At 38.0% G+C, this 125,149-nt stretch overlaps 3 protein-coding genes and 2 long non-coding RNA genes across 19 annotated transcripts; 4 read left to right on the top strand and 1 right to left on the bottom strand.

Moving 5' to 3' along the window:
- The first annotated feature begins 26,013 nt into the window (after nucleotides 1-26,013).
- Nucleotides 26,014-39,188, top strand: sri (sorcin). Of its 8 annotated transcripts, none has more exons than XM_041792663.1 (9): nucleotides 26,014-26,086; nucleotides 26,210-26,326; nucleotides 29,769-29,807; nucleotides 29,930-29,999; nucleotides 33,884-33,927; nucleotides 36,529-36,676; nucleotides 36,846-36,959; nucleotides 38,575-38,633; nucleotides 38,807-39,188. In XM_041792663.1, the coding sequence occupies exons 2-9, from the start codon at nucleotides 26,291-26,293 to the stop codon at nucleotides 38,831-38,833; spliced, it is 537 nt and encodes a 178-aa protein (XP_041648597.1). In that variant the 5' UTR covers nucleotides 26,014-26,086; nucleotides 26,210-26,290; the 3' UTR covers nucleotides 38,834-39,188. The 8 variants fall into 8 exon arrangements, with proteins under 8 accessions (XP_041648597.1, XP_041648591.1, XP_041648594.1 ...); XM_041792657.1 differs by having other exon boundaries at nucleotides 29,766-29,807; XM_041792660.1 differs by having other exon boundaries at nucleotides 26,019-26,078.
- A 1,087-nt stretch (nucleotides 39,189-40,275) lies between these two features.
- On the top strand, nucleotides 40,276-65,994 carry LOC121513322 (NLR family CARD domain-containing protein 3-like). Of its 3 annotated transcripts, none has more exons than XM_041792987.1 (14): nucleotides 40,276-40,364; nucleotides 48,271-48,337; nucleotides 49,197-49,292; nucleotides 53,332-53,409; nucleotides 53,484-53,570; nucleotides 53,654-53,761; nucleotides 53,843-53,950; nucleotides 55,056-55,119; nucleotides 55,723-55,939; nucleotides 57,445-59,242; nucleotides 59,332-59,505; nucleotides 61,288-61,470; nucleotides 61,592-61,638; nucleotides 61,900-65,994. In XM_041792987.1, the coding sequence occupies exons 4-14, from the start codon at nucleotides 53,390-53,392 to the stop codon at nucleotides 62,430-62,432; spliced, it is 3,339 nt and encodes a 1,112-aa protein (XP_041648921.1). In that variant the 5' UTR covers nucleotides 40,276-40,364; nucleotides 48,271-48,337; nucleotides 49,197-49,292; nucleotides 53,332-53,389; the 3' UTR covers nucleotides 62,433-65,994. The 3 variants fall into 3 exon arrangements, with proteins under 3 accessions (XP_041648921.1, XP_041648924.1, XP_041648922.1); XM_041792990.1 differs by lacking the exon at nucleotides 40,276-40,364 and adding an exon at nucleotides 48,132-48,187; XM_041792988.1 differs by lacking the exon at nucleotides 40,276-40,364 and having other exon boundaries at nucleotides 48,194-48,337.
- Nucleotides 65,995-81,824: 15,830 nt separating this feature from the next.
- LOC121513174 lies at nucleotides 81,825-84,243 on the top strand. Its single transcript, XR_005992180.1, has 2 exons — nucleotides 81,825-81,901; nucleotides 84,031-84,243. It is a non-coding gene; the product is annotated as an uncharacterized LOC121513174 (long non-coding RNA).
- A 445-nt stretch (nucleotides 84,244-84,688) lies between these two features.
- On the bottom strand, nucleotides 84,689-110,398 carry LOC121513172 (dentin sialophosphoprotein-like). 6 transcript variants are annotated; one of them, XM_041792738.1, is made up of 14 exons: nucleotides 110,242-110,392; nucleotides 106,173-106,262; nucleotides 104,501-104,569; nucleotides 104,343-104,424; nucleotides 99,938-99,991; nucleotides 96,234-96,287; nucleotides 93,892-93,945; nucleotides 93,634-93,723; nucleotides 93,454-93,543; nucleotides 93,275-93,364; nucleotides 93,095-93,184; nucleotides 89,165-89,222; nucleotides 88,464-88,680; nucleotides 84,689-86,146 (listed from the first exon to the last, which is right to left on the bottom strand). In XM_041792738.1, exons 4-14 carry the CDS (start codon nucleotides 104,384-104,386, stop codon nucleotides 86,013-86,015), a joined length of 975 nt encoding a protein of 324 aa, XP_041648672.1. In that variant the 5' UTR covers nucleotides 104,387-104,424; nucleotides 104,501-104,569; nucleotides 106,173-106,262; nucleotides 110,242-110,392; the 3' UTR covers nucleotides 84,689-86,012. The 6 variants fall into 6 exon arrangements, with proteins under 6 accessions (XP_041648672.1, XP_041648671.1, XP_041648673.1 ...); XM_041792737.1 differs by lacking the exon at nucleotides 106,173-106,262 and having other exon boundaries at nucleotides 110,242-110,398; XM_041792739.1 differs by lacking the exon at nucleotides 106,173-106,262 and having other exon boundaries at nucleotides 89,165-89,219; nucleotides 110,242-110,398.
- A 5,064-nt stretch (nucleotides 110,399-115,462) lies between these two features.
- On the top strand, nucleotides 115,463-119,077 carry LOC121513173. Its single transcript, XR_005992179.1, has 3 exons — nucleotides 115,463-115,634; nucleotides 115,966-116,033; nucleotides 118,716-119,077. It is a non-coding gene; the product is annotated as an uncharacterized LOC121513173 (long non-coding RNA).
- Nucleotides 119,078-125,149: the final 6,072 nt, after the last annotated feature.

The following is a 125,149-nucleotide window of genomic DNA, read 5'->3' as shown; positions in this document are numbered from 1 at the left end:
AAAGTATTAAAAAGTTTAAATCCCAAAGCAACCAAGACAAAAAGTTTGTGTGAAAAATATATTGGCTGTACTCTATTCAACCTCGAGCCCTTTTTATTGTTTTTTGTTATTTGTTGTATTTTTATTTTATTGCTATAAGGTTTGTAACTGCCTTTTATCCTGAACATTTCTGTACTTGTGTTGTATATATTTTGTCAATAAAAAAAAAATCCATTCCACAGCTTGCATAGCTGAATAGGCTATGTTGGCCTTACCTACCTTGGCTCTAGCAAACATTAATAAAGCTAATGTAGCTAAAATGAGCCAATATTTTCAATCATTTGGGTCTCATTGATGCAACTTTTGTTACATATATCCTGCTAATGGATCAAATCTTTAAAATTTTTGTTCTTGAATTTTTATCAGACAACACATGTTTGGAGGGGTATCATGGTGGGCTAATGTGGTTCTAACACGATGCAATCAATGAAATGGTCAACTAATTGGTATATACAAGTTTTTGTCAGTTTTTATTACATGACTGGCCAATATTGTAATATTACACGTTTTACCTAAACCTCTATGTGGTTTCTCTCTGCTGGTATCTTATGTAAATACAATTAATTCAAGTAAAAATGTAATTCCCACTTCAGTCTTGTTGTCTGGCAACACTCCATTGCTATATAATTGTACTGCGCTAGTATGCACAATTCATTCCTTTGGAGGTATCACAGTTAAGATTCTGCAAATGTAAAAAAAAAAAAAAAAAAAAAGTAGTCATGAACAATAGCTACTTGATTTATTTAGTTTTTAAAATGTTGCTTTTTTTTTCTTTTTTCACAAATTACCATCCAATTTCAGTTCTTTCATGCTTATCAAAAATTTTAGAAAAATTCGGGTATAAATGCATCCTTGAACATTTGAACAGGAATGATATTTTGTATGGGTTCTGGAAGAACCACTCTGCTTATATGGCTCTTCTACATTTGGTAGATAAGATCCAGACTGCACTTGAAAACAGAGAGCTTGCATGTGGTATTTTTTTTTGATCTCTCAAAAGCATTCAATGTTGTTAATCATGATATTTTAATTGCAAAATTGTACAGGTATGGGTTTGATGACAGTGTTTTGAAGTGGCTCAAAAATTATGTAAATGATATACCAGTATGTCAGGATTAATGGTGTGAAATCTAAGAGAGCTTTGATAAAGTGTGGGGTACCACAAGGTTCCATTTTAGGACCTCTGTTGTTCCTTATCTACATAAATGATATTGCACTGGTATCTAATACAGTTTTTCCATTATTTGCAGATGACACAAATTTACTTATCTCAAACAAAGATTTATCTGTACTCATCAAGTAAGTCAACAATGGCCTTCTAGCGTATTCTAAGTGGTTTGAAACTAATAAATTAGCTTTAAATGTAAAAAAAAATCAAAGAAAGATATAGCCCACAATTAATAAAATTACATATTGATAAAAAAAAAAATCACTCAGGTCACATCAACAAGTTTTTTAGGGATCTTAATTGATGAAAAACTTTCCTGGAAAGATCACATCAGTTTTGTCTGCAGTAAGGTTACTTTTTTTTTAAGTGCAATATACTGACAAATTAATATCTTTCAGATATGAACCTTTATCTTTAAAATTAAGTACTTGAGTAAAGACTTACCAGATACTTTTAAAACTTTTAATATTTGCAACTCTCAAGTTAACCATTATTAAACAAGATGGAACAATAACCTGTACCTACCAATGTATCATACATCTCTAGGACAGTACTCAATCAGGTACCGTGGAGTCCAACTGTGGAACACAAACTTGTACTTACTGTCAGATTTGTACTTACTGTTAGACTTACTTGTCCTTGACTCAGTATAAAAGACTCAAAAATGCCTTGATGTCAGCAAGATTTCAGGGACTAGTCAATACAGTGTGGGCTTTGTTATGCCAGCTAATATTATTACTATTACTACTATTATTATTATTATTATTATTATTATTATTATTATTATTACAATTATTATTATAATGATCAATATTTTACTCTTATATTTAGATACAATCATCAATGTTTTTTTTCTATGTTTATTTTTTTTTCTATTGTGTATTCTATTTCAATTAGAACTTGGTATTTGATATTGTGGTTAATTTTACATGTTTATCTCATTAGGTGAGGTTGTTGAGATAAGCCCATAGTGGATTTCTACCTCACCTGCACATGTGATTTACTTTGATTCACTTTTTTTTGTCAGACTGTGCATTTTGTTAAAATGTGCTAAATAAAGACTTAGGTTTATGTTGGGAATTGGGATGAGGGCCTTCTGGCCTGTTTTGTTGTGCCTTATGAGTAAGGTGTGGCTGTCTTGAGTTTCTGTTTAAAGTTGCTTAACCAAACCCTACCAACTGAAATGAAGCATGCCAAAGAATTTGTCAAAACTCTAAAGTTAAAGTCCCAGTTACTTTGTTTGAGTTGTATGATAAAATGTCTTTGGCTGGCTTGTGTGTGAGCTTGTTCAGTCATTGTTTTAACTTATTTTTTCCTTTGATTCTTTTGCAGAGTGTTTGCCTCACACTGACCTGGTTCTGAGGTTAAAGCAGAATGAAGAAAATGGTATAGTACACATACTTTTTACATTTGAAAATGGCTGTATTTTCAGAGCAACTTAAAACCACTGGGAAATCAACATAACAGGTTGTTATGGTAAGTCAGCCCTCTGGTTTGATTCTGTTTGCGTTTTCCTTGTGTTCTCTTGTCTTATATTGTCCAGGTATGCAGAAGTTGTGGCTGATTCCAAACTGCTGAGTAAGCTAGATGTCATGCTCAAACCATTTACAAAAGGATGTCTTCACACCAGCACAGCAATGGTGAGTATTGTTTTTGTGTCAGATTTTTACAAGAAAAATGCATTTTTTTCTGGCCTAAAGGCTCTATTTGAAAATGTACAAATACAAGAATTGAAAGTGCTAAGTCTGAATGTTTATATTGGAAACAACAAACATTTCAATTTCTATTTTGATGTAGTGTAAACAAGATGGTTACCATGTCAAATGAAAAATAACTCTTATATTTAAAATCTGTTACAACATCAGAGGCGTGGTTATCCTTTTTAGGTTGCTTGATATTGTATAAGGGTCTTGTAGCATTGTTTTTAAATTTTCTGCTTTTGTTTCTTTATGTTGCAGATCCAACTGTATCCTTTATTCAGGATTTGTATCCTTGTTTTAGAGTGGTAATGTGTTTGTGTTTAATTTTGTTGTATGGGTTGAACATTTGACAATACCTGACAATTCAAAATCCAAAAACATTGTGTAAATTTCTTTTCAGAGCCCCCCCCACCCCACAAAAAAAAACAAAATAATGTGCACCAGTGTTCAATAACATTAACAAAGCGCTTTATTATCCCACAAATTAAGAATTACAAGGGGACAAGGGACAGAGCGAGGCACCTTTACAAAAATGTCTGAAGCAAAGTAATGTGATAAAGTACTTCTCGCTCCAAAAACTTAGATGTATAAGATTTTGGCTTATTTTGTACTTAGCAAAAGATTTCAACCACAGAACAAACATTTGTAAGTGCTAGGTGTGAATGCTTAGATAATAAATACCCATACTTTTTGTTGTGTGTTGATGAAGTGCAAAAGGGTATCTACAGTGTCAAATGTAAACAAAATGTCTTGTGCTTTAAATGAGTACAACATAATACCCCAAAATAGATTATTATCAAAGTTAATGAATGTAGATTGCATTATAGAGAACTAGACACATTTTAGTACAAAAAATGTTGTGATATTTATCAAAATTGTATGATGTAAACCGTAAAGACTTCAAAACTTGATTTAAAGTTGGCTGAAAATGATGTCATACACTGAATATTAGTTAATTTATTTTAAAGTTCATTGGGCCTACATGCATATGATTTCCTTAGCAATACTGATGCAACAATGTCTTTGCTTGTTTGCAGGTTTGACTATCTGGGTGTAACCACCCAAAAATGGTGAGTCTCTAAAAAAATGTATTTGCCAAACACTGGTGTTCAGTAAGGGAAATCTTCAACCACTGAAAGTTCTGGAGATTGGAATACTTTACAGATGTTGGCCAAGTTATCATAGCCCATTAATGCTTGTTATCTGTTGGTTCCCATTCACTAAAGGACAGCAAACATACACATCTCCTCTTCTCAGCATGAAATTGTAAAGAATAGCGACACGGAAACAGATCTTAAATGTCTTAACTTCCTACTGCCATCGTTTTTATCCAGGCGTGGGTCACTACTAAAAGCAAGACTTTAGTTCTGTATAAAGATGTGTTTTTAGGTAGCCAACATCTCCATCTTTGGGAATGGTTGTTAAGATTTCTCATGACCCCTGCCATCCTGCTCATCCCAGACTACTTTGTCCATCCCCATTTCTTAAAGGGCTGTAATCAAATGTTTATTTTGGAAATGGATTGAGCTTTGCCTAAACAATACTGATATGATATTTCTTTTTATTGCAGGATGCCCTCAACCTTTGGTGAAAGAAGTAATCTTCACACCACTGCAGATATAGTCTTGTAATGTTAACGTTAATGCTTTAATAGTCAGGGTCGGCTGTCTTTTTGGTCTGACTTGGATCATTTGGGCCCGATGGTCTTTGTTGGTCGGAGAGCAGTTGACCTTGTTCTCTGTAGCCTTGGTGCACCAATCTTTGTTTTCATGGTAAGAACAGGCGTTTAATGCAATGTTAACTTTAACTTTCCTGTCCTCCTTAGTTCAACTTAGTTAAATACTTAAAAGGAGTCGAGGCCGGCTGTCTCTCTGGTCTGACTTGGATCATTTGGGCCCAATGGTCTTTGTTGGTCTGGGGGCAGTTAGCCTTGTTCTCTGTAGCTTATGGATTGGTGCACCATCTTTAGGTTCTTTATTTAATTTAATAAATGCTGTCTTTACAGCTTTGTACTTCCTCTAGTGTAACTGTAATTGTGCCCCCGCAGCGTTAGTTTTAGCAGTGAGAGTCGGGCTGGTTCGTGACTAAGAAATGTCATCCCTGGGACGATGATCTGAAAGCTTCCAGCCTCGTCTTCTCCTTCAGAGTGAGTCAGGGGTGGCTGGCGATCTGACTGAACAGATTATCATTGTAAGGAGCGCCCAGACCCGATAATCTATAGTAAGTCTGAAAGCGGCCATCCTTGTTCACTCAGGTGCACCTTTAGCTGACTTAGTTTAACTTTATTTACTTTTGTTAACTGAAAGTGGAACTTAACCAGGGGTGCGTCCGTCTCGTTCCACTTGAGACTGGGATGGCTGTCGATTGGACTGACTGGGGTCATTTGGGCCCGATGATCTTGGTTGGTCTGAAAGCAGTCAGCCTTGTTCTCTTAGTTGCGTTTTAGTTTTGGTGCACCTTTTCTTACTTAGAGTATCTGCAAGAGGGCCTGGCTCTTATGGAAGTACGGAGCTTGCCAACACCTTTTTCCTTTGACTAAGGTAATTTAAAATCTAAACATTAAATGTGAATTGTGTACTATATAAATGAGCAAAATGCCTTGTAAAATAAGTAAATGTTAAACATATATGTCACCGTTAAGCTGTTGTTTTTGCACTAATCATAACACACCACAAAAATATTATGGGTATTTGACATCTTTTTACAAAAAAAATCCTTGAAATCTAATAGTTACATTTTAAAAATAGAAACTATAAGAATCAAAAGTAAAAAGTAGAGATGGGATAAAGCGCTATGTTAACCTATAAAAAAAAGACATGATAAACCACCTATTGAAAGAAAGATCTAAAATGCAGGAATTGACAAGTCTCTCATAACTCTCCAATGTTTAATCTCTATGCCAAATCACCAAAAACTAAATGAAATCGGTAGTGAAAACACGGCCCCTTCTTCCCCTTTGCACCTTCAGTACTCTCATTGGAGTGCTCTGTGTTTGTGTGTGGGGATTGAGTGGGCATGTCCATTAGTATTTTTCAGGCTGCGGCTGATACTGTCCATCTGAACTGAAGCAGCTGATCCATGTGCAGCCTCTACACCTTCAATTGAAAAGATGGCTAGAGACCAGAAAGCCTTGTCGAAAGGTATTAACAGTTTTTTAGCACTTGTAAACCCATTAGGTCAGGGGTGCTGTTTCATTGTAATTTATATTTGGAGAATTTGTGTTATTTGGTCTTATTTCTATCTTTTGCCCGCAAGTTTTCAAAACCATTTCTCTGCTGCTACTTGCTGTCTCTGACTCCCTCTTCCTTCCTGGTTTTTAATCTCTTATCTAATGCCATTTCTTGAACTCAAATTGAATGTCAATCAGCTCTATATATTGAGTAATGCCTCAGCATTAGTAATGCAACAGTTTGCTTTATTTAAAATTGTAGGTTACTTCTTTTGTTGCCCCGAACGGTCTACAAAAGGATGAGGGATCCACCAGAACTACAGGAATGAGAAGGTATTCTTTTTGCTTTAACAATTTGTTGGAAGAAATGACAACACTGGTTGCTTGTATTGTTGATTCTGAAACTTGATCTGTTTTTGAGCTTTAATTTTTCCTAGGTTTCCCTTAATCTACAGTTTGTTGCTAATAATCTGTTGGATTGAGTTTGTGATAAAGTCTCTCGACCCGTCTTAGATATGCCCTTATTACCAAGTTGTGGCTGTCTTCTCAACCTGACTGAGTATTTGGGCCGGTGCTCTCAGCCAGTCTGAAAGGCTTGTTGTAATTGTAAGCGCTTGCCAAAACCTTAATACAAACTATAACAGAGTCTCCTTGTGTTCCCTCTGCATTCATGCTCTTCTTTGACTACTCTTTCTGCCTCTTTTTGTGAAAGGGCTATGATGGAATGTTTTGGAGAAATAAGCTGAACATTGCCTCAGCAACACCAATACAACAATCTGATCATTTTCAATTTCAGGCTGGCCTGGATGATCTATATAAGGAGGATTCTTCACACCACAACAGAAACGGGGAGTGTTTTTCCAATTTCCCATCTTAACACCCTTTTATATTATTCATTAGTGATAAAGACTTTCCACCCCTTTTAGATATGCCCTTATTACTATGCTGTGGCTGTCTTTTTGGCCTGACTGAGAGCATTTGGGCCAATGTTCTCAGTCAGTCTGAAAGGCTGCCAGCCTTGCAATTTTCATGTAGCTTTCTCCATGTGCCTTTGGTTCTCAACAATTAAACAGTTGACCCCAATAACTTTTGAGATTTTGTTCTGGAGACATTGCAATTACCCTGTTTCTGTCTTTTTTTGGTATTTTTCAGCAATTCTTTTAATCTTTTTCTTTATTCCATTGCAGAGTCTATTCTTCAGAAGCTCCTGATACTGAAATTTAAGAGAAGGATGATCTACGTAAGGAGGATTCTTCACACCACAACAGAAACGGGGAGTGTTTTTCCAATTTCCCATCTTAACACCCTTTTAGTATTTTTGTGTTATGCATAGTGTCTCTTGAGTCAGGGTTAGTTGATCATCTAGTCTGACCGGAACCATCAGGGCTCCATGGTCCCAGTCGGTCTAGGTGTGTATTTTTAGTTGGGTTTTTTTGTTTGTTTTTTTTCACTAATTATTTATTGTGAGTACTTTTGTGTTACACCGTTGTGCCTCCTGTAAGTCAGGCATGGTTGTCTATTTGGCCTGACTGGAACCATCTGGGCCCTTGGTCTCAGTCATGCTGAAGGCTGCCTGTCTTGCACTTTCAGTGAGGATAGTTGGGCGTTTAGTTTCAGTTTACTTCAGTGTTGTGTCATTGTGTGTAAGAACCTGAAACCTAATTGTCATCATGTGGATGGCTCTATTCAGTAACTGTTCAAATGCATTTCTCATTATCTTATGCCAAGGTGGAGATTTTTCTGGGGACCTGGTCTGGAGGTTGAAGAGGAGGCTGATGATGGTACAGTATATTTACTGTTTTTCCATTTGTTGACTTCCCAAATTTCTGTATTTTGACTGTACTTTCATTGCGATGATGGACCGTATTAGGACATTAACTTTTTGGGTGTTGAAACATTGATTTTCTCAATGATTCATTTGCTGATTATTTTTTATTTGCTCATTGAATTGAATCCTTGCAGGTTAAGCTCCTGTGCTGCTCTGAACTGACTACAAATAGATGAGGCACTAATCAGCAATAATGAACCTGGGGAGTATTGTTTCTGCTTTACAGATTTATAACAAGAAATGTTGTTATTGTGTTGAAAATTGCTTGGTTGTATTGTTGATTCTTAAACTTGGTCTTTTTTTTCCAAGCATTAATGTTTGAAATGTTCTTATTATTTTAAGGTTTGATGCCTATTATTTCAAAAGCATTGAGTTTTTAAATATTATTCGTTGGTGATAAAGACTTTCCACCCCTTTTAGATATGCCCTTATTACTATGCTGTGGCTGTCTTTTTGGCCTGACGGAGAGCATTTGGGCCACTGCTCTCAGTCTGTCTGAAAAGCTGCCAGCCTTGCAATTTTCATGTAGCTTTCTCCATGTGCCTTTGGTTCTTAACAGTAAAACAGCTTACCCCAATAACTTTTGAGATTTTGTTCTGGAGGCAATTACAATTTCAATTACCCTGTTTCTGTCTTTTTTTTTTTTTTTGGCATTTTTCAGCAATTCTTTTAATCTTTCTTCTTTATTCCATGCAGAGTCTATTCTTCAGAAGCTCCTGATACTGAAATTTAAGAGAAGTCCAGGATGGTATAGTTCAGCTATGATTTCTCTAGCTATAAAGTTTTCAGAATTATTTCTCTGCTGCTACTTGCTTCCTCCTTTCATTGCTTCCTGCTCTCTACTTTTTCTGATTTCTCTAATGCCATGATTTACATTCATATTGAAGGCCAATTGGGGTAATACATTGAACCATGCCTCAGCATTACTAATGTGACCATTTGTGTTCCCTCAAATTGCAGGTTAAGCCAACTGTGCTGCTCTGAATATCTACGAAAGGATGAGTCTTCATATATAACAAAACCGTAAGCATTATAATTTATTTTTATTTTATTTACTTTTTTTCCAGACTTTTTTCAAGAAAAATGTTTTTTCTGTTCTTTTAGCAGTTTGATCAGTGCTTTGGAAATTGAATTTTTGTTGGTGTAAATTTGGATGAATTTCTCTACCTCTTCCTCCCTGCTTTTTTCTGATTTCTCTAATGTGATTTCATTTACTCAAATTGAATGTTTATCAGGGCAATACATTGAACCATGGCTCAGCATTGCTAATATCACATTTTTATTTCAAATTGCAGGTTAATCTACCTGTGCTGCTCTGAATATTTGCGAAAGAATGAGTCTTCACACATACCGAAATAGTTTTTTTTATGGTATCGTTTTTTTCAAGATGTTTTATTTATTTATTTTTTTTATTTCAAGCATTTGATTTTGATCAATGATTTGTAAATCTAATTTGTGTTGGTTTTAATAAGGATGTTTGTTCCATTACCATGGAACTATAGGGTGGCCCATGTATGACCTTAAGTTATTATTTTAATAAAGATGTTTCTCTTTTGATGTTTTGCAGAGTTGATACTTGGGAAGAGGTCTGGCTCTGAGGTTAAAGAATAATAAAGAAAATGGTAGAGTATGTGTTCTATTTCATCATGTTTACTTTTCAAATTAAGATGTGGCTGTTATTATAACTTTAGACCATATAAGGACATCAGCTTCACAGGCAGTGAGTAGATTATGATAACCCCCTGGCCTGTTTGGTGTATCTCATTTATGCTTGTGTTACAGGTTTATGGACAAAAGTTGTGGCTGTCCATGGACTGTGATGCTGAAAACCTTGGCGACAAGCTCTCAGTAACCTGGCTATCATTTAAACTTTCTAACTCTGTTTTGTTTGCTATATATTTATTGGACATAATCTGGAACATTAACAACCAAAAACAAAGAAATATGTAATTTACTGAACGTCTTGTTTTCTGAACTTGATGTGTGATCCCTCTGTTTTGTTGTTTTGTTTTTTAGTTTTGCATTGCATATGCTATAACTACATAGCAAATGCCATTTTTTATTGCTCTTGCACCCACAGTTTTATGCAGAGCAACTGTTTTTACAGGGTCCTGGTTAAAAAGTTGAAGTGGGGTGAAGATTTTCTTAAGTGTCTTGTAACATTGATCTTGAATTGGTTGCTGTTATTCCTTATGTTGCAGAGAAGATTTTATCCATTCATCTGCATTTTGTATTCTTGTTTAAGCATGGAAATTTGTTTAATTTTGTTGACAGTGTTTAAAATTTTGACCAGTGCTTTGTTTTCTGTTGAAGGTTAAGAGGCATTTGGTCCATTTTGGATTGCCTTTTATGTTTCAGGGAAATTTACCTGGAAGGGGTGGTTGTCTAGTAAGTCTGACAGGGCAGTACCTTGGCCAAGTGCTCTCTGTCAATCTGAAAGAGGCCACTAAAACACTAAAATACAATGCAATCTAAAAAGCTCATGTCAAAAATGTAAAACACCAATACTAATAAGGAATATGGCTGTGTAATTAATTGTTTGATCTGTTTTTGTGCTCTCTTGATTTGCGTATACATTGTTTTTACTTATTTTTTGTTATGAAACAACTGCAGAGTTCACACTCAAACCCCAAACAAATCATCAACCATGTGAATTATCTAAAACTTTCTCTCAATGTCATAGGAAAAAAAAAACTTTAAAAACTGCATCATGCAAACACTAAGGGATATGAAAATCTCTCCAAATTAAAAATGAATAACAATGTGAAAATTCCTTTTCAGACCAGTTGGCCAAACAAAGAACAAAGCGCTTTTTGAACCTTAATATTAAATGCTACAAATAACAGTACAAGGCACCTATACAAAGAAAGGTCTAAAACACAGAGTTGTTACAAAGCTGTTTCTAACTCAGAACAGACAGAAGTTTACTTATCTTTTTAATCTAAGCATTTCTTTGCTCTGCCAATTGTTTTATTTGTATTTTAGATTGAGAGCAAGTATTTCATTCTCTGTTGATGTATTGTGTGTAAGACTTACCATATCAAATGAAAAAACAATGTATTGTGTGTCAAAAAGAAATACAACATATCTCCCAAAAGAAGCATGCTTATTTGTTATTATAGTTGAATATTGCATTGTGTAGCCAAATGTGTTATTGTTAATTCCACTCATTTTATTTGCTAAAATTTGCCACATTGATTAACTTATTGGTAAATTCTTCACTGAAGCAAAAAGTAAATGGTATCATACACTGAATATTTGTCAATCAGTAAAGCTAAATGTTTGTTGTCAATAAACAGATTGTTGCCTCAGCAATATTAATGTATCAATTTGTTAAATTGCAGGACTGATGACCTGTGCAACAACGCTGAACCACCTACGAAATGGGTAAGTACTTTCAAGAATACTTAAGTTGGAACTGTCTGATTTGATCAGTGCTTTATTGTATGTGGGTTTTTCTTATTAAACCAAATGGCTTTGGTTAGTACCTACGAAGTAAAACCCCAAACATCAAGTTATTGGGCTTATGACACTTTACAGACCTTGGTCAAGTTATTATAGCTCATTAATACTTATCCTGTCAGTCCCCATTCACCAAAGACACGAAACACAAACATTTTATTGGGTAAATTGAACATTGCATCAGCACCACTAATACAACAATCTGTTTAATTTTAAAATCAAGCTAACCTGAATGATCGATGAAAGGAGGATTCTTGACACCACTACAGAAACGGGGAGTGCTGTTTTCTTTCAAATTTCTTATCAAAACACCCTTGTTGTATTTTTGTAAGTTAGTTGATTATCTAGCCTGACGGGGACCATCTGGGCCCCATGATCTCAGTCAGTCTAGGTACGCGGTTTTAATTTGACTTTTATTTATTCTGAGTAGTTTCTTGGTGTCTTTTGTGTTACACCACCTCCTGTGAGTGGAGCATGGCTGTCTGTTTAGGCTGACTGGGACCATCTAGGCCCCATGATCTCAGTCAGGCTGAAAGCAGCCTGACTTGTACTTGCAGTGAGGTTAGTTGCGCGTTTAGTTAGTTTATTGACGGTGCATGTAAAAACCTAAACTTAATTGTAAATGTGTACATGATATTGTTCAGCTACTGTTTAAGAGCACTTCTTGTATTCTTATGCCGAGGTGGAGACAAGGTGGAGGGTCCTGGTCTTGATGGTTGACGAGGCTGATAACGGTAAGATACATTTAGAATCTTCCTATTGTTTTTTTCTCTCTGAATTTCAGTATTTTGACTGTACTTTCATTTTGAAGAAGGGCCATATTAGGACCTAACATTTTTGGTGTCTGGAGAATAAGATACCCCAGTGGCCTGATTGGTTGTACCTCCTTAACTCTTGTAACAGGTCTCTGTACGTTAAACCTTAAACGCAGATTTTTTTAAACAATTTATAGCTTGGTTATTTCTCAGTTTCTCAGCAAATTTAACACTCAAAAATTCCATCCTTGCATTGAAAAAAAGAGTAAATATGTCCCAGAACTATTACAGTTGTTTAATTATCAGTGCTTGTCACACCTTAAACCTTATCGTGACTACCTGGATAATGTGCATGTAACCTTGTTCATTTGTTATTTGAATGTACTTATCCTTATCTTTTGCAGAGACTACATGTCAGAGGTTCCTGATCATGAGGCTGAAGAGGGATGAAATGGTATAGTACAATTACTATTTATCAATTTGCCTGATTTCCCAAAGTCTGCATTTTTTTTGCTGTATTTTCATTGTGACTGTGGACCCTATAAGGACAAACTTTTTGGTGTTGAAAAAAAATTTGATAAGATGCCCCTCTTGCCTGCTTGGTCATAACTTCATTTACTCTTGAAACAGTCCTCTGTACAATATATCTGCGACTACTGGTTATTTTAACAGTCGATTGATTGGATGGCTATTTTTAATCACTCAGCAAATCAGACACTAAATTATTTCCAACTATTTGTCAAAAAATAGAGCACAGATTCACCAGAGCTGTTATAACTGTATGAAATGAGAAGAATTACTATTAACACATACAAAAAAAGGCAGGCTTTGCTTCATCAAATAATGATCATGCCATGGAATAATTTAAAAAATACAAATAAAACAATTGCAAGTGCTAAGTCTAAATGTGGTGATTAAAACCAACAAACCTTTAATTATATTTGGGGATGTAGTGTGTTTGAGAGTTATCATGTCAAATGAAAAACAGATGCCTTGTGTGTAAAAGAAGTACAACACAATCTCCCAAAAAAAGCTTCAGTTATTTGATATAATGGGTGAATCCTTGATTGTGTGGCCAAATATGTTTATATTTAATGCAGAAAATTTTAGCAAATGAGATGAAAGGAGTTCATTAGCTTATTGATAAATCCTTCACAGAAGCTAACAAGAAGGCTTAAACAATTAAATGCAAAGTGAGAAGAGAATAGCATCACACGCTGAATGTTTGTCAATTGATACAACACACTCTTTTAGGTCAACCAAGTGCTGTCTACGTCATGGGAAACTGTTAAACATTTCTCTTAATTTCCTGTTTAAATTCAGAAACTGTACAAGATGTAATAGGCCAAATTAAAGTTCAACTACAGCCTATGTGTGCAATGTAAACGGCTTCATGCTGTGGTGAGGGATTTCATAAATAAATCTATGACAAAATAAATTAATTGCCAAATATTGATTATTATTAATTAGATAATAAAATTTTGCAGCCATGTGGCCAGTATTTTTCCCAATCATTGTCTTGCTTTTGTATGCTATATGTCCTTTAGGTTCTTTTGCCTTCATGATCTTCTCTGACTAGTCTTTCCATCTCCATTTCTGAAATTGCTATAATGGAATTTTTTTGGGTAAATAAATTGAACATTGCATCAGCACCACTAACACAACAATCTGTTTAATTTTTAAATCAAGCTAACCTGAATGATCGATGAAAGGAGGATTCTTGACACCACTACAGAAACGGGGAGTGCTGTTTTCTTTCAAATTTCTTATCAAAACACCCTTGTTGTATTTTTGTAAGTTAGTTGATTATCTAGCCTGACGGGGACCATCTGGGCCCCATGATCTCAGTCAGTCTAGGTACGCGGTTTTAATTTGACTTTTATTTATTCTGAGTAGTTTCTTGGTGTCTTTTGTGTTACACCACCTCCTGTGAGTGGAGCATGGCTGTCTGTTTAGGCTGACTGGGACCATCTGGGCCCCATGATCTCAGTCAGGCTGAAAGCAGCCTGACTTGTACTTGCAGTGAGGTTAGTTGCGCGTTTAGTTAGAGTTTATTGTCGGTGCATGTAAAAACCTAAACTTAATTGTAAATGTGTACATGATATTGTTCAGCTACTGTTTAAGAGCACTTCTTGTATTCTTATGCCGAGGTGGAGACAAGGTGGAGGGTCCTGGCCTGATGGTTGAAGAAGCAAGTCAGTGGTATAGTATCTTTTAGTAGACACCTTATTAATGTAATGAAAGACTTCACTGATGAAACAAGGGTAAACAATGAAACACACAGATGTACCAAAGTTTATCTGTTAATTGTAAACCCCAGTAGAGACACTTATGTGTATACGATGCCATTTCTAAATCAGAAACCTCTTTATTCAACAAAGAGCATAAAAACAGAATTAGAATTATTTATAGTCAAGAAAGAACAATTAAAAAGGGACAAAAAAGGCGCTTTGTTTACCTACAAATTTAAAAAAAAACATGACGAACCACTTATCAGAAGAAAAACTGTAATGACAGGAATTTGCAAAACTGCTTATCTCTTTAATATCTATGCGAAAACCTCAAAAGAAATGGACAGTTATGCTGCTGCTTCTTCTCTGTTCCTTTCATATCCTTATGGAGAGCTGTGTTTGTGAGCACTTGAGTGGGCATGTCTATTAGTTGTCTTAGACAGGTGTCTGCCCTGTTCACCTGTTCTTCAGTGGCTGATCTGTGAGCAGCCTCCAAACCTGACTAACCAATGAGTGAAGAGAGCGCTCATCAATGAAAAGTTAAGACGTCTGTGCTCTGTGGTTGTAGATTTTTCAATTGTAAAAACTCTTTTGAGGCACTTGTAAGATTGGGCCAGTGTTATTGTGTAAACACAGGAGATCAGGGCTATTTTATTGTCATTTTCTATTTTTTTATGTCAACAGCACTAGATGGCCCTGTCATTTTGCCTCGTTTGTTATTGTTTTACTTTTATAAATACATTACTTGAAGTCGCAATTTTCATCTGGTGTTTGTGTTGCTTTCTTTATCCCTTAAATGAGCTTGACCAAAGCTGTTAAAGTCCTCCAGGAATGCCAAGGAGCTCTCAAAAATTAGAAACTAAAATAAATATGAAGTTAATCAGGAGTTTAAGAAACAGTTTTAAAACAATTAGAGTACTGTTCCTAACAAACTTAAATGCTGAAAGGGCACAGTCATACAACGACGTACTCCCTTATTTTATTTTCTTTATATGCTAAAACTGTAATACTTGATACCACAATCTTAGTTGTATATTTTATTGAAAAAAAAAAAAAACAAAAGCTGCTACAATTGGCCTTAAACATCTGTAAGAAATGGGATGTTATGTGGTTGGGTTAACAAAATTTCTGCTTCTATTTAAATGTGTTAATAATAGTTTGATGCCAGTACATGACAAAGAGTTGAAATGATACATATTGCACTGCATTCATTGACATTAAATGTGAATGTCCACATGAAAATGTGTTTTTATCATCAAGGTGAGCTACAGTATACAGCACTTAACTAATAACAGTTCTCTGAAATTCAAATTACCATGTCCTGTTTGAAATAAGAACATTTATATCACAATAGGCTTATTGTCCTTTGCTGGGGACAATCAGTGAAAAAATTTATCTTTTCAACGTATTTTGTCTGCTAGTTTGTGGTCCACAATGTCACAATAAGAGCTTAAATGAGAGTGTGCCTCTGATGAAGAAATTGGGGAGCTATTGCAAAGAGAGTTCGGCACCTTATGGTTAAAACCCACAATTAAAGTTAACACATTTAATGTGAATTCTTTGAGAACTTAAACTACTGTGTAATGTTAATGTCATGTTTTTTTAATGAAAAATTGATCACAAACAAATGATGAAAAAATAATTTAAAAAGTTCAGGACAAATGACAAAAAATGACAGACAAAAACATTATGTAAAAGTAATAAAAAATAAATACATAAAAACACTGATGAAAAAATTTCAAAAAATGCTCAAAAAGTGAAAAGGAGACAAAACAAAATGATATATAATAAATGAAAGCTGACTAAAATTAACGAAGGAAAAAGTAAAAATTATTTTAAGAATGATGATAAAGATGGTGAAAAAAGGACAAAACACAGAAAATGTTAAAGAAAGCACAAAACATATTAAAATCCATTTAAAAAATGACTAAACAAAGACCAATCCCCTTATAGAAAAAAAGAATAAAAAACATGACAAACTAGAATCGCCGTCTGAGGCAGCAGACCCACACCAAAGCAGCGCCACCGAGGAAGTCACACTCCCATTGATTACTATGGTGTTCAAAATTTGACGTCTGACAAAAACCGAACGGTTGCGCAGATCATCACCAAAATCTAATCGATTCCTATCTGTCACTATCCCAACATTCCCTGAAAGTCTAGTAAAGGTCAGACTTTCCGTTGTTGAGTTATCTTGTACACATACAAAGAAACAAAGATACAGAACTCTTTACATGACCCCCTGCCGATTTCATCAGCATGGGTAATAAAAATTATTTTAAAAACTGAGAAAAAAAAGATCTGACTAGCGTGGCGAAGGATCAAAATGGCTGCCATGGTCACTGGGGCATCCAGGAGTGTCACATGCTGGGACAGATAATAAGGAGTTCATGTCAAAACCAGAGCATGATAGGTTCAACACAGTAAGAGAAATACAAAAATTACCGACTTACTGTCCTGATGTTGAGGGATCAAAATGGCCGACATGGCCACTGGGGCATCTGTTAATGAAACATGTCAATGTTGGACAGATATTGAGGAGTTAAGGTCAAAGTCAGGGCATGATAGGTTAAAAAAAAGAAAACATTGAAAAAAGATTGGATTTTCTATTTTTGGCAGTGTATTTGCATCTTACAGTAGGGGGCGTTACAGCCAAACCATTAAATTAACATTGACATTTGCAGAGAGGCAGATGCCGATCATAAATATGAAATTTGAATGCAATCCGATGTTTCGTATGAGAGTTACACCCACTTCCTGTGTCATGGCAAAGGATCAAAATGGCTGCTATGGCTACTGGGGCATCTGTTAATGAGTCATGTCAATATTAGGTCAGATATTGATGAGTTCAGGTGAAAATCAGACAGAGCATGATGGGTTCAAAACAGAAAAATAGCAAAATACAGAAATGACCACCTGTCCAATGGTGAAGAACCAAAATGGCCGCTATGGCCACCGGGCCATCCAGAAATGAGACTTGTCAAAGTGGGGACAGACACTGAGGAATCGAAGTCAAAATCAGAGCATGATAGGTTCAACACAGTAAGAATAATACAGAAATGACCCACTTCCTGTCCAATGGCGAAGGATCAAAATGGCCGACATGGCCACTGGGTCATCTGTTACTGAAACGTGTCGATGTAGGGACAGATATGGAGGACTTCAGATCAAAACCAGAGCATGATAGGTTCAACACCCAAAGGCAAATGCAGAAATGACCCATTAGCATCACTTCCTGTTGGCAGTAGAGGGCGCCATGATGAGCTGTTTTCATGTGGGCGTGTTCAGTGGGATACTGATGTGTTGCCATAACACACTGAAGACCATACATTCTATGTCCTCCTAAATTACATCTGTTTTCAGTGAATAAATGTCCAAAAAGAGGAAATTTTGAAATTGGGGCGGAGCCTTGAACTTCTAATTGGGATTCTGGCATGGGTCCAAGAGGCTTTTTTGTAGGTGTGGTCATGGTGCATATCATGCCCGAAGATCATCTGCTTAACTTTTACGGTGTTCGGGGGGTGAATTTTTAAAGTGAGAAAAGTGGAAAAAGTGGCAAAATCCATTTTGCTTTGTCAGAAGGGGGCAGAGTTATTGATTTCTGATGTTTGTCGTATGATTTGAAAGAGGCTCCATGTGTGATCATTAGTGAGAAGTTTGGTGATGATTGGTGTAAGCACTGAAAATCTATGGACAATAATTGTTGTTTTTACACCATATTTTTTTGAGAAAAATGGTGAAAAAAGTGGTTGTCAAAGTTTGGACCTTTATAGCAGCCCCGCCCCCTGGTGAAAACTCTAAGATCTCCATTTTGTCTAGTTTCAGGAAATACCAGTCTGGAGTCCAGGAGATAAGTCCCCTCAGATGAGTTTGTTCAAATGCGAGGACTATAAATTGACCAAAAAACAGCCAAAGGGTTCACATACTTTTTCTTGCAACTGTATATATATATATAATAAAAACCCATATCATATTCTGTTCAGCAATCCTGTATTTCTTAAAAACTCAAATATAAATGTCATGATATTATCCTCTGTTGGTTTATTTAACATTTCACTAATACTGAATATTGCTTTGTTTTCTAATATATTCTTCAATTTATAACCGTAGTCTGTGTGCGCAAGCTTATGATGTATGATGTATGCCTAGGCATAAGTGAGAAAGGGAAGCATTGCATTCTGGAAGCTGGAGTCAATAATATATAATAGAATAGAATAGAAATGACAACATGACACAGCGTAACAAAATAACACAGCATAACTATATTTCTTTAACTGAAATAGGTATTTATCAAACAAGCTGTTTTTTACATTCTTTTTCTATTCTTTTCATAATTAAGCATAATATAACATTTCTTAAACTAAAATAATTATACACTTTGACTTATAACATGTTACAAATTTTCTTTTAATTTTACACTTTAGAACAGAGCATTACATTACATAATAAAGCAACATTACTCAAACTGAAATGATTATTCATTACACAAGTTGTGATTTGACTTTTCTCTTTACTTTGTTCCTTTTTTGATCATTTTATAGTTTAAAACAACATAACATGAGATAACATAATATTACCACTGTATCTAAAACTGGAATAAGTATTTATCATGACATTACAAAACATGGCATTATTTCTTGGACATAATGAAATGATTATTCACAACACAAGTAATTTGCCTTATCTGTTATTACTTATTCCCCAACATAACATAACAATATTTCTTAATCTGAAATGATTATTCATAACACAAGTTGTGCTTTGACATTTCTTTTTATTTGTTACTTTTTTAAAACACTTTATAGCGTAACATAACAAAACTTAATATAATATTTCTCAAACTGAAATACAGTACATGTCTATTATTTTCCTTTGTTAATCCTTATATGAAACTGTATTGCTTAACATGATATAACATTTCTAAAACTAAATTATGATTATGATACTACAGCTTTTATTTTTGTTTTGCTTCTCCTTCATTTTATAACATAGCATAACATAAAAACATAATGTAACCAAACATAACAACTACTTAATCTTAAATGATTATTCATTACACAAATTGTGATTTGACTCTTCTTTTTACCTTTAATTAAAAAAAAAAAAAACTGGTTGAGGACATCTAAAAGTCAATTGAATACTAATAATAATAATAACAATAAGTCTTTAGGCAAATCAGACCTGACATTTTTTCAAAGTGTTATCTTGTATAATGACTTTTATTTCTGTAAAGTACACTAGTAATGGCTTTAGCTGAATGAAAAAAGCTTTTTTGCTTAAACTTGCATCCCGTATATTTACAGAAATCTTAATTTATGCTCTCTTTTCTTATCAATAGAAAAAATAAAAACACATTGACTCAATAAAGATATTTAATGCCATTTAAAATGGGAAGAAATTTCATGATTATACGAGTGTCCTTAGTTGGGACAGAACAAGCTCATGTGGGGTACAGCAGGTCATCTTGCAGCAGCTCAGGACCCAACAGATCATCTGTGTACACGTTCTCTGTTCTGCATAGGTTAAAAAGCAATCATTAAACACTGAGATGGACGGGTTTCTATCTGCACATTTAAAGATGAAAATTATAGATGTTAATAAAAACAGTGCAACTAGTACTATGATAATCTTTAAGCAGGATATTTATGCAGCGCTTACATGACTTCTAGAGTGTCTTCGACTGCAACCTCCTCCACCACCTCCACTCCAACCACCACGTTCCTCTGGACTGCATGAATAGAACAGAAGAGAAATAGTCACATGCCCTGAATCTTCTTCAAATGGGTTCAATTAAAAAATAATGAAGGCTTTGTCTGACCTAACATTAGCTTTATTCTGTGCATACCAGGTATTTCTTTTTAAAAGAGTATTGTGTTCCAAATCACTCCTGCTACCTCTGCCTACTGAAGAGAAGTAAAGTGATAACTCTGCAGCAGAAGTAAAACTTCATTTGCATTGTAACCTGTTGTAACCAAGAACCCTCAAATATTTTATCAACACAAGAGAAAAAGGGAAAACACCAGCTAATCACTCACCTCCGTAGTAGAGGTATGGAGATCCAGGCCAGCAGGGACCAAAGCCTTCTGGTTCTCTTTGTCCATAGACACAAACACACCCCTGGGTCTCCATCCCTGCACCCTGCCAGCAACGATCATCCACGAAATGCTCCAATACGTCTCCTCCATCAGGGTGGATTGCTGGTTTTGGCTGCTGTGTAGATGTAGCACCAGGACTTTGTAAGGCCAGGCCAGAGTTGACAGAGATCCCTGAGTGGGCGGAGTGACTTGTGATGACATCTTCACAACCTGCAGACACAGGTGAGGAGGTAAAACAGGAACATAGCAAAATAAGAGTGCATTTCAAGCTTATTCATCTATTTTAGAACATTTAAGGGTATTTTGAAGATATCCAGAAAAGTATTGAACATTAATGTTTGATGTGATGCTGCTAATTTTAGAGAAAAAACCTTTAATGAAACATTAGTATTATTTATGAACCATGCAAATCAGTTGAAAGTCCACAGCCCACATTATTGAGCACATTTTTTCTAGCAAGGACTCAAACACAAATCTCCCTTTTACATTTCTTTTTAAAAACAGCATTTTTGTTCACTTATATTATCAAAATTTGTTTGATGATCTAAAAACATTTAAGTGTGACAAATATGCACAAAATAAGAAATCAGAAAAGAGGAAAATACTTTTTTACAGCACTGTACATCATTAGATATGTCACAGCTTGGCTGAAAGGCTAGTTCTAACATAAATGTGCATGTGTTGGTTGTAAATAACTTAAAACACACAATATGAATTGAATATACAGGTTTTGCCCTTTAATTTGTCATTTTATTCCTTACATTACAAATACTTTATCTCCAGAGTATGCATTGGAGATTGAAACACTAATATGTATGAACACTAAAAGGACCGCTTTCGTGCGTGCAGAGGCCTGTAGCGGTTAGGTGGGGCACCATGAATGCTCGTCTTCCAAGCTGGCTGTGTATATGGTGTGAATGACCTATGGCTCCTTACCTGCATGTCATTCCCTACTCTCCTTCCTTGGTTTCTTACAGTAATCAAAGTCCTGACCTTTCTGTATCAAAGCAAAAAAAAGCCAATAAATAAGTCTTGTAAAACAGAATGGCCACTTTTGCCACTAAAGTAGATGCAAAAATTCAGTATTTATAAGGGACAAAATGCCTCTTTAACCTCTTGAGCCCTAGCGGGACCAAATTTGGTCCTGCTCGCCTTGATCCAAACAAACTTGCTCTGTGCACCCAATTTTTGCACAAAAATAGTCATGTTACACTACAAATTAACCAGAAGAAGCTCAGCTACCAGACCAAAGAAACCATTTTTACCTGCACCACATCCAACTCAAAAAGGACTCAAATCAATGACCAAGTATCAAAGTGGTCGTTGTCGTAGTGCTACGTAGTCAGACACTTCTGCCCCCTATGGGATGGTTCCTGGTACTACAGACACAAACATGGTCTCATTTGAAAGCCCAGCCTCTACTGAAAATTCTAGTCATGTTTGTGCAGTTTCCATTTGTTTCAACAGTTTCTTTTAGTTTTCTGCACTTTATTTTGTGTTGTTTTTTTGTGCCATTGAAAATAAATCTGCTCCTCTTGGTGTCGAACTTTAGTTCCTTTGTAAGACTTCCTTTGAAAGGGAACTATATGGAGGTCTGGTTGATTTGAGAGGGGGAAAAAGAATTCAATGATGCAGAGACAACCTACAATGGCATTTGAGAAAAAAAAAAAAAGTTTGATACCTGAGATTTTCAAATGGCAGCAATAAGTGCCAAATTGGGCCCAAATGGCACTAGAGGGGATTTCGCCTGGATAATTTTTACTAAAATCTCTTTTTTCATCCTGATAACCCTCTAGTGTCATGAAAGTTGAAAGAGGTATTGTAAAAATTTGGTGCTTTGGCCTACTGGAGATTTTTTGGACTTCAACTGTATTATTTCTATGAGATATATATGGTAAAATCGAGGGGGAAAATGAAATTTTTCACTTGCCAACTTGATTCTATCTGATGCAGTAACAAAGATACACATATTTACACTTCTGAACAAATTTCCCTCTTCATTATTGTGCATTGATCATTCAAATAGAACTTGTAGATACAGAGTTATACTCATTAAAAGATGGACTGGAAATTTTGAGCAGTAGACTAATAAAAGAGGCTAGGGCTTCACAGGTTAAACTCTAAAGACATACAAACATGAATGGCTGCATGGTTAGCTCAGGATCCTGGCTTTGAGCTGCACATCGTGTCTGAATCATATGCCTGATCCGTCTGTTTCCTTCACCCACAGATGAAACCTGCTGGGTTTGGACTGGGAATGTAGTCACAGGTCATCTGCATATACTGGCATGCATTCATGAACACACAACACACATACTCACATTAACAAGAACAAACACTCAGGGATGGACTCAAAGCCAAAGTGTTTCAATGTGCACGAAACATGCATTTTTCTGAGATTGTTTTCCCCATAATTTATGAAGTAGTTGTACCTTTGCAGTTACAAAATCTTGAGTATTTTACATCTTTGGCACAAATATACGTCATCATACTCTTATTTTGTTGTTGCAGAAACTGATGCCAACATTGCATGGTTCAGCTTTAAATCCTCAAACATTGGTTATGGTACACTTGTGCATTCAAGAAACAATATATTGGCTGTAATTATAGGCAGACATTTTCATATCTGAAACCCAAAAATGAACTTTTTAACCTACAATCAGCCAATAAAATGATTATGCTTATACTACAACATTAATATCCTTACTCCCTGATGCAGCAGAAGTTCAATGACAATTTAAAGATTCTAAGAAAGTCTTGCATGTGTTTTTTTTAAAATGCTGTTATTTCTTAACTGGATGGACTGCTTAGAAAAAATGAGGGTTAAATCAAGTACACCCACCTCTCCAAGGACCACTACCATCCTGCTGCAGCAGTACTCATTAAAGATCCAGCAGCCTGTAAAGGTTGCACCATATCACACGGAACCTGAAGAGCCTGGCCATGCAAACACTTGTAGGTGGGATTGGCATTTACAAATGTGATATGGTTGTCAAAAATTGGCATGTTTCAAATGTCTAATTCATTCATATTTCTTTGTGTATGCCTGTATTGTGACTCAAATGTACCTGTACAGCAGAGGACAGCTGCTCCCTCTTCCTCCTCTTCTTCTTGGTGGCTGATCAGAGCTGAATTCAAGCTCCCTGAGTGTTGAGGATGAAGACACAGAGGAGATCTCGGGGACCAAACCCAGCAGTTAGGTTTTCGTCTGTCCATCTTGGCTCAGAGTTCCTTGGTAGTTCCCCTTTAGAATTTGAGTTCAGGGAGGTTAAGTCCCCGTGTCCCCCTCTTCCGCTGAGCTCTGCCTCTGAAACCAAACATGGAGCATCAGCTGGGTTTTTCTGTGGAGGCAGCAGGAGAGACAACATGCTGATTGGACAGCCTGTCTCAGATAATGATGTCATGTTTTCTATTAAAGGATTATGCCTGTTGTTTTCCACGTATAATCAGCTATTTAGGCCAAGAGTTCATTGTTTATATTTCAGGATTCCTCCCTTTTTCATACTGCAGAGCATGATTTAGACATGAGTCATTTTCATTCTTTGAATGACAGTAACTGCTTTGATTTTACATGCAGCCATGCTAGAGAATGGTTTTTGTGTGTTTAATAAATCAGACATTTTATTCAGATCCAGATTGAGTTATTTATAACCAGATTTCCAAAAAAGTTAGGGCTCTGTGCAAATGTAAATGAAAACTTCTTTGGTCTAAAGCTCATTTAAAATCAGCCAGCATGTCCATGTGGGCCCCATATGGGTTCTATGCAGGCTCCCATGTGGGCTTGTCCATGGGTTCCATGTTGGCCCCACCTGTGATTGCCCATGTGAGACCCATGTAGACCCCGTCTAGGGATGCAAGATAGTTCCTACTTGCAGTAAGCATGGGCAATTGCAAGAATCCCTAGATGGGGCCTATATGGGTCCCACGTGGGCTGATCCACACTTGCAGTTCACATGGGCAATCACAGGTGGGGCCAACATGGAACCCATGGACAAGCCCACATGGGACCCACATGGGAGCCCGCATAGAACCCATATGGGGCCCACATGGACATGCTGGCTGGGGTAAAACTGTTCTGTGATCAGAAGAATCAAAATTTGAATTTTTTTTTTTAAATCACAGACACGCTGTCCTGAGGAGAGCAACCATCCAGCTTGTTCTCCAGGCTCAGCTCTAAAGCCTGCATCTCTGATGGTATGGGGTTGCATTAGTGCCTTTGGCGTGGGCTGCTCTAACATCTGGAAAGGAACTATCAATGCTGAAAAGTAGAGAGAGGTTTAGGAGCAGTGTTTGCTCAACCAAAGAGCCAAATTGCTGAAAAATACCTTTGCAAGAGCCACAATCTATGTGGTAAAAAGTGGCAATAAAAAATAAGTTAAAGGTGGCAGAAATGGTCAAAATGCAGCAAAAATAGGAAAAAGTGTCAAAAAGAAGTTGCCGAAATGGGCAAAAAAATAGGAAACAAGTGGTATTTAATGGCAAAAGGTAGCTTAAATGGGCAAAATGTGGCAAAAAAATTGTGAAAAAGGGCATAAAAGTGTCAAAAAGAATTTGCAGAAATGGGCAAAAAATAGGAAACAAGTGGTATTTAATGGCAAAAGGTAGTGTAAATGAGCAAAATGTGGCAAAAAAAAAGTCCCCCTTTAAAGGTTTTCTGGGGGAATATTTAAAATGAAGACATAAAAGAGCCACATGTTGAGCATCACTGTTTTTGAGAACCATATATTCCCCCCAACCAGACAACGTCTCACTCAGAGAAAGCCTTGACAATTTCAGCAGGACAATGCTAAACCACATACCACATCCATCACAACAGCATGGCTTCACAGGAGAAGAGTCCGGGTCCTGAACTGGTCTGCGTGCAGTCTAGACCTCTTACCAAAAGAAAACATCTGGAAAAATCTGGCAAAGAACTGTGAGCAGCTAGAACATCAGACAAGAATGGGAACACATTCCTCTCCCAAAACTCCAGCAACTGGTCTCCTCACCTCCCAGATGTTACAGACTGTTGTTAAAGAGGGGAGAATGATTCGCAATATTAAACAGGACACTGTCCCTACATTTTTAAGATGTGTTGCTGCCATCAAATTCAAAATGAGCTAATATTTTTATTAAATGTTAAAATGTGTCAGTTTCAACATCTGATATGAATAAAATCATTGCATTCTTATTTTATTTACATTTGCACAGTGCCCTACCTTTTTGGAGTTGGGGTTGTACTTTGCAGAATATCAAAAAAATACTGAAAATGGAATTAGAATTGGCATTTGGAGTCTTGACAAAACTTACATCATCAAACCAAATAGTCCTAACCTTTAAGTTTTTTAAAGACAATTCAGTTACATTCAAGTCCGGAGGCTGAAAACATAAAACATTTTGTTTGTCCAGATGTTCGGGAGTGAAAATGGTGAATAGCAGTGATATTAAACGCTCAAACCAAACTTAAGTGTTCTTAAATCAGCGTGTCATCGTCTGTTTACCGTTATTGAATCTTTTCTGCAGTTACAAGCAGCGATCAGCCCTGTAGCAAACTCTTTCATCTAATTGGCCGAAGATGTCACGTGTCGTCGACGACCAATAAGAATTCGTCTGACTGAGTCGCGGTGAGGAAACAGAGGATTTGACAAGAAGGTGCAAAGGTTTCGTATTTTCCTGCCTGTTTCTACTGTTATAGTAATCTTTAGACCCGTCTCCTTGCTCCAGGTTGATTTTATGACACTACTATCTCACTTTACATTGTTTCTGGGCGTTTTTCACATCAGCAGACACACCCTCTGGATTTAAGGAGGCACAACCGCGACTTACATTCCTCCTTTTATTGAATTAGCGTAAACGGCTGAAGAATGGCATATCCAGGTTACGGTGCTGCTCCCGGTGCGGTGAGTATTCATCATAATGTGGTTAAATATCGTCCTAATGTTTATTACGAGCTTGGACCAAAGCCCTGTCCCGGGACAGTCAGGGTTTTACTACCCAAACAGTCCCGGAAGTTGGTGGAACAGAATGAATTAGGGTGTTAAATTCACCAAATATGCATTAGGCTGTATGTGGACCATGCGCTTCTACTGCTATTAATCAGTTTAATGTTTGTAAAAGGTGGGTTACTGAAGGGAACTATCTAAGGCCTAACCTTTAGCACACTGTGTTCGTTAATTGCTTCCATACACATTTTATAACACATTTAAAACTTCTCTCCTGGGTTATTACTGATCCTAACCGGAAGAGAAATTAACGGTGTAACATGTTTAAATAACAGTCCAGGTAGTTTCTGCAATGGTTCTGAATTAAAAAACAAAACAATTTAAAATGAAAGTTTGTTTCTGTGCAGACAAATGCCCCTTCTGCCTGTCAGAGTATTACATAACCTATCATTGCTATCAGTGAAAGAAACTGCACAGTATTTGGTGTATTTTTAGAATTATTCTGTTCTGTTTGTAAACTAAAATATATTTACAGCTGTCAAACTGCTAGATTATGCAGTTTTAATAAAACCAAAGAAATTAAATACAGTTACAAGTATTATATTTTTAATATTTGATTTGTATTTTACTAAGTCGTTGATCAAAATGTGGATTCCAGGTAACAAATAATGGGTATTTGCTTGGTTTCACTTATCAAGTAGTCTTCTATATCCTAAAACTGTCTCAGTTGCACAAAAATATTGGCTGAGTTGTACTTACTAAGTTATTTCCTGTATTTATTTATTTTTTGTAATTTAGACTGGTGGTTCTCAACCTGGAGGTCGGGAACCCTTGAAGGGTCATGAGACACTGAAAGGGGGTCACCAGATGTCCTTCAATAAACAAAATATGTATTAAAATGATTTCTAATCGTATATTTTAACAATTTTTAGAATAAAATATCTGCATAAAATTAGTTAATTTTAAAATAGGAATCTGGTGATTTGGTGCAGTTTATGCTCAAATTAAAGAATTTAAAAATCCTCCAGGACAGGGCTATTCAGTTGGTTTTAAATGAGGGCCAGTTCTTTAAAAAAGATCCCAAGAAGGGCCAGAGAGATACTGCATGACATACACTGACGCTCAAAAGTTTGGGATCACTTGGAATTTTTCAGTTTGTCCATGGAAAAACTCATGAAATTAGTCTGAATAGGAAATACAGCAAATGAATGTGAAACTCTGACATTGTCAGAGTTATAAATAATTATTCTAATTAAAAATGTTCTTTAAACATTGCTTTTTGCAGCAGTTACAGCCGTGCAGACCTTAGACATTCTAGCTGTCAGTTTTTCAAGCTGATCTGATGAGATTTCCCTCCATGCTTCCTAGAGAATCTCCCACAAGATGGATTGGCTTGATGGAGTCATCCCTCCTACCGTACGGTTAAGCTCCTCCCACAACAGCTCAATAGGGTTCAGGTCTGAGGACTGTGCTGACCACTCCATTACAGTCAGAATGGCTGACTGCTTATTCTTTAAATATTTCATAGATATTTTGGAGGAGTGTTTTGGGTCATTATCCTGGACCAAGCAAGTGCGGTCCACAGAGTATAACATGGCATGTCAAAATCTTGTGATAGCTTTCCTTCCTCTAGGTCCCTTCCACTCTTTTTAAACCCCCCATTCTACCACCTCCAAAGCCCCCAGACCCTCACACTGCCTCCACCTCTCTGACTGATGGTTTTAAGCACTGTTCCTGCATCCTCTCATTTGTTCTGCGTCTCAAAGATGTTCTTCTGTTTGATCCAAAGACCTCAAACTTGGACTCATCTGTGCACAACACCTTCTTCCGGTCTTCCAGTGTCCAGTCTTTTTGCTCCCTTATTAGTAAAATGGTTTTTAGCTGTGCAGCATGATTTACTTGGATTAGCAGCCTTACTAGGAGACTGATGCAGAGGACTGACAGTTGATGAAAACTGTTTGTGAACTGCATGAAAATGTTTTTCTTTGGAAACAAAGAAATGTGCCCGTGATCCCTTTTGGTCTAAAATCCATGGCACTGCTAGTTGTGCTGATATAGCGCTTTCTGATTCAGTACAACGCTGTAAAATGGTGCGACATCTTTGCTCATAACATGACATTGCCTCAAAATCTTCTCACAGCAAACACTAGGGCTAGGTAAAAAAAAAATGCAATATAAAAATTAGCACAAGTTGTTTTGAAATTCTTTCTGAAACTGTTTTTCATACAACCCAGTGGACACTCATTGCAAAGTTAGCACACAGCTCTCGCACAAACAAAATTAAACACATACTTCTACATTTATTCATAGTTAAACTGTTTTCTGCATCAGCTTTTTGTCTTTGTTTGAGTAAAATAGGACTTCTGTGTGTCTTATGTGCCAAGCAAAAACATGGAAACAGGTCTACAAATTTGTCCTCTGAGGCAAGAAATGTGTAGATTTGTATAAATAGGAGTAAACTTAACACCATGGGGTGGAATTCATGGGACAAATAAATCAGGAAATTAATGTGAGGAATTTTCGTACAAATATAATAATTGTCCGTTATTTAAAAAATGTGGGGCATTTTTTAAGCATTAGTGGTCGACTCAAAGGGCCACTAAAAATGACCTAAGGGGACTATTGTGGCCTCCAATTGAATAGCCTGGCCCTAAGGTGTCCACAACTCGCGGGTCTTCAGCACCTTATTTTGGGGTTGCGGGCTGAGGGTTTAGACAGTGTGCAGGAGTTTGCCTGCAATTACTGATGGATTCATTCCTCCTTCTAAACACATATCTTATGAGGAAGATGTCAATTATTAAAGCTTCAATCGCAATAACAATGTCTGGCTGTGCAATAACATGACTGCATATAAGGCTGCCATTATTTTTGCATTAAGTGGTATTTGAAAGGGTTACAAAAATCCCTGCTGCATGGACCTTTAGTTGACAATGGTGCAACTATTGCACTGTGTAGATTTACCTTTATTAAAAAAAATGAAAATATGAAGTAATTTTGGAAGCGGGACTATAAAAAAATCAAGAATTACTGTTTATTTTGTCCAGCCATACTACATACTACAACTTGAGTTCAGTTTCATAAAAGGTACTTTTGCCATAGCAGATTTTATCTGCAAAGCTTGGGAGAAAAGGCAGAGTTTGTTGTTTACTACTGAGCTGAGAAAAGATCACGCAACTTCGTAATTGTTATGATTTATTTTATTTAATTTTTTTAAACACTGCAATTGTATTTTTTGGGTGTCTTATAAACCCATGAGGGGTTGGGCACTTTTTTTGCATGACACATAAATAAAGTACAGTCATCATCATCATCATCACATACAGCTTTAAGGAATCACCTACTGACTTGTAGTTTTTTGTTAGAAAGTAAATCGTATTTTTTCTCTCTCTCTTTGCAGCAGGATCCTCTGTACGGATATTTTGCTGCTGTAGCTGGACAGGTAACACCCTACTCAAACATGATATCAGTTGTGTCATTAATACAGGGTGGAGTTCCTCTTCCTGTTGTTCAGTCTGTGAGATGATGTCTGACTGTTCCTTCTGTGTTTTTACACCTTAACAGGATGGACAGATCTCTGCAGAGGAGCTGCAGCAATGCCTCACACAGTCTGGCATTTCTGGATCGTACAAACGTAAGATCACTTGTTTAATATCGACCCAGATACACAGATTCAGTGCAAGCTTTTACACCATGAGAGATTGTGCCTTTTTTCATACCACTGTAGACTTTTTTCCAATGTTTTGCCTCTGAAGAGCACACATCTGAACAATAAAATACTTGTTGTTGTCTACAGCAGTGGTTCTCAACCTTGGGTTCATGACTCCCTTGTGGTTCGTGAGACACTGAGAGGAGGTCTCCAAATGCCCTAAAAAAATAAAAATATTTTTAGATTACACTGTTACCACTTTACACCAATTCTGCCAAATCGTCACCTCTTTTTCTCATTTTTTCCTACCAATTTTAACACATTTTTGCCATTTAAAGCTTATTTTTGTCCATTTCAAACCCTTTCCACCACTTTTTCTGTCTGTTTTTGCCACTTCTACACCACTTAATGACACTTTAAGCCTAATGTTGCCTCTGTTTGCCCATTATTGCCACTATTAACCCCTTTTTACACCCAATTTTTCCCATTTTAACCACATTTCACTATCTGATATGCCCATTTTTGCTAGTCTAACCAGTTTCTGCCACTATCTGCCTATTTCTTCCATCTCATTTTACCCTTTTTTTCAGTTTTTCATCTCACGTCACCAAATTTCCACCCATTTTTGCCAGTTTAAAGCTTTTTGACTCCCTTTTACCACTTTCTATGCCCATTGTTGCCACTTTAACCCATTTTTGCCTTTTTTCTGGTTTTGCCATTTTTATCTAATTTTTGCCACTTCTAACCCATTTGTGCTACTTTTAAAATCCAATTTCACCATCTTTTCCACCACTTTATCCATTATTAACCCATTTTAGCAATTTTTAACCTATTTTAATTAGTTTTGGTTGGTTGGTTCCCCCAGTTAGGCTGGGAATAAAACTACCGTAAATACGAGTCCTGCGAGCAAGGGCAACAAAAAAGCAGAGACCTTATTCTGAAATAATGCTGAAATATTGTTATTGTTTTAATTTACACCAACTTAGCGGTAACAGACCATGGATCTTACATTTACAAGACCAACAACATCTCATCATAACACTGCACACAGCCAGGAAAGAGGTAGGCAGTTCAGCACCATGCGCAGTGGACAGTGACCATAACTTTTTTAAACTCCTCCATAAATAATGTTCATGTATAGATTTATCCGTTAAAAAACAGCTATAATATAGAATTAATGCACACACTGAGCTCTGATAAAGCAGATTTACTGACTGAGCAGCAGCTCTACTTAATGAGGATTTTTCCTCAAACTGACCTTTGTTAAACAGTGACAGCAGTTGTAGTTCCTCTGTTTCCTTCTCCAAATTAATCTCACTTGTACTTTCTTCATTTGCAGATTTATCTCACTTGCCTCTGAAACTTTATCCAGTTAACAGCACTGATAGCTTTGTCCTCCCTCACTAGAGAAAACATAACTTATGGCTTCAATCAGCTGAGAAAGCTAGCTGGCAGTTTTCCTTAACTCTGAGCTACATCTTGATTTGTGTGCCCTACAAAGTCAAAGATAACAAAGACCAACCAATAAGAGGAGCATCGTGATTGGTCAGTTTTTCTTTCATTTGAAAATACTCCCTCTTTGTACCCAGACCCTCTGAAATTTTGTAGAGGGTACACCAATCAGAGATGGAAGTAAAGCATTATCCTGCCCAGCAACAGGAGCAGTGGAAAATTCTGATTGGTTAAATGCTCATTTAGACCTTTTAGAGGCCAACAGGGTCAAAAATAGTGTGCTTTAAGGTGGATATTTTAATGTAAAATGCTTCTTTAGATACTGAATGATCAATTTTAAAATGATAGCATACAAGCCAATGTTTTTTTTAAAGTTGGGACACTAGGTAAAATGTAAATAAAAACATAATGCAGTGATGAAATGCTCCTTAGGTTTTATGTTTTAATATCTTTTACAGTCTTTTGTCTTTTACCTTCAAAGATCCTTTTATCCTTTTAGCAGACAATTCTTCATTGTTTTTTTAGTTTATTTACTATTTTTTCAGCCTAATTTATACTAGCATTCATTTTTAGGTCTTGTGTATTTTAGCTTTCACATATGTTGTTGCTATCTTTGTCACTATATTTTATCTGTTTTTATGTGCAAGCTGCTCCAAACCAATTGCCCCTTGAGGGATTAATAAAGTTGTTGAATTGAATTTAATTGAATTTAGCAGAGACATTTTAACATTTCATGAAAAATGTTAGCTCATTTAGAATTTGATGGCAGTAACACTTCTCAAAAAAGTAGGGACAAGGCAACAAAAAGGCTGTAAAATTAAGTGGTACTAGTGAAAACAGCTGGAGGATTATGTTACAATTACTACGGTTAATGTTCAACAGGTCAGTAACATGACTGGGTATAAGAGGAACATTTTAGAGAAGCAGAGTCCCACAGAAGTAAAGATGGGTGCCACAATTTTTTGGAATTGGGATTGTACTTTTGGCTTTTCAGATACTGTTTTTTAAATACTTAGGCCTTCTCAGAGAGCCTGGACTGCCCTGACAGTTTGACAGTGATTATCAATACAATGTGTTTATACTCGCAGGCTGCATGTTGACCTAAAAATCGATCCTAAGCAGAGAAACAGCATCTAAGAACCATCAGCTTTACTCTGGAGATGATTAATTCTCTCTTTCTTTGCTTGTAAGCCGAGGTTTTCCTTTCCATGTACTCCTGATTGGATTTGATCAGCTAAGTTTATTCTGACATGGATTATTTATGCATGAAAATAAAGCCAGTCCAAATATCATATGCCCATCCTCTTTGGCAACCAAAAGTCTTGAGAAGGCTGCCAAAATGCTGCTAACACCAAATATTTATCCTTATCCTCAGATTATACATGTCTGTGCAATCTTGAGTCTAGAGAATGAGGCAGTGTTTCATCCTAAGCATATATCTGCAGAGTTCTGGTTATTTATGGCACTTAAATGAAAAGCACCGGCTTAGCTGGTCTGTTTGGTGATCTCCAAAGAGACTCAGTGGACTCTGTCAGGGAGGATTCAGCTGACTGAAAATGCATTCAGTTAGACAAAAGAAGAAGAAACAATGCACAGTGTGTCTACTAAGCGGCAGTGTTCTCTAGTTTTTTATTTTGTTGTCAACAGTTGAGAGCAGTTGGAAACATCAGCAGAAAGAGGGTGGAGTGACAGAACAAAAACACTGTTACCTAACTTCCCTTCAACCCCCCATGAACCCTTGTTATGTTGGGCGGGCCAGTCTTGTTTCATTTTTATAGACATAAGTACTAGATAGAGACCAAAATCATTAAGGGCTACCAAAGATGTTGTTAATAACTATATTATCAAAATGAACCAGGATAAAATTCCTAGATTTCTGGAAAATTATTTAAATAAATTTTTGTAAAGACCTTCTAGTATTTTTGAGACTAAGTGTGTGTTTCCTTTTAAGATGTTTAAATTATAAATCTTATGTTTCTATTTGCAGAGTTCACATATGTGTGAACGTTAAGTGTCATTTGTATATTTCTAATTTAAACTACGTGGGAAAAAGTCAATAAGAGTGACTGGATTTTGAGATGTTTTTTTCTCCAAAAATAGTTGGTGAATGAAGACTACTTGGTAGATTGGAGTGGGTAAATCCATATCTCAATACTTTTTTAGCTAGTTATACAATGTAAGCCTCAATATTTCTAACGTGTAAAACAAACAAAAATAGCATGCATACCCCTATGTACATGCACATAATGCAGGTGTAATAAACCTTTAAGCAGCACTGTAAATGATATTCTCTTACCTGCATCCCATTTGTAAACATGTTGAAATGTCTTAAACAGATATTTCTAGCCCTATCTAAAGTTCAGATAAGTAAAACTTAACCTGTGAGCTGACAGTCTTTGTTTTTTTTTCTTCAACAGCGTTCAGCTTGGAGACCTGCAGACTCATGATCAGCATGCTGGATGTATCCTTCACACATCAGAGTAGACATTAAAAGGTTTGTCAGGTTTAATAGGTTGATTTACCATGGCTAAAAATGAGTGTAAAACCCCACAGGTCATGAACTTCCTGTTTTTTTAACATATGGTTTCAGATGTGTGACAATATGGTTTCCTAGTCAACACGTCAGGCCAAAAAAACAGCTGAGACGAGGCCAAACATGAGTGTGATCACACAGCTGAAACTTGTGTTAAATGTCACATGGTTGTTTTCCCATGTGATTATTTATTTCCATAATGCAAAGACTTTAAATAAATGGAAAATGTGCTGTATTCAAATTCATGGCACTAAACTAAGACAGGCTACACACCTTCAAATCTTCACTCATTCTACAACCATAAGTGACCACAGATATGAGGATGCATTCAGCTGATTTTTAACAGCATTATCCTCCAAATGAACGAACTGAACCTGGGATCCTCAGTCATAGCCATGCCAAGGACCCTCATATAGCAGCAGCTTCTGGTGGGGAATTTCATAAACTTTAAGCTTTATTGTCTGTCTGAGAAGTGACAGAAATTCTTCTATGACAAGGCTCAAACAACACATAAGAACACACATTTAAAATCACATTTAAAACCCAACACACAGTCATAATTGGGGGGATATTAATAGCAGCAGCTGATAAAAAACAAGTATTGTGTGAACCGATTAAAACAAACTCATTTCATATTGTTCAGGGTGGTTATTGCAGGTGGGAATGAAGGTTGTTTTGTCGATATTTTCCGGGCCAGGGGAACTTTGTACCGTCTGCCGGATGGCAGTAACTAGAAGGAATGGTGAAGGGGGTGAGAGGGGTCCTCTGTGATCAGGGTGGCTTTCCTGATCATAGAGCGGTTGTACAGCTCAGGAAGGGGAGTTTGGGATGAACCAGTAATTTTGCTGGCCTGATTTACTATGCGGGAGGGTTTTGTTTTATGTTTGATGGTGAGGGAGTTGTACCAGGTTTAGATGTTGAAGGTGAGAATGGATTCAATGAGTGAGATATAAACCAGGGTTAAAACATGTTGGCTGACATTAAAAGTCCTAGGTTTTCTCAGCAGATGGAGGCGCTGTTGTGCTTTTTTGTAGACAGAGTTGACATGCTGAGAAAGGGTGAGACAGGTGTCTAATTCTGTTCCCAGGTATTTGTAGGACTCAACCTGCTCCACAAGCTGACCCTGGATCGTGAGGGGTTCAAGAAGGGGGGATTTCTCTCTGCCCTCACAGCACCACTCCTTAGTCTTTAAAACGTTTAGTTTCAGAAGCAATCGGAATGGAAGCACTTTGTAGATCACCATGCCAAATATCAGAAATTAAAATAACTTTTTAATGTTCATAGCTTTCAGTCATAAGCCTAGAGGGCAAAAAATACAAGCTTACAACAGCCACCACTGAACATTATGAGACTCTGTAGCACCATTTTATTTTCCATCTCTTTAAAGGAGTGCATGTTTACATCACCTCACAACAGCAGAAAAGGACATCAATAAATTTAAACTGTAAGTTTTTATCACTTTAGACCCTTTTACAATGGAGGGACTCTATTTTAATCACTGAAATCAGAAAAGACCCAACCAGAACTCAGCTTCAGTGGTGTTAACATACTGGTACATCTGCAGCCTTCAAGTCACCTCCAGGATGAAAGTCTGCGGAAGTCCATCCATCCATGCATCCATCCATCCATCCATCCATCCATCCATCCATCCATCCATGCATCCATACATCCATACATGCATCCATGCATCCATCCATCCATCCATCCATCCATCCATGCATCCATCCATCCATCCATCCATCCATCCATGCATCCATCCATCCATCCATCCTTTCATGCATCCATGAATCCATCCATCCATCCATCCATCCATCCATCCATCCATCCATCCATGCATCCATCCATCCATCCATCCTTTCATGCATCCATGAATCCATCCATCCATCCATCCATACATGCATCCATGCATCCATCCATCCATCCATGCATCCATCCATCCTTTCATGCATCCATCCATCCATCCATCCATCCATCCATCCTTTCATGCATCCATCCATCCATCCATCCATCCATGCATCCATCCATCCATCCATCCATCCATGCATCCATCCATCCATCCATCCATCCATGCATCCATCCATCCATCCATCCATGCATCCATCCATCCATCCATCCTTCCATCCATCCATCCATCCATCCATCCATCCATCCATCCATGCATCCATCCATCCATCCATGCATCCATCCATGCATCCATACATCCATCCATGCATCCATCCGTGCATCCATCCTTCCATCCATCCATACATACATACATCCATCCATCCATCCATCCATCCATGCATCCATCCATCCTTCCATCCATCCATCCATGCATCATCCATCCATCCATTCATCCATCCATCCATACATCCATGCATAGATGCATCCCTACTAATAAACTGTAGCTTAAGTGTCTTACTGCAGTAGTTTTATCCTTGTAAGCTCTTTGCTGGAGGATTTTCAGTGAGGCATTTCTTCCTCCACGTTTAGTTAAAATGCCTGCATGTGAAGTTGTTGTTGTCTCTTTGACTGAGCTTGTTGTATCAGAGGGACATGTCCGGCTCGATGGGATTTAATGAGTTCAAGGAGCTGTCAAATGTTCTCAACGGCTGGAAGCAGACCTTCATGTCCTATGACCGCGACCGCAGTGGAACAGTGGAGGGTCCGGAACTGCAGCACGCCCTTACCTCCATGGGTAAACTAAAAATCCTTAGTTCTCCAAAGAAATGTGGAAAATGTAAAATTGCAAATGAGAATACTTGATAAACTCCTCTGTTGTAGCATCTATTTAAATTTAAAAGAACATGTTGGATAACAGCAGCCAGTGTAAAATGTGAGTTATTTTTATATATGTTCCTCTGCAGGCTTTAACCTGAGCCCTCAGGCCATGAATATCATCATGAAGCGCCACAGCACACACGGTCGCATCGCTTTTGATGACTTCATAACCTGCTGCATAAAAATCAGAGCTCTGACTGGTGAGTGAGCAGAATTAACAACACCACGTGTTTTAAAAAAGTAAAAAAAACAATAAATTTAACAGCTGGTGAAGTTGCAGAACCAGCCCATTTTGAGACGTCTAGGCAGCTCAAGCTTGTAAAGACCTGCTACATGAACTGCTTCAGACTTTGTACAGCCACATACAGTCTACACCGATGTGACTAATATACCGGTATAAAGTCCTAAGACATGCACAGTCATGACTGAAAGTGCAGCCGCTGCTGTCACACTTGAGTGTACTGTGATACATAGAAATACAGACAAGGCTGGTGGGGTTTGTGCCACTTTTGGACATCTTTTCCCCCTCTTTAGGTCAGATCCCTGTGTTTAAAGAACTGTCTAGTATAGTAATGTTAGATAATTAAAACTTATGGAGTTCTGCTTTAATATAACTGGCCCACCGGTTTGAGGTCTGCAGAAACTCAAGATCTTGAACCTTTCCTATATTTTGAACCTGTAAAAGGTGTGATTTTCAGTTCTATCTCATATTTTGACCCTTTAAACTCATGTTTTTAAATTTTATCTCATATTTTGAACCTGTAAACTCATGATTCTGAATTTAATCTCATATTTTGACCCTTTAAATTCATGATTTTGAGTTTTATCTCAAAATTTGACAGTTTTGAACTTAAGTTTTTTAATTTTATCTCATATTGTGACTGTCTTAAACTCAAGTTTTTGAATTTTATCTCATATTTTGACCCTGCAAACTCATGATTTTGAATTTTATCTCATATTTTGACCGTCTTAAACTCATGTTTTTGAATTTATATATTAGTTTCACTCCCTAAACTCATGATTTTGAATTTAATCTTGTATTTTGACCTTTTAAACTCAGGGTATTTAACTATATCTTATATTTTTATCATTTAAATAAATGATTTTGAGTTCTATCTCACATTTTGACCTTTTAAACATCTAGCCTTGACATTTCATCCCATACTTTGACCTTTAATTTCATAATTTAAAATTTTATATCATATTCGACCTTCTAAACTCATGATTTCAACTTTTTATCTCACATAATTGTCTTAGTAAAGTGTAATTTTGATTTATAATTCTGTGTTTTGGCCTTTTAATTCAATATGTTTGACTTTTTTCCTCATATTTTAAGCCTTTTAAATCATCATTTTGACTTTACAAATCTCAAAATCATCTATCATCAGTTTTTTTTCCGATAATTCTTTACTGGTGAAAGTCAGGGTGATGGTTTAAGGTTTAATGTTGACCCTGTTAGGCTCTCAGGTTAGACCTAAATTCTAAATTTGAACTTTAACCAAAGGAGGTGGGTAGAGCGGTGAGTCTGTCACACATCTGCAGCTGCAGACTGAGAGCTCATCTACAGTGCTATAGTTGGTAGGAGTGTAAATTCTCAGTGGTGTAAATGTGTGGTACTAACAGGGCTACACATCTGCACAGAAACTGTCGGTTAAAGAGGAGGACAGTTCAGAAACATTTCTCCCTCTGAGAGGCCCAAACAGACTGTATTTTATACTGGTGTGACTTAAAGGCCAACCCTAGATTACTGGTAAATTCAGAATAATTTCTTCCCTGATAGAGACTTAAAGAGTTTTTATAACTCATGTCTTTCAGATCAGTTCAGAAGGAGAGACACGAGCCACACTGGACAAGCCATGTTTCACTATGATGATGTAAGTTTCCACAGTTTTTACATTTTTAAAGCTTTTATTTGCTTCTTAAACACTCAAATGAAGACCAGTGTTGTTGACCTCACTGTGATTTGATACTGAAATAAATGAGTTACAGCTGCATGACTCAGTTCAAAACAGCTCTATAAATGTTGACATACTTCTTATTTTTCCAGTTTATCCAGGTCACCATGAGCCTATGAAGAGAAGAAGTCTGAGCAAAGGGAACACTCCGGCCTTCTAAAACCACTCATATTATCTTTGTGTAATTTTCTATGTGTTTTATCTTTAACCGTGAAAATGTCAACCTCACATTCCATTTTTAATGAAACTCTTTTAACAGTAACACATGGACGTGTATTTGTACATGTAACAAACGTGTAAACCTCAGTGTTGGCCCCTGGAGTGCCTGTAAACTAAAGGGGATTATAATCTCTCTCACATTTGTAGCTTTAACCTTTAATAGGAACCATGCTAGCTCACTATGCTATAGCCACCATGTATGTCAGAAATGAATAAATCCAAGAGCATGTTTTATGATAAACTAGCTTTAATTCATTCCCTTTGTCTGTGTTTTTTTACTCTGAGGGGCTGTGTGGTTTAAATTGTGAGAAAATTATAGAAAAGTCAAATCTGAGGTGGCAGCCCCTTTTAAAGGTAATTCAGGTTTTAGTTTAACATCAAACATAACTCATCCTTCACATTCTCTGTAACAATCCTGAATGAATGATAGTGCCCCATCATGACAGAACAGAATTTAAGAGTTTAGCAAATTTACTTAAAAAAAAACTGAAATATGACATTGACATAAGTATTCAGACCCTTTGCAACAACGCTAAATCTATCTCAGTCTCCTCCCATTTCTCTGATTTTTGCTGAGATGTTTCTACACCTTGACTGGAGTCCACCTGTGATAAATTAAACTGATTGGACATGATTTGGAAAGGCACACACCTCTCTATAGAAGGCCACACAGCTGACAATGATGTCAGAGCAAAACCCAAGCCATGAGGTCAGAGGAGCTGCAGAGCTCAGACAGGACTGCAAAGATCTCCATGGAGCTCATGTCAAACTTAGATATACATAAATTATATATTTAAAAATAATTGGTTAGAAACATAATGCATGCCTGTGTTCTTGGACTGACCTAAACATTGAAAAGATAAATAAATGTTGGTACAACCAGAGAGTCCTTCTTAAAGGAGCAATGCTCACTGAAATCACTGGAGGCTAATGCCACTTCTGCTACCACGTACCTCAAACAACTCATCTTCAAAAATTCTGAAATATCCCTTTAAAGTCTGGTGAATCCATCTGGCGTGTCAGGTTAGGTCCCTGTTGGTGTAATGGTGTATTTTGGATTTTTTGTTTTCAAATATTGAATTTATTTTTTTCATAATGTTGACTTATGGGAATATTGCAAACTAGGTATTCTGATTTTTTTTCTTCTAATACTAACTTATTATGTTAATATTTCATAATTTATCTCACGATTTAACATTTTGTATTTTTTTTTTTACTTTTTTAACATTTCAACTCCTTATTTTATCATTCTGCGTTTCCTATAATATTCTACTATAGTATTTTAGCTTTTTATTTATTTTTCTCTATTTTCCTTCTCTTTGGCTCCTCCTGTGGGTGGGGCTTGTGCAGTCAGGAGTGGTAGGAGGGAGTCACATCTGTTTCAGACTGAGTGACACATCAGCACAGAGAAGATCTCCGTGGAACAGACAGGTAGGCGAACAGATCAGACTGCTGTTTCTGCAGAAGGTTATTTAAAGCTGAATGTTCAGATTAGTCTGGTGTTGTTCCGGTTTGTCGTCCATTAGGAGCTCTGAATGTGTCTGTCAGCGTTTGATTTGCGGAGAATGGTGTTTTCTTCGTTATGTGATCATGCTCTGTGCAGAAAGCATCATTTTTTTTCTGCAGCATTCGATCATTCAACAGGTGATTATAGACATGGAAGTTAGACAAACATTGTTTTTAATGCTTAAAATGGTGTGTTTACATCGACAGGCCTTTGAGCTTTTCAGGCTCATAAAATAAAAATATTATATTCTGGATTTCTTGATGAAGTTTTGAACCAACAGGTAGTCTAAATAAGAGTAGAGATATTAAGTATGCAGGTCTGCTGTTATTTTAAATGTGAGCTAATAAAAGCAGAGCTGTTTCCGTGTTCTTTGTTGGTCAGTCAGGGTCCAGCAACCACAGACCATCATGTAGAAGGAAAAAAGAGCTGAAGAGGAGAAGAGGAAGGGGAAATGTTCCAATAGAAAACCGTCTCCTGCAGAACAAAAACAATAGCTGTTGAAAGAGTGCATCCTCCGAGGGAGGGAGGAGCAAAACGTGTTAGGTTATGTCGTGCATGTTGCTGCATGACCAAAACCCTCAGATCAGAACAAACAGAAATTAGCTGCCAGCAAAGCAAACACATGCAGGTAAAAAAAAACTTTCAAAACAAACAAAACCAAGACCTGTGTGTTAAACAGCAGACCATGTGACCGTTTATGGAAAAACGAAAGCATGGAAGCTTACCTTTGTTTTGCATAAATGGAAATAAGTAGAACCTGTTGAACTGGAAATAAAAAAGCAGACAATCTGTCTGCAACTAGAGGACAAAAGAGTTTTCATTTACAGCAGTGGTCCCAGGAGGGGGCATGGGCGTAGCACAGGGGGGAAAAGAAATTTTATCAAATAGAGTAAAATAAAATACTGGGGTGCCTCTGCTCCTCCCTTAAAAATGTCCAAATGGTGAAGTCCAGCGCTGTGAAATATTGGAAGTAGATCCAGTTCAACCACAGTAAAAATATTGCTCATAAATGGTAAAATAATGGTTCAAAAATACATTAAATTACATGGATATTTGTAAAAATTATGCAACATTTGTAGCTTGGCAGAGGGTTAAGGGGGCCCTGTGTGGTATTCTTTCTGGGGGCCCTAAATCCTTACCCTGGTAAGGGGTATCAAATATAAAACACCTTTACAGTATACCTCACTTTTAAATGTGTTTTCTGTGATCAGAGAACAATGAGTGAGTTTGACCACACTATAAAAAACACAGGAATGAAAAATAACTGATTACATTTACTCAGAATACTGTAATCAGGTAGTTTTTTTGTGTTTTGTACTTTTTTGAGTTGAAATCAGTACTTTTACTTCTACTTGAGTAAGTTTTAACCAGGGTAACTAAATACTATACTCATACTTTTTCCTACCTCTGTTGACTCAGTAACACAGAGAGAATGATTCCATGTCACATCCCAAAAAAGCAAAAACTGAGTTTATTTAACTCCCTACGTTTAATTTTAAATCCATTCTGAGTGAAATGGTCTTCAGTGTTGGCGTTATTCGACAGTGTTTATCCGCTGGTGTTAGTTCAACTCTGTTCAGAGTCAGCTGATCAGTTGTTTTGGTGTTTGCACCATGGCTGAAGTTACCCTGTCTGTCTGTGACTTTAGGGGCTCCTTAACATTGAATAGTGTGTATTCTCCATCATTTTGCATTCCTTTGCTGTGAGGTTGGCTGTTTGCTTTGTTCTCTCCAGAGGAGACCCACTTAGCTCAGTCTTTTAAGAGTTACTGCAGCTCTGTCATACTCTGTCAATGTTTAACCTTTTTATATTTACAGTGTTGCTTTTCCTGTGGGTTTATCTTTATTATAGAGGTGTGGCTTTACCTGGTCAGTGTACTTTCTGGCAGATCCATTTCCTGGTTGAAACAAGACTAAAAAAATGGGAGAAACTCTCGTTATTCCGTCTTTTCATTTTTGACTAAAAAAGGAAAAAAAAATTTAACGAGCCATTTTTCAATTTTTTCATTTTGGTCACAAAAACAAAAAAACAAAATTTTTAAAAGTGGTTCAATTTTTATTTTTTCAATTCCGTTATTTTGTTTTCTTCATTAAATGAAATACTTGAGGAAAAGGAAATCACATGACCCACTGGGAAAGGTGAGCTTTTCAAAATAAAAGCCTCCATGTCAAAAAAAGAGCCATCCATTGAATTTTACAGTATTATAATTGGCAAAAATGCTCCGTAAAATCTTTTATTCTTCTTTATTTACATATATATATATATATGTAAGTTTGTGTGTGTGTATATATATATATACATATATATATATATATATATATATATATATATATATGGGCAGGGCGATTATGGCAAAAATCAAAATCACGATTAATTGAACTTTTACCTTGATTAACGATTAATGAACAATTATTCCACCCCCAACCTCTGACTCTCTTTCTTCTGTTAATATTTGTAGAATCTTAAAACAAACAACTGAAAGGAACAGGCACACATTAACAATTTATGGTTATTTATTGAAACATTTGAAATCAAAACACACATCAGCTCAAATGAAAATGTTTTTCATAAAAAGTCAGATTTTTCCAAGAAAAGGAGAAAAAATTGAAATAAATGCCAAGGCAGTTTATATCGGTTAGTGGCTCTAAATGTCAGTTTTGATTTTTCCATTAATTGCCCAGCTGTCTCTCTCTCTCTCTCTCTCTCTCTCTCTCTCTCTGTGTATATATATATAACTATTATCATACTGTTAAACACAATGGATGGCTCTTGTTTTGACATGGAGGCTTTTACTTTGAAAAGCTCACCTTTCCCAGTGGTCTCATGACCTCCTTTTGCTCAAAAATTCCATTAAATGAAGAAAAAAAAATAATGGAATTGATTTAAAATGTTATTTGTTTTTCCATTTCTGTGACCAAAACAAAACAAAACAAAACAAAAAAACAGGAAAAACAACATGTTATTCCTGTTTATCAGACTGGTTTCAATCAGGAAATGGATCTGCCAGAAAATACACTTACCTTTACCTGAAAAACCTGGTTGGAGATCTATTCTCTTGCTATTCTTGCCAACAGGGAAAGTTCATGTCTTACTCTACGTCTCCTCAGTAGCTACTCAGTACTCAGAGTAAACTTTAAATCAAATACTTTTAACTTTTACTAAAGCAGATTCAACCAGAGTTGTTGTACTTTTACTTTAGTACAATAATTGTGTACTTGTTCACCTCTGAAAAGATCCAGCTTGATTAATGCTGAGTGAACAAATTCTGGTTTAATGAATGCACCTCTGATAACTGAGCTAGTGACAACACATTATACTGAGATTCTTAAATTATACAAAGTTTATACCAGACAAACACACAGATTTAATATTAGGCAAGATTTTCTGAGGGCTTAACTTAAATGTATATATATATATATATGCTGTATATATTTAACTGAAAACATTTTTAGTTAAAAGCATGTTATGCCAACTAAATGGCAACATAACGTATAAGGTCAGGCCCCTTAACTCAAAAAGCTGTGAAACTTACTTTACATTGGGGCCTCATGTTTGTTTTATTTATTTATTAATGGGGATTTACAGTATGTCTGAGCATTCAGAGACAAAGTCTTTAATGCTTTCTGTGCTTGCAACTCAAAGTGTACTGAAAACAGTGGATATCTGAGCGCTCAGACTGCATGTAGAGGTGGCATGAAATGTCTTTATCTAGACTGGAAGAGTTTTGTAGATGCAGCAAGTTCTGGCACGCTTAGAGCCCACCCTTCAACTGATGTGATCTGTGCTATTCTGCTGTTATAAAACACCTTGTCTCACTCAGAGAGATAGGAGTTGCAGTTCTCCAGCTTTTCTGTCTCAGTTCAGTTTTTTGGTTCCCAAACAGCTTCATACTGGCTGCTTATATAGAATGTTTTCTGCATAGAGAAAGGCGACCATAATACTAAAGTTTTGTTCTGAGTACAGCTCTGCAAACATTTAAACTGCCAAAAAACAAGACGGAAAAAAGAAAGGATCTTGAGCTACTTTTAGGTGCATACAGTTGTGCAATATTATTGACAAAGCTCCAGAAAAACAGCGTCAGAGATGGAGTAAAAGCCTCCAGCGAATCCTGGATGAGCAGACCAAGCAGTCCTGTTTGGATCAGTGTAGTTCAGCACAATAAAGCCTGATTCTGCATGTTTTTCCTCAAGCAGGATCAGGGTTGAAAGGACAGCGTTTATGGTCTGTAATCAGGAAAGCTTGTGATCAGGCTGGCTGATCAGGGGTCTAGACCGTCCTGTGGGCTGGCCTGTTCGTGGCTTACAAAGGAAATGAAAGACCCTGAAACTATCACTGCTCTGTCTCCACAGCCTAGCTGTTATCATGGCCCCTGCATTAAAGCTTTTACCTTATTATTACCCCAAAGTCTAAAAGTGGACAGTCAAAATGTCTCTGCTACAGCGACAGTGATTCAGAGGCAGGAATAAAGAGCATGCCAAAAAATGCGTTCAATGTTATTTTGGAAACAATGTAAGGCATTAAAACAATTTAGAGATCTGTGAGAGATATGCTGCCTATGAAAAATATTCAACCCCCTTCTAGTCAGTCTGTAGTGGAGTCACCTTTGTCTGCAGTCACAGCTCAGAGTCTGTGTGGATAGGTCTCAATCAGACTCAAACATCTAGAATTTTACCCCATTCTTCTTTGCTAAACTGCTCAAGCTCTGTCAGGCTGCACATGAATCAGGCATGAACAGCCCTTTTCTAGTCCAACCACTAATTCTGTATTGGATTGAGGTCTGGGCTTTGACTCGGCCACTCCAGAACATTCCCCTTGTTGTCTTTAAACCGTATCTGTGTAGCTTTCTCTGGATGCTTCGGCTATCATCTTACTGGAAAATAAATCTCCCAAGCTGTAGTTCTCTTGATTATCCTTGAGTTTCCTATATTTTGCTGCATTCATTTTACCCTCCATCTTTACAACCCTTCTAGGGCCAGCTGCTGTGAAGCATCTCCACAGCATGATGCTGCCACCGCCATGCTCCCCAGTGGGGATGGTGTGTTTTTGGTCTAATCAGACAAAGAGCTTTCTTCCTCTTGACCATGGAGTCTCCCTCATGCCTTTTGGTGAACTCTAATCCAGATTGAATCTGAGTTTTCTCCAACAGTGTCTTTCTCTTTGCCACTCTCCCATAAAGCTCTGACTGGTGAAGAACCCGGCCAACAGTTGTTGTCTGCAGAGTCTCTCCCATCTCAGCTGCTGGAGCTTGGAACTCCTTCAGAGTAGTCATAGGTGTGCTGGTGTCCTCTCTCACTAGTGTCCTTCTTGCACGCCCACTCAGTTTGTGAGGACGGTCTGATCTAGGCAGATGTGCCATGTGTGGAGCAAATTTGAGGATGTTCGGTGTTCTGGAGTATTATTTGGATCCATCCCCTGACTTATACTTTTCAATAACCTTTTCTCTGAGTTGCATGGAGTGTTCTTTTGTCTTCCTGCTGTAATGGTAGCAGGGAATACTTATGAACCAGTGACTGGACCTTCCAGACACAGGTGTCTTTATACTCCAATCATTGAGACACATTCACTGCACTCAGCCGATCCCCATTTCACTAATTTGAAGACTACTAGCACTATCTGTCTGGACCTCTGTTGAATTAGGTCAGTCACTTTAAACAGGCTGAATATTTATGCAATAAATTACATATTTTTATTTAACATTTGACATGACATTGCAGAAATCTGTTTCTGCTTTGACATTAAAGATTTTTTCCAATTTTTTGGTCAAAACAAGTCAGACTATATTGAACATAATTGATTTATAAAACCAATCAATAAATCAATACTTTTTATTGGCACTGTTTATAACTCTAAAGCACAGGGGTCATCCACTACATTGCTACAAGGGTCGGCTTTCTTCATCACAGATGCTGTGAGGAAGGATTTTCAAATAAACTTAAAAAAAGATAAATATATATATTGGTTAAAATAACAAATTATTGTTTAATATTTTCATTTTTCTCTGAAAAGAACGTCCTGTACAGCAGCGGTCATCGTACCTCTGCACAAGGGCCAGATTTAGTCTGGACAGAAACTCTGGGGGCCGGATTTTCAAATACACAAAAATTAAATAAATATTTTGGTCTGGTTAACATATTATTGTAGTAGTATTTGTATTTTCTTTAAAAACACAGGACATTTTGAGTCATTACCAGTGAGATCTATCCCTATTATCTATCATACAGCAGGGCTGACAACAGAGTTGTCTCGGCCCCTGAAAATCCCAGAGAATGGGCCCTCCACAATCAGGATTTAACACGAGCATTAACTAATTTTAACCCTTTTTTGCCTCTTTAACCCAATTTAAGCCATTTCTTTAAACCACTTTTTCTGCATGTTTTATCCCCTTTCTGACACTTTTCTTCAATTTTTGCCTCTTTAACCCCTTTTATTACATTTTTTAACAATAGTTGCAACTTTTAACCATTTTTTATGCCACTCTTTATCTCCATTTTGCAACTTTCCTGCCAAATATTTCCCTTGTGTGCCACTCTTGAGCACCTTTCCACCAATTTGCCAGGTTATTTATGCTGTATTTTTGCCACTTTAACCCATTTTTGATACTTTCCCCCTTTTTGCTTCCTTAACCCAATTTTTGCCATTCTTTAACCCATTTAAACCACTTTTCCTTCATGTTTTATCCTCTTTGTGCCACTCTTTTTTCAATTTTTGCAATTTTCTTCTATTTTTGCCTATTTTTAACCAATTTTGTATTACTTTTTTGAACTATTTTTGCCATTTGCAACCAACTTATGATACTTTTTCCCCTTTTTGCTTCCTTAACCCATTTTTTTGCCATTCTTTAACCCCCTTCAAACCACTTTTCCTGCATGTTTTATCCTCTTTGTGCCACTCTTTTATCAATTTTTGCAATTTTTCTTCTATTATTGCCTATTTTTAATCCATTTTCAATATTTTTTTTGGATTATTTTTGCCATTCAACCAATTTATGATACTTTTCCCCCTTTTTGCTTCCTTAACTCCTATTTTTTGCCATTCTGTAACCCATTTAAACCACTTTTCCTGCATGTTTTATCCTCTTTGTGCCACTCTTATCAATTTTTGCCTATTTTTAACCCATTTTCATTACTTTTTTGAGCTATTTTTTGCCATTTGCAACCAAGTTATGATACTTTTTGCCCCCTTTTCCCTCTTTAACCAATTTTTTGCCACATTTTAACCTCTTTTCACTCTTTATCTGGTCATTTTTGCAGCACTTCTGCCAACCTTAGCACTTTCTTAAATATCTACTCACTATGACAGTAAATTTCTGTAAAAAAAAAAAACAGATCTAATGTGAGGTCATTCTAAAACTATTTCAATGTTAATTGTTTGTGGATTGATTAAACAGCTGCAGACATTTAAATCCAAAGGATACTCTTAAAACCACAACATCTTCTTTTCCTCCTTTTCTGAATTTAATGATCAAGAAACAGATCTTTTGTTTGGATGCTCAGACAGGAAAAATTTACTCTCAGAGAGCCTTAGTTGGAAAAACTGTAACTTCAATAAGGAATAGACTGGTAAATATGGGTGAGTCAGCCATAGGGGAAGCTGCAGGGGGCTGATATGACTCTGTAACTGCCGGATGATGCTAAGTGCCCATATCTAACAAGAATGATATCAGAGGGGAGGAGGCAGTTTTCAGTTCATGGAAAGTTCTTGCAGTCTGGATCTGAGTTTCATTTATGTTGAAAGTGAAGTCATGAAGGTGTGGATGGGTTGAAGGCTTCAGCAGTCTTTCTTTTTTGACAGAAATCTGAATAAAATGTTTTTATTGACTTCTTTTTTTAGTGGAAGACGTGAAGAAGAAGGAATGAGCCGGACACCTGAGATTAGAATGAAGAAAGACGTGACCGCAGTAAGTTTCTTCACTTTTCTCTCCATGTCTCTGTCACAGATAAAAACAGAGAAGCTTCACTTTGTTATCTTCCCTGTCTCAGTCCAAAAGTCAAAGATTTTCAGCCAAAAAAAATCAACATACAAAAGAAGAGAAGCACAACCTCAGCAGGGAGCATTTTCAGCAGAGTGATTTTCAATTTTTGCCTTTTAAATATAATTTTTTTGATTGAGAATAATTCAGTTCACATCATTTTGTGTCAGTTTGAAGTTTAATTTGACTCTAAAAAAATCTGTAGATATCTGTTCCTGTATAAAACCACAGCAAAGAAAAAATCCCACTGTATCATGGGGACTTTTCTGTTTTCATTACATCTGAATTTCACTGAAGTGATGCAACGTTTCAGTACGGAGTTTTTGTGGAGGAGTTTGTCTCCAGTTTTTTTTTTTTTTTTAATGTGAAATGGGTGTGATTTTTAAAGCTTTAACCCTTTTTGATACGACTGATTGTAAAAAACATAAACAGATATTTTAAACTTGATACCCCAGAATAACAGACGCTCTGTAGAAATGTGACTGTTTCTTTGCATAAGTCAGTTGTGAAATTCAAGTTTGTGGGAAATGTGTTACTCAATAATCTCTACATTTTCAAGTCTAAAGCCAAAGTTTAAGCTGTTTTAAAATCTAAAAAATGTGTTTTTCTTGTAATTTAATAACTTTAAAAGCTCTAAAATATCTGAGTTTGTTTTTCTGTAACTTGATAAACTTAAAAATATATATTTTTTTTTATTGTAATTGTTGAACAGATTGGCTCTAGTTTGCCTCTGGCTAATGATGAAACACTGTGAAAACTTTCCCTTTTGTTTATTACCTCCACCAAGGAGGTCATGTGATCAACCAGAAGAGGGACATAAGGGGCTCTCACCCTCCAACCCCGCTCTGTGTGAGGAACACAAGAGCCAGAGTTCACCTGAGAGGTAAGAAGAAGCTCTCTAAGGCCAGTTTCCAGAATTCATGAGGACGGCTCCCTTTTGTATCACAATGAGAAGGCCCACATTTTTCCTGCTGCCATTAACTTTATTTCTCACATAGAGGAGATAATATTATGCACGTCAGAATTGCAAAATTTACTTTCTAGTAGTGGTGTTCCAATACCATTTTTTCCTTCCCAATACCAAGGTGTTGGGTACCGGCCGATGCTGAGTATTGATCTAAACCAGTGTGGTCTTTCTGGACTGACTGTGCAGACTAGCAAATTATTTTAGACCTGTATTTGACTCACAACATGGATCAACTAATAGAATCATCATCAGCATCTCTGTGAGCCTAAAGTTGGGTTTCTGATGATTATTGAGTTTTACTGCTAAATATTAAAATAACAATAATACAGGGACAGACTCTCTCTCTCCATAATGCTCTATTCAGGCAGCATCACATGATTACAGAACAGCCTGCCATTGGCTGACAGACTCTCACAAAGGGAAAACTATTCGACGATTAGCATTCAAGCTAGCTATAACAAAAAGTTATTTTTATTGTAAATGATCATAATTGGATTAAAATAGATACAAAGACATTCAATATCAGGCTAACTAGTCTGGATTTAATAACCAAAGTCCCCCAGAGTCATGCGAGCTCCAGGGTCACTGAAAATGCAAGACAGGTATGGCTGCAGCTCGGAGACCTCTTGGATACAGACCTCTCCCGTACAGACCTCTTGCCTCCGACTGATTTACATCGTTCCATCCCAGCGCATGCGCAGGCATCCAGACGTAATCTGCGTTGATTTTTTGAGTATATGGGTACGGGGGCGACTGACCATCAATAAAAGACAGAAGAAGAAAGACAAAACACTGGTTGACCATTAATAAAACAAAGAAGAAGAAAAAAAAGTTGTTGTTTTTTTTAATGGAGTTGGAGGTCAGTAAGTAGCTACAAATAAAACTGTATGTTTTTCATAATCATACGACAAATTATCCATGGAGTTTGTTGTATGATTATGAGTTCAAGAGCTCCTATGATGCTATCTTTTTCTTTGAAAATTTTAAGTATTTCCTCTCAGTTTAATCTGAAATAAAAATATACAAATAAATGATAAAATTAATCATACAATGCGACCAGAAGTAACATTTTACACTGAAATATAGAAGTATATCCTCTTCATTTAGTATGAAATATAAACATAAACAGAAATAAACATGCAGTGCAACAAGACTTTACTTAGAATTTCCTTTTCATTCAATGTTTTAAAAATTAATGAACAAAAACATACGATGCGACTAGACATGATCTTTTATTTTGGAAATAAGAGCACGGGGGCGGGGCATCCCTGTCACTTCCGGAAGTCTGTATTCAAGAGGTCTCCAAGCTGCAGCCAAACACTCTTATAAAATTCTGTCTCAAGGGATTCAAAGGCATCAGTAGCATCTATGGGAAAGCACAACGGCTAGCTTCAAGAGGAAAAACAAGTAATAGGCAACCATAGATATTTATATGTAGATGCCGCGTCAGTGGCTGCTCAGCATAGCTGCTGTACGTCTGCCGGTCCACCAGCGAACGCTCAATATAAATAAACCTACTTCCTTTGTTTTGTTATAGAGCTGCAAGCGTGAACATGATACCGAGAACTTATTGGAGTTAAATCAACGTACTGATTGTGGTCTGATCAACTTTAATTAAAAAACCCTGCATATGTCTATGATATGAAGAGGGAACATCAGATGTAAAAGAATATTTATAATTAGATGGTTTTTGTTTCTCCAAATAGATTTTTATAGATAATTTCTCTCCCTCTCATCTTGCACCTGGCCTTTAATCAGTAGGTAGGCATACACTGTGAGCCTTCACGCCTTTTCTCATTTACGAGTTTGCAGTGCGTAGTTTGTAATTGTTCATCTTACTTAAACACTTGCAGAGCCTGGAGCAGATCACGAAACGTCTGGGCATTTTTCCTGTGCAAACTTTTCTGAGCTGATCATCAGATGATCCATGAAAGACAGAGAGAAAACTCAAATCTAGACCGGTAAATGTCCGAAAACTTCACAAAGTTTTATCAACTCCCTTACCTCATCTCTCTCATCCACAGCCACTGATACTGCACCCGCTGAGTCACGTGATTTTCTAATTTCTCATGATTTCTTTTCTGGATTAACATTTCTTTATAGCACAACAAAAAGAGGGCAAAACGAACCGCACTTACTTACTCTCTCTCTCTCCCCGATGCAAATATGCTTATCGTCAAAACGAGAGAATTTTCCTTCATTTAAGTCAAATATCAGTCTTCTGATGACTGATTTATGGGTCTTTGGGATAGCTGTAAATTAAGGCAATCATATTTTTGGAGTGGGCAAAAGAACTGCATACTTTATTAGCACCCAATAAATGAATATGACTCATTAGTTGTATATCTTAAGTATTATACTTAACCACATTATAAAAAAAAAAAAACACTGAATAAAAAAATAAATACTTAAAGCCACAACAAGGAGGTCCAAGCTTTCTGCCAGCAACATCAAAATGACCAGTCGTTTTGCCTTCACGATCAGATGACGGTCAGTACATTCCCATAGCAGGAGAAAGATTCCACATTTCCTCCCAAAACAGCTGTTGCATTGTACTTTAGGTCAGCTAACAACTTAAAATAAACAACCCGGTTTGAGGTCTATATTCAGGGCCAGAGCGAGGAACCTATCATATCTGTGGGCGTCAGCACACAAAGTTTGCATTTTCAATGTTGTCTGCCCCTTTCACTCTTTTGAACTCTCAATTTTTTGCCCTTGCCAAGATGGCGGCAACATAGACATGCCGTCAGATAGCGAACGTGGCATCTACGTCTTGATACCTATGATTTTAACGATCACATTCAGAAAAAAACTGTCACGCAGCCACCATTCTTTGCTGCTGGAGTGGGTCCTTTGGTTCTTCTTCGCTGCTTTAAAAATGGTAGCTTGTGCGTGACATGTTTCCCAGCAGTGAGGAAGAGTTGATTTCCTTGTTATATCACTGTCATATAGCATGGCTGAACAAAAAAAAAAAAAGATAAAGTTAAACCAAACGGTGTCCGATCGTTGTATAAACTTGAATTTCCGATACTGATCAACTCTACTTTCTATGACTATCTGCTCCAAATGTCCCAAAAGTGAGATTTTTAAACCTTCGTTAAGCACAGCATACCCTACTGATGATATTTTCCTCCAAACAGCCTCTCTACGTTTTGGCACATGGCAGCAGAAGGCCGTTTCACTACTCAGTGTTGGTCGTGTTTACATAGCTGTGTCTTACATTCTGATATACTGTTTATAATCTCTATGAAGCAGTATCACACATAACACTTCCTGTTTTTGACACCCAGTACTTCCTGTTTTTCACAAAAGAAAGGTGTTAAGAGTCACTTTGGATTCTATAACCCCTCCCCTCCCAAGTAAGGGGAAGCGTGACCCGACAGCATGCTGAGTTTGCGAAATTAAAGTGAAAGAGTTCAGGAACAAGCTAAAAACTGGGAGCTCATATCACATGCTTTCATCTGGAGTTAAAACTGCTGAACCTCACTCCAGGAATCTGTCATCCAGTACTGGAATGACCGTCTAGATTCGTCATCAGTTTCAACTTAAACACCTGCAACAGTGTGCATGGGAAGAGCAGCATACTGTAGTGAGTGTGAGCTCATAGACAGGGTTGGTGACAGGCACAGATCTGGGGATGGCTGCCAAAAACTTCTGCAGCATTGGAGGTCCCTAAAAGCACAGCAACCTCCAGGAATTCTCACATGGAAGAAGTCTGGCACAACCAGGATTTTTATAATGAAGCACAGGACAGGAAATAAGACAGACCCATTTGTATACCTATCAGGGCTTTAGAGTTTGTACAAGTAGAGACTGTCTGATGGATTTAATAAAGCCATTCTCACTTCTGTATATCCTCAGTTCTAGAAAGAATGCCTGAAGATAATCCCCTACTTTCACATCATTTGCCTCCTAACACTTCCACTTTCTTTTGAAACGACTTCATTTCTCTCAGGACTGGACAAGAACAAGAAGATCCTCCTTCACCAAGTGTTGCATCTATAAAAGGAAACATGCCTGTCCTATCTGAAAGGTAAATCTCTAAAACCTTTCCCACAAATGTTGTATTAACTATGTTTGCCTTTTTAACACTGCATTTTATTTCAGGACTGAGGAGCTCAGAAGAGACTCTCCTACACCAGGTGTGTCCATGAGTAGTGAAATGTCCATGGGACAGCCCGCTGTTTCCAAAAGGTAAGATTCACTGTCAAAGTAAGCAACAGAAGTTTTTAAAGTCATGAATATTGTCTTTACATTTTTCAACACTTCGTTTTTAGGTCCAAACAGAAAGGAAAACTTTCTCCTACACCCAGTATTGTGTCTTTAAAGACTGACATGTCCATGGGACACCCTATTGTCTTCAAACAGAAAGAATCAGAATCAGAGTAAGTCAATAAAAGTTTTCTTAAAATACACAGTTTCTGTTAATGATCTTTTACTTTTATTAATACTCTGTTTACTCTCAGGGCTGAGCAGGAGAAAGAGGATTCTCCTGCACTGAGCAGTGTGTCCATGAAGAGCAACATGTCCATGGGTCATCCGATTGTTTTTGGACGGAAAAAATCAATTTCAAAGTAAGCCGTGTTCTCATCCAGAGTGTGGAAACTCTAAAACATCAAGTTAAACCAATGCCAGGAAGGACAGAGTTAGTGTTGTAGTCAAGATCACATTATCTTAGACCAAGACAAGACTAAGACTTTTGGGGGTTGGTACCATCAAGGCACCACAATGCACAAATATCAAGTAAACAAAGGAAAATATCAAGCACAAAGGGCTGTTTAAAGACCAAGTAATGGATGCTACCAAGGCAAGCAGAAGTTAACCTCCATAGCCTTGCAACAATAAACACTAGGCACAAGCAGGCCTGCTTGCAGTCATGGCTGGATCTTTGAAAGACCCAGTAAGGACCCTACCCAGATTGGTTTTGAAAATATAAACTCAGTATGTATGCTGGATCGGTAGCACAAGCACCTGCCACCGACTAATAGTTGCCTCCTTTGCCTGTCTTTGATTAGGTTTGGAGTTTGTGAACAGGATTTTTGGGGGCCAAATGTCCTAAATTGCTCATTATTTCTTCTTCTTGATCTTTGCCTTCCTAATTTTTGAGCAGTTCCTGGAATGGCTGTTCACAGTCAAATATTGAAGGTCTAACAGTTAAGTTCAATTGGCCAAACAATGTTAATAAAATGCAAATGAATTAAGGCTCAAACCATTTTAAGAAAAGGGGGTAATAATTTTTAAATAACTAGATTTTACTGAAACAAAAATATGTTAATATGCACTTTTGTTTATTTAATTGGTAATGATGGTAGTTCAAGTCATAACTAAGATTTAATTGAATTTGCTCAAATCCAGGATAGACCAATTTCCTGACCCCCGTAAGGTTAGGCCCCTAAAAGGTCTTCCCCTTGTCCCCCCTTATGGGCAGCCTTGGTTGTGGGCGCTACCATCACAAACATGGTGGCTGCTGGCTGTGCAGCTTAGACAGGCTCTAAGTGCTTGAGTAGACTCAGACTGGTCAACAAAACTGGACTCTAGGAGTAAATGTGCCTTAGCTTGGTACAGATTGCCAAGTGTGATTTCCCCCTTAGTCAGTGAAGCTCGTGTTAAGAATATAGTGTGAGAAATTACCCAAACCAACAGTCCAGTCCAGTCACTAAAATTATGTTTACTTCACAGAGCTCATGAAGAGTCAACAGATGTTTCCAGTGGCAGTGAAAAAGACATGAGCTCCATATTTAAGGTGAGTAATGAGTAATCCTTTCAACTAATCTCCTCTACTTTAGTATGGGATGTGTTCAGGAGGTAGGAGAGGGAGGGGAGACATTATTGACAAGCACATGAACTGTATTGCAGATAAGATTATGTTTAAGTGAGTCATAACGATTTTTTTTAAGATTGGAGCATCTAGAGCCAAATCTAAACCCCCTTCCTGCACGGCGAAACATGCAAATATAAGGGCTCACACTGCAGCCACAGCTTTTAAGTTATCTGCATCAGTTTGATAACATTTTATCATCAACGTCTCCTCTAGCTGTACACCAAATTTAAGCTTGATCAGATTAATCCTCAAAGAGGGGTTTATCCAAGTATGACCCCTGGAAAGAGGCAAAAATAGACCACAATTTTAACTTCAACTAAAAACAGAGGACTTCCTGTTGCATTTAGAATTTGGACAGTAGGGACTTTTTGTACCTCTGGACATGACGATTGTCTGTAAAAACTTTTGGATAACCCCTTCCCAATTCCAATCCTCTTCGGCCTCATGTCAAATGGGGCTGTAGAAATTCAGAATTAGTGGAAGTTTGTGACATTGAAACCTGAGTGAAAATTATTTTTCCTACAGGTTCTCAAGGAAAACATCACTGATTTTGTTGATGATGAGCTGAAGAAGTTTGAAAACCTTCTGAGTTCAGGTTACCAAGAATGCTCAGAGGGACAATGTAAAGAAGATGGGATGGCTGATGAGCAGAGCTGGAACCGTAGAGAGGCCTTTCTGAAACTCACACTGGACTTCATGAAGAAAATGAAGCATGAAGATCTGGCTATCTCTCTGCGGAACAGTAAGAGGCTTTTAACTGATGTAGAAGAGAAAAATATACGTCAAAAACCACATGGCACTGGTAAAAATCCACTAAAAGCTGCCTGGAACTGGTAAAAATCCACTAAAAACTGCATTGCACTGGTAAAAACTCACCAAAAACTACATGGCACAGGTAAAATCCACCAAAAACTGCATGGTATTGGTAAAAATCCATCAAAAAGTTAATGACACTGGTAAAAACCCATCAAAAACTGCATGGCAATGGTAAAAATCCACTATAAAGTGCATGGCAACATTAAAAATCCCCCCAAAAGTGCATGGCACTGGTAAAAATCCATCAAAAGTTCATGGCATTGGTAAAAATCCATCAACAACTACATGATACTGGTAAAAACCCATCAAAAACTGTATGACACTGGTAAAAATCCACCAAAAAGTGCATGACAATATTGATAATCCACCAAAAACTACATGACACTGGTAAAAATCCACCAAAAAGTACATGGCACTGTCAAAAATCCATCAAAAGTTCATGGCATTGGTAAAAATCCATCAACAACTACATGATATTGGTAAAAACCCATCAAAAACTGTATGACACTGGTAAAAATCCACCAAAAAGTGCATGACAATATGTATAATCCACCAAAAACTACATGACACTGGTAAAAATCCACAAATATCTGCATGGCACTGGGATTAAAAAACTCGTCAAATTGTAGCACTGATGACCCAGTGGTTAGATCATGTCCCATGTACAGAATCTAGTCTTCCAAGTGGTCTGTGCAAGTTCAACTCTGTCCTGTGGCTTCTTTGCAAAATGCCATTCCTCATTCTCTTTGGACTTCCAAGACCATCTGCTTTTACGCCCTCTGAAACTGAAGGCAAAAATCCCCTAAAAATAAACTAAAAAAACCACCACCGTTTACCTAAACAAACTAATGGTAACCCTTGACACTTGGTTTGGCATAAACCATGAATAAATCACACATTTTTAGTAATTACTTTAAGCAATCTTATCTCTCAGAGTGGTTTTATATACCAAAGCCACATATCTAATTTATATGGTAAAGTTAACCCTTTACCTACTGAGTCTAAAAATGGTGATTTGGACATATTTTGTTATTATGGCTGTAAAATAGTAAGGAAATGCCCTAAGTCTGAGAGCTTTGGTACCGTAATGAACCATATATGTGCAAATGCCCACAATTTTCAGCTTTCCAACGCCGTTGGAATTTGTCTGATTGGACAAACTTTGACAGAGTTATGGTAATAATACTCCGGACATATAAAACACAGCGCTGGCACTGGCTCAATAGGTAAAGGGTTAAAGTTGGTGTAATGTGACCATTACACCAACAGGGACAATAATGATATTGCATTCAAATACATGGACTAAATGCACTAATTAATATGGAGTGTTGTCACTGTTGTCCATGCTTTTGGCTTTGTTGTACCAGACTCTCTAAATGGGCATGTACAATCTCAAGTGCTAATTACAGAATTTGTTGTTTTTTCTTGCAGGAACTCTTGCTCCAGTATGCCGCTGTAAACTGAAATCCAACCTGAAACAGAAATATGACTATGTGCTTGAGGGTATTTCTACAGCAGGACATCCATCTCTTCTGAATCAGATGTATACAGAGCTCCACATCACTGAAGGAGGGATGTCAGAGATCAATTATGAACATGAAGTCAGACAGATTGAAACAGTGTCCGGGAAACAAGACAGGCAAGAAACAACAATCCGATATGAAGACCTCTTCAAGGTCTTACCTGGAACTGATAAACCAGTCAGGACTATGATGACTAAAGGTGTAGCTGGCATTGGGAAAACAGTCTTAACTCAGAAGTTCACTCTGGACTGGGCTGAAGGTAAAGCCAACCAAGAGATGCAGTTTACCTTCCCATTCACTTTCAGAGAGCTGAACGTGCTGAAAGATAAAAAGTTCAGTCTGGTGGAGCTGGTTCAACACTTCTTCAATGAAACCAAAGAATCAGGAATCTGCAGGTTTGAAGAGTTCCAGGTTCTGTTTATTTTTGACGGGCTGGATGAGTGCCGACTTCCTCTGGACTTCAGCAACAATGAGATCCTGACTGATGTCACAAAGTCCGCCTCGGTTGACGTCCTGCTGACTAGCCTCATCAAGAGGAAGCTTCTTCCCTCTGCCCACATCTGGATAACCACACGGCCTGCAGCAGCCAACCAGATTCCGTCTGAGTGCGTGGACATGGTGACTGAAGTCAGAGGGTTCACAGACGAACAAAAGGACGAATACTTCCGGAAGAGATTCAGAGATGAGGAACAGGCCAGCAAAATCATCGCCCACATCAAGTCATCTCATAGCCTTCACATCATGTGCCACATCCCAGTCTTCTGCTGGATCACTGCTACAGTTCTGGAGGATCTGCTGAAGACCAGAGAAGGGGGAAATCTCCCCAACACTTTCACTGAGTTGTACATCAACTTCCTGGTGGTTCAGTCCAAAATGAAGAATGTGAAGTATGATGGAGGAGCGGAGGCAGATCCTCTCTGGAGCTCAGAGAGTAAGAAGATGATCGAGTCTCTGGGAAAGCTTGCTTTTGAGCAGCTGCTGAAAGGAAACCTAATCTTCTATGATACAGACCTTGAAGAGTGTGGCCTTGACATCCGAGCAGCCTCGGTTTACTCAGGAGTCTTCACACAGGTCTTTAAAGAGGAGAGAGGACTGTACCAAGACACTGTGTTCTGCTTTGTCCATCTGAGTGTTCAGGAGTTCCTGGCTGCTCTTCATGTCCATCTGACGTTCTTCAACTCTGGAGTCAATCTGTTGTCGAAAGAACAATCAGCATCTCTGTGGTCCAAACTGTTCGGACTCAGATCTGAACTCTTCTACAAGACTGCCGTGGACAAGGCCATGCAGAGTCCAAATGGACACCTGGATTTGTTCCTCCGCTTCCTTCTAGGTCTTTCTGTAAAAACAAATCAGTCTCTCCTAAAAGGCCTGGTGACAGAGACCGGGGACAGTTCTCAAAGCATTCAGAAAACAGCCCAGTACATCAAGAAGAAGATCAGTGAAAATCAGTCTCCAGAGAGAAGCATAAACCTGTTTCACTGTCTGAATGAAGTGAAAGACTCTTCTCTGGTGGAGGAGATCCAACAGGCTTTGAGCTCAGGGAGTCTGTCCGCAGATAAACTGTCTCCTGCTCAGTGGTCAGCTCTCGTCTTCATTTTACTGTCATCAGAAGAAGATCTGGATGTGTTTGACCTGAAGAAATACTCTGCTTCAGAGGAAGCTCTTTTGTGGCTGATGCCTGTTGTCAAAGCCTCCACCAAAGCTCTGTAGGTTTTAGAAATATAGCAATTTAAATCAAGTTAAATTCACTATGTTGCACAGGATCACAACCTCTTTTTGTTGGGGCTTTTTCTAGGCTGAATGGCTGCAATCTCTCACAGAGAAGCTGTGAAGTTCTGTCTTCAGTTCTCAATTCCCCTTCCTGTCATCTGAGAGAGCTGGATCTGAGTAACAATGACTTGCAAGACTCAGGAGTGAAGTTGCTCTGCAAGGGACTGGAAAGTCCTCACTGTGCATTGGAAGTTCTCAGGTTGGTATTGTTCAGGTTATGTCTGTTGAGTAGGAATTTTGTTCCTACATCAAGTCAAGGAGTTCAAGTGTTTCATGGTCTTGTTCGTTAGTGGTGGTAAAAAAGATTGCAAGAATGATGTAGGTAGGCTGAGAATGAAGGCAGAACTTTGGATCTTCATTCCTAGCATCACATGTGGTCTCAGGACTTCGGCTAGGGATAGAAAGGTATGATTTCAGATGCACGCAGCAAAAATGATACTCCTTTAAAGGTTTGCATGGCTCAGCCTCAGAAATAGTGTAAAGGGCTCAATATCCAGAGGCAGCCTGCAGTACAGCCCCTTCTCAGCTGCATCAAGAGGAGGTGGTTTGGTGAGATGGAACGGTGGATGAAACCAACTCAACTGGCTCCTCTCAGAAGTGGATGTACTGCTCTTGATGCCTACGCTCATCACCCTATCTCTGAAGCTAAGCCATGTCAACCATTGAAGGAGTATCCTTGCATCTGAAATCGTATCTTTTCTTTATCTACCCTAAGTCCTGAGACCACATGGGATGCTAGGAATGTAGATCAACTGGTTCTCTCTTCAAGCTCAGCTTCAGTTTCATCATTACAGCCTGGTGAGACAGCCACGTTGTTGCTAATCACTGCGCCAACCTTCAACATTTTTACATTTTACCCTTGCAGTTTATCCTAAGTAGTCAACAAGATCATGATACACCTGAATTCAAGATGTGACACAAGCATAAATCATGGCTTAGCCATGGCAATTTCCGCTTAATATCCCGCATCGATAGGAGCCAGTTGAGATGATTTGGTAAGGAACTGTGAATTAGACTTTTGGTTTGGCCTCAAGACAGTTCTGTTGAACAAAAACCCTGCAGGGATGATCTTGGTCACGCCAAGCCAGAGAAGAGATCTGCCAACCGAAACCAGAGATAAAGTGAAACAAAGAAAATGTGCGACACACCTCCTCACTGTAGCTTAGAGGTTTGGGGTAACTCCTGGGTAACTCCAAGGTTTGCATCTTGTGTTTGTTGGACAACCTTACATCTTTAGCCTGATTCATGCTTGCGTCACATCTTGAATTCAGGTGTTTCATGGTCTTGTTGACTAGCTAGGATAAACTGCACATTTCAGTTGTGAAAATGTTGTAGGTTGGTGCAGTTATTAGCAATAATGTGGCTGTCTCCCCAGGCTGTAATGGTGAAACTGAAGCTGAGCTTGAAGAGAGAACTTTGGAGTTACCAGTTGATCTACATTCTTAGCATCACATGTGGTTTCAAGACTTTGCATGGTGATAGAAGGGATGCTTTTTCAGATGCAAGCTGCAAAAAACAATATTCTTTCAAAGGTTGACAAACTTAGCCTTGGAGATAGTGTGAAGAGCTCAATATCCAGATGGAGCCAGCAGTGCATCCACTACTCAGCTGCATCAAGACGAGCCAGTTGAGATGGTTTGGTAGGGGACTGTGGATAAGACTTTAGCTGGGCCTCAAGTAAGTTTTGTTGAACCGCCTAACAGAGTTGATTATGGACCATGTTAAGCCAGAGAAGAGATCTGTCAACCCAGACCAAGGATACTGTCAAACAATGACCCTTGTGACCCCAAGGCTTGCTCCGTGTGTTTGTTGGACAACCTTACATCTTAAGCAGACCGTACCTCATCTTGAGACGTCTTGAGATACCCCAGGTTCAGCAGTGACAGGAGCGTTAAGGATATCTGGCTTAGCATTCTGTCACCACAACTGACCAAACATGACTTTTGTTGGATTTCTTTAACAGTATATGTGTGTGTTTTAGGCTGTCAGGCTGCCTGATCACAAAGGAGGGCTGTGCGACTCTGGCCTCTGCTCTGAAATCCAAGACCGCTGGTCTGAAGTCCAAGACCTCTGGTTTGAGAGAGCTGGACCTGAGCTACAATGATCCAGGAAACCCTGGAGTGAAACTGCTTTCCACCAGCCTGCTGAAACCAAAAACATTAAGGTATGGACAGGAGAGTGCAGGTAGATTTTGTGTCAGAGGGTCATTATAATGGTCCTTAACCTTTCAGAAGTTACATCCTTTTTCATTCATAAGTGCTGACCTGGTTTTCTTTTCGCAACAGGGTGGATCCTGGAGGATTGCAGTTTATGAAACCTGGTGTAAGAAAGTGTAAGTTTTGTTTAGAAAATGAGAAGTACTATAGAATTAGATTTTTATTAAAAGGTACAGGACAAGGGTTTGCCAGCTTGGCGCCATGAGAAACCAAGAGTATGCAGGATTTAATGCTGAATTTATATACAAAACTGCATGATGGACAACCTCTCAGCTACCCCATTGCATGCATCTGAGTAATTCTATATTCACTTTGAACTCAGCCTAATGTATTTGGCTCTGTAGGTTTAGCTAATTTGGGTTTCTTTTCTCTTCTAGATGCTTATGAACTCATACTGGACTTAAACACGGCAAACCCGAAGCTCGTTGCGTCAGAGAACAACAGGAAGCTGGGCGCAGTCAAAGAGAAGCAGTCGTATTCTGAAGAGCCACAGAGGTTTTCTTACTGGAAGCAGCTGCTGTGTAAAAACCGCCTGATTGGTCGCTGCTACTGGGAGGTCGAGTGGACGGGACATGTTTATATCGCAGTGACTTACGAAGGAATCAAAAGGAAGGGAGAGGGTGACGACAGCTGTCTGGGAAGGAACGACCAGTCCTGGAGTCTGAGCTGCTCTGAGGAAGGTTACTCGGTGCTGCACAGCAACGTAAGGACCACCATTCCCACCCCCACCTCAAACAGAGTAGGAGTGTACCTGGACTATCATGCTGGCACGCTGTCCTTCTTCAAGGTCTCATCTGATAAACTGACCCACCTTCACACCTTTCTCGCCAACTTCCGCGAGCCAGTCCATCCTGCCTTCAGGATCAAGATGGACCCGTTTAACTCATCAGTGTTTTTGTGTCAGATTTAGTTTAACTTTGGGCCAAGGCTTGGCCTGTTTTCCTACTTTTTAAATGGTGCATGACTTGGGTGAAAGATGTACCTATTGCCAATGTACTTTGTCTATCCAGCCTGCCATGATCCTAATCTTCAGTTAAATATTTGTGCATTTGCTCTAATGATACCAAGTTTTGTAAGACAAGGGACATGGATTCACCAGAAACATTTTAGGGTTTTTGGTGACTTCTGGTGTGCTAAACGAGCTAGAATATAAAGAATATAGTGGATAAAGAAAATTCTCTAGAGGATGCATTGAGAAACATTGATTCATTTTTTAAAACAGAAAAATACAATCAAATGAACAGAGGAAACTTGATGATTACTGCAGCTGAGTCATATAAAAGTAACTTGCAATTTTATTAAAAAAGACGATACTTGCATGTGTTATCGGAAAATACATTTTTGCTGCACATTTCTTCACACATTCCTCCTCTGGTCCGTTCAGCGCTGCTACAGTCCCCAGAAAACGGCTGATCTCATGAACTGGAAAAAGAAAGATGGAGTGGAATAACACAATGAACTGTTTACGTCCATTGTTTTTACTGATCTATGTAAATAATGTAAATGCTCCTGTGATGAAAACATTTTCATGTTGTTAATTTTCATGTGTATTTGTTTCATTTTGATTATTCTTTTTTTTACACTTACAGTGCATTCAGAAAGAATTCAGTCCCCCATCACCTTTTAAAATTTTTTCATGTTTCAAACTGATGCTACAGTCAGTTAAATGTGTTTTTATTCTCATTAATCTACACTCAGTGCTCCATCATTCATGCATTTTGCACTGAGGAGATTTTTCCATCTAGCCTCTCCTCCATAAAGCCCAGATCAGTGGAGGGCTGTAGTGATGGTCGTCCCTCTAGAACTTTGTCCCATCTCCACACAGGATCTCTGGAGCTCAGTCAGAGTGACCATCAGGTTCTTGGTCTCCTCTCTTACCAAGGCTCTTTTCCCCTGATGGCTCAGTTTCACTGGGCCACCAGCTCTCTGAAGAGTCCTGATTGGTCCAAACTTCCAGACTTCTGGAGGCTACTGTGCTCTTGGGAACCTTCAGTGTATTTTTAATACATTTGCAACATTTTTAAATTCTGTTTTCACTTTGTCATGATGGGGTACTGAGTGTAGATTCATTTGAATAAAAATAGATTTAATTGACTATAGCATCAGGCTGCAACATTACATTAAAAAGGGGAAAGGGGTCTGAATAAGCCTCCAGAGGCTGCACATACAGAGGTATATTAGGGCCACTCTAAGAAAAAATATTTAATAAGAAAATAAAATCTTGAATTTTTCTTTACTTTTTAAGTCATAAATTTACAAGAAACCAAACTCTGATTTTAAAAAGTAATAGAAATTCATGAAAAATAAAATACTGAAATGTCCTACTTGAGTTGGACTTTGTAAAGTGTACAATTTCAGGTTTATAAAGTCAAGAATTCATATAAAATTCAAAAATTTAACAACAAAATGAAATGCAAAACACGGATTCATCCAGAGACTGTGTGCAATTTCATAAGGATCTCAACTCCAGTAGTTGTGCAAGTATTCCTCATAATAGGCTATTTTTAACTTTAAAATCTGGTAAATTATAAGTTAAAAATTGGCATGGCATCCCCAAAAAAGAACCTACAGAAAAACCCTCTTGCGATTGCACTGGGTGATGCATGAAACAGCTGTGTGTGTGAGAAAGTTAAAATTCAAGGAGAACAGGCCTGAAGAGAAAGGGGGAGTTTCACATATTCAAAAACCAGGAAAACAACAATAATAATAATAATAATAATAATTACTTTATTTATATAGCACTTTTAAAAACAAGGTTTTACAAAGTGTTTACAACTGTTTCTGTACGCCTTATTTCCTTGGGGAGGTCGTTCCAAAGTCGAGGGGCCCTGATGGAGAAGGCCCTGTCACCTTTACTTACAAGTCTCGACTTTGGAATGACCATGCATTTAAAGGAAAAAAGAGAAATGGTTAAGAAAAGAGGGAATTAAAGAGGCCTGACTGAGTTTCTTGTGTGTAAAGAGTTAAAAAGGCTTGACGAGAAAGTTGTTTGTGTTTTAAGAGTAAAAAGTTTAAACCTGGGTGGGTTTGCCTATTTACCTGAGATTATAAAATTGTAACTGCCAACCTGATGAGGGGGCAAGAGAGATTTTATCAGAGATAATCTGGTGTGATTTTTCTACACTGATTGTGTGTTGTGTCCTTCGGGATGGGACTAAATGCTCATGCAAACTTTTTCTGATGTCTGGAACCAGTATACTCCATAATAAGCTTTTAAAGTCCCTGTAAAGTAAAAACTTGAGAACTATTGTCTTAACACACTAGATATGTTGGATTAAGGTTGCTCTAAACATGTGAAAACACTGACATCTATGTGACTGAATTCTGGATTTAGACTGTGAGAAAGTTTTAACACCTCTTTCTTGGTGTGGTTTAATTTGGGCGGGGCAAATATGTGAGCCGATGACATCACTGGTCTTGATGGGGAGTAACTCTGCCCCCCAACAATAATATATAACCACAGATCAGTTCATCTCAGTCCAGTCTGTTGTTAGCTGATTTCACTGCCCTCACTGAACGTTAACAACCGGCTACATGCTGTGTTTCTGTTCACTGTGAGCTAAATTTCCCAAATCTTTCAGTGACGGTGCACTACAGGTCATTAAAATCATCATAACAGAGAGTTGTGCCAGAAAACAGTAAATTTAACCCCCAACTTCCGTCTCTCTGCTCTGGCAGCTGCACTCTGATAATAAGCTTTTTTTTTTAATCGGAGAGGATCCTATTTCTCCTGAGTGGGAGCGGCTTCAGCTCACTAATCGACATGCCCACACCATCCTGGAGCAGATTTTACTGTCTCGGTTTTCATGATTTTGAAGCTTAATTTTATAAACTTGAAGATGCTTTACATGACTCGAATTTGGCCTAGTGGTTAATAGCACAGTGGCCTGAAACAAGTGTGAGTGGCCTCATACAAAAAACCCTAAAATACAGATTTTATTTTATTTTTTTTAAATTTACAGGGACTTTAAGCTCACCACATTCTAAGATTAATAACAAATTTGTAAAAACCTTGAAACTATTATTTCTATCTGTAAAGCAGGCACAAATGATCAACTAAAATTCCACTTATAAGGTGGATTAGAGTAATTAAATTAACTAACTTCTAGCTCTTTTGTCATAAATTTATAAATCAGTGAACTCAGAAATTCTGAGTTTGGTTTCTCACAAATTTACGACTATATAGTTTGAAAAATGTTGTGTTTTAAATGAAAATTTACAGATGCTCCTTTTTTTTTTTTTTTTTTTTTTAGGTTGGCCCTACTATGTAGTCATACTACACCTTAGTTTGTATAAATGTAAATGTTTTTGGTCTGCTTTTGTTTGCCGATATTGTCTGATTTAGCATTAAGATGAAATATGGACACCAAAATCTTTGATAGTGTTTGACAGCATGTGTTAAAATGATATGATCCCCATTTTTGATTAACAAAAATTTGAATAAAGTGGAAAAGTTTTAAAGAAGAAAAAAATGCAGATTGAGTCATTTTTTTTCTCCAAAAAATGCAGTGGATAAATGTTACCAATGAACTGTTCAGGTAAGACAGCATGCAGGACTTTGCTTACATATTTTGTAAATTAAAAAAATGAAAAATTACCCAGTGTTAGCTGCTTATGAATTGCGTATTTTTACACTTGTACTTTTCATCTTCTATGTTCTCTTTCTTTTCTTCTTCTTATAATCACAATCATATAACTATTATTATTTTCACTGAAACTATTATTACTATTATCATTATTAACACTAAAAATATCTCATAAAACGTAAATTTGAAAACAACTAAATCTGCATTTCTATTTTTACCTATATTTTTAAACATCTTTCTCGCCACTATTATTGTTGCTAATGCTAGTAATACAGTGATCATTGCTTCATCTTTAAGCTTCATACACACATGGACAAAATTGTTGGTACCCCTCTGTTGACGAAAGAAAGACCCACAATGGTCACAGAAATAACTTCTGACAGAAGTGATAATAAATAAAAGTTCAGTGAAAGTTAACCAATGAAAATCAGACATCGCTTTTGAACTGTGGTTCAACAGAATTATTTTAAAAAACAAACTCGTGAAACAGGCCTGGACAAAAATGATGGTACCCCTAGAAAAGACTGAAAATAATGTGACCATAGGGACATGTTCAACCAAGGTGTGTCCTCTTATTAGCATCACAGGTGTCTACCAACTTGTAATCAGTCAGTCGGCCTATTTAAAGGGTGACAAGTAGTCGCTGTGCTGTTTGGTGACATGGTGTGTACCACACTAAACATGGACCAGAGGAAGCGAAGGAGAGAGTTGTCTCAGGAGATTAGAAAGAAAATTATAGACAAGCATGTTAAAGGTAAAGGCTGTAAGACCATCTCCAAGCAGCTTGATGTTCCTGTGACTACAGTTGCACATATTATTCAGAAATTTAAGATCCACAGGACTGTAGCCAACCTCCCTGGAAGTGGCCGCAGGAGGAAAATTGATGACAAATCGAGATCGAAGAGACGGATAATAAGAATGGTAACAAAAAAACCCAGAACTACCTCCAAAGACATTAAAGGTGAACTCCAAGGTCAAGGTACATCAGTGTCAGATCACACCAACCATTGTTGTTTGAGCCACAGTGGACTTCGTGGGAGACGACCAAGGAGGACACCACTGTTGAAAACAAGTCCTAAAAAAGCCAGACTGGAATTTGCCAAACTGCATGCTGACAAGCCACAAAGCTTCTGGGAGAATGTCTTCTGGACAGACGAGACAAAACTGAAACTTTTTGGCAAGGCACATCAGCTCTATGTTCACAGACGCAAAAATAAAGCATACCAAGAAAAGAACACTGTCCCTACTGTGAAACATGGAGGAGGCTCTGTTATGTTCTGGGGCTGCTTTGCTGCATCTGGCACAGGGTGTCTTGAGTCTGTGCAGGGTACAATGAAATCTAAAGACTATCAAGGTATTCTAGAGAGAAATGTGCAGCCCAGTGTCAGAAAGCTTGGTCTCAGTCGCAGGTCGTGGGTCTTGCAACAGGATACTGACCCAAAACACACAGCTAAAAACACCCAAGAATGGCTAAGAGCAAAACATTGGACTATTCTGAAGTGGCCTTCTATGAGCCCTGATCTAAATCCTATTGAACATCTGTGGAAGGAGCTGAAACATGCCGTCTGGAGAAGGCACCCTTCAAACCTGAGACAACTGGAGCAGTTTGCTCATGAAGAGTGGGCCAAAATACCTGCTGAGAGGTACAGAAGTCTCACTGAAAGTCACAGAAATTGTTTGATTGCAGTGATTGCCTCAAAAGGTTGTCGAACAAAATATTAAGTTAAGGGTACCATCATTTTTGTCCAGGCCTGTTTCATAAGTTTGTTTTTAAAAAAAATCTGTTGAACCACAATTCAAAAACAATGTCTGATTTTCATTGGTTAATTTTCATTGAATTTTTATTTATTATTACTTTTGTCAGATTCAAGTTATTTCTGTGACCATTGTGGGTTTTTCTTTCATTAACAGAGGGATACCAACAATTTTGTCCATGTGTGTACCTCCTGTTCCTCTCCTTTCCCCCCTTAAAAAAATGGGCGTTGGTGTCCATGGAGGAAGTTTAAAACAAATGAAAAATAGAGGATGGAGTCAAAATAAATAATTAAAGGTATGATATTTTTCAAATTAAAGCTTTACAAACTACTAATGAAAGTAAACTTGCTACTTATTCTACCATTAACTACATGTACTGCACATCTTTCCCTGAGCATTCCTTGTCAACAACACTAACATGAAAACTTTCACAGGTAAGAGAGGAGCACGGTCCACACCGATCAATCAATCAATCAATCATGCGGCTGTCCACACAGGAAACATTAGCCCAACTGTGCGTTAATCAGAAAAAAACATCACCCTAACCTCGCACACCCAGTCTGTTACGGTCTATTTATATTCACTGTGAAAACAGATTAACCTGTGGCTCTGTCACTCTCCAAAAATCACACCTGATCCATCCATCCTGACAGAGAGCTTCAAACCAACCTTTACTAAAGAACTCAGAGTGACTGAACCAAGGGGGTTTATCCTCATTAGAGCAGCCTCATCCTTTAAATATACACATGCATAGTTTTTTTTTAATGAATTTGATACCTTTACTGTCGCCTTTGTCCCATAAAATCATCTGAGTCTTAGAAGAGATGCAACACATAAACATTTGGCTTTTTTAGTTAAAAAAAAAACAAAAAACCTTTATTTTAGCAAAAGAAAATCAGTAAAGTTTTATAGAGCAAGCTTGAAAATAACTGCAGGTTAGTGTTTAAAGTAGGTAACATTTCTATAAAATGACAATTACATTCATGATCTGGAAAAACATTTTTGCTGCTCATTTGTAGAAATCGTTCCTCCTCCAGTCCTCAGAATATGGCTGATCTCATAAACAGAAAAGAGAAGAAAAAAGCTTTTTTACGGGTCATTTTTTTCCATAACTCATAAAAACTGTCTGTTTGTCTGGGCCATTCTTGTAAACGTGACATTTCATTGTTTATTTCCTAACTATGCACAAATGTCGACTGACTCAACGGGGAACTGGTTCGATTTTGGAGGTGAAGGCCATCGGAGCTCCAGTGTTAGCTCGATATTCCCAGAATGCATTGGACTTGATGTTGAACTGGTTAGATTTTGGAGATCTACTTCTAATTTACTCAGCGAGAATTACAACCTGACAGCCAAAGCCTCCAGTCCTATTTTCGTGGTTGTGTGATTGGTAGAAATGTTGTAAGAAAGCTGATCATGAGGACCAGTGACTTTGACCTTTAACCTCCAATGGGTAAAAATATTGTTCACAAGAACGGCTCACAGACAGACAGACAGTCCAAAAAGAACAACGCCCTCATACTCAGCCATCACTGCAGAGAGAAAATGACAGAAGCTCTTCTTTCTGACAGATGACGCTCAAGTTCTTGTATAATGTTTTTTGTATGTATTTTTAATAATTTATCACCATATTTATACACCTTTCTCATATTTATCTGAGCTGTATTTGTTTTTTATTATTATTATTGTTATGTTGCTATTATTCCAGACTGAGTCATCGCTGGAACAGAGACATAAAAATCACTAAATCTCTGTAAAGAGTTCCCGTATTAAGTTTTGATTTGGTTTCTTTTTTTTTTTTTATTCATCATTATCTCTGTACCTTGTCTTACACACTGTGCTCTTATGTATTAGTTTGGTTTACTGCATTATATCTTTAAGTTCTTGTAATAACTGCCTATTGATTAACTCTTTATATATTTTGGAATTATTTCTTTTGTTTTTCTGTCTCCATTGGATTGTAATGTTCTTTGGAGAAATAAAGGTTCACCATGCTGCCAAATAAAGCACCATTGTCTTAATGAGATTAATGGAAACATGAAAAGTCATCCTACACTATTTACTTGGATATATACTTTAAGAATGGCAGAAAATGGACAGATCCTTATTGGATATTGTGATGGTGGCAGGGAAAAACTAGTAACTAGGAAGTGATTTACAGTTGGTTTAGAAATAATTCCTGCATTTGTCTGTCTTTAACTGGAACAATTCAGTTCTGGGGAAACTGGATTAAACTCCTCATAGATATGACTTCAGTTGTAGAGATGGATGACCGTTGAAAAACCATCTCCTCTGTAAACACACACAGAGAGAATTTCAGAAACAGAGAAAGATGAACTCACCTGTCTGAAATTGAAGCTGGCCACCAGGCAGTCACATGGCAGATTGAGCAGTTTGCCTGGAAGACAAGAGAGAAATATTTATAACAAGAATGAAGAGAAGTTTACACAAAAATTGCACATTTCACACTAAACTCGCTCTTCTAAATACAACTGATGCAGCAGGTGTATTTTTAAAATCACGTTATATTTTCTGTGATTCATCAGTCTGATTGTTTGACAGCACTAGAATGAGCATTAAATCATAACTTTGAGCCTTTCGTTTAAACTGAAAGTGTAAATGGAATTTTTTAATGTGTATTTTTGTATGGTTTCCATGTTTACCAGTCACAGGCAAGGCTGTCCATAGGGGGGGAGCTTTCTGGGGCCCAGCTAAACTGGGGACCCATGGAGGTCAGCAACATCATGGTCCATAGTAAAGTTAAGCTGTGAAAACAATATTTATTCTTTAACCTGAATAATAACTGCTCTTATCAAAGCAAAAATAAATAAACCAATGATTTCTGCTTAAACCCATTTTCATAAAATTACCTTTTTGTTAGTGATTTTAATAACAAGGATGGGCACATTGAACTAAATATGAAAAGTGATGTCAGACCTTATAGCCACGCCATAATGTGCACAAATGTCAGGATGCATAAAATAGAGGAAAATAAGACAACTAAAAAAATAGGATAATTGTGAAAAGAGGCCAAAAATAGGTTGAAATAGTCAAAATTGCATGACTGGGATAAAAATTGGCAAAAAAAAAAAAAGCCAGATGCAAGAATGGGTAAAAAGTAGCAAAAATGGGTTTAAAGTGTCAAAAAACATTGCAAAAATGGGCATACAGCAGTAAAAAAAAGTGGCATAAAAGTGAAAAAAATGGGTAGAAAGACGCAAATATCAGAAAGGCGGCAAAAACCAGTGACAAAAATGGGTTAAAATAATCAAAATTGCATTAACGGGATAAAAGTGACAACAATGGGCAAGAAAACCAATGAAAATGGGTTAAGTGTAAAAAGGCATTGCAAAAATGAGCATAAAGCTGCAAAAAAAAGTGTCATAAAAGTGAAAAAATGGGCAAAAATTTGCAAAAAAGGGCATAAATGGGTTAAAACTGCAGGAAAAGTTGGTAAAAATTAGTGGCAAAAAGCAATGCAATAAATGGGCATGAAGCCGTGAAAAATATGTGGCATAAATTTGAAAAAAGTGGTAAAAAATGGTGGAAAAGCAGCAAGCGTGGCAAAAATGGACAAAAAGGGTTAACAGTCTAGGACGCATGAAGGAAACGGGTAGGATCACATGATCTGTTCAGCTGAGGATGCTGGTGAGGTGGCCAGCATCAAGGAGAGTTGACTGAGGCAATAACATCATTTTTGTAAATAAATACATTTTAAAAAATGACTTAGGCCATTATTTTAGGACGCTGAGATTGTGCTCCCATCCAGACGTTTCTAGAATCCTACATCACTACAAGCCAAACATGTTGTTGGTTGTTGGCAGTGTTGCTTAGGCTGAACGTGTTAGTTTCACTCTCTCTGCAACAATAGGTGAGGCAGTTGACGCGTGTGGCTCCCTCTATTGATTGCTAAAAGTGTAAACTGCCGGGGCGGAGTTTCACTGTAGTCCAAGCTTTAAGAGAGTTTGAATCTAAATTTGCCAGCTGGGGCGGTTAGCGGCTGTGCACAATCAACTCAATTGTGCACATCTGTGGCATTTCTCTCTATATAAGTACACAGACTGCGCTGAAGCGTCAGCCCTTGTGGAAGCCCAATTGTGTGAAGACCACATTGGGTAAAGACCAGCGAGTCTACCTGTGCGAGTCCACCGAGCAAGGCCACAGACAGGCAGCACTGCCTCATAACAGTCTAACGCACCTCAGCAGTCTAACGCAACATGTGCAACCAAAAAATACAAGTCATATATGGGAACAGAAAGAAGCACAATAGTTACAGAAAACGAAACCTGCATAATCTATCCACTTTGCAGAATGCCTCTTTTCCACAACCTTTTATCACAGTTGGCCTCTGGAACTGCCAGTCTGCAGCTAACAAAGCAGAATTCATCAATTCCCTCACTAAACTGTCTAACATTCAGGTCCTAGCCCTGACAGAAACTTGGGTCCGTCCTGAGAACACTGTAACACCAACTGCTCTATCAGTTGATGCAGTGTTCTCTCATACACCTCGCTCTTCTGGCCGAGGAGGTGGCACAGGCATTATTCTTTCTCATAGCTGGAACTTCAGCCAGTTCAAACCCTTGGACAATAACACCTCATTTGAATATCATGCAGTACAGGTCACTGCCCCAATAAAGGCTTACATGGTTGTGGTATACCGCCCACCTGGGGGTCACCTGGACAACTTTATTGTGGAACTGGACATGTTACTCTCAGAGATCCCTGATGATGGCACACCATTGGTTGTCATGGGTGACATGAACATCCACTTGGATAGAGCCCAGGCTACTGATTTTATTTCACTACTGTCCTCTTTTGACTTGAAACTGGTTCAAACGCCTCCTACACACAAGGCTGGTAATACACTGGATTTGATTCTAACTCGCAATTGCTCCACGGCTAATTTGAGTGTAACACCACTTCACCTCTCTGACCACTACTTCATTCAGTTCTCACTTGGCTTACCTGAACTTCAACAATCTACTACTCAATTAAGATCATACCGCAGAAACCTTCAGTCACTTGACCCAGCACAGCTGTCTACGAGGTCTCAGCTGCACTAGCCTCATTTAACGAGTCCTTCACACTCACTGTTAACGAGGCCACAGACACATTCTGCTCCTCACTGACCTCCTCTCTGGACAAACTCTGCCCTCTGGTGTCTAAGCCTATTCGTAATACTCCACCTTGTCCCTGGCTCACTGAGGTCATCAGAACCCAAAGGGCAGGGCTCAGAGCGGCAGAGAGAAAATGGCGTAAATCCAAACAAACCACTGACTTGAGTGCTTATCAGCAAAAACTGTCCTGTTTTACCTCTGCTCTAAAATCTGCTAAGAAGGCGTTCTATCAATCAAAGATCTGTGCTGCCACTGATGCACGCAAACTCTTCTCTGCTTTTAACTCGCTCCTCTCTCCTTCAAACCCACAACCCTCCAGTATGTTGACTCCAGACATGTTCACCTCCTACTTCACTGACAAGGTTTGTGCCATCAGCAACCAATTCTCTGAGCCTGTCCAACTCAGTTTTCTGCCACCAGCTAGTGATGCATCACTTAGCTCATTCTCTCCACTAAGTGAGAGCGAGGTCACCAGGCTTCTGCTTGACTCTAAGCCCACAACCTGTCCCCTTGATCCGATACCATCACATCTCTTGCAGGCGATTGAGCCCACAATCAGCCCTGCTGTGAGTTGTATCATTAACTCCTCTCTGTCCACAGGTGTTTTCCCAGCTGCTTTCAAGCAAGCGCGGGTTACACCACTGCTCAAAAAACCCACTCTCAACCCAGCCCTGGTTGAAAATTACAGGCCGGTCTCACTTCTCCCATTCCTATCAAAAATACTGGAGCGCACAGTCTTCAACCAGCTCTCAGAACACTTGCAGAACAATGATCTACTTGATCAGAATCAGTCTGGCTTTAGGCGGGCCACTCTACTGAAACTGCACTTTTGTCGTAACGGAATCACTTGCTTGGCCAGAGCAGCTGGTCAGTCCTCAGTTCTCTTACTGCTGGATCTGTCCGCTGCCTTTGACACAGTAAACCACCAAATCCTCCTCTCACACTCTCTTCACTTGGTATCTCAGGATCTGCCCTACAGTGGTTTAAGTCCTACCTCACAGGAGATCTTTTAGAGTATCATGGAAGGGAGGAGTGTCTAAACTGCATGGCTTATCAACAGGGGTGCCTCAAGGGTCTGTGCTTGGTCCCCTACTTTTCTCAATATACACCACCTCACTTGGTGCAATCATCCGCTCCCATGGCTTTTCTTATCACTGCTATGCAGACGACACACAGCTATTCCTGTCCTTTCCACCTGATGACACAACTGTCTCAGCTCGGATCTCATCCTGCCTTGCTGATATTTCTAAATGGATGAGGGAACGTCACCTTCAGCTCAACCTGCCCAAAACTGAGCTCATTATCATCCCAGCCAGTCCCACTATGGAACCGCAGATCAATATCCAGCTTGGATCAAATAATCTCTTGCCCACTAAGACAGCCCGGAATCTGGGTGTCATGATTGATGACCAGCTAACCTTCAAGCTCCATGTGGCCTCGATTGCTCGGTCCTGCCGTTTCGCCCTCTACAACATCAAGAGGATCAGACCCTACTTGACAGAGCATGCTACACAACTCCTAGTACAGGCTCTTATAATATCACGTATTGACTACTGTAACTCATTACTGGCAGGCCTACCTGCATGCACAGTTATACCTCTGCAGTTGATCCAGAACGCAGCACGTCTGGTCTTCAACCAACCCAAGAGAGCTCATGTCACGCCTCTTTTAATCTCTCTACACTGGCTTCCAGTTGCAGCTCATTAAATTCAAAACTCTAATCATTGCTTACAAAGCAGTAACTAAAACTGCTCCTGTTTACCTGGAGTCCCTCATCCAGGTCTACACCCCTTCTCGCCCACTACGCTCAGCCAGCGAAAGTCGCCTGCTACTTCCAGCACATCATGCTCCTAAGTCACTAGCTCGACTCTTCTCCTCTGTTGTCCATAAAAGGGGGAATGAATTACCCAACTCCATTCGATCTACAGACTCCCTGTCTACTTTCAAGAGAAGGCTAAAGACCCAGCTCTTCAGAGAACACTTTGCACTTAGCTAGGCAATTCTCTACTGTTGTCCCCAGTAGTAGACTGAGTCTCAGCCAGACTATTCTCCACTGCTGTCCCCAGTGGTTGAATGAGTTTCCCAACTATAGTTAGCTCGCACTGTCCTGCTCTACTTCTGGGATTTCTTTGCCCAGCTCTTTGGGAATGATCCAGCACTTGGTACTTGGTAATAGTTGTTGTGAAGCCTAATGAATGGCGATTAGTGATCCCACATTTTCCTTGATTCATTGTTGATGTCTAAAAACAAACAAAAAAAATAAAAATAAAAACATAAAAACAAAAAAAAAAAACAAAAAAACAAAAAAAACAAAAAAAAAAACTACATAAACAACGTATATTTTAGGTACTCTGCCTTAAACTCTACACGGCAGCACTTGCGTCCAATTGAACCTGAAGCACTTGATGGCGCTTACTGATGTTGTTTCTTCTTGTCTAGATCATTGCTTGTGTTGTTCTTGCTCTCAAATGTACGTCGCTTTGGAGAAAAGCGTCTGCTAAATGACATTGTAACATTGTAACATTGTAACATCAGACAAGAATGGTACAACACTCATCCCCCACTCTCCAGCAGCTGGTCTCCTGACTCCAGACATTTACAGACTGCTGTTAAAGAAGAGAGGATGCTATACAGCGGTAAACACAGCTCTGTCCCTACTTTTTTGAGATGTGCTGCTGCCATCCAATTCAAAATGAGCTAAAATTTTTAATAAAACAGTAAAATGTTTTAGTGTGAACATCTGATATGTTTTATGTTCTACTGTGAATAAAATATGGATTTATGAGTTTTGATAATCATTGACATCTGTTTTTATTTACATTTCACACAGCGCTCCAACTTTTTTGGAAGAGGAGGTGTTTATTAGCCACACAGTATTTACACTAGCCACAGTTTTAGTGTTTGGAAACTACATGCTATGCTATATGTAAAATTAGGGGCGTTATTTACCATAGACAACTTTTACATAATTTTTTTCATATTTTACACATTAAAACAAAAATGATTTTTTACACTTTCATCTTTCTACAATAATGTGCAAAAACAAGAAGAGGCAACTATTTGGCAAATTAAGACAGCACCAACCTCGATAGGGGTCTGGAGGTTTCTCCCCCTGAATTTTTTTTTTTTGAATCCCTATTTTTGTACAATTTTAAGCACTTTCAACACTTTTTTTTTTAACCATAAAAGTGGCCTCTGAAAATTTTCTAAATGATTTTAAATATTTTTTAAAATATTTTTTAAATTTAGTCTTCTTTTAAAATTAATTTTTGAATCTTAATTTCTGTTCCTATAATTTTATTACAAATATTTATATCTTTATTATATTTTTACATCACCTACCACTGCTACTACTATTGCTGATACTCTCATTGCTTAATTATAAAAAAAACATATTAATTTAGTTTAAGCTGGTATTTATTGTGTCGTGCAGCTTTATGTTTCATCTCTTTCTTTGTCTGCTTCCTCATCCTGATAGATTTTTATTCTCCTGTTTAATTTTATGTTTTATAAGTGAAAAAACAAAACAAAAAAAATCCCTCTTACTCCTTAATTGCACACCATCTACCACCATCAATCAGGATACCACATTTACTGGTGTAATATTGCATCCTAGGATATAAAGACATGGAGAGTTTTGAGGGAGAAAATGTTCAGATCACATCTTCCATTTTGATGTCATTTCATTACCTCTGGACCCCTTATTTACATCCAAACACATTAAATTCATGCACAGTTGATACACACCTGCTGTTAATAAACATAAAGGTAAATGATCTGTGTTGAAGAAAAAGGTGTGTGCGTCTACATCAAGACTTTAACACCTAGTCCTCTGCTGATGCAGAGAGGAAGATTTTATATACTAAACAGAAGTTCTATGAGTATGGAGAGAAACCAGGGAAATGTCTTGCATACTTGGTGAAAAAGCAAGTAGAATCCCAGTCTATAGCTGCTATAGCGGACATTGATGGCAGTAGAGTATTTGAAAATAGATGGATAAATGAATGTTTTAAAAAATTCTACATGGACTTGTACTCTTCTGAACAAACAGAGGATGCACCTAAATTAATGGAAAGTTTCTTTACTCAGATTAATCTCCCAACAATAACAGAACAGCAAAGAAATGCTCTCAATGGTCCTATTACAAAACAAGAGTTAATTAACGCTATTAAAAGTTTACAGAATGGGAAATCACCTGGACCCGACGGGTTCAGTGGTGAATTTTATAAAGAGTTCCAGGACCTACTTTTGGAACCCTTACTGGGAATGTTAAATCATTCATTCACTGCCGCAGAACTACCCCAAACTCTTAAAGAGGCTAACATATCTTTGATATTAAAAAGAGCTAAATGTCCTGAGTCCTGCTCATCTTATAGACCTGTTGCTTTGTTAAATGTAGACCGGAAAATACTCGCTAAAGTTTCAGCTGCTCGACTAGAAGATCTACCATTTCTAATTAAAGAGGATCAGACTGGTTTTATAAAGGGTCGAAACTCAATAAACAACATGAGACGCCTCTTGAATGTAATTCAAGCCTTTAAGCAAAAATCTGTAGATGGTCTGGTGCTTTCTCTGGATGCAGAGAAAGCCTTTGACCGAGTCGAGTGGTCTTTTTTATTTTACACTTTAGGTAAATTTGGGCTTGGTTTAAACTTTATCAAGTGGGTAAAAATTTATTATAATGATCCTCAAGCAGCAGTTATGACTAATGGCCTCAAATCAGATTATTTTCACACACATAGAGGCACCCGACAGGGTTGTCCCCTTTCCCCCCTTTTATTTGCATTGGCTATTGAGCCATTGGCTGAGGCCATTAGAACGAATCCCTCTATACATGGTTTACAAATTGGTGATTTCTGTCATAAAATAACTTTATATGCTGATGATGTGTTAGTATTTTTGTGTGATCCTGAGACGTCTGTGCCAGCGCTAATTAATGTCATCAGCAGGTTTAGTAAATTTTCAGGTTATAAGATCAACTTAAATAAGTCAGAAGCCATGCCCCTGGGAAGTCTTACCACCATACCCAAGACTACACCATCTTTCCCATTTAAATGGGAAAGTTGGTTTTGTTTACTTAGGTATTTTTGTTACCCCATCGTTTGACCAAATGGGCCAATTTTGTTCCTTTACTTGATAATATAAGACAAGATTTAGAAAATTGGAACTCGCTTCCTGTTTCTTGGCGGGGACGTGTAGCCTTGATAAAGATGATTGTATTGCCCAGACTGCTTTATCCCATTCAAATGATTCCTGTATCGTTCTCAAAAAGGGTTCTAAAGGATTTGAACAGCTGGCTGAGCTCTTTCATTTGGAGCAAGCGTAGACCAAGAATCAAATTGGCTGTTTTGCAACTACCAAGTTCAATGGGTGGTTTGGATTTGCCGAACATTAAAATTTACCAATTGTCTACTCACTTGAAGTTTATATCTGGATGGATAAAGAACAAATCTTCTTGTATCTGGCTGGATATCGAATCATCCTTATCTAAATGTAAATTGCAGAACATGCTATTCTTTAAGAGTTTTAAGAATATTACAGATAATTGTTCTAATCCAATAACACTTAATGCTTTGAAGGCATGGAGGTTAGTGCGGCACCTAGAGGGAAGGTCTAAGTTAACTTCAATGTTTACTCCTATAATAGACAACCCAGACTTCTTGCCAGGCGTACTGGATTCTGGTTTTCAGCATTGGTGTGACAAAAATATAAGTATATTAGGGGACTTATTCCAGAACAATGGTCTGATGTCATTTGAACAATTAATAAATGCACACCAGCTCTCACAACAGGATTTTTTTCCATTTCTTACAGCTAAGGCATTATATTACCCAGAGTACTACTCTTATAGAACACCCTGAAGTATCTGTAATTGAGAAAATGTTACTACAGCATCCAGAGAAAGTGTCTTTGAGCTCTCTCTACAAGGTAATTTGTGATATCTCACCTATTGGCACACAGAGGGTTAAGGGTGTATGGGAGAGGGAGTTATCAGTGACTATTGATGAGACGTGGGATAGTATTTGGAAATATGCTAAAAAGATTTCAATATGCTCACGAACAAAGTCAATCCAATTCAGAATTATACATCGAACTCATATATCTCCCAGTCGCAGGCATTCCTTTAATCCATCGCTTTCCCCTCTGTGTGTTAAATGTAAAACAGAAATAGGCACTCTGACTCACTGTTGATGGTCATGTGGTAATGTGCAGAAGTACTGGTCAGAAATACTTTTTGAAATGGGGAAAATAATTCATAAAACGTTTGAGTTGGATGCCATGTCTTTGATTTTGGGTCTTCCAAGTCAGATGTTAAGCACTGAAGCAAACAAAAGATTGTATAACATTCTCACTTTTGCCACAAGAAAAAATCTATTGTTACAATGGATTAGTGATAAGAGCCCTACAGTTAAAGGATGGAGTAGACTTGTGTTTGAACTGGTCCCTCTTGAATATCTTACAAACATGTTACATGCAAAGAAAGACCACTTTTACAAAGTCTGGCAGGCTTATTTGAATTATACTGGACCTGATCTCTCTGCTATTATTGTAAGGGGAGCTTCTTGAGCCTGGACTGTGACCTGTTGTGGGCATATTGGATGATTGCCTGTATCTTTGTGTATAACTGGATCCACCTGAGCTGTTTGTTTGGTTCTGTTTTGTTTTGTTGGTTATTGTGCATACTTGTTGACTTATTGGGTCATTGCCAATGTATATGATATTTTATTTACTGTATATATACTGTATACTGGCAAGGAGATACTGAGCCAACATTCTGTTATTTGAGGGGAAATTCCTTCTATCCATAAAAATTGGCCTCTTTTCATAAAGCATTTAATTTACGGACAAGGACGGGAACAGGAAGGGACACAACGAGTTAAAACGAACTCTCTGTAGGAGCTGACTGAAGTGCACTGCGCTTTTTGGCACTCGCGAACGATGATCAGGAAAATAATTCCACCTACGGCTTAAAAAGAAAACAAAGGATATGTACATAGAGCCTGTAAATTTGACCCTGACATTACTCTTATTAATATAACCTGGGTTAACGAGGCTGCCAGCTGTTATAGTCGATGTTTTTGGAGCGTAATGGCTGACGAGGATGTGAGTGTTTTCTTTCATGCTCCATTCAGTGAGAAAACTTTGATTAGAACAGTGAAAAACCTTAACCTGACACGTCAGATGGATGTGTTTCACACATCCATCTGGGAAAGCTTCAATAGTAAACGTTTGAGAAAAGGCAGAGGATTTGAAAAAAACTCAGTGTGATTGGATGAACATTCTGTCTGTCACATCTCCACGGGCCAATAAGAGCGACAAAACACGTGACGTAGCTGCTAGGGAGCTCCGCGTGCATGGCTAGTGAGGAATAACGTGAAACATGGCGACTATACACATGACAGTACTTCCCAACCTTCCCAACTTTTGCTATTTTTCTACCACTTTTAACCCATTTATGCCACTTTCTGGTGGCTTTGTGCCCATTTTTGTTACTTTTGCCACTTTTTGGCCTTTTTTGCCACTATTTTCTGCCACCTTCCCAACCTCTGCCATTTTAGCCCATTTATGCCACTTTTGCCCAATTTTGTTACAAATATTGCTACCTTACACATTTTTGCCCTTTTCTGAAACTTTTTACCCATTTATGCAATTCTAAAACCATTCTGACCTATTTTTTGCCATCTTTATCCTATTTTTATTCCTTTATACCCACTTTTGCCACCTTTTATACTGCATTTTGCCCATTTTTATATTTTGCTCCCATTTGCCAATTCCTTCCTATTTTTGTCTAGTTTAGCCACCTTTTGCCATTTTGTTTAGTTTGTAACCATTGTTGTCCACTGTTGCCACGTTTGCTGCTTTTTAACTATTTCTTGGCCACTTTTTACCAGTTTATGCCTCTTTCTTGCTGATTTTTACCCATTTATTGCATTGCTTTTTGCCACTCATTTATGCCACCTTATCCCAATTGTGCCACTTACTGCCCATTTTTGTCACTGGTTTTGCAGCTTTTCCCCACCTTGCAACTGAATGCCCATTTTCTGCCACTTAATGCTCATGTTTTCACTTTTAGGCCACTCTTTTGCAGCTTTATGCTCATTTCCATTGCTTTTGCCAATGTTAACTCACTTTTGCCACTTTTACCCATTTTGCACAGTTTTTTTTTGTCACTTTTTGCCCGTTTCTGCAACTTATTTTTGTCACTTTTTTCCCATTTATGTAATTCTGACAATCTTCAACCATTAGCCCCCTTTTCCCTCAAAAATGTTTTCTCATTTTCTCCTTTTTTTATACATCCTGACATTTGTACACATTATGGCCTGGCTATAGGGTCTGACATTATGTTTCTTATTTTGATAAGTGTGCCCATTAACATTATTAACATCACTAAAACAAATGTTCATACTGGGAAAATGTTTTTTCCTTTTTTGAAAAGGCTGTATTGTACAACAGCATAATTGAAAGTTGTTTTGTTTTTTTTTTGCTTTGATAAAAGTGCTTATTATTCAGGTTAAAGAATAAATATTGTTTTCACAGCTTAACTTTACAATGGACCATGATTTTGCTGACCTCCATGGGCCCCAGAAAGTACCCCCCTTGGGCAGCCTTGCCTATGGCTAGTAAACATGGAAACCATGCAAAAATACAACTTCAAAATTTAAATTTACACTTTCAGTTGATAAGAAAGGCTCAAAATTCTGATTTGATGCTCATTCCAGTGCTGTCAAACAGATTAATCATAGAATATATAACACGATTTTTAACATTTAAAAGAGCGAGTTTAGTGTGAAATGTCCATTTTTCTGTGTAAACTCCTCTTCATTCTTGTTGTAAATATTTCTCTCGTCTCAGATCGTTTCCAGGCACAACTGCTCAATCTGCCGTGTGACTGCCAGGTGGCCAGCTTCAATTTCAGACAGGTGAGTTCATCTTTCTCTGTTTCTGAAATTCTCTTTCATTGATATTTGACAACATAACAACCTGATACATATCTGCCAGGAGTCTGACAGGATGCCTGACAGGTGTGTGTGTGTTTACAGAGGAGATGGTTTTTCAACGGTCATCCATCTCTACAACTGAAGTCATATCTATGAGGAGTTTAATCCAGTTTCCCCAGAATTGAACTGTTCCAGTTAAAGACAGACAAATGCAGGAATTATTTCTAAACCAACTGTAAACCACTTCCTAGTTACTAGTTTTCACCTGCCACCATCACAATATCCAATAAGGATCAGTTCATTTTCTGCCATTCTTAAAGTATATATCCAAGTAAATAGTGTAGGATGACTTTTCATGGTTTCATTAATATCATAAAGACAGTGGTGCTTTATTTGGCAACAAGGTGAACGTTTATTTCTCCAAAGAACATTACAATTCAATGGAGGTAGAAAACAACAGAAATTAGTCTAAAATATATATATAGGCACTTCTTACAAGTAGATATAATAAAGTAGACCACAATAATACATAAGAGCACAGTGTGTAGGACAAGGTACAGAGATAATGAGAAATGTTTTACGTATATACCAAAAACTTAATACAGGAACTCTTTACAGAGATTTAGTGATTTTTATGCCTCGGTTTCAGCGATGACTCAAGCTGGAATAATAATGATGTTACAATGATAATAATTTTAAAAACCCACACAGCTTTGATAAATGTACAGTGATTAAACGCAGACCTATGATTAGAAATGATTAATAAACACATCAAAACTTAAAACAAGAACTTGACTTCATCCTGTCAGAAAGAAGAGCTTCATTTATTGTCCGTGTGCCAGTGATAGCTGAGCATGAGGGCGTTATCCTTTAGGGGTGTCCGTCTGTCTGTCCGTTGATCCGTCCGTATGTACATCTGTCTGAGCCATTCCTGTGAACACGATATCCCTACAACACTTTCACAGATTTTTTCGAACCTGATTTTGGAGTCAGAAGTTAAGGTCATGGAGCTTTAGTGCATGCCTTAATCATATTCTCACCTTGCCAAGCAGATGGATTGTCCAGATTCCATGTCTGTTACTAGACAGATCTATCTTGCAGATCTCCAATCTGAAAAGATTGTATCTGGTCTGAGAACGCTCCTGACCAATCAGCATCATTCAAGGAGAAGAGGCTGCAGCTACAGACAGGGTTTGGTTGTACTGGAAGCTGGTAGAATGGCTGCTGCTGTAGTGACAGTTTACTCATAGATGGGCCACAGAGAAAGCTCCTCTTAGCACAGATGTTTATACACTTCTTCTGAGCAGCCCAGGCATGAGTTTCATCCACCAACAAGCTCCACAGTTCATACACTATGGCAGCACCTGTCTGATGAGCTCAGGTTACTATCAGATCTTGTAATTGAGATTATTGATCTCAATTAGGTTTTCCTGGTTAAATAAAATGAATTAAATAAATAAAAAATATCAGAGCTGAACAGACCTGCTGCTTCACTTTGTCTGTTGCTACTTGTGTGCCTGATTTCTTTATCCTTTAAAGCCGACTGTATCATATTTGATACACAGGTTTGGGAGACCTCTGTCTAATCAACATGATCAATAATTTCCTTAAAAACTTTTGTATACAATCTGAAAAATTATTTTAAAAATATCTTCCAGTGGATTATCGACTGCAATAAAGTCTAACTCATAAAATGTGATATTACATTTTTTAAAAATTTTATGGCAAAACAAAAAATGTACTGGAGGCATTGGCTGCCAGGTGATAATGCTCGCTGAGTAAATATCAAGTAGATTTCTTGCTTTTTCTACAGCACAGTAGCATGATTTAGAATATATGGTATATGGAGGTCAACTGATGAGTAGATTAAGTGACCTTTGACCTCCAAAATCTAACCAGTTCAACATTACGTTCAAGTGTAAATCTGTGCAAAATTTGACAAAAATCTTTCAATGCATTCTTGGAATATTGAGCCAACAGCACACAGTTGGAAAATAAACTTTGAAATATCACGTTCACAAGGATGATCCAGACGGACGGACAGTTTTGAAGAGTTATGAAAAGAAAATGACAACGTGTAAAAATGTTTTTTTTTCTTCTTCTCCTTTCAGTTCATGAGATCAGCCATATTCTGAGGACTGAGGAGGAATGATTTCTACAAATGAGCAGCGATTAAATGTTTTTCCAGATCATGAATGTAATAGTCATTTTATAGAAATGTTACCTACTTTAAACACTTATCTGCAGTTATGTTCAAGCTTTCCCTACAAAACTTTACTGGTTTTCTTTTGCTGAAATAAATGTATTTTACTACAAAAGCCAAATGGTTGATGTGTTGCATCTTGTCTTCCAGAAGAAGTTTAACTCATCTAAAAGATTTTTTTTTTAACTTTATCTGAGGGTGAGGTGCAACATCACTTTGATAAAAGTGTTATTTTTGGCAACTATTTTAAATGTAGCTTTAGTCTTCGATCTATTTTTAGCAAGACTTACTCTCATCTTTCTCCCTGAAAAAAAGATAAACTAACATTTTCAGTCATGAACTGGGTTGATCAAATTAGCACTGTCTCTTAGGATTCTTATGTTTTAGAAAACGGGCCCTGATGTTTTCAACAAAAGTAGTGATTCAGACTAGACATGATAAACTGTAAGCAGACGCTGCGTTGACTGTGACTGTAATATGCCAGGGTCTTCACCATATTGCTAAAGGACATTTTATTTATATATATTTGCCTGTTTTATTTCTAATAAGCCCTGATTTAGTTTTTGTCTCAGTGGTTTTCATTATCGTTACTTCCATAAATATGGATCCTTAAGCATTAAAAGTTTCATTAGAATCAATTTAATGTATTAATTTGTGCTTTTTAATACTTTTAATCCTCATCTACTTGTATTGCCCTATTTAGCAGACCTGCCTCTACCAATATGGCGTCAACATCTGACCAGTCAAACAGTTTAGCATCTACTTCCATATTATGTCTATGGGAGTGAAGTATCCACCTTATTCCTGGGGCTCTACTGTTGGTTTGATTATGGGTGAAAATTCCAGTTATATAGAGCTCAGTAGTGCCCGACCCCCTCTTTGGTGGCTCTAGTTTTAAGAGTTAATTCCCCATTCAAATTCTAATTAAACATTTTGCAAAATCCTTGAATCCTCGTTTTGAATACATGAACCAAGCTAACCAGCTACCTGCCTCCTCATCACTATGAAGTATTTGATTCAGTGCATTTAAAAATAAAGAAAACGGCAAAGGTACAAGACTGTGTACAAATCTTTTCATGAGAATGACAGAACAGTGTATTCCACAATCACGTTTTTTTATTATTATAGTTTTTTAAACTATTTATGGGCCTTTTCCTACTCTTATCTACTCTCACCTTTATTGTAGTGTAGTGTTTCACACACTGGTAGCTCATAGTAAGACTAACTTGGATATTTCTTAAAACTTTAAATTAAACATCGAACTAAATATTATTTTATGGTGCAACTTACATTTCCTGAAATGTTTGAGTTTTTTATTTGCTGTTGAATTTGAAACTGGATGACGTTAAACCTCTGTTTTTACCAGCTGTGGTGTTTTAATGCTGTTCACTGTCCAAATGATAAGGGATATGATGTTTCATAAATTAATATGGATTTCAGAATCACCGTTCTGAAAGGTGATCATGTGACTCGTGAATTTTTCTGAAACACACATGAAAAGTGGGACTGATTTATAAAATAAGAATTTATGAACAAACTAAAATGTGTGATTGTATTTTCCTAGGTATCCATGCTGATGTTTATGTTTAGGCTTTAGTCAACCTTGTTTTTAGATAGACATCTGAATGTTTTATCTGAATGTTTTTCTCTTATTCGTTTATGTCAGAGGAACAGTCACACTATACTGTTTGAGATTATGTGGACACATTTTAAACTCTAAATCACTAACAGTAAGGATTACCTTCCTTAATACAACGCCAGTAGAAGACATGAAGTCTCATCCAGAATTCTTGCAAGGCATCATGGGGGTTAGGAATAAGGTGGATAGCTGCTCATTAGTACACGATCCTGTCATTTTCTGTGCATTTAAACTCTTCAAAACTTTCAGACCTAGTCCTTCCTTTTTTTCAGCCGGTTTCCACAATAGTCAGCTATAATTGTCATGAATGATCTGTTTTGTCGATCTCTTTGGGATGAGGCCTCTGAGATGTCTGCTGATGTCCCTCTGACGATGAAGTTGAGCTCTGAAAATCAATCAGATGGGTGCTTCAGTTATTTTTTAATGTCAATCTAAGTGTCAATGGTAACTGTGTGTCATTTGTGTGATTGAATGACATTAACAACAGCTGTGGACAGTGTGTTCAACCAAAAATAATAAATGAGGTTACCAAGTTATCAAGCATATTTACAAAAAACTTGAGATCAAGTCAGAATTTTCTCCTGTTTCAAGTTTTTTAAGGAGAAACAATTTTGAATTTTTGCAAGTATCCATTATGCAGATATTCCAAATTTATTTAAGCCGGTATTGATACATTGATATCAAAATATTCATGTAGCTCAGACCTAAAACTTTACGTCTTAGAACACAACTTGAATTTAAAGAAATGAAAATTACTTAATAAAAAGACTTTAACATAGGTCTGTTAATCCTGACTGAAACTCCAAAATACAAATTGTACATACAGTAGATATTAACAGCTGATATATGCAAATATTAACAGATGATTTAGGCCAAAATTTACAGTTTATTTAGGCCAATATTTACAGTTGATTTAAGCCAATATTTACAGTTGATTTAGGCCAATATTTACAGTTGATTAGGGCCAATATTTAGAGTTGATTAAGGCCAATATTTAAAGTTGATATAGACCAATAATTACAGTTGATTTAGGCCAATATTTACAGTTGATATAGACCAATAATTACAGTTGATTTAGGCCAATATTTACAGTTGATTAGGGCCAATATTTAGAGTTGATTAAGGCCAATATTTACAGTTGATATAGGCCAATATTAACAGTTGATTAAGGCCAATATTTAGAGTTGATATAAACCAATATTTACAGTTGATTACGGCCAATATTTACAGTTGATTAAGGCCAATATTTACAGTTGATTAGGGCCAATATTTACAGTTGATTAAGGCCAATATTTACAGTTGATTAGGGCCAATATTTACAGTTGATTAAGGCCAATATTTACAGTTGATTAAGGCCAATATTTACAGGTGATTAGGGCCAATATTTACAGTTGATTAAGGCCAATATTTACAGTTGATTAGGGCCAATATTTACAGTTGATTAAGGCCAATATTAACAGTTGATTAAGGCCAATATTTAGAGTTGATATAAACCAATATTTACAGTTGATTAAGGCCAATATTTACAGTTGATTAAGGCCAATATTTACAGGTGATTAAGGCCAATATTTACAGTTGATTAAGGCCAATATTTACAGTTGATTAAGGCCAATATTTACAGTTGATTAGGGCCAATATTTACAGTTGATTAAGGCCAATATTTACAGTTGATTAAGGCCAATATTTACAGTTGATTAGGGCCAATATTTACAGTTGATTAAGGCCAATATTTACAGTTGATTAAGGCCAATATTTACAGTTGATTAAGGCCAATATTTACAGTTGATTAGGGCCAATATTCACAGTTGATTAAGGCCAATATTTAGAGTTGATATGGGCCAATATTTACAGTTGATTAAGGCCAATATTTACAGTTGATTAAGGCCAATATTTACAGTTGATTAGGGCCAATATTTACAGTTGATTAAGGCCAATATTTACAGTTGATTAAGGCCAATATTTACAGTTGATTAAGGCCAATATTTACAGTTGATTAGGGCCAATATTCACAGTTGATTAAGGCCAATATTTAGAGTTGATATGGGCCAATATTTACAGTTGATTAAGACCAATATTTACAGTTGATTAGGGCCAATATTTACAGTTGATTAAGGCCAATATTTACAGTTGATTAAGGCCAATATTTACAGTTGATTAAGGCCAATATTTAAAGTTGATATGGGTCAATATTTACAGGTGATTAAGGCCAATATTTACAGTTGATTAAGGCCAATATTTACAGTTGATTAAGGCCAATATTTACAGTTGATTAGGGCCAATATTTACAGTTGATTAAGGCCAATATTTACAGTTGATTAAGGCCAATATTTACAGTTGATTAGGGCCAATATTTACAGTTGATTAAGGCCAATATTTACAGTTGATTAAGGCCAATATTTACAGTTGATTAAGGCCAATATTTACAGTTGATTAAGGCCAATATTTACAGTTGATTAAGGCCAATATTTAGAGTTGATATGGGCCAATATTTACAGTTGATTAAGACCAATATTTACAGTTGATTAGGGCCAATATTTACAGTTGATTAAGGCCAATATTTACAGTTGATTAGGGCCAATATTTACAGTTGATTAAGGCCAATATTTACAGTTGATATGGGCCAATATTTACAGTTGATTAAGACCAATATTTAAAGTTGATATGGGCCAATATTTACAGTTGATTAAGGTCAAGCTTCTTACTGTTCTGTAGAGAGTCTGCAAGGTCCCCCAGGTTCATTGTCCTCATGAAGTCCAGTGTGATTGTCAGAAATGCGTCCCTGCTCCTCCAGATCTTCTTATCAGCCTCCTCATTTTCCCCACATAGCCACCGGAGAATATCTGGGGAATCTGTGCTCAGAACCTTCTGACACCACTTCAGTTGGGTCTTTACAAAAGAAACTGTGTTCTCCTTGACAAGCTGTAATGAAATAATATCATGATATCATTTACTTAGGCTCTAAATTTTCCATGAGTTGATGATTTGAAAAAAAAAAAGATCCTTTGCTTTTCTTGTGAATTAAAAACACTTTTTGATAGTAGTAGCCACTAAAGTGTATCTGTAAATTAATTTAAGTCCTTTCCACAGTCCAACACTGTTGTGATATTAACCTTAATAATGCAATCTCAGCCCTCCTTCTGCACCATCTACCCAGGTATTCTTCTCACTGGGATTAGCTTGTTGCTTCAGATAAAGAGGCTTTTATTTCTAAACACTCTGCTCATCAAGGCCCTTTATTCTGTTTCTGTCTGTTAAGACAATCTTTCTGCTATGTAATCAGAAAAATATGAAGCATAAATGTGAGACTGGACGATTGAAAATAGGATTGAAGTAAATAATACAGACTACAGAGTATTTCTCTTATCTGTGGCTGCTAAGGTCAGTCAGCTTGTAAGTTACACACCTGAAATATAGAGCCCAGGTCTCTTTTTCCACCGGTCTCTGAAGTCTCGTCATGACTGCTGTAAAGAAAGCATGGTCTATAATCTCAACTTCAAGCATGTGGCATTTCACAAACAAAACTTTAAATAATTATAATTTGTTTACTTAAAAATCCTACAAATCATCCATTGTCAAATAAAAACTTCTGAAATGTCCTGAAATTAGGGTACAACAACCAAAATTTACACCACAGCGACTTCTGTCCTGCTTCCACACTGGTAAATTTTCCTCATGAAGTTGTGGATGGGCTCATGTTAATGCTGAGGATACATTCTGTACGATAAAAATATCAACAAGACATGAGTTTTTTTTTTGTTTTGTTTTGTTTTGTTTTTTACATCAATTAGTGGTGTTATCAGTCTGCTAATTTACAGGTTCCGGGCTTTATTATAGGATTTTTCAAACAATGAATAGTGCTGAATGTCTACACTCAGTTTCAGATTTTAGTTTTGATTATGTCAACTCATACTGTGCGACTGAATCATGTATGACACACGACCATCTCACATGACCTGAGTGCTCACACTGTGTGAGTCAAATCAGGACGTACTGTAACAGAAACCCGTGGAGTTTCCTTTTAAAAAAGTCTCACACACTGTGAGTGAAGTGTCTATTCTCTCTCTCTCCCCCACTACCTCTCTCTATCACCATCTGTGTCAGCTGCAGGTCTGCAGGTAGGAATATTTTCTGCCCATTAATTTCCTTTATCATAGCAAGGGCTGAAAGTCATTCCAGCTGTTGTCATTGCAATTTAGGATGTTTTCTGGCAGTTTACAAAGGTAAATAATCCCCCAAAGTTGTTTATTCTGCTCGCGTTTCTGCTTTCACTGTTAAGTGTCTGGTAGTCGTACGACCAAAATATCAATCATGCCAGAAATCCATCTGACCAGTGGGGAGCAGCTCATCAGGTCATAGTTGGGCCGTGGTCAGCTGTTGTGCCCCTCAGTACACAGTAGGGGTGACCCACAATAGTCGGCGATTCAATTCAGAGGAGTCTGATTCAACTATGAACCTCAAAGTCGAATGTTATGTAACCAAGATCGTTCCATTCTGACTACATGGGGCTGCTAAGCCTGAGTTTCCGTTAGCCGGCATTTGCTGGTCATTGGCTGGTAAAAAGGGAAGTCTGGCAGATAAAAATACAACCAGTCAAAATGTCCAGCAGAAAACATGCAAATGACCAGATAAGTAAATACTGAATACTTGCATATTATATTTTGTGTAACCTAGAAGATATGTTGTGAGAATGCGTTAATATAAACTAAAAGTAGACTAATTTACTACACTTACTGTCCTGCAGTGCTGGGGTTGTTTATCTCCTCAAACTGCAAGCACATGGCTAATTATGCATGCACGGTGACGTTAAAGCAAAGCTATCTCTCTGCGCATGCTCAGTACTGCTGGGGACTATGCAGGAAAGTTTGACCAGAGCTTTCGTAAAGCAGAATTTTAATCTAAGTGAGGTTTTCCTGGTTGACCAAAGGCTTAATATCATCAGCGGTATGGAGGGATATTGTGTCATCGCTGCGAGTAATAGAGAGGCTGAAACAAAGGGAACTGTATAGCTGAGCGTCGTAAACACCGGTGCAGCAGCAGAGAGAGAGGCCTACGCCAGGCAGAGTTCTAGTGGACTTCGATAGACTACCTATGACCAGTCCCCATATAAAGTTGGATTGTAGTCAACACAGAATCACATCGTGCAGAACAGCATGGACCGCTTGGAGCTTATAACGAAGGCTCTGTCTCTCTTCAACGTAGCTGGTTGTTAATGCTCAGGATATACTGGCTAATTAGCAGAAGTAGTCTTGGATAAGCCGTTAATGAGAGGAGGACTGGACCAGACTATCTGCTATGGAGCTTTTGTCTTTTCGGGACTAGTCCAAATAAACCAGGATGGTTGGATTTCCAGCTTTAGCAGAGGTTACAGTTATATCATCATGAGGACTGATATTAGCAGCTGGTGGTAAGACTCATTATTCATTTGAAATGTAGAGTTCTAACGCGGTATCCAGTTAAGAGAGCACTTTTGTTATGTTTGGACGCTTCGTTGTTGTCAGTGGAGGATGGTATTTGGCTGTTGTAAGCTGCAAAGTTATGATAGTGGCCAAAGTGCTAACAGGCTAACAGTGCAAATGTGAAGCTAACTGTTTTTGTTTATGAGTTTAACGTGGGCGTATATTGTGTAACTGACAGTGTGTTTGTAAGGAAAAGTGTGCAGCTTTCATTTGGATACTTTAAACCACTTACACAAAGAAAAACAAGAGAGAGATTTATGTGTTTTGCTGCTGTTAATGCAGCAAAATAATGTTAAAGCAAATGTCCGGTAGTTGTTCTAAATGGCTGGAATTCTTGAGGACTGCTGGTCACCCTTGACCAGGGACAAAAAAGTCTAGCGGAAATGCTGTTCAACTATTAGTCAACTACAGGCAAAACCTGACGAATCAGATTCGACTATGAAAATCCTTAGTCAAAGACACCTCTAGTACACAGTATAACAAACGACACCCGATCCCACGGAAAGTCGGCCCGTCTTCCAAGTGAGTTGTGCAACTTAAAATCTGTGTCTGAATCAGAGGAAAATTGCAAAGTGTACACCCGGCTTAACTGTTGACAGGTGACAACCTTAAGTCTTCAAGATGACTTCTAAACCCATTCTAGTCTTATGCAATTCAACAATTCTTGAATGAAGGTCTTCTGAGATCTCGTTTTTGCAAAGCATGGTTCACTTCAGCAGATGCTTCTTGTAAAGAACAAAATCAAAAAGTTTGAGTGTTTGTATAGGCCACAATAGCTCTACACTTGGCTCCAATCTTGTTTAGTTAACTGGACTAAAGGTGTGCTAACTCCTTACTCTATTAGCTCTTTTTGGAGCCATTACCCTAGCCCCCCATTTCCACATAGGACGACTGCACTGTGCACCGAAGCGCTGTGGGTTTCCTTCAACCGAAGGTGAGCGACCTCGCCCACTGGAAGCATGTCTAGAGTGCTGTGCCGCGACGCACAGCCCTGATCGGTGGACAGAGATCACGGGAGAACTGCAAGCTCACTCTGGAATAGCATGTCAACAGCAGACTATTTTATCTTTTGGGTTAATTTATCATCCTTTCCGGTATAAGTCCATGATATTATTGCTTCTGCCACTGGGTGAGTACATTAGGAAGTTAAAAAGTTAATGTTTGCTTAAAGGATCTGTGGTTTTATGTAAAATTCTTTGGCTAAATGTCCTCAAAAGTTAACTTTTCCTCGTCAATGGCGCCGTTGTAGCTCTGTGACCCACTGACCTCTCAGTCACCCTTTGCTCTCACTGCAGGATGAGACGTAATGTTGATATAGTGATGATTTATGATCGGGAGTCGTATTTTGAAAGAACTGAATATTATGGGCTTGTGACTTTCTGTTTGGAGCTTTCTGATCAATGGGAATTAACAAGGTTTGTCAAAGGCCAGTGCTGAAAATAGACCTGCGGCGTATCCCAAACGAAGCGGAGCGGAGTGGCTCTTCAGGGACGCGCCACTGCTGGACTGGAGCGTTGGCTGTGGAAATGCTCTGACTAGAGAGGGAATGATGTGCTTTGCTGTATGATCCACCGGTGGATTGCAGCGTGATTGCTGTATTTGGAAATTGGAGGTAAGGGTTCACTAAGGAAGCACATTGTATTCATCTATACCTGTGACTTCAATGTAGATCAGATCACATTTGATGACCAACCAGATCATTTCAAAGGGATCACATAATTTTATGTGCCACTGTATATGAAAATGGCTTCAGAGATCTGTGATATCATAAATAAACCCATTTACAGATCATTTAGATGGAGTATTAAAAAGGACAAGCCAATTTCAAGAATATTTACACTCAACTTTTGCTGCTTCAGTAAGAAGTTTAATTTTACCTTTTAAATTTCAACGGCAGATCCTTGGAGCGGTCACTCTTCATGGAAACACAGCTAAGGTCAGAAGACTTTGATCCAGTCTCATCGGTACTTAAGTCAATAAATAAAAGAATGGCAAGGATTGGTGATACAAATTTGTGTGTTTGAGTTCTGCTTCCTCACTTAAAAACTGAGTCTTACCTTTTGAAAAATAACGGCAGATCCTTGGAACGGTCACTCTTCATGGAAACACAGCCAGAGTCAAGAGACTTTGAACCAGTCTCATTGGTACTTAAATCAATGAATAAAAAATGGCATTGATAAGTGATACAAATTTGAGCGTTTGAGTTCTGCTTCCTCACTTAAAAACTGAGTCTTACCTTTTGAATTTTAACAGCAGATCCTTTGAGCAGTCACTCTTCATGGACACATCGCTATGGTCAGAAGACTTTGATCCAGTTTCATCGGTACTTAAATCAATAAATAAAAGAACGGCAAAGATTAGTGACACAAATTTGAGCATTTGAGTTCTGCTTCCTCACTTAAAAACTGAGTCTTACCTTTTGAATTTTAATGGCAGATCCTTTGAGCAGTCACTCTTCATGGACACATCGCTATGGTCAGAAGACTTTGATCCAGTTTCATTGGTACTTAAATCAATAAATAAAAGAATGGCAAAGATTAGTGATACAAACTTAAACAATAAATATCAACTGGTCAGATTAGGAAACAATGACTACAGGCCTACATTTATACTATGAAGGTGCTGATATCTAGACACAAGCTTCCACAAACAGTTTGATCAGCAGTTTGCTTACCTCTCTGAGATGGCTCTCTGAATTCCTAACAGTTTCTCAAGTTCAGCTCTCCCCCTGTATGAACAGAAGAAGGTATTTTGTGAAATCAGGTACATAGGCCTAAAAATATTTGTCCTACAATCATGAGAACAAACTCTGCCTACATTGTATCACTAAACTCTCTCCAGGTTTCTCTGCTCCGTCTCTCTAACCAACACTGCTGTCTGTTACAATGAGAAGACAACCAGTTCATGTTTTTGAACATGGAAATATCACATTAACATGCAGGGTTCCCCTTAAGAAATTTATCTTTGTACAGTGGAAGCATCTTCTACAAAGATCAAATGAAACCTGTGTAGAAGCATGCTCTGTTCACTCTTTAAATCATGTCTCTCTGGCTGCTCTCAATTCACACAACTCAAATCCTTCAAATCCCAACCTTCTCTAGTCTCTGCCTGCATTCCTCAAGGTTCTGTCCTGGTCCCCCTACTATTTATCAACTATGAACTTCCTCTTGGTCACATCTTCTGTAAATTCCACATTAACTTCCACTGCTACGTGGATGACACCCAGCTCTATCCACCAAACCCAACTCCACCCTCCTCCCTCTGTGAATGTTAACAGGAAATCTGATCCTGGTTCTCATACAACTTCCTCAAACTCAACAGTGATAAAACTCAAGTTCTCCTCATCGGCACTAAATCCACTTTAGCAAAAGGCTCCTGGTCAACTTCTCCACTGACTTTAAGATTTTGCTCCTCACCTTTAAGTCCATCCATAACCTCGCCCCTCTCTACCTTTCTGACCTCCTGAACATCAGCACCCCCTCCCACACTCTCAGGTCCTCTTCCTCTCTCCACCTCACTGTCCCACCTGCTGGTTTAGCCACCCTGGGATCCACAGCCTTTTTTTTGTTTTTTTTTTTTACTAAGGTCCTGCTCTTTTGATCCCAAAATAATCTGCCAAGATAAACTGTTGAACCATTGGGTTTTGCTGACTTTGGTCTCAAGGGGGATGTGATAAACAAACATCTTAACTCCATCTGAAATCCACCACTCTTTGCATAGCTGTATTATGTAATGACTTCATTCTTTTTAGTGTTGTTTCAAGAAAAATACAAATAGCCCAAACTACATTATCTCAACACGCCCATGATTCAGACTCTGTGCCACTGGGAGATATTTTCAATGACAAAGTGCACTCTAACAAATTGCTGTAAATTTACAAGGAAATTTCAACCATGAGATCCTGTTTTGTTTAAATACAGGACAACACTGATAATAATGGTTTAGAACAGGATTTTACTGTATTACTGCTTCAAGGAAAGAAAACAGTAATTTCCTGTATTTTTGGCATTGCATTTTGGGAACAAGAAGGTGAGAGCACATGCTTGGAAGGAGAGTGAAGTTAGAAATCACATTGTTATCCAACTCCATCTACTCAATAAACAGGTGAGTGCCTTACTGCTTTGCTAGTTAGAATAGGCAAAAAACATCACTCACTAAGTTTGAGGTCATTTGTAAGATTAGCATTAGCTAGTGTTTGACATGACGCACAAACACCGCAGGCACACAGAGTGAGTAAATTCTTTGCCAGCTAACAGCTTGATCTTAACAGTTGCTAAAAACAGAATTCAGATAATTCATTTAATGTATTATTGCTTTTGTTCCAATGTTGTTTTTTTCCCTTTACAGAATCCTTGCAGTTTCTGTCCAGCAAGGAAATTCAGAGGGATCTACAGTAAAATGTCTCTAGACCAGGATATCCTACAGTACCTCTAATAATGTTTCCATGCCAGATCTGTGGACATCAATGTACTGTAGTGGCCTATGGGAAACTTAAGTTTATAGTGATGCCATTTTTTTACAACTACATTTTTTGATATTTATTGTTTGTGTTACAACCTTAGACAGCAACACTTGAATGGAGCTGTCTATTTAGCTATATATGATCTGCATCAGTCAACATTACAGCAGACAGTGTTTAGCTTCATTAATCACACTCATCCATCTGAATCACACAACACACTCCTGTTTCACTGCTGGTATGAGAAACTCAATGAGCAAATTCATGGACAAAAACAAAGCAGCTGTAATGGTGAAAAGTGGAGAAACACACTGTGAGTAGCAGATTACAAAAATGCTAGGATGTGATATGGAGGGCTTTGATTAAGAGAACAAAGTTTGAAACAATCCTCTGTCTTCACCTTTTTACATTCAATATCAACTGGTCAGAGTAGGAAACAATGACTACAGGCCTACATTTACATTGTGAAGGTGCTGATATCTAGACTCACTACAAAATGTTTCCATCATCACACAAGCTTCACAAACAGTTTGATCAGGAGTGAAGGAACTGCTTACCTATCCAACTCTGCTCTCAGCCTTCGTCTCTCATCCTTACGTTCATCTCTCTCCCTGTATGAATAGAAGAAGGTATTCTGTGAAATCAGGTAAACAGGCCTATAAATATTTGTCCTACAATCATGAGAACAAACACTGCCTACATTGTATCACTAAACTCTCTCCAGGTTTCTCTGCTCCATCTCTCTAACCAACACTGCTGTCTGTTACAATGAGAAGACAACCAGTTCATGTTTGTGGCATCTCTCTCATCTCTCTCCTGCTCTTGGACTGTCATAGTGAACCCAGGAACACGCTAGATGGAGGGTGAGAGGCTGGAAGCTCACACGTGTGAGAGAGAGAGAGAGAGAGAGAGAGAGAGAGAATGGCTGAGCCAATCAGAGCAGAGAGAATGGGGAACATGATGATCTGGTCATTTCTTCATGTCTTACGGCAGGAGTCAGTAACTAAATTTGGCCTCGGGCCAAATAAATTTCTGACCAACTCAATGGCGGCCCAAAATTACATCTTCATCAGGCAAAACCTGTCTTTCCTACTGAAAAAAATCTTTTTTTTTCTCATCTTTACCATAATATATTGTACAAAAATGTACCTTAATAAAGTTATTTATTTAAAATCAATAAATTTGCTACAGGCTGTTATTATTTATCTATTTGATCTTTGAGCCAAGCTTGTTATTTGTTTTAATTCAGTGAAACAGATTTTGCACTTTGTCTGTTACAGTGGCACACAGAGAGCCATTTTTCTTTTTTTCTCCTTTTCTCAGAGTGCACATGTACCAATTAAGTTCCTACCTCAAGCCAGTGTGCGTCTGAAGTCAAGCAGATGCTGCTTTGTTTTATTTTATCATATTTTGTCACGACTTTTGAATAAATGTTCTGAAATCTGTGTAGAGTGTTGTTTGTGTGATAGCAAATATATATTTTTTTTAATCAGTTTTTTAATCAATGTCATCTGGTGGGCCAGGTATTATTGGCGGTGGAACAATTTTGGCCTGCGGGCCGCCAGTTGCCTACCACTGTTTTAGGGCTTCACTGAAATGTTCGAGGCTAATGCCGGCACTTCCTGTCCAGATGCCTACTGCCTATGACTTTGGCCAGTGGTTTTAGGGGGGAAAACCTGTCAGTTGTTTATGTATGTTGTACTTGGTACACAAATGTTTAACTAAGAAAAGTTAACTATAATAACAGTTATAAAGTCAGAATGGTTCTTTGTTTTTTGAAAAACATGAGTGATATTAGTTAAAATGTGTCAGAATGCGGGAAGTGGGACACAATTGCGGACTCGGGGGGGGGGGGGGGGGGGTTCTTAAAGCTATCCCAGAAGGATAGCCACTAAAATCGCAAGCGATATTTGGGAAAGGGAAGGAGGGAACCCAAACTGGTAGCAACCCAAACTAAGAATCTCCCCAACTAAAATAATACTGAGAAAAGAGAACAAAACCACCGCTGCCTAGCAGCTGATTAGAAACAAAGCTCTAAGGGGGAAGAAAAGCTTTCTCCCATGAAACACTATGGTCACCGGAGCAGTGAAAACCAAACAAAAGGACTGGGCAAAGACCTCCAGCACTAATCCACTTCAACTGTTAATTCACAGGTAATATTCTCAGGTAAGTTGTCAGTAATGTTTGTGCTAACTTTCGCTCAAAACACAGGAAAACACAAGGAGATGCGCTCACTAACTCTGAAGGTGAGGTAATGAGTCAGCACAGAGTGCTGCAGCCCAGGTGCTTAAATCAGTTTGCCACACCTGGCCCTCATCAGTGGCAATCAGTCCTCACACACCTGGCACTGCACTGATTGACTCACACTCAGTGAGAGGCCATGCTGAATTCTCACAAAAATGAGTTATAAACATCTTTTCTCACTACAAATTAACCCCTTCTTACCCCCAGATGTGCATAAACAAATCAATTAAACTTCATCTGTTAAATCAACAATTGAAAAAAATATATCGGTTATTATCAGTTATCGGCCATCAGGAGTAGGAAATTATCGGTTATCGGTATCGGTTCAGAAAACTAGTTATCATGCATCACTAGTCTATAGTCGCCATGTTTCGCGTGGCTGCGCACGCGCTGCTCGATAGAAGCTACGTCACGTGTTTTGTTGCTCTGATGGCCCGTGGAGATGTGACAGACAGAAGGTTCATCCAATCAAACTCTGAGTTTTTTTCAAATCCTCTGTCTTTTCTCAAACGTTTCCTATTGAAGCTTTTTTTTTTTTTGGCGTGTCAGGTTATCTGGGAGATATTTTCAATGACAAAGTGCACTCTAAAAAAACTGCTGTAAATTTACTTGAAAATTTCAACCATAAGATCCTGTTTTGTTTAAATACAGGACAACCCTGTATAATAACGGTTTAGAACAGGATTTTACTGTATTACTGCTTCAAGGAAAGAAAACAGTAATTTCCTGTATTTTTGGCATTGCATTTTGGGAACAAGAAGGTGAGAGCACATGCTTGGAAAGAGAGTGAAGTTAGAAATCACATTGTTATCCAACTCCATCTACTCAATAAACAGGTGAGTGCTTTACTGCTTTGCTAGTTAGAATAGGCAAAAAACAGCACTCACTAAGTTTGAGGTCATTTGTAAGATTAGCATTAGCTAGTGTTTGACATGACGCACAAACACCGCAGGCACACAGAGTGAGTAAATTCTTTGCCAGTTAACAGCTTGATCTTAACAGTTGCTAAAAACAGAATTCAGACAATTCATTTAATGTATTATTGCTTTGTTCCAATGTTGTTTTTTCCCTTGACAGAATCCTTGCAGTTTCTGTCCAGCAAGGAAATTCAGAGGGATCTACAGTAAAATGTCTCTAGACCAGGATATCCTACAGTACCTCTAATAATGTTTCCATGCCAGATCTGTGGACATCAATGTACTGTAGTGGCCTATGGGAAACTTAAGTTTATAGTGATGCCATTTTTTACAACCAAATTTTTTGATATTTATTGTTTGTGTTACAACCTTCTTAGACAGCAACGTTTGAAGCAGATTGCTGTTGTCAGTCCTAAACCAATTTATTTTTGTTTTTTTATTTTAGTGTTTTAAGTAGAATTGAAGTTTGAAGTTATTCTTTATGTTATGAGAAAGTTTGATGATCTAAGAACCATCAAACTCATTAAAAAGCCAAAATATAAACACATTAAAATTGGCCAGTTTTTCTTAAACCTTGAAAAGTTGACCTTTTTGCAGAAGGTTTTGGCACGACAGCAGTGATACTTAACACATACCTGAATATATGTTCAATTTCAATAAAGAGACATGGTTTGAGAAGACACTTTGAAGTTTTCTTATTTGTCTTGACATTTCAAGTTGCATGTTTATCACAGTAAAACATGGTGTTTGTAACATGACATGCAAGGAGTAATTTATCAAATTACTAGGTTTAGAAAAATAAATATATAGTCAATTTTGCTAGAAGGAAATGAATTAACAGCAAGGTTTAGTATTTTGCTAAAATTCACAGTATAGTGTGAATATATATATAATATAATATATCATTTATATTCAAATACAACTGTGCACATTTCAAACACACCTTTTCACATTCAATATCAACTGGTCAGAGTAGGAAACAATGACTACAGGCCTACATTTACATTATGAAGGTGCTGATATCTAGACTCACTACAAAATGTTTCCATCATCACACAAGCTTCACAAACAGTTTGACCAGTAGTGAAGGAACTGCTTACCTCTCCAACTCTGCTCTCAGCCTTTGTATCTTAGTTTCATGTTCAATTATCTCCCTGTATGAACAGAAGGAGGTATTCTGTGAAATCAGGTACATAGACTATAAATATTTGTCCTACAATCATGAGAACAAACACTGCCTACATTGTATCACTAAACTCTCTCCAGGTTTCTCTGCTCCGTCTCTCTAACCAACACTGCTGTCTGTTACAATGAGAAGACAACCACTTCATGTTTGTGGCATCTCTCTCATCTCTGGAAGCTCACACGTGTGAGAGAGAGAATGGCTGAGCCAATCAGAGCAGAGAAGATGGGGAACATGATGATCTGGTCATTTCTTCATGTTTTAGGGCTTCATTGAAAATGTTCGGGGCTAACACCAGCACTTCCTGTCCAGTTGCCTACTGCCTTTGACTGGGCAGTTCTGATCAAAAGTGAGGGGGGTGAATCTCTGTTTCTGTGACAGTTTGGGCGTTTGAGTATGACACACCTGGACAACCAGCATGATTACTGTGTAGTGTGTGGCCTGCTTAAGGTGAACATGTGAATATCACATTAACATGCAGGGTTCCTCTGCAGAACTTTATCTTTGTACAGTGGAAGCATTTTCTAAAAGGATCAAATGAAACCTGTGTAGAAGCACGCTCTGTTCACTCTTTAAATCGTATCTCTCTGGCTGCTCTCAATTCACACAACTCAAGGTGGTCATGTTTGTGTGTGTCATACCAGCATCTGCTTAGGGCCTCACTTTGACTGAAGGCAGCCCTGACTGTTCTTGATCAATTAATGTGGTGAGTGTTTTGTCTCCTTGGAAATCTACTCAAATGCCTTATGTGTCAGACACCTGCAGAAACTCAGATCTTACCCAAGCCATGAATCTTATTTCTAGCCAGGAATACCTCTTAATGAAGTAGATGTAAAAACGATCACTAAGCTATTAAGTCTAACTCCTATGCAAAAAGCATTTAAAAGTGGTATTTTCAGTTAAGAAGGCTTAAACCCAAATTCAAATGGATTAGAGTAACAGTATGTTCTAAAATAGTCATGTAAAAATGTTACTGTACCTTGTTAAACTTAATCTATCAATTAGATTGGTCTTGAGATTTGTTTGTTTGGGTGTACTTCCGGGTTTAGCCACTAGGGGGAGTAGGATGCCTGCTCCTCATTCATTACACTGTTTAATGAGAGCCAGCAACAACACGTCTGACTTTCTTTTGCATCTTTCCCCTTTACAGGTAAAATTTAAGGATAAAATGAATGAAACTATGTGTAAAAGGTTACCTTAGCTATAAGGAACACGTTAACAGTAAAATAAGTCGATGTTAGATTATTTAAGCACATTTGTTCAGTGTTTGAAACTTGAAAGCAGCAGAACATGTTTGCTGGCTTAACTCTAGTCAGCGAATGGTGGATTCAGCACAGCCTTGCAAGCGTGTGTGTATTTTCTGTGTCTAGTATTACTTTGTTTGGTAAAAATAGTACTTCTAAGTGTATTCTATAAGATGCATTGAAGTTAAAAGCATAACAATATGTACAAATGTGAATTGTTATTTGCTTAAGAGGAATACGTTTATTTTCTGTGTTTTTTTCGGTCATAAGGAAAATGCATGTTCTGTTGAGTAGATGTTTCAATGTTGTGAACATGTATTTTATGTTTTTTCATGTGAAATTCATTACACTGTTAAATGAGAGCCAGCAACAACGAGTCTGCCTTTCTCCAGCTCAGTCCTGAAAGTCAGTAGAGTATTAAAAGCAGAAGATCATTAATAGAAACTGTGAACTTAAATAAAAAAATGGACTTGACTTTCTCTGAAATTGATTCTTTGCATTTGAAGACAATAGACTGTCCCATGGACATGTCACTCTTTAAAGACACATTACTATTATCAAATATTCACATGTGTGGCAGTGTCAGAAACTCATTTAGATTCTTCATTGATGACACCTCTCTGATGATTCACGGATATAGTATTTTTAGAAATGAGAGAAATGCACATGGAAGAGGGGTTGCTATTCTTGTTCAAAATCATCTATCTGCCAAAGTGATGTCTGATCTAATGTTTGCTGATGTTGAAGCAATTTGGCTTAAAATAAGTCTGAACCATTTCAAACCAACACTGATAAGATGTTGTTACAGACCACCCAGTGCTAATAGTGAATATCTGATAGGATGTGTGATATGCTTGATCATGCCAGTAGTACAGATTATAAAATGTAATTTATGTGTGATTAAAATGTAGACTGGAATTCTTCTGTTTGTCCTATGAAAATGAAATTGATGAGTGGCACTGCGGCTTCTGGGCTATCATAGATAATAAACCAACTAGAATATGTGTAAAAACAGATGGTAGCAGGTCAGCTTCTTATATTGATCATATCTTTGTAAACAGATCTGAGTTTTGCTCTCATTCAGTATCTGTTCCGATGGGCTGCAGTGACCATAATCTTAATGCAGTTGTAAGAAAGACAAAAGTTCCTAAACCAGGTTCAAAAATTATTATGAAAAGATCCATGAGGAATTTCAATCCGGCCAAATATGAAGAAGATGTCAAGAAGGCAAACTGGTCTGAGGTTTTTCTACAAAAGGATCCTGAGAAAGCTTTCCAGGTGTTTGATCAAATTTTATTGACTACAGTTGATTATCATGCACCTATTAAAAAATTTACAGTTGGAATGTCAACAGCCCATGGTTAGATAAAGAATTAGAGGACCTTATGAAGGAACGAGATCAAGCTAAACTGACAGCAATATCATCTAACTTTAACCCTTGGTCCCTACTATGTCTGTTTTGAGGACATTCATCATTTTTATCATCGTTTTTTTTTGAGTTAATAGTCACATTTTTATAGATTTAGGCATCAAAGTTATTATTTTTCTTCATAAAAAATAAAAACACTCCTGTACACAATTTTCTATAATGACCTTCCCTCTGTTTTAGATAAGGCAAGTATCTCAATGTATGCTGATGATTCAACCATATATCTATCAGATAAAAATGCTGATCATTTAAATGTTAAATTAGAGAGAGAGTTATAGTCAGTGGTAGACTGGATCAGCAATAAACTTGTATTAAATGTACCCAAGACAACTAGCCTAGTAGTTGGAACTGCTTATTGTTTATGTTCTAAACCGAAGCTTGAGCTCAGGATAAAGCAGACTTTATTAAATCAGGTAGATTATGTCAAACTTCTAGGTGTTATTATAGACCATAGACTGTCCTGGGACAAGCAGGTACAAAAATTAGTGACTAAGATGGGAAATACTTTGTCTCTTATTAAAAGGTGCCGGAGTACTTCTCACCAGAAATAGTTCTACAACTAATTCAGGCTTTGTTTCTTTCTCGTCTGGATTACTGCTCTGTAGTCTGGTCCAGCATTTCCATCAGTAATATTAAGAAACTGTAGCTGGCCCAGAATAAGGCTGCACGTGTGGCTCTGTCATGCAGGTTTAGGTCAAATGTCAGCAAAATGCATAAAAATCTAACATGGGTTGAAGTTAAAAATAGATTATTATATGGGGCGTGCAGGTAGTCGAGTGGCTAAGGTGCGCACCATGTACGCAAGCAACCCGGGTTCAAATCCAGCCTGTGGCACCATTTCCTGCATGTCTCTCCCCACTCTCTTCCCTGTTTCCAACTCTATCCACAGTCCTCTCTCGAACAAAGGCACAAAAAAGACCAAAAATAAATCTAAAAAAAAAGATTATTATATGCAGTGACGGTCTTCTTACGGAATGTCATAACAACTAAAAACCCTTTAAATTTGTATGAAAAGCTCCCCTTTAGTACAGATGTGCATCATTACTCTATCAGGCATGCTGTTAGAGGTTGTTTTATTCTGCCTAAAGTAAAGACTTCATCATCTCAGCGCTCAGTAACATACAGAGCAATGCAGGAATGGAACTCGCTTCCCAATGATATTAAAAAACATAATACTCTTTATAGTTTTAAAAAATCACTGAGAAGATATTATCTCTGAGAAACTTTAGTAGCCAAAACTAATTCTGAATACTTTGTTGAACACATGGGCTTGCTAACGTCTATTCTTTCGAGTCCCTCGGAGCAATTGTAATGTCCGTTGTTTTTGACTTTGTTTGTGTGAGTTGTAATTGTTGAAATGTCTGTTCTGTTGGTGCAATGTGATGTATTGTCTTATGTTTGTATACTGTGATTTCTGATTGTATAAACTGTATTGTCACAATGTAAACTGTGGACCCCAGGAAGAATAGCTCACAGCTGATGCTTAAGCTAATGGGGATCCATATAAACAAACTAACTAACTAACAAACAAACTGGAGTAGGAGAATGTTTTCCTTTCTGTTTGGACCTTAAAATGAAGCACTGAAAAATAAAAAGTCAATATTCATGACTTTAAAACCCTCTGTTGCCAACTTAGACAGGAATCTTACCTTAGGGAAACAGCAGGTGCCTGAGTGGAACTTTGACCACCCATGAAGCAAACACTTGGTGTAGAAGAGTCTTTACTGAGCTCTGAGAAATAAAATGCAGCATTAAAAAGGTAAACATAGTGTATACAACATTTGTGGTAAAAGTTTTAGAGATTTACCTTTCAGATAGGAAAGGCTGTCCTTTAGACTTATCCTCTATAATAGGAACTTGGCGTTCTTGTCCAGTCCTGAAAGAAATGAAGCCGTTTCAAAAGAAAGTGGAAGTGTTTTCAGAGCAGAGAAGAAGAACCAAATGAGCCACTGCAGCAGCAAAGAATGGTGGCTGTATGACAGTTTTTCTCTGGATGTGAACATTATGCCTACCAGTGCTGTCATACACAACAAGAAGTGTCACCGTTTATCAAAGTTAAATAACTTCTGAACCATAAATCGTTGCCTCTCACTTGTTTTTCCTCTTGAAGCTAGCTGTTGTGCTGTCTCGTTGATACTTTTGATGCCTTTGAATTCCTTGTGGCAGCATTTTCAGTGAGATTGTAACTGGTGTGACTTTTGGGGACTTTAATGATTAAATCCACACCAGTAGACCCGATACCGTATGCTTTTTTTAATCCAATTATGATAATTTATTACCGCTTACCGCTTGAATGCTAACCGTTTACCCTTTGTGAAAGTCTGTCAGCCAATGGCAGGCTGCTCTGCCATCATGCTACCTGAATAGAGCATATTGGAGAGATAGAAAGAGCCTGTAGCTGTGTTTACGTTACAGGTTTTCTTGCAAAATAAAAGCGATATTTCTTAAATTTCGACAAAGTAAAATTGCACTTTCTTGTAAAATCTCGTGTTGCGAGTAGCTGCTGCAAGGAAGCTGGACGCTCAGTTATGTTTACATCTAAAGCGGTTGCCTCAACAGTTCTGAACACAAGACGAGGACCACAGATGAAAGTTCAGGGGCAAGTATAGGTCTAAAATAATCTGCTATTCTGCAGTCAGTCCAGAAAGTTCACACCAGTATCGGATCGGTACTCGGTGTCTGCGGATACTGAACACCCCGGTATTGGAATTGGAAGGAAGAAATGGTACTGGAACGTTTTCATTTAACAGGACGTGGCTTTGTCCAAACTGACCTCCATAACATGAACCCCCCACACACACACAGTATTTCTGGTGAGTTAAGACCAGCACCGCCCTCCTCCACAGCCTCCTTCTCAGTACTGCTCCTTGTGTTGATTTGAGGATGGCAGCTCATAAAGTGTATTCACTCAACAGAAAATCTTTTTATTTTCATTTGTAAATTTCTGATGGAGAGATGCCCTGAAAAAGGCACTTCCTGTTGCGTTGGAAGATGTCCCAGAATGCACATGTGCAATGGAGGCTAAACTAGGATGTATGACCGCTTCCAGCACAACCTTAAGTGTCTTTTTCAGTGCATTTCTCCATCATTATGAGAAATCTCTCAATGAAAGCTAAACGTTGACTTTCTGTTCAGTAAATATACATTATGTGGTTCAGTATTTATTGATCAGCATGCTCAATACAAAACAAGAAGTGAACAGCAGAGATGGATGGAGCTGAGCAGCGTTGGTCGGTACTCATCATCAGTGTTGAGTGCAGCACGGTATAAAGTAATGCGTTACTGTCGCTAAGTAATCAGAGTTACTTTAAAGTAAAGCTTTCCTGTAAATCCTCATGCTATGTAAAAATTCTGGTTATTTATGGTCAAAAAGCGCTCTTTTTTTTTAACTGAAGCACCAAAACCATGCCTTACAGTTGAATTCCTTAAATGTTTAAACGTAGTAGGCATTAAAACTTTCTCTGATTCTATTGACTTACTTTTAGCTGACCTTGGTCCACACAACAGATCTAGTTCTGTTCATCAGCACTTTTCTTGGTTCTGTTCAAAACTGCCACCACAATCACAAACTGTATTTGTAGAAACATAAATATTAGCATAAAGTGGTAAATTCTCAGTCCACTGCATGGAAAAAGTGGTTTAAATGAGCTTTTTTATGTTGAGCTCATTAAATTAAACATCATCTCTACACTTGAGTTTTGAAAAACATAAATCTTTATTTAATAAATAAATAAATAAAGAGAAAGATGTTGTAATCCTGATTTCGTCTAGATGGAGCAGCCTACAAACAGGGGCGGAGCTAGAGGGGGGGCCAGGGTGGCACTGGACCCCTCTGAAATCTGATTGGACCCCCCAGGTGCCACCCCAGATGATTGACATGTCATGGCACCGCATATCTTGTCAAAATTAACCAGTTGTATTTTAAAATCAGTGATGCTTATTGACTACCAAGTCCCTCCTGTACAGTAGGTGGCGCCATGTACCAGAAAGAGTTGTAATCCACCTTACTAACAAGAAGAATCGCCACAGAAGGAGAGGATGCTAGCGAAAATAACGGCTCTACGTAAACTGCTCGGCTGAAGCCTGCTAAACTTAAATTCTTCTAAGCGAAGTAATGGACTTTTCTCGTGAATTATTTCATATGTAGATTTATAAGTCAAGCGGAGAGCAGCGGGAGGCTGTTTGAGTCAAACTGTCCGGCTTTTTCAACCCATGTCGTCTTTTCCTTCACCGGAGAGTCTGTGAGCTATGGAAGCGGGTACTTTAACCGATAACCGGCGGCCTTGTTCAACAGTCTTCGCACCATTTAGTGATTCTTTTCTTTCAGCATCTTTAAGTTTTAAGATGTAAAATCTGACTAGCAGTGAGTGTCAAGGAGATTTAACCGGTTATCAACCTGCAGCTCGCTATGTCTCCCACACGGATGCAGCGGACCCCGCCCCAATGAAGCCGCGCCAGGTACCACAGGTGTGGGGGACAAGAGTTCCAGCCGGCTGGCAGAACAGCAGGCTTTCCGGAGGACAGCTATGGTCAGTTTATCTGAGATTTCCACCCGTCAGCCAAAAGCTAGCTGTGCCTTTCACATCGATGTAGCGGACACCGCCACAACTGGACCCCTGCGAGGAGACGCAGCTGCGGGGGAGAAAATTGCCATGGCCCGGTGAACAGCCTGGGCTCCACGGAGAGAAAAGTACCATCAGGAGGACTGCTTTACCGCGGCAGAAAGAGTCTGGTGGGTACCGCTAAGTTAACGTTAGTGACCACACTGTGTTGACAGGTAGTTATTAATTAAACTTAATGATAAAATAAAGCTTAAAACAGGGGCTAAATCCATACAAGTGTTCTGTCTGTTGTCATACTTTTTAGTGGGACTCCACCAGCATTTTACTCTGATAAGAGAGGATTAGAGCTGCTAAAGTTATAGATTTAACCCTAAATCCTCTGAATGAACGCCGAAATAATTATTGAATTTGAAATGCGGAAAAATAATTTTCTTTTAGTTCTAGCATCATGTCTAAGGTCTGTGTTTTATGTTTAAGGTTATTTACTGGTCCATCAGAGAGGTGCGGATGAAACGGGATAAAAACATGAGTCTGGTGTTCTCCTCCTCACCTGTCTCACCTGCCTGCTGCTGGCTGAGCTTTAACATCACACAGAGGTGAGCAGATCCTCCTCTTTTCCCATCATTATTTACTGATCATTGTTGATTGTACTCTTTTCCTTGTCTCTCTTACTCTTGTCTTTATCTTTTTCTCTCTTCCTGCTGAAATCTCCACATTTCCTCTCATAGCCTGCATCATTTTCTATTTCTCATGTCATCTCAGCCTGTGCTGCTTTTTTCCCATTTCCTTTCCATCCATTTCCATTTGGCCTCATGCTTTTTCCCCTCTCACCATTATTTATATGTCATCTTCTTGTCTAATTCCTGTAATCCCTTGGAATTAAAAATCTGAAAAGGTTCTGAAGTTTCTTAGATAAACAAAGTATCCTTATAAAACTATGTGTTTTTTATCTTTGTCTTCTATCTCCCACAACCGAGCCAAGCCATCAGGGTCTTTTCTGTGAGGTCTGTCATCTGTCTTTGGAGGAAGAAGATGTTGCCTTCTTAAAGATGTACTACGGTAAGCAACTGAATTTGGTGGAAATTCTGCAGGATGCAAGTACATACACGATGTCATTTTCATTTTTTAATAACTGTGTATATTGACATTTACATTTTATGTGATATTTTTCATTCTAAACAGTTTAAAACTATTTTATTTGAAAATCAAATGTCTAACTGAATGTGTCTGAAGCTGGGTTTCCATTACAGTTTTTCGCAATAAAAGCGATATTCCTTAAATTTCGATTAAGTACAATTGCGCTTTGAATGCGTTTCCATTGAAGGGAGTTTTGGGCATAGGCCTTGCAAATCTCGTAAAATCTCATCTTGCGTGAATCCGCTGTAGGGAAGCTTGACGCTCAAAACCTGTTGCATGTTGGTACGGTTTTGGTTACATCTACGGTTGCATCGATAATTTTGAACAAAAGACGAGGGCAACGGATGATAGGTCAGAGTTAAAGTCCGTATGTATGGCAAAAGCCACGCATAAGGTTAGAAGTATGATGTTAACAAAAGTCTCGTCTCTTCTTCTGTCTACACGTACCGCGCCATGTTGTCTCAGAGTGACTGGTCACATGACACCGTACGTCACATCCCGTGATTTGTAAATGCGGAAAAAGTGTTTCCATTGCACTTTTGCAATATATTTCTATATCGAAACACCTGAAAAACCTCCTCATAAAAGCGTAAAAAATTTTTAGCGATATTTTAGGGTTTTTTCGAAATTCAGGTGTTTCCATTACCAGTTTTTTATTGCGCTATTTCGATTTTGCGCATTTCCAAGTGTAATGGAAACCCAGCTTCTGTCCTCTTCTCTGTTTCTGTCTCTTAGAATCACACTGACAACGAAAAGGTAGAGGTAACCTTTGATGGGAGCGTAGGGAGGCTCACCTGGATGACCTGCCCTGTACTCTCAGGAATGGGTTTGGAGGTCAGGAATTACTTTGTTAAATTTTAAAAATCATGACAGGATCGTTAGAAATGTAAATGGTTGTTATATTCACGTGAAAGCTCACCTACAACACAAAACTACTCACACATTTCAGAAGTGTACTGTCACTGTAATGTTTAGATATTAGTTGTCAATTTCTCTAATGTCTAATTATCTAGAATTCATTTTATTCAAACAGCTGAGGCTTTTGAATTTACATAAACTTTAAAGCTGATGGCATGACATTCTTCATGTGAAAACTGGATTAAATTGAATTAGAAGAAAAGGCATTCTCATTTTTTTCTCTTCCTTTTTTTTTTTTTTACATTTTTAAAAAACTAAAAAGTCATTAAAATGTGTAGCTCTGTGAGGGTTTTTAGTTATTAACTGCAAATTACATACATAAATCTCAATTTCTGTGCTTAATATGTACTTAAATGTATTTCAACATTTAGAGACTCCGATTGCAATTGATTGTTCGAGAAACAAATTCATTGTCATAGTCTGTGGACCCCCTAAAATAGCCTTGGCCACCCTCTGGCCCCCCCAAGGATAAAAGCCTAGCTCCGCCACTGCCTATTCCCATTTTCTCACTTTACTGTAAAGAAATTTGAGCTTTCTCTCGTGTACTAAAGGTCCTGTAAAGTTACATTTGACTAAAACATCAGGCTAGGGTTAAATCTTAATGCCATTTTTGTAGATAGTCTTTATTTTGTGACATAGTTTCATAAAAACTGAATCTAGACGTCATTTTAAATCGTTTAATATCCCTTCTTCGGCGTCACAATCTTCAACGTTTAGGTTTTAAAAACTAAACCACACGAATATTAGCAAATGTTACCATCCAAAACACTCCTAAAATGTTTCATCGAGATCAGTTTGGGCCGAAATTATGACAAGGCCTCAATACGGCGGTGTTAGGACGTCTGTGACGCAGTTATAATTTAACAGACCTACAGATTCAGCAAACATCAGTTCACATTGCTAGCAAACATCACTCAACATTTGTAGTTACCTTAGATGTTGCATAAGTGCAAAGCCAAAATATTTTACGTCACCTCTCTACGATCAAACACAACCTCCTAAAAACAAACAAAATCGAAAGTAACTTGTGAGAGAACTGCAGCCAATCCAGCCTGGCCGCACCAACGTTTCACTTGCGCTCGTATTTCGAGCGTTACGGTAGATACACAGGAACGGCTCAGGAAGTGTAAGTGCTGTTATGCTAAAACTATATGAGTCATAAATTATGTCACAAGTTCAGAATTTCATGTGAAGAATAAATGCATTTATAATTGATGTTTTGTAATGTTAAAAAGAGTTGAAAACTGTTAAAATAGTTAGGTTTGTATTTGGAACTAATGCTCCGGGTTTTGATTCTGGTACGACACAATTAAGTGACGGACCACACTGACCATAAGCACGAAGCACTGCGAATTAGTCCAGACATACACGAGCCCTGTTAACGTGACCGTCTCTAGCGAATGAAGAAAGTGAAGGACTCTAAAGAACTAGAATCTGTTCATGACAAGCGGTGCATCAAGGTTTTTGATGCAGTTTTATTTTATGTTTGCACTCATGATGTCATTTAACACCGTCAGTGCTCGGATTATTTTGGGACTTTTGCAGTTTTCACGGCGTGTTGGGAAGACCTGAGCATGATGATGTCACTAAGATGGCGCTCCACAAGATTTCTCCGACATCAAACGCCGTCTCAAAGAACCTACCTGTGTCTGTTGTAGCGACGAGAGCTAAGACTGTAGCACTCTGGTTGTTTTACATCTGTATTAATGACTGAATATGTGTACTGTCTTCAATAAAGAAGTTAAAAAAAAAGCGTGTACCACTTTCCGTTTTTCAAAATAAAGCGTGGTGTATTAAAACGCAATGGAAACAGTTGGATCACTGTGATCCAATGATGGTTTTCAGTCATTTTGTGGATGATCTGGGAGCTATTGAGCTAAAATGCTCATTTTTGACTATAAATGTTAATGTAGATGTGTCGATTATTAAACTCAAATAAAAAGACCTGTGTCAATATAAGTCTGTGTAGTATTTTCACCCAGCACACATTTAAGTCATCAGGTCACACACATGACCTTGAAGCTATTGAAATGAAATGTTTATTTTCAACTAAAAATATTGATAGAAAATATATGGGTTGAATACATCCATAAAAGAGAAATGTGTCTGTGTCAGACTGTGTAGTACTATGATCCAGGACACATCTTTTGATTAAATTTCAATGGGCCATATATTTTGTATTTTTATATTTTTAAATTAAAATATAGCATTTAAGCTCAGTAGCTTAAACAACACTGATTTTCAGTCATGTGACCTGATGACTCAAAATCAGTGTTGATCATAACTACGGCTGATACACACCTCTTTTTATTAGATTTTAATAGTTCTTATATTTTCTTTATTCATATGTTTAGTCAAAAATGAGTATTTGAGCTCACCCGCTCCCAGATCATGTGTACAATGAGTGAAAACCACTGTTGGATCATAGTGATCCAGGTCTTTCTATCACATTTTAATACACCACGCTTTATTTTTAAAAAACGGAAACTGGTACACTGTACCTACCGTAACGATCGAAATACGGGCGCAAGTGTAATATGAATGCTCTGAGGGAGGAGCAACACGAGCCCCCTCCTCATTTAAGTAAAGGTAATCATAGTGAGTGAACAAAATACCTGGAGGCATCTCTTTTTAGCTGACACATCCAGAGAACTAAAGTACACATAAAAATTACGAATATACACACCCAGATATATCCAACAGTGCTTCATCTGCTCTTTAAAGAGCATAATAACTCAAACATGTAGTATTTGAACATTTAGGGCTACACTACTGATGATCAAACCAGCTGAAAATGAGGGATTACAGGAAGCGTTTTGGAGCAGGACTGGGTGTTAAAGTCTGTAGATGCATCACCTTTTTCTCCAATCATTTGCCTGTATGTTTATTAACAGCAGGTGTATCAACTGTGCATGAATTTAATGTGTTTGGATGTAAATAAGAGGGTTTGAAATTACACCAAAATAGAGGATGTGATCTGAACATTTTCTCCCTCAAAACTCTCCATGTCTTTATAGCCTAGGATGCAATATTACACCAGTAAATGTGGTATCCTGATTACTGCATGCTTAGATGATGTAAGAAGAAAGAGAGAATTTGGGGATTTTTTTCCACTTATAAAACATAAAATCAAACAAGAGAATAAAAATCTATTAGGACGAAGAAGCAGGTAAAGACAGAGATGAAACATAAAGCTAAATACTAGCTAAAAGTAAATTAATATCTTTTTTATAAATGACCAATAAGAGTATCAGCAGCAGTAGTAGCAGTGGTAGTTGATGTAAAAAAAAAATAAAAAAAATATATATATATACAATAAATATACGAATATTTGTAATAAAATTATAAAAACAGAAATTCAGATCCAAATATTAATTTTAAAAGAAAACTCAATTTAAAAAAAATTTTAAATTATTTAAAACATTTTCAGAGGCCACTTTTATGGTAAATAAAGTGTTCAAAGTGCTTAAAATTGCATAAAAATGGGTCTTTTTATTAAAAAAAAATTCAGGGGTAGAAACCTCCAGACCCTTATAGAGGTTTGTGCTGTCTTTATATGCCAAATATGTTTTTGCACATTTTTGTAGAAAGCTGAAAATGTAAAAAATAATTTCTGTTTTACAGTGTAAAACATGAAAAAACTGTTAAAGTTATCTATAGTAACCCCCTAATTTTGCATATAGCATAGCATGTAGTTTCCAAACACTAAAACTGTGGCTAGTGTAAATACTGTGTGGCTAATAAACACCTCCTCTTCCAAAAAAGTTGGGGCGCTGTGTGAAATGTAAATAAAAACAGATGTCAATGATTATCAAAACTCATAAATCCATATTTTATTCACAATAGAACATAAAACATATCAGATGTTCACACTAAAACATTTTACTATTTTATTAAAAATTTTAGCTCATTTTGAATTGGATGGCAGCAGCACATCTCAAAAAAGTAGGGACAGAGCTGTGTTTACTGCTGTGTAGCATCCTCTCTTCTTTAACAGCAGTCTGTAAACATCTGGAGAGTCAGGAGACCAGCTGCTGGAGAGTGGGGGATGAGTGTTGTACCATTCCTGTCTGATGTAGGATTCTGGAAACGTTGTTTGGATGGGAGCACATCGTCAGCGTCCTAAAATAATAGCCTAAGTCATTTTGGATGTTTTCGCCTCAGTCAACTCTCCTTGATGCTGGCCACCTCTGGAAAAATCACCAGCATCCTCAGCTGAACAGATCATGTGATCCTACCTGTTTAGTATAATGGCCTAAGTCAAAAGTTTGACTCCAGCCATTTTATTTGCTGAAGTCACAAAACAGAATGATTTAGTCCATTTTATAAGCTTTTCAAGATGGCGGCTGCTTCAAAAGGAAAGAAATTCTGCCTAGGTAGAAAAACTACTGACGTGGTTCAGGACTCATTCCCTATTTGTAAGTAATAAGCTTTACTATAATATATGCTAGGCTATAAATGTTGCATATCTATTTGGCCTTTTAGTCAGTAAAACCGCTCCATGAAGCTAGCAGCTACTGATAATTAGCACAGAGAGGAGAGGCTTCATGATCTGTGGCTGTGATGAATGTTTAGCAGAAGTCTCACACATCTGTGATCATATCAGAGTTGATTTCGTCGACTAAAACTGTGACTAAAAATGCTCTGATAATCTGTGACATCAGTGTTTGGTGCAGCCCATTCACACGGGATAAGTGAAGTCTGTAATGTTTTAACATTTTAAGACATTTATGAAGGAAAACTTCAGAGTGCTGCATGGCTGCAGAGATGAAATACATAGTGGATTTTTATTTCTAAAGTTCATATAAAAGTGCAGTGTTGTGCTGGGTGCCTTCTGCAGGTGATGTTTCCTTCATGTGTCCTGGACTGTTAACCCTTTTGACCATTTTGCCACACTTGCTGTTTTTCCACCATTTTTTGGCCACTTTTTTCAAATTTATGCAACATTTTTTTCACAGCTTCATGCCCGTTTGTTGCATTGCTTTTTGCCAGAAATTTTTGCCAACTTTTCCTGCAGTTTTAACCCATTCATGCCCTTTTTGCAAATTTTTGTCACTGGTTTTTGCCGCCTTTCCCCATATTTGCCTTTTTTTGCCCATTTTTTCACTTTCATGATCCTTTTTTGCAGCTTTATGCTCATTTTTGCAATGCTTTTTTACATTTAACCCATTATTGCATTGGGTTTCTTGCCCATTTTTGTCACTTTTATCCCATTCATGCAATTTTGACTATTTCAACCCATTTTTGTCACTGGTTTTTGCTGCCTTTCCCCATATTTGCCACCTTATGCCCATTTTTTCACTTTTATGATACTTTTTTTTTACAGCTTTATGCTCATTTTTGCAATGCTTTTTGACACTTTAAACACATCTTTGCTTCTTTTCACCAATTCTTGCATTGGGCTTTTTTTTTTTTTTTTGGCCAATTTTTATCCCATTCATACAATTTTGACTATTTCAACCTATTTTTGGCCTCTTTTCACAATTATCCTATTTTTTTAGTTGTCTTATTTTCCTCTATTTTATGCATCCTGACATTTGTGCACATTATGGCGTGGCTATAAGGTCTGACATCACTTTTCATATTTAGTTCAATGTGCCCATCCTTGTTATTAAAATCACTAACAAAAAGGTAATTTTAGGAAAATGGATTTAAGCATAAATCATTGGTTTATTTATTTTTGCTTTGATAAGAGCAGTTATTATTCAGGTTAAAGAATAAATATTGTTTTCAAAGCTTAACTTTACAATGGACCATGATGTTGCTGACCTCCATGGGTCCCCAGTTTAGCTGGGACCCAGAAAGCTCCCTCCTTATGGACAGCCTTGCCTGTGACTGGTAAACATGGAAACCATACAAAAATACACATTAAAAATTTCCATTTACACTTTCAGTTTAAAATAAATGCTCAAAATTATGATTTAATCCTCGTTCTAGTGCTGTCAGAGAAGCAGACTGTGTTATGAATTCTTAGATTTTTAAGAAACTGGATGATTTTTTTCCCCACAATAACTCAGTGAAAATTCACCCTGCTCGTTTAGACAAACTTGGTGCACCTGAGGTGGCTGCTCCCAGCTGAGAGCTGTTGGTAATCAGCAGGGCTGGGAGGCTATATAGGGAGCAGGCTGCTGCTCAGTTTGGGTTGGGTTTTGAGTGTGTGAGGGTTGACACCATCAGTTGGCTCTCTCTATTTGTGTTTGAGTTTAAGGAAAAAGAGATACTTTTGTTTCAGGGCTTTTGGTTTGTGTGTGAGGGGGAAAATCAAAACTATTTTATTTCACTTACCCCTTATTGGAAAATGACTCCCACCTATCCTTATTTTGGGTAAATTTTTTAGTTCTTCTATCATTTCGATGGACTTAGTGGGTGGCAGTGAGGAGCAATAATCCCCTGCCCCCTTTTCGAAACCCAAGACCCATTTTGTTTTGTTCATGCAGTTTTTTGTTAGTTTCCCCATTAGCGACTTTTCTTATAAAATTTGTGTTTTCTTGGGGGGGAAACGTAACAACTGATGAATCGCAGAAAATATAACCTGATTTTAAAAATACACCTACTGCATCAGTTGTATTTAGAAGAGCGAGTTTAGAGTGAAATGTCCATTTTTCTCTGTAAACTTCTCTTCATTCTTGTTGTAAATATTTCTCTCTTGTCTCAGATCGTTTCCAGGCACAACTGCTCAATCTGCCGTGTGACTGCCAGGTGGCCAGCTTCAATTTCAGACAGGTGAGTTCATCTTTCTCTGTTTCTGAAATTCTCTTTCATTGATATTTGACAACATAACCTGATACATACCTGCCAGGAGTCTGACAGGATACCTGACAGGCGTGTGTGTGTTTACAGAGGAGATTTTAAGTCGTATCTATGAGGAGTTTAATCCAGTTTCCCCAGAACTGAATTGTTCCAGTAAAGACAGACAAATGCAGTAATTATCTCTAAGCCAACTGTAAATCACTTCCTAGTTACTAGTTTTTACCTGCCACCATCACAACATCCAACAGGTATCTGTCCATTTCTGCTGTTCTTAAGGTATATATTCAAGGTAAATAGTGCAGGAGGATTTTCATGTTTCTATTAATAAAATAAAGACAATGGTGCTTTATTTGGAAACATGTTGAGTCTTTATTTATATGTGATATATACGATACATGTTTATCATCTTTACATCGTTAAAACACAAGGAAACTTCGTTTGGCAGTCTCCTCTGTAGCAGCAAACACAGTCGTCCAGTCGGTGGTTAGAAATTCACAGCCCCATGTCGTCCATCCTGCTGGTGAGGGAGCGGGTACCTGAAAGAAAGATGCTCTGCACGGCAGGTTTGTGTGGGTGATGCTGAACACACAGTGTCAAGGCTGTGAGAGGTCCAACAGGATCCTGGAAGCCCACTTGTGGAGACGACTCTGGTAGATGTCTTTAAGGGGAGAGAGGGCTGAGCCAGCAACCCCCTTTAGTCCTACCAGAGTCCGATGTCCAGTCCTCTCTGTATGTGGTGTGGCCTACTAGCTCCACAGCTAGGCCAGCCAGGTCTCTGTTATCATCAGGACACAGTCGTCCAAGCGGCCGTTAGAAATCTGCAGCCTTATGTTGTCCATCATGTTGGCAAGGGGGCGGGCATTTAGGAGAAAGATGATTGGTACGGCAGGTTTGTGTGGGGCCGCTTATAGTCTAGCCTGCAGCCAGGCTCATTTGCCCCACTTCTGCCCTCTCGCATGTCTCTGCCTCCTCCCGACCTGGCTCTAAGTGTCGTGCTGCCTCCGTGTCATTTATCATGTTGATAAAAGATTTAAAAGTACAGAGGAAAAAAAACTTAAACAAGAACTTGAGCTTCATCTTCATCAGAGAAGAGCTTCATTTATTGTCCGTGTACCAGTGACAACTGAGCATGAGGGCGTTATATCCTTTAGGGGTGTCCGTCTGTCTGTCCGTTGATCCGTCCGTATGTACGTCTGTCTGAGCCATTCCTGTTAACACAATATCTCTACAACAGTTTACAGATTTTTTTATATCTAGCATTTATGTTCATCCTGAATCAAGAATCATTTTATCTGATTTTGGAGTCAGAGGTTAAGGTCATGGAGCTTTAGTGCATGCCTCAATCATATTCTCACCTTGCCAAGCAGATCGATTGTCCAGATTCCATGTCTGTCATTAGGCAGATCTATCTTGCTAATCTCCAATCTGAAAAGATTGTGTCTGGTCTGAGAATGCTCCTGACCAATCAGCATCATGAAGGAGGAGAGGCTGCAGCTACAGACAGGGTTTGGTTGTACTGGAAGCTGGTAGAATGGCTGCTGCTAGTGTAGCATTTAGCTTAGGAGCATCTTTAGTATAGTGGTGGTTTTATCAGAACTGGGCGTTTCTTTAATACATACAGAGCAAAGAACAGCACTGAGGGCTTTTCATGACGGAAAAGATATCCACCAACAAGCTCCACAGTTCATACACTATGGCAGCACCTGTCTGATGAGCTCAGGTTACTATAAGATTTTGTAAATGAGATTATTGGTCTCAATTAGGTCTTCCTGGTTAAATAAAATGAATTAAATAAATGAAAAATATCAGAGCTGAACAGACCTGCTGCTTCACTTTGTCTGTTGCTACTTGTGTGCGTGATTTCTTCATCCTTTAAAGCCAATCGTATCATATCTGATATACAGTTTTGGGAGACCTCTGTCTAATCAACATGATCAATAATTTCCTTGAAACCTTTTGTATACAATCTGAATGATTCTATTAATATCTTTTTAAAATGATTTTAAATATATCTTCCAGTGGATTATCAATTGCAAAAATGTTGAATGCATTAAATGTGATATTAGAAAAAACTGAAGTCTTATAGCAGTTTTTTCCTTTTTAGGGATTTCGGTAGAAGGTTAAATAAAAATCTTAGCTCTAAACAAAAAATAGAATTTTCCAGCTATTATTTCAGGTTTCAGGCTTTCAAGGGATAAAAATTCTTTAAGGGATTTTCTTACAACTTTGCCCAAATGTTCACTCTGACTCAAGGATGAACTGATTAGATTTTAGGAGGTTAAAGGTCAAAGTCATTGGTCCTCAAAATTGGACTGGAGGCATTGGCTGCTGGGTGGTAATTCTAGCTGAGTAAATTACAGTAGATCTCTTACTTCTTTAACAGCACAGGAGCATGATTTAGAATATATGGTGTACAGAGGTCAACTGATGCATAGAATAAGTGACCTTTGACCTCCAAGTCCAAGTATAGATCTGTGCCACATTTAACAAAAATCTTTTGATGTATTCTTGGAATACTGAGTCAACAGCACACAGTTGGACAATAAACTTTGAAATATCACGTTCACAAGGATGGCCCAGACGGACGGACAGTTTTGAAGAGTTATGAAAAGAAAATGACAACGTCTAAAAATGTTTTTTTTCTTCTCCTTTCAGTTCATGAGATCAGCCATATTCTGAGGACTGAGGAGGAATGATTTCTACAAATGAGCAGCAAAAGTTTTTCCAGATCATGAATGTAATAGTCATTTTATAGAAATGTTACCTACTTTAAACACTTAACTGCAATTATGTTCAAGCTTTCCCTACAAAACTTTACTGATTTTCTTTTGCTGATATAAATGTATTTTACTACAAAACCCAAGTGGTTGATGTTTCACATTTTGTCTTCCAGAAGAAGTTTAACTCACCTAATGATTTCATTAGGTTATTTGACATTGATGATATTCATATGTACAGTGCTTCACAAATTTATTAGACCACCACCCAAAGTCAGGTTTATGCCACAGCTGCCCTAAGTTAACAGCATTGGTAATAACCAAATCATTTTTTATGTTTCTGCAATGGTTAATACACCAATATGTAGAAACTCTTTAACCCAAACTATATTTTTAATGCTAAAATATAATTATTGTTATCCATGAATTTTCAAATTTACTGATTTACAAAAATGAAAAAAGGGAAAGCACATTATTATTTCTTGATTAATTTCAAATTACAGTTATTTACTTGCATTCCTGAACAGAAAAATGAGTTTTAGTGGTTGAATGTTATGCTTGATTAATTTTTTACTTCTCAGAGAAGCCCTGTGAGCCGGCTCAAATTTGGGTGAATTCAGTTTGAAATTCCTCATTCCTGTTCAAAATGGTAAAATGTGGAGCGCTCACTAAAAACGAAAGAGTCCGCATTAAAGCACTTCATGATGCTGGATGGTCTCTGAGACAAATATGACAGGTGGTCTAATAAATTTGTTAAGCACTCTATTGTATTGTACTGTATATACTGTTTTTTCCCTAATAAGATCTAATTTATTTTTTGTCTCAGTGGTTTTCATTATTGTTACTTCCATAAATATGGATCCTTAAGCATATAAAGTTTCATTTGAATTGATTTAATGTATTAATTTGTGCTTTTTAATACTTTTAATCCTCGTCTACTTGTATTGCCCTATTTAGCAGACCTGCCTCTACCAATATGGCGTCAACGTCTGACCAGTCAATCAGTTTAGCATCTACTTCCATATTATGTCTATGGGAGTGAAGTATCCACCTTATTCCTGGGGCTCTACTGTTGGTTTGATTATGGGTGGAAATTCCAGTGATATAGAGCTCAGTAGTGCCCGCCCCCCTTTTTGGTGGCTCTGGTTATGAGAGTTAATTCCCCTCTTAAATTTCCATTAGACATTTTGCAAAATCCTTGAATCCTCGTTTTGAATACATGAACCAAGCTAACCAGCTACCTGCCTCCTCACCACTATGAAGTATTTGATTCAGTGCATTTAAAAATAAAGAAAAGGGCAAAGGTACAAGACTGTGTACAAATCTTTTCATGTGAATGACAGAACAGTGTATTCCATAATCACTGCAGTTTTTTATTCATTATTTCTAATAGTTTTAAAAAATTTTAAACTGTATATGGACCTTTTGTACTCTTACCTTTATTGTAGTGTAGTGTTTGCACTGGTTGCTCATGGTAAGACTAACTTGGATATTTCTAACAATAATCAAATCTGTAAGAGAAAATGAATGAGATCTTTACTTCCAGAACCAAACTGTTTAGCTCTAGTTGGAAAATCACATTTCTACCAGTGGCAAACTGACAACAGTGGTTATTTTGAAAGGAATTCAACCTCAATTTAGCTAATATTGCTTTATTTTAAACATCCAACTAAATGTTATTTTATGGTGCAACTTACATTTCCTGAAATGTTTGAGTTTTTTATTTAAGGTTGAATTTAAAACTGGATGACGTTAAACCTCTGTTTTTACCAGCTGTGGTGTTTTAATGCTGTTCACTGTCCAAATGATAAGGGATATGATGTTTCATAAATTATTATGGATTTCAGAATCACCGTTCTGAAAGGTGATCATGTGACTCGTGAATTTTTCTGAAACACACATGAAAAGCGGGACTGATTTATAAAATAAGAATTTATGAACAAACTAAAATGTGTGATTGTATTTTCCTAGGTATCCATGCTGATGTTTATGTTTAGGCTTTAGTTAACCTTGTTTTTAGATAGACAGTGGTGGGTCACATTAGCTGTTTGTGTTTTTGTGCAGACTGCATGCACAAAAGAACACTACACAGTTAGCAGCTAACAGCACAGCTAAAGGCACTGAAACTAAATCAGGCTCACTGATGTGAGATGTTCAGGCACTGACAGTCTCAAAGTTAGTTGATTGTACTTTTATATGTTATCTGAATGTTTTTCTCTCGTTCCTCAATGTCAGAGGAACACTCACACCTTCCTGTCTGAGATCTAATAGATTATGTGGACACATTTTAAACTCTTAATCACTAATAGTAAGGATTACCTTCCTTAATACAACACCAGTTTGAAATAAGACACTGAGAGTCTCACCCAGAAATCTTGCAAGGCATCATGGGGGTTAGGAATAAGGTGGATAGCTGCTCATTAGTACACGATCCTGTCACATTTGCATATAAACTCTTCAAACCTTTAGGACCTAGTCCTTTTTTTTCAGCTGGTGTCCTAAAGCGTCAGCTTAGATCGTCATGACTGATCTGTTAGGTCGATCTCTTTGAGATGAGGCCTCTGAGATGTCTGCTGATGTCCCTCTGACGATGAAGTTGAGCTCTGAAAATCAATCAGATGGGTGCTTCAGTTATTTTTTAATGTCCATCTAAGTGTCAATGGTAACTGTTGGAACATTTGTGTGATTGAATGACATTAACAACAGCTGTGGACAGCGTGGTCAACCAAAAGCAATAAATGAGGTTATCAAAGTTACCAAGTTTATTTACAAAAAACTTGAGATCATGTAAGAACTTTCTCCTGTTTACAGTTTTTTAAGGATAAACAATTTTGAATTTTTGCCAGTATCCATTATGCGGATATTCCAAATTTATTTAAGCCGGTACTGATACACTGATATCAAAATATTCATGTAGCTCAGACCTGAAGCTTTACTTCTTAGAACACAACTTAAATTTAAAGAAATGAGAATTAATTTTCTCATTTTCATTTTCATCTCTCTCACTGGATCAGCTCCGCTTCAGATCGTCCTCATCTACCGGCCTCCCAAAGCAACTACCACCTTCCTGTCTGACCTGTCTGAGCTCCTCACCTCTGTCTGCTCCAGGTCTTCTTCCATACTTCTCCTTGGAGACTTCAATATCCACGTTGACTCCACCAGCTGCACACTCACCTCTGAATTTCTATCACTACTGGACTGCTTCAACATCACACAGCATGTCCAAGGACCCACCCACTCCAAAGGTCACACACTGGATCTTGTGTGCTCCACTGGTCTCACCCCATTTATTCCACAATGCCTGGACCTAGCCATCTCAGATCACCATGCTGTTTTCTTCTCTATCCCCACCCCCCCTCCCCAGACAGCTTACAAAACGCAACATCACTTTCCGTAACCTCAAGTCAATAAGCATCCCAGCCCTCAAGAACATGTTAGCTACCAACCCGATCACTACACACCCTATAACCACAGCTGATACCTTGGTGAATCACTACAATACAGCACTATCCCTCAGCCTGGATTCTCTCGCCCCTCTGAAGACTCGCTCAGTCTCCTTTACCCACCCAGCCCCCTGGTACACTGCTGAACTCCACTCCATGAAGGCTTCTGGCTGACAGCTGGAGAGACTTTCTAAAAAATCTGGCCTCACCGTCCATCTGGAGGCCTATAAAGAGCATGTGCGCTCCTACAAAGAAGCTCTCTCCAGAGCAAAGTCCAGCTACTACTCATCCCTCATCAGTGACCAGCAAAACCATCCCCGGATGCTCTTCTCAACAATAAATCACCTTCTCCGCCCCATTGACAACCTTCATCCCCCAGCCGACTTTGACCGCTGCACTAGGCACATGCAGTTTTTCCAGGATAAAGTTGCCTCCATCCAGCAGCAACTTTCACCTGGACCTCCACCTCAGGATTTCATTTCACACCAGGACACTGCTCCTCCGCCTCACTGCCGTCTTTCCTGCTTCACACCCGTGGACACTCTCCAAGTGACCGAATGGGTCAAGAAGACCAAGGCATCCACCTGCTCTCCCCACCCCATGCCCACACCACTGGTAAAGGCATCTCTGTCTGTTCTGTGCCCCATCATGGTAGACATCACCAACACCTCATTATCATCTGGAATTGTCCCCTCATCCTTCAAAACTGCCTCGGTAACCCCCATCAAGAAGCCCGGGTCAGACCCGGAGGACCTCTCCAACTATCGACCGATCTCCAACCTTCCCTTCATCAGCAAAATTCTCGAAAAAGCAGTCGCTGCCCAACTCCAGCAACACATGTCCAACCATGAGCTCCATGAACCTCTTCAATCAGGATTTCACACTCACCACAGCACTGAGACCGCCGTTATCAAAATAACCACCGACCTCCTCACAGGTGCAGATTCTGGACACATCAGCCTCCTAATTCTCCTTGACCTAACTACTGCCTTTGACACAATATCCCACACCATCCTCCTTGACCGCTTGTCTCACCATCTTAGCATCACTGGTACAGCTCTCTCCTGGTTTCACTCATATCTCTCACAAAGAAAACAGTTTGTTACCATCAGCACCTCTCACTCATCCCCCGCCCCAGTTAACCAGGGCGTGCCTCAAGGCTCTGTTCTTGGACCTCTCCTTTTCACCATCTACATGCTTCCCCTTGGACAGATTATTCACAAACACAGTCTCAGCTTCCACTCTTATGCAGATGACACCCAACTCTATCTCAGCACCAAACCATCCACCCAGCTCCCTCCCCACTCCCTGGTAAACTGCCTCCATGACATCAGAGCCTGGATGACCTCTAACCAACTCAAACTCAACAGCAGTAAAACAGAGCTCATGGTGGTGGCCCCCAAAGCGCTGCTGCAGAAGGTTGGAGATCTCATGCTCGATAGGGACGGGACCTCCATCTGTCCGTCCTCCGAGGTCTGAAACCTGGGCGTCATCCTGGACTCCACCCTCTCCTTCCAGTCCCACATAAAGTCTGTCACCAAATCTGCCTTCTATCATCTCAAGAACATCTCCAGACTCCGACCATCACTCCCTGATTCTGTGGCTGAAACACTCATTCATGCTTTCATAAGCTCCTGCCTGGACTACTGTAATGGAGTCCTGTCTGGAGTTCCCAACAAAACCCTGGACAGGCTTCAGTACGTCCAAAACTCTGCAGCTAGAGTTCTCACCCGCACTAGACCCTGGCAACACATCACTCCGACCCTCATCCACCTCCACTGGCTCCCTATCAAGTCCTGTATCAACTACAAAGTCCTCCTCCTCACATACAAATCTCTCCATGCTCTGGCTCCCCAGTACCTTTCTGATCTCCTCCATCCATACACACCATCCCACAACCTTCGATCTTCAGACACTAGCCTACTTTCCATGCCCAAAACCAAACTCCGAACCTATGGAGACAGAGCCTTCAGTGCTGCAGCTCCCACCCTCTGGAACATTCTTCCTGCAGACATCCGTAGCGCTCCATCTCTGGACATTTTCAAAAAACGTCTCAAGCACCACCTGTTCACCACAGCCTACAGTCTTCACTAAACCACCCCTTACACTCATCCTACCCCTCACATAGTTTGTCCATGTCTATGTGTTCCTGTAAAGCGTCCTTGGGTTTCTTGAAAAGCGCTATATATATTCAACATATTATTATTATTATTATTATTATTATTAATAATTAATAAAAAGACTTCAACTGACACAGGTCTGTTAATCCTGACTGAAACTCCAAAAAACAAATTGTACATACAGTAGATAACAGCTGATATATGCAAATATTAACAGATGATTTAGGCCAATATTTACAGTTTATTTAGACCAATATTTACAGTTGATTAAGGCCAAGCTTCTTACTGTTCTGTAGAGAGTCTGCAAGGTCCCCCAGGTTCATGGTCCTCATGAAGTCCAGTGTGATTGTCAGAAATGCGTCCCTGCTGCTCCAGATCTTCTTATCAGCCTCCTCATTCTCCCCACATAGCTGCCCAAGAATATCTGGGGAATCTGTGCTCAGAACCTTCTGACACCACTTCAGTTGGGTCTTTACAAAAGAAACAATGTTCTCCTTGAGAAGCTGTAATGAAATAATACCAGGTTAATTTGAATGCACCAAAGTTTACTCAGGCTCTAAATTTTCCACGAGTTGATGCTTTGAAAAAAAAATAAAAACAAAAAAAGATCCTTTGCTTTTCTTTTCGATTAAAAATTCTTTTTTGATGGTAGTAGCTACTAATCTGTATCTGTAAATTGATTTATTTGTCCAATACTTTTGTGATATTAACCTTAATAATTCTGTCTCAGCCCTCCTTCTGCACCATCTACTCAGGTATTCTTCTCACTGGGATTAGGTTGTTGCTTCAGATTAAGAAGCTTTTATTTC

Source organism: Cheilinus undulatus, linkage group 8 (assembly GCF_018320785.1).
Source record: "Cheilinus undulatus linkage group 8, ASM1832078v1, whole genome shotgun sequence".
NCBI lineage: Eukaryota > Metazoa > Chordata > Actinopteri > Labriformes > Labridae > Cheilinus > Cheilinus undulatus.
The sequence above is the reverse complement of the archived record's forward strand: the minus strand, read 5'-3'. Positions and strand labels throughout refer to the sequence as shown.

Coding starts and splice junctions, on each gene's coding strand:
- sri (XM_041792657.1), top strand. CDS start 26,291: ATGGCATATCCAGGTTACGGTGCTGCTCCCGGTGCG. Junction 26,327..29,765: donor ACGGTGCTGCTCCCGGTGCG/GTGAGTATTCAT, acceptor CTCTCTTTGCAG/CAGGATCCTCTGTACGGATA. Junction 36,960..38,574: donor AAAAATCAGAGCTCTGACTG/GTGAGTGAGCAG, acceptor CATGTCTTTCAG/ATCAGTTCAGAAGGAGAGAC.
- LOC121513322 (XM_041792987.1), top strand. CDS start 53,390: ATGCCTGTCCTATCTGAAAG. Junction 53,762..53,842: donor CAGAAAGAATCAGAATCAGA/GTAAGTCAATAA, acceptor GTTTACTCTCAG/GGCTGAGCAGGAGAAAGAGG. Junction 55,120..55,722: donor ACATGAGCTCCATATTTAAG/GTGAGTAATGAG, acceptor TTTTTCCTACAG/GTTCTCAAGGAAAACATCAC.
- LOC121513172 (XM_041792737.1), bottom strand. CDS start 104,386: ATGGGTGGTCAAAGTTCCACTCAGGCACCTGCTGTTTCCCTAAG. Junction 93,946..96,233: donor CTGAGAGCAGAGTTGGATAG/GTAAGCAGTTCC, acceptor CTGTTCATACAG/GGGGAGAGCTGAACTTGAGA. Junction 93,724..93,891: donor CAGAGAGCCATCTCAGAGAG/GTAAGCAAACTG, acceptor TATTGATTTAAG/TACCAATGAAACTGGATCAA.